The sequence below is a fragment of the Perissodus microlepis genome, chromosome 7 (genome assembly GCF_051167445.1).
Source record: "Perissodus microlepis isolate ML-2025 ecotype Zambia chromosome 7, ASM5116744v1, whole genome shotgun sequence".
Lineage (NCBI taxonomy): Eukaryota > Metazoa > Chordata > Actinopteri > Cichliformes > Cichlidae > Perissodus > Perissodus microlepis.
The window spans coordinates 56,175,385-56,310,345 of NC_140467.1; the positions used below are offsets into that span (position 1 = coordinate 56,175,385).

General features: G+C 39.7%; 4 protein-coding genes across 5 annotated transcripts; 2 read left to right on the top strand and 2 right to left on the bottom strand.

The window, feature by feature from the left end:
* The first annotated feature begins 272 nt into the window (after nucleotides 1-272).
* On the top strand, nucleotides 273-63,404 carry slc12a2 (solute carrier family 12 member 2). Of its 2 annotated transcripts, XM_084936144.1 has the most exons (27): nucleotides 273-1,314; nucleotides 23,905-24,024; nucleotides 26,886-26,961; nucleotides 30,807-30,902; nucleotides 30,988-31,127; nucleotides 31,298-31,408; nucleotides 32,221-32,329; nucleotides 32,468-32,592; nucleotides 32,839-32,923; nucleotides 33,013-33,170; nucleotides 33,283-33,390; nucleotides 33,546-33,669; nucleotides 35,272-35,373; nucleotides 38,246-38,401; nucleotides 39,866-39,965; nucleotides 41,014-41,125; nucleotides 42,233-42,373; nucleotides 43,572-43,678; nucleotides 48,858-48,937; nucleotides 49,611-49,754; nucleotides 51,320-51,367; nucleotides 52,201-52,323; nucleotides 54,595-54,706; nucleotides 57,533-57,619; nucleotides 58,215-58,350; nucleotides 58,627-58,694; nucleotides 59,774-63,404. In XM_084936144.1, exons 1-27 carry the CDS (start codon nucleotides 763-765, stop codon nucleotides 59,907-59,909), a joined length of 3,456 nt encoding a protein of 1,151 aa, XP_084792270.1. In that variant the 5' UTR covers nucleotides 273-762; the 3' UTR covers nucleotides 59,910-63,404. The 2 variants fall into 2 exon arrangements, with proteins under 2 accessions (XP_084792270.1, XP_084792272.1); XM_084936146.1 differs by lacking the exon at nucleotides 51,320-51,367 and having other exon boundaries at nucleotides 274-1,314.
* Nucleotides 63,405-64,816: 1,412 nt separating this feature from the next.
* minar2 (membrane integral NOTCH2 associated receptor 2) lies at nucleotides 64,817-68,300 on the bottom strand. Its single transcript, XM_084932479.1, has 3 exons — nucleotides 68,154-68,300; nucleotides 67,451-67,696; nucleotides 64,817-65,011 (listed from the first exon to the last, which is right to left on the bottom strand). The coding sequence occupies exons 1-3, from the start codon at nucleotides 68,298-68,300 to the stop codon at nucleotides 64,817-64,819; spliced, it is 588 nt and encodes a 195-aa protein (XP_084788605.1).
* Nucleotides 68,301-84,905: 16,605 nt separating this feature from the next.
* ajm1 (apical junction component 1 homolog) lies at nucleotides 84,906-100,410 on the top strand. The gene is made up of 2 exons (XM_084936147.1): nucleotides 84,906-85,173; nucleotides 94,732-100,410. The coding sequence occupies exon 2, from the start codon at nucleotides 94,786-94,788 to the stop codon at nucleotides 98,062-98,064; it is 3,279 nt and encodes a 1,092-aa protein (XP_084792273.1). The 5' UTR covers nucleotides 84,906-85,173; nucleotides 94,732-94,785; the 3' UTR covers nucleotides 98,065-100,410.
* Nucleotides 100,411-112,160: 11,750 nt separating this feature from the next.
* On the bottom strand, nucleotides 112,161-133,680 carry mapkap1 (MAPK associated protein 1). Its single transcript, XM_084936148.1, has 12 exons — nucleotides 133,492-133,680; nucleotides 132,165-132,643; nucleotides 122,987-123,076; nucleotides 121,341-121,489; nucleotides 120,505-120,677; nucleotides 120,211-120,387; nucleotides 118,268-118,377; nucleotides 116,978-117,085; nucleotides 115,937-116,077; nucleotides 115,058-115,195; nucleotides 114,540-114,637; nucleotides 112,161-112,761 (listed from the first exon to the last, which is right to left on the bottom strand). Exons 2-12 carry the CDS (start codon nucleotides 132,445-132,447, stop codon nucleotides 112,639-112,641), a joined length of 1,590 nt encoding a protein of 529 aa, XP_084792274.1. The 5' UTR covers nucleotides 132,448-132,643; nucleotides 133,492-133,680; the 3' UTR covers nucleotides 112,161-112,638.
* Between the last annotated feature and the right edge of the window lie 1,281 nt (nucleotides 133,681-134,961).

Genomic DNA, 134,961 nt, shown 5'->3' on the forward strand with positions numbered 1-134,961 from the left:
TCCCATCCACATACTACAGTGAGATAGGCAATGTACAACAGACAAAACCTATACTTGTGAAGTCGTAGATGGAGCTTTGACAAAGACAAACGGACAAACAGACAAACAGCAGCACATATAGTGGTGCAGTTATGTCCTTCCCCGCCCATCCCCAAATCCCCTCCCCTCTTCTCCGATCTCACAGGGGTCAAACAACGTCACGCCTACTCTTTGGCTGTTGTTATATGTTCTCGCGACATTACCTTCCCTCTTAAAAAGGAACGCGATCACTGACACCTCGCGAGGTTCTTGTTAGTCGTTGTCCGCCCTCTGGCGATGCCGTCTGAAGTGTGTATAATAGGAGCAAGGAAATCTCTGTGAGTCTAGGAGGAGCTACGGCAAGGTCGATATCAGCATCGTTTTCAGGGCAGCAGAAGGACCATAAGTGGCTGGGATCTAGTGCTGTGTCCCCGAGCGAGGGACGATAAATTGTGAGTTTTGGGATTTATCACCGTGGAAGAAGAAGTAGGAGAGCGACGGAAAGTTTACAATCTGTAGTCTTGTTCCGACCGTGCTAACAAGCTACCCTCACTACTCCTCCTTTCCTCGCCGCTATCCTGCGCCTTTTCTAACCAGTCAGAGCAGCGAGTTGATTTTTCCTGTAAATAGGAAGACGCTTTGTAACGGGTGGCAACCGGGTTTTTGCTCGCATCCATTATATTGTGTGGCCGAGTAAAGCGTTTGATCCACACGCTTTCCACGTTCATCTCTGTTTGCTGTACCATGTCAGCACCATCCTCTGCGTCTTCCGCTCCGGCGGAGAACTCTGCGACGGACAATGATTTTCTAGCCCCGGATGCGGGGCAGAAGCCACCCGGTCCGACGCCCAGTCAGAGCCGGTTCCAAGTGGACCTCGTGGCTGAGGCTGCGGGCGCCGCCGATGATAAGACTCCGAGCTCCGACGCCTCTGCCGCTGCCCCAGATGCTCCGAGTAGCGATCCAGCTGTCAGCGGAGAGGAAGCTAAAGGCCGGTTTCGGGTGGTGAACTTTGCGGATCCGACTGGGGTAGGCAGCGTGGCCTCTCCGGAGGCAGCGCCGACTGAGGGAATGCAGAACGGAGACACGGTGATGAGCGAGACTAGCTTGCATTCGTCGACTGGGGGGCAACATCACTATCACTATGACACGCACACCAATACCTATTACTTGAGAACTTTTGGTCACAATACCATCGATGCCGTGCCCAACATCGATTTCTACCGGCAGACAGCAGCACCGCTGGGGGAGAAACTCACCAGACCCACCCTGTCGGAGCTGCACGATGAGCTGGACAAGGTAAGACCACTCACATGACCCGAAACTACTGGTTGAATGATATAGAAATCAGACTACAACTTTTCTTATTATAATTGGAATCAACCCCAACTGTCAGAGTGTTCACCTTATGTATTTACCATATGTTTTTACAATCTCCGTTTATTGTCTTTAAACCATCACATGCCACTCTACGTGAGTTATTGGTAGATGGGAACCTCTGCTTTTCCCGTGTACTCCATCTAGGTCACAGCAGTCCTGTCAGATAAAGTTGTTTTTGTTGTTGTGGTGTGTTTTTTGTTTTTATTTTGTTTTTGTTTTTCTTCTTCGGACAGATGCTCTGTAAGATGTTCAGGTAAAAATGACTGACCCCAGATTACCGCTGTGTTTGCTGGTTTGTGTCACTGTTTACGTTATTAAGAACAAACATTATATTTAAAGAACGTGGCAGATGTTTCCCTTGTAAATGACAGTCACACTGAAAGCACTTTCGTGTTGCTAGTATTAATTCATTTTTAAGTAAAAACTTTATTTCTGAACCGTGGTGGTGTTTCCCCCCTTTTCCTCTTACTGGCCTGGAGTAGCCTGTTATTGTCAAGGTTATATTCTGATAAACTTCAAAGTGACTGTTGGCAGCAGTACCCTGACAAACTGATTTTCACTAACCACAATGAACTCCAACACGGAGTGTTGCTTGCATGACAAAGCCCAGGTTCTCAGTGTTTTAAATATATTTTTCCAAAAAAATATCCACTTCAGTTTCATCCATATTGCTCATCTTGTATTGCGTCCTAGCTTAACAGAACATTTGTATGCTGTGTTTTGCTCTGGTGAGAAGTCACCTTGCGTACTGGGTCAGGTTAGATTGTTGGATGTTGCGATAAAGGAAAACAGAAGAATTCTTACACTTTTATTGCGTGTAGAAGTTCTTTATTTACTACAGAGTGTTTCGAGACAACTTTTGTTATAAACTGGCGTGGTCTAAAGAAAATTGCATTAACTTTATGCTGTCTTTCAGCGCAAACCAGTGTCATCACATTTGCAAGTCAAGTATTGTTACTTGGTGCTGAATTACTGGCACCAAATCAAGTCTCTTGACACGAGACTTGATTTTCCTGTATATCATTCAAAACTAAAGCAGGACGCCTTTGTCAATGACTGCCCTCTCCAGTCGATTGTATACCTTATGAAACTTGATGAAAAGTAAAGTCTGTTCTCTGAATCTTAATCTGCAAAGCACCTAATGATCTCTCTTTCTCTCTCTCTCATATATATATCTAAACATCAAGTAGTTAGTGTTGAAAAGCTGGTTTTGTTTTTTTCAACTAGAAGAGGGCTTCTATTGTCTTCCCCAGTCAGGCTATATTGAGACTTTATGGCAAATATTTAGTAGGCAAGTATGTTTCAACACCACAGAATTACAGCTGCTAGCAGATATGCGTGATCAGCTGATGGACAATGGAATTTAATTAGCTGCTGTGGTTGGCTGATATTCATACAAGCTGCACTCTTTGGCTCAGTAGATTGGAAATAGCCTTTGAACATTAAATATCATGGGGTTTCTTTTAGTTTGAAGGTCATGGTCACCTTGGTGCTACTACTTTATCATGTCTGTCACTGAGTGTTTTCCAGTGTTTGTGTGGCACGCCCAGATCGAAATGTGGAATGGAAATTCCACCAATTGATTGTTGCTTCTGGTTGTTTTTCATGGCAATCAATGAGTCCTCTTATAAAGTTGGTAAAGTGTCTATGTGAAAGCTGAACACATTGTCTTTATGTAATTGACTGTGGCAGTAAACTCCACTGAGAGTCTTGAGCCTCTAGTGACATGGGCCATCAGGAACAGGCAGGCAGGTAAGTAAGTGTTGCCGTCCTGTAATGTTGAGCTCCAAAACAGCACCTTCAATAGCGCTGTGCTATGGGTCCATATTGAAGAGCCGGAAGGGAAACTGTGACAGGAAAGATTTTATTCAGTCCAGAGCAGCAGAGCATAAACACACTATGCTTAAATATTGATGTCGCACTCAGTGCTGCTAAAGTTTGACATTAGACTGGAATATTGTACGTAAAATATTGCTCTCTATACTTTTAGAATAGCTGGGACAGTAGTTAAGGATGAGTTCAGTCTTAACTTGAGTCTTAATGGCATTTTTGCTGCAATACTTGCAAAATGTGCACAGTTTCTTTCATGTCCTCTTATTGCTCCTGGATTTTAATGTGCTGAATCCAAAAACAACAGTTAAAAAAAGAGAGATAAAGAACACTTGATGCAAACCATTATATTGGAAAGCACAGCTGGATTGTTCCACATCAAATCTCAAAAGATTTTCCCGAATTTTTTCAGAGATAGGCCAAGTCAGGATGTGGGATGTTGTGACACTAAAAAGTTAATCAGTTAGATCTGACGTCTTGTGATGACGTCAGATATGAATAAGTGATTGAACATGTGATCCACATGTTTATTCATATGTTAGTTTCATCACTTGACCACATATCATTTTTTTTTTTTTTTTTATAGATGTTTACACAACTAAACAAAAGTAATAATTCAACAATGTCATGCACAAATGGAGGATGTGCAAAGGTGTCACTGGGTCAAATTCTGAGTCGCAGTACCTTCCACAACATATCTGAAAATAATTTATTTTTTAAAGCTCATTATAATAATCTTTAAAAAAAAATTGTAGCCTTATTTTGCATCATCAGATTTGTTGCTACGGAGAAGGTCAAAGTAAGACCAAGTAAGAGTAGAGGTCAAAAGTTCAAATATATCCTGCAATTTCGGCATATTATGTACATGTTATAATGATGTTGTATTATAATTAAATTATATTATGATAGTATACTGTGTGTGTAGGTATGTGTGAGGTCTTAAAGACCTCTTAGTACAATATCACACACCGAAAACTGCTGTCAGACTGCTTGCTTACAGGATATTTAGAAGTAGAATTGCAGGCAGAGCCTTTAACTTTCAGTTCAATTTAATTAAATAATCATTATTTAGTATTTTGTGATTAGTATTGTTATAGCTGTTAAAGGCTTGTTTGCCCGGTGGCCTTGTTAATTGGGTAAGTGTGACGGCATTGTAGTGCATCGGTTAAGACGGTTTATTCAGAACAAAAAAGGTTCCAAGTTACCATTTGCTAATAGGCTGGGTGCTTTCTGCGAGGAGTTTGCATGTTCTTAAGGTGGATAAAATGCTTAAGGGGTTACAGTTAAGTGCTGCTGTTTTGTCAGTCTATATGGATATGAAATGTGGGATTGTAAGTTGTTGACTAGTAGAGAGGTACATATCGTAAAAGTGCCTGCTGCTTTCAGGGGACGTTGCAGGGTCGATTTGCACAATGGAACCCTTGTTTAAGTCTTACAAGCTTTTTTTCCCCCTTTTGAAGCAAATCCCTCCTGTGTTTCTAGTACCTCACTGCCCTGCAGATTGTACAGGCTGTATGCAGAAACAGGAAGCGAAGGACCCCCTGGGCTTTTAGTGTGTCATTTGACAAGCAGTGGAGTCCTTTTGTCTCAGAATCAGCCATAGATGATGGTCTTACAGCTGTAGTAACAATCTCGCTCGCTGGCTCGCACACGCGCACACCCTCTCTGTGTCTCTTTCTCACAGAGCCTTTTGGCAACTGTGTGAGAGAGAAAGAGCTTTTTGTCTGCAGAGGACCTGGCTTCTTCCTTATTCCCGTGTGCGTCACATAGACCCTGATGTCAGAAATAGCACAATGACCCCACCCCCTTGTGAGACGCAAGTACAGTAATTAACCTGAGAGTAAAACAATAGCGGTATTAGCAGTAGCTGTGCGTATTCCGTTGAATTTTTTTTTTTGGCGGTAATGTATCTGTGAGAATATGTAACTATTGATGCTTTAGTTTAGATATGATAAAACAGTCCTTGAAAAACAAGCAAGCGCTGCAAAACCATGGGATACTTCTATCCTATTATATATTAGAGATGGACCGATCCGATATTACGTATCGGTATCGGTCCGATACTGACCCAAATTACTGGATCGGATATCGGCGAGAAATAAAAAATATAATCCGATCCATTAAATATCAAAAAAGCACCTCACAAAACTTGCTACACGGCGTAACTCGGCTCATAACCGTAGCACGTTGCAGCAGTATGCATCACGTGATAGAGCGGCTGTGTGTATTTGTAGCCTTGCTAGCAATCCGGCATTTCATCTCCGAGGAAGTTTTCCCAGAGAGAAGTAAAGCAAGTGTGTAAGTTCATCTCTGAATGTTTGTAAAGCATTCCCACGTTAAGCTTAACAACCGATATATGGAGCGACTGCCCCCCCCCCCCCCTCTCTCTCTCTCTCCTGCTGCTACTTCAATTGTGAAAATGCTTAATGATCAGCTGATCGGCTTTTCTGTCGTGAGTCCGTCTCTCTTCTTTGTTTTTGGCCCACTTCTCACCAGAAAGAGGAAACCAGCGGCTGAACAACAGCAGCACTATTAAGCTTGATAAACTGTTGTTAGAATTTATTTAAGATTACTTTCTACACCAGGATCTTTTTCTACGTAGCTGACGGCTGGTAACTGTGCAGGGGCGGATCTAGCAAAGTTTAGCCAGGGGGGCCGATAGGGCATGAACAGGGAAAAGGGGGCACAAAGACATACTTTTCTTTCTTATTCTCATTTAAAATGTCTAGCTTTTAATAGATAATTATCTGACTCTTACACCCAAAGTTTTAATCTGATGTAAAATATATAGAAGTCCATTACTGTATATAGTAACTGTTAAGTCTAATATACCCTAGTAAGCTATAGTACTTTTTCCTTTGGGAAAGTACCATCTGTGAATTCTGCAATTCTGTTGAAGAAAGATGTTGAATCTATTTAATTATTCTTGAAAAATAATTTATTTCTGTGCATTTTTTCCACACTGCATCAAATTAAATTTGATTACATCGATTAAGCATCATGAGGTGGAGGGTGGGGGGTGGTTCCCTATTTTTTTTTTTTTTTTTTTTTTTTTTTTTTTTTGCTGGGAGTTTGCAACCCTATTAGTTAGGTTGCTTAATATTTCTGCTAAGTACTCTTTAAAATACCAGAATAGGGAGGATGGAGTAGGTTTAAGTTTATTAGATTGATCAGTGTTGCTGAACTATGAAATATTTTGGGTGCAGTGTATTTTTTGCATACAGGTATAACAGAATAGCTTTAGTGTTGTTATTTATTTAAACTTGAGTATAAACTTATACAAAATGCAGCAAGATATTAAAAAAACGTTTTATTGATTAAAAAACACACTATATCGGATTCATATCGGTATCGGCAGATATCCAAATTTATGATATCGGTATCGGACATAAAAAAGTGGTATCGTGCCATCTCTATTATATATATACTTCTATACTTCTTATCATTACTCTCAAACTTTTGTCAGTCTCTATACTGCTTATATTGTCCTTATAGGTTGCAAATAATTTATTATGTAACTTCACCCTGTCAGTTGATACTCGTGTTTCAACCAATGTGTTTTACAGTGCTGTCACAGAAACTGTAGCGTTACACTGAGACGCACTAATAAGAGTTTTCTTCGTGTCCGTTTAGACATTATTTCCATGTTTAGCTAGTCAATCAGGACATGAATTGTTTTTTGACATTAACAAAAAATGTGGGTTCCAGTTTACTTTCTAAGACACCTCAATCACCCCAGCTCTGTTGGAGTGCAACAAAATTCCACTCCTCTTTTTTTCTTTTTCCTCTTTTCAGAGGAGTGGAATTTTTTCCCTTCAAGGATCAGAACAGAATTGACCTTCATAACCACATATCCTGTTGTCTGCAGTTTCTGCTCGGCGTATTACAACAGCTTGACTGGCCACTCCCAGCACTCCTAAATTTAGCACTTCACAAAGCCCAAACCCCATCTTGATTTGGGGACTCACTAGCAGCATGAGAAGTGAATTTTAATGTTGGGAAAAGGTTTGAAAAATGGCTCCCTGTTAAATCCAGACTCAATATAAAATTCTCCTCACATACCAAGTCTTGTATAATCAGGCCCCATCTTATCTTTGTGACCTTATAGTACTGTATCGCCACAGTAGAGGACTTCACTGTCAGACTGATGGCTTTCTTGTGGTTCCTACGATATTTAAAAGCACTATAGTAGGCAGAAACTTTAGCTTTCAGGCCCCTCTTCTGTGGAACCAGCTCCCAGCTTGGATTCGGGAGACAGACATCCTCTCTACTTTTAATATTAGGCTTAAAACTTAAGTGACCTGGTCTGATCTGGACTACTCATCGTCTCATTAATTCAATTCATTTCACAACAACAGTCACCTCAAGACACTTAATTATTCATTAGAAGGCTCTGTCATTGTCGGGAATGCCATACAAGTGTGTGGGCGCCATAGAAACTATTGAGTATCCTTTTTTTTTTTTTTTTTTTTTTTTTTGAGTTGTTGCAATGAAATTCCAGCAAAAAGGACTAGCCCCCACGTCATTTTTTTTTTCACTTCAATTTTCAGGGTGTCTTTGATATTCAGCCCTCTGTTCGTTGATAATCCATACACATTACAAATTTGCACACCCAGATACGTCTGTGTTGCAAGTATCAGTTATATGTGGAGATGTGCCATAGCAAGGCAACTTGAATTTTTTATGAATCCCTTAATAATTCATTATTAGTCTGATCTATCCATTGGGGAAATTAGATTTTTCAAAAAAATGCCTTGACAAACAAGCTGGTGCCGTGTACTTTGACATCATTGTCATCAGAACAACCCTGCTGTTTGATCTCACATTACATCTCCAGTTAGTCTTGTGTCTGACAGGAAATTAATGCTGCTTCCTGTTTTCTTCAATAATCTGCTCAGAAAACAGCAAGGGTCATAGCTTTTCATTCACCTTGGATTGGGGACAGTTGGACAAAGAGAGCTTTGTGAGTTAACGTGTCATATTTCTAGAGAGGGGACATGTGCATGTTGTTCAGAAGGAAACAATTTGATGTAAAGGTCAAAGATGTTTAGAGGTCAACTTCATGTGCTTGCAGCCTCTCCCTTTGCTTACTTAGAGCTTGTTTCACAAGGAGAAAAATCATATTCCCTTGATCATGGTTAGCATCATGGAAAATTGGCAAACATCCCTTTTATATCAAGTGTTTACAAATTGTCCCTTGTGTGTGCACATGCAAGCCGTATGGCAGGATGTGCCCACAGTTGGACTAATTAGCATTCTATTGCAAGATTCAACTACTCGTGGTAGCCTAGTTCCATGCACAGATGTACACAAAGCCCATGTGGTGGACAGTTAGACATCAGTAGTGCAAAAATAAGCAAAATTGTTCAGAATGTGAGTGCATGTCTGATAAAGCGCTGCACATATAGAAAAAATGTGCAAGTCTGAATGTTTAAGAAATGTGATGTGAAATGATAATTTTGTTTCAAAAAGAACAGCTTTTGAAAATGTGGCATATATAAAAAGTGTTTTATGTTAACACTAAGGATCTGGTTACCCAGGACAGCTAACTGGTTAGCAGTGACAGAACAAGTGTCTATAGCTCAAGCAGTTATCTACTAATCGGAAGTTTGCAAGAGCAAGAAGGTCCTGAGTTCAACTCCATCATCTGGCTGGGGCTTTTCTGTGTGGAGTTTACATGTTCTCCCTGTGTTTCCATGGGTTCTCTCTGGGTATGCTGGAGATCTTATTTTATAATACATATCTTTGTTATTGCTCAACCCTGCACAGACCAAGTGACTTGTCAGTAGCCGCTCACGAGGTCACTAGCTAACTATCAACCAGTGGATAACTCTTCTAGTGGATAACATACCGATACTTACACTCAAAACTGCTAAGCAGCTCTTATCAAAGCTTCTCTGTTTGTGGGACTCTACCTCACTCGTCACCTCTTTCACACTCACACCAGAGTTAAATAGTAATTTGACACAATTGGGAAAACAAAAGTCTCTGCACTGTGAGGCCAGGCCATTTTGATTCCGTCAGCGGCCCTCAGCAGACAGCGGAAAATCCAACACTGGGAGCGTTTCAGGACCGTAAAAGAATAATGAACTGAGTTGTGGGAGGTTTCTCCAAACAATGGTGAGATGTCTGAGGGAGTGGACATATGATCGGCCCTCTCGGCCAATAATCATTGTGCAGGGAGGACTGTCAGCCTGAGCATTCATCAGCATCAACCAGACTCAGAAGATGCTTACCACTGTGTAATATGTATAGTATGTGGAACAGAGCGTACCTGTGAACAGAGGTATGGAGATATCCTTAAGTCTTAAATGACTAACAAGCAATGTGATCTTTCTGTTAGTATTTAGGTATGAACACAAAGCCACCAGCGCAAATCAAAGATGAAAACCAGCACAATGAGACTTTAAACGGCGATTGCAGCCTGACATCAGTTTGTTACCTGTTGAAGTTCAGCAGCGGCTGGCTTCACCGCAAATGACGACTTTCTTTATCACTGTATTTGGCTGGGGTCTGCATTCATTCATCTTTAACATCACTCGGAGTTCTTTGCTAGCTTAGTGTCAGTATACTGTACATGCAGGTGCTTGCGAACACCAGAAGTTGTGTTAACAGTGTAATAATTTTTTTCTTTTTCCTGGAGCAGTCTCCACTTTTTATTGCAGGATGACAGCACAATGGCAAACACTGCGCTGTCATCCTGCAATAAAGCTAAAAATAATGTCCATATCCAAACTGTAGATTGCGTCAATCTTTTCTTCCTCCAGCACACAGTTTGTACAGATATCGATGTTACTTTTTTAAAAATTGCATCAAGTTTTGGGGTGATGAATTGCAAACTGTGGTCGGAATAGAAACGGATGCATAATACTGCAACAGAAATTCAGGTCTCTACATGCATCTCTACAGACAGCATGCTAACACATTACCACAATAATTCTAAACTATCACTTTAAAGTCTCTTTAGGTTGGTTTTCGTCTTTGTTTTGTGTTGTTGGTTTTGTATTTATAGGTAAAAGCTGAAGGCTCCTATGTCTGTCCTCATTAGAATAGGGATTTGTGTTGGGTTGTTGAACTGTAGCCTCAGTTCTCTTTCAAACCTCACTTTGTATCTCATTATGACTAATCATGGAAGCTCCACTACCACCACGTCTATCCAACACAGACAAACACGCCAAGGACACAGGGATCCAGTGACCCCTTTATAATAGCTCCTGGGCCCTTCTTGCTTTTTTTCCTTGCAAAGATCATAAGAGCTCTTCAGTGGTTCTAGACCAGGACATTTTACTGACACAGCTGTCAAGGTAGTCCACGAATGTGGGTTTTTCCTGATTTCAGGAATATCTATTATGCTGTAATGATACATTTTTGTTGAGGAAATATATTCTTCTTGGAGAAGTTGATACATTGCTGCATACCCACATGTTATAAAACTAGCTAGTCCCACGATTTGGGAGGAGATGTGTATTGCTGCTGATCTCATTTTCCGGGTCTCTAGGGGTGCAATACAGTGGCCACGTTATGGGCATGGCCATTGCAGGGGAGCGATCTCTGTGACTCAGTCTCTCCAGCCTGCCTGGCCAGGATAAGCAGGTTATTATTGATTCTCTGTACCAGCCATAATGGCCTAGGGGATCGTTTGAGAAGGTAAAAACTGCTATGCAGCGCGAAAACAACCGGCGGAAGATGCAGGTTAAGGCTTTTGACCTCTGTCTTCCCCATAAACCCATGCCACACCAACCATTGCCTACCCGGGCTTTGTGGCTATGCCAGTAAGGGAGTGTAATATAGGCTTCAGCGGTCCTACTTCCCAGCTGCCTGAGTAGCAGGGTCTGTAGATTGGTAGGCAATGGGGGAAAAAGTCTTCTGTTGCTGCCACACCTGCTGCTGCTTGAAGCCGTCAATCCAACCATCCACAAGGAAAATGTTCAACTTAGGAATTGTAGTGGCAGCCAGGGTCTTAGTAGGCAGCACTCACATAGATCACTCCTCTAACCTCTCCAAGTACTTATTAACTGTTCCCTTCTTCTCTCAAGAAATGGAGAGAGTCAGACACTTTCTCAGGTTCTAATCTAAGCTGTGTAATGGCCATCTTTGTTCTACCCATATACACAGTCAAGGAGAAGCACAGGTTCCTTCAGTGCCCCCCACTTCAATTTATTCACCTCCCCTCAATGCTTTGTGGGGACAATTCAAGGAGAGAGAGACGTGTCCTGTCTTCCTTCTCTCACCCCAACCGGTCGCAGCAGATGGCCGCCCCTCCCTGAGCCTGGTTCTGCCGGAGGTTTCTTCCTGTTAAAAGGGAGTTTTTCCTTCCCACTGTCGCCAAAGTGCTTGCTCATAGGGGGTCATATGATTGTTGGGTTTTTCTCTGTATCTATGAAGCGCCTTGAGGCGACTTTTGTTGTGATTTGGCGCTATATAAATAAAATTGAATTGAATTGAATCTCCCACTCAGAGTATAGAATATCTAGGCCTCAAACTTTCTTTTCGGGCCTTTCTGTAGTGAGGTGCTCAGGGACTGTTGAGGATGTGGGATTTTCAGGGTTGGGTGTCCTCCCTGAGACGTGAACTCAGCCATATAGTGAGAATTTCCCTGAATGTTTACTGGCTCTAAGTCACTGGAGAGACTCTACAGTGTTCATTATTGGTGTTCCCTTTGGTACAGATATTACGAGGCAAAACTCTGACAACAGATGGTTTGTTGACGGGGTGGGGGCTGTTTTCATGGGGGAGGCTCCAGGCCCCTTAGGGTCCGTTATGTGTAAATATAAATTACCTGGAGCTGACTGCAGTTTTTCTGGCTTTGAGGTATATTTTTTTTCTGCTGCTTTTGAAAACTTGTCCTGTCTTGGTCTGGACAGACAATACAATGGCAACACATATCAATGGTCATGGAGCCACTTGCTCTGTGACTTTGCAAAGTCACAACCTGATAGCACATATCATGTCATTAAGTGGGACACACATTCCCGGTGTTTTGAACATCAATTCGGCTCTGCTCTCCTGAGGGGAAACTACAGGGTGTTGACCTCCATCCAGAAATAGTCCACCACCTGTGGGAGAGGTTTGGCCAGGCGTCCGCAGATCTGTTCATGTCATGCAAAAAAATCACAATGACCTCTGTTCTTTTCAGCAGTGACGGAGCAGTGACGGTCTATGATTTTAATATCTCCTTACTGGCATAGCCATGGATGGCGGGGCTAGCCTATCTGCTCCATAGCGAGCCCTTGCACAGGGACCTGATATTTCAGTAGCATGGGTAGATTTTTCATCCACATTCATATGGCGTTATTTTTTGTGCCACTATTCTGAGCGCACGTAAAAAAAAAATTGCAGGTGCAAGTGTTGCATTTTGAGAAGAAATTTATTTTGAGCGAAAAAAAGCTAAATTTGAGTGAACAAAATTCATTGCTGCGTGCAAAAAATGTATTTCAGTGTTTGCTATTACACACACACACACACACACACACACACACACACACACAATAGCAGCTCCTCTCGCTCAGTTTTTGCATTTGCGCTCGCTCGCAATGTGTTGCTTGCGCTCTCAACATTTCTGCCTGTGCACGCTCAACTCTTTCTGTACACCGTTATATTTGTGCCACAAAACCAACCAATCACAGACTTGGATGAAAAAAATCTGATTGGCTGTTTTGGTCTCAAATCAGCTCGAAATGACGAAATGCAATATCCCAGAATCCATTTGGTCCAAAACTCAAACAAAGCAGTGGCGGAGGAACACAGAGTGGCGGAGTTTGAAATATTGCTCTTTCTGGATCACAAAATAAACTTTTAAAAATGTTTTCAGGCGAGAATGGTGCTGTGTAAACTTCAAATATCTGCTCGATTTATCAAGACATCGCATATTTGCATAAGTGCTCTAACGTTTTCGGAGATGCCTGTTACCTACCAGCTGACCGCATAGCTGGACTGGCCATTGGGCATACCGGGCATTTGCCTGTCGGGCCGATGGTGATTTTTCACTTTTGTTTGTTTGTTTTTGTAATGGTATAAACCAGCGGTCTCCAACCTTTTTTGCGCCACGGACCGGTTTATGCCAGACAATATTTTCACGGACCGGCCTTTAAGGTGTCGCGGATAAATACAACAAAATAAAACTAGTACCGGTACCGAAAAAAAGAAAATTTATTCATAACACGTGAAAAGACCCAGGAAAACCGAGTTAACGATAAAACTATAACAAAATAACGCTGAAAACCGATAAACCCTGAAAACTATACATTTCACACCTGAGCCTCAACTCTCACGGCCCGGTACCAAACGACTCACGGACCGGTACCGGTCCGAGGCCCGGGGGTTGGGGACCGCTGGTATAAACAATGAAAGGTGGTGGGTTAGCCACTTGGTCATGATCAACTCTGGGCTGGACCAATTACAGTACATCCGTATTGAGGTGAAAAGGAACGCGATTTGTCCCGGACTTCAGCTAGAATGAAAAATAGACACAAAGCTGGAGTCATTCTGTGGTTTTGCTGCACAGCTGCCTCTTCTCTCATTCTCTCCCTCCCTCTCCTGTTGCCACTTCAATCATGAAACTGATCAATGATCAGCTGATCGGCTTTTCTGCCACAAGTCCCATCTCTCTTGTTTGTTTATCGCCCACTTTGCGCCAGATTGGAGCTGATTGAGACCAAAACAGCCAATCAGATTTTTTAGCATCCAAGTCTGTGATTGGCTGGTTTTGTGGCACAAATATAACGGTGTACAGAAAGAGTTGAACGCGCACAGGCAGAAATGTTGAGAGCGCAAGCAACACATTACGAGCAAGCGCAAATGCAAAAACTGAGTGAGAGGGGCTGCTAGTGTGTGTGTGTGTGTGTGTGTATGGATGATAGCAAACACTGAAATACTTTTTTTTTTTTTTTTTTTTTTGCACACAGCAATGAATTTTGATCACTCAAATTTAGCTTTTCTTCGCTCAAAATAAATTTCTTCTCAAAATGCAACACTTGCACCTGCAAATTTATTTTATTTTATTTTTTTACGTGCGCTCAGAATAGTGGCACAAAAATAACGCCGTACATTCAAAGCATTTAGCTCTCTGGAGTGGCACGTAAAAGGCTGAATTTAAAGGTATCTGGGCTCCCTCTGATAGTGATTGAGAGCATTTGGAGTGCAAGAACTCTTGCCACATGCTCACTTCATGATGGCAAATGTTGTGTATTTGAAAAAGAGTGTACAGCTAGCAATATGATTCCTTATCAGTTCTCTTTTCTAGATAAGGGGGGAACATTTTTTTGGGTTGTTGTTTCCCCCCCCCAATCCCTTCTGGGATTTACCCAGAGTCTTACAAGTGTTCCCTTTAACACAACTCACTCAAGCCTTAGAGTGAGTTGTCTTAAAGGCTCTTTCACTCAAAACTGTCGTGTTCCTCGGTTTGTCATCAGCGAAAAGGATGTGTGAGTTGCATGCTTTATCGTTCTACATTACCTGTCTGCAATTTTTCCCCAACTATAGTAAGAAGACCCTGCCCCCTAATGTTGCCTTTGTGCCTAACATTAGGGAATTTGCGTTACGCATTTATCTAGGCGGCACTAAGGGGTTTATGAGAAGCAACTAGCTCTTTGTGGGCTTCCTCTAATACCGTGGCTCGGGGGATTGGGAAGCGTATCTGTAACCGGAAGGTCGCCGGTTCGATCCCCGGGCTCTCTGTCCTGGTCGTTGTGTCCTTGGGCAAGACACTTTACCCTACCGCCTACTGGTGTTGGCCAGAGGGGCCGATGGCGCGATATGGCAGCCTCGCTTCTGTCAGTCTGCCCCAGGGCAGCTGTGGCTACAACCGTAGCTTGCCTCCACCAGTGTGTGAATGCGAGAGTGAATGAATAGTGGCATTGTAAAGTGCTTTGGGTGCCTTGAAAAGCGCTATATAAATCCAATCCATTATTATTATTATTATTATTATTATTATTAATAATACTGGCAAGCTGTGTCGCACCAGCCAGGTAATAAAGGCTATTGTGATGGCATATGAGTAAGCTATCACAGCACAATCCCCTACTTTCATGGACATGTGGAAGAAATACTTCCCTGTTGTGGGGCTACGGGGTATTATAAAAGGGTTGGGGGACACTGTGTACTTAAAGTGATTGGTCTGTCTTGGACATAGGTGGTGGTGGTGGACCTTCCATGATTGGTCATGACAAGAGGTGGGAGATTCCTCACATTGTTTTCAGAGAACTTGGGTTATGCCAGTAACCACAAGTTCTACATTGTTAACTGGAAATTATGTGACATGTCAATTTACAAATGTAACATGCAGTAGCCTTTTTCCCCCCTTAAGATACAGATTGTCAATCAAAGGGCTACATAAGGATCTTTCCTGTGTGCTTCAAGATTCACAGGAGGTTTTTTTTTGTTTGTTTGTTTTTTAACTTTACTGTACCTTACTGTGCACATTGTCCTTGTCCAAGGTTAGGTTTTGTAAAAACCTAAACTGCAAAATTAATTAATTTTATTTTGTGTAACTACCATTTGTGGCACATCATGGTACAGTTTTCAAAAACATCCAAAGCTCTTGATGCTTTGTCATTGTTGTGCAGAGACGGCCTTTGTGATGTTTCAGTCATGTAGAAAATGTTCACTAACCCATTCTGTGTTGTTTTGTGCAAGTAGAATGGGGAGCTGAATTTAAAAGGCAGTGACTTAAACTTATTAAATTTGTTCCTAACACAGAGCCAGCAAGTAAATTCAACAACATACTATCCTAATACGTAGCATGTGATACTGCTTTCAGCTTCTTCTCCAGCTTTCATTACTGAGCACATGAACACTATGTTTTTCCTTTTACTGCTTATATAAGATAAGAAATGCTTATATAAATAAAGACCATAAATTCTCTTAGAGCCCAGCTGATGTAGGATTTATTAGACTCATACTGATTTAGAGCTGCCACAAACGATTATTTTGACAGTCGACTAGTCACCGATTATTTTTGCGATTAATCGACTAATCAGATCATGCATCCATTGGATGTAAAACGTACAGCTTATTGCACCAGCATGCATCTGCTCTTCTATAACTATCATTAGCTTACAGCTTTAAGCGTTTAAGGTATGTGCTAACTAAAATAAAGACAAGATGATAGTTTATTAAATTTTAATGAAATTTGCAGATTGTTTCGGTGAAGTTTAATAAACTCCTTGCTATCTAAAATATAACGGGACACCGGAGTATATTCTCGGGCATCTCACACTTCTGATAATCAGTTGTCTGCTTGACGTTTACTCAGCTGTGTAAAAACTATAACTTTAATCTCAGCCAAACTGATTTACTCAGGAACAAATAAAATACTAAAAAAATGCCAAACGATAACATTTTTAAGTTATCTAAGTGACTCATATATGTTTAACCTGAGTAGCGAAAGACTGCGGTGGGTTTGAAAACGATTTGCCGGGAGTCCGGTGTTCTCACGGGCTCTAGTGAGCCTTGCCCCCGGCTAGCTATCGAGCTTTGATAGTCGTGACTAGTCGACTAATCGTGGCAGCCCTAACTGATATCTAATGAGTTTTAAAAATCCAATAAAAGCAAATTTTTCAGAAAGGGAAAACATTCCATAAAGCAAACATAAAAAGATTGTTGTTGCCTTGCATCCACTATCGACTGTCTTTCTCTCATCTAATGTCAGGTTGTGGTGGGTCTATGCTAAGCAAGGTTTTCCAAATGTCTATCTTCCCAGCCACATTCCAGGTCCTCTTCAGTTTCCTAAGCCAGAATTCCTCTAGATTTCTGAGCTCCTCGCCCTGTCTCTAAGGCTGAGAAACTCATATTCATGACCTTATTACCCAGAGTTCATGGTCATAGATTGACTGATAAAATCAAAAGCTTTGCTTTTGTCTCACTTCCCTCTTCACAACGACAGTCTGGCACAATACCTACATGACCCATGATGCCATACCAATCCACCTGTCCAAGTAAACCTTCCCATCACTTGTGAATAAGATATCAAATTATATTAACTCCCTTAACTCTGAATGGGCCCTTGTCACCTTTTTAGGCTTTGCCTGACTGAGCCGCACAGTTTATAGTCCAGCTCTGCCTTAAGCTTCCTCCCTAGACCTGCCTATAGGGCAGGGCTCTGGTAAACATGTTCTGGCCAGAATAAATTGGTACCTATGTCACATTTTAACGTAGACTAAGCCTACTTTTGAATTCTGACTATATATTTAATCTTACATCTTAGGACTTACGTCATAAGTCTTAAGAGTGGTGATTTGATGAAGGCTGTTAACTTATCCAGTCGGCTTTTTTCCTAGCATGGGTGATCGATCGTGGCTCAAGAGTTGGCAGTTCGTCTTGTAATCGGAAGGTTGCCGGTTGGAGCCCCGGCTCTGACAGTCTCGGTCGTTGTGTCCTTGGGCAAGACACTTCACCTGTTGCCTACTGGTGGTGGTCAGAGGGCCCGGTGGCGTCAGTGTCCAGCAGCCTCGCCTCGGTCAGTGCGCCCAAGGACAGTTGTGGCTACAATGTAGCTTGCAATCACCAGTGTCTGAATGGGTGGATGACTGAATGTAGTGCAAAGCGTTTTGGGGTCCACAGGGACTAAGTAAAGCACTATACAAATACAGGCCATTTACCATTTAGCATCCTTTCTGGCTTCAAATAGGCTGGACATTATAGCACATAAGTTGATTTAAGTCTATATTCTGTCTTTTTATGTGGATAGAATAATTGAGAAAGAGTATGTCCAGATTCTTTAACTTCACCTCAAAACAACAACAAGGCGGTTGAAAATTGCACAACTTGGTGTTCCAGCAGGACAACAATCCCAAACGCACGTCAAATGTGGTTTTGGAATCGCTAAAGTAGGCTGAGTTTTAGAGCTTCCCAAAGCTCTGACTTCAACTCTGTTGAAAATTTGTGGTCTTTGTTTACAGGCTGGTTCTCTGCCATGAAAAAAAGCAAATTAAATAAAACGCTACCAATTCTTCCAAGAAGAGTGGTCCAGCCAGAATTATGTCAGAAGCTTGTTCGTGGCTGCTGAAAGTGTCTGGTTGAAGTGGAGCTTGTTAAGAGACATTTAACACCAGATTTGTGTTTTTAAGCAATCTCTAAGATGGTGAACATCTTTACTGAAATATAGTCTGACCCATGCTAGGTTTCCACAAATTACAGTTTTAACTGTAAGTGTACTTGGAATTATTTTTTACCAGTTGAACAATGCAGTATTGTCTTTGCTCAAGTTTGATTGGAACTCTGAGAATGAGTTTGAGATAAACAAACGCTAAACTCTCATTTGTACAAAGAAGTAACAGAAGAAAATGTCTGCAGGGAACATAAGTGAAACCAGCTGGAACTTGTCAATACAGTACGATCTGGAAATAGTTTTTCCACCTTTGTTTTTCACTCAGTATAGTAAGAATCATTCCGTTTTTCCAGTGCAAACACAGAAAATGAGTCAAATTGAGGGGGATGGGGCTGCATGTGTGAACAGTTATCAAATGTCTACCATTCATGAATATGATGCTGAATAACTAGTTATGCATTCTTGAACTTTGACAAGTGTAAATGAATTTCTTCAATCTGTAGTAGAACAGTAAAGGGCAGTGTTTGTTTCCATTCGTCATGAAGAGTGTCCAGGAAAGAGTCTGACCTCTTTCTGCAAACCAGATGCTCTCCTGATTTATGGTGTCTGTAATAGCACAATGACATAAGCAACATGACCTGATATCACCCATAGTTAGGAATTCAATTTCATATTGCCCAGCTGTTTAAAAATGTGCCAGAAGCAGATTTATTTTACCTTTGGAACTGTTAAGCTGTCCTAATGCCACATAAAGGTATCCTCAACCACTTGTCCAAAAGCCGCAGGTGCATTACTAAATTGCAAATGTGTTGGGGCACATAATGCAGACTTTGCGTCATTAGCTAGTGCTGCGTATCGTCACTGCAGTTTGAAAAGGTTACTGTATTCCTGTGGGATTTGTTATAAAGAACAATAGGTAAGAAAAGAAATGCTTCAAATGAAAGGATCACGTAGAGCTGGTGCTTTGTCATGGCCTGTTTTGTCTTTTTTTCCCCCCTGGGTATGGTAATAATTGTTTGGACTGATTTCAAGGTAGATACTTGGAAATACTATGAAGTGTCATTTCATAATGGACATCATTCACCATTAACAGATGCTGGCCTTTAAACTGTGTGCTGATAACAAACCTGATGCTCGCTCTTCTCTTTAGCCTGGAGACAGAGCATCGATGATTCCCATAATGCATCTCAAAGTTCTCATAGGTCACTCCACAGCACAGTTCCATTTTGCCTGGGTCCCTTTTCAACTTTGTTGTACAAGAAATTGTGTATATAGAGCAATTTCTGTCTACATTTCACAGATTTTAAAATGGATTGATCCATCATCTTAATACTTTTATAATTCTGGTAATATAATACAATTATGATAATTCAGATCAGAAGCCTTTAGCCCATCCAGCTGCCATGGCTTGATTGTAGCAGTTTTGCTGAGTCATTGAGGGGATGTTGACAGATGGTCCAAGTGGAGTGATCTTGAGGCCCTCCCTCCCACAGCTCAGCACTGCACGTGCCAAAGGCCCAGCTCACTTGAATAATTTATAACACCTATTTATACAGCCAGTGTAACCGACCGGGTCCACTGACACGTCTCTCTCTGTGCGTTTGTTCATGCGTGTGTTCTCTGCAGTACAGTATCACTTCATATTCCTGGTACAATGCACAGTGGTGTTTTTGTGTAGCCTATTTACTGAAAACGTTTTAGATGACGTCTAGATAACGAAGTGTAATCTTCACGTGCTTTATCCAAGGTGCACCCTCTGAAACTGACACTAAATGTATTTATTCACTTTGGCTGTAGGGAGTCTCTCGCTTGGCTTGTAGCCAACTCGCAACCAGCGTGGCTTCTTCACCTGTCCTTCCTGCACCTTTCTGCTCAGTGTATAGCTACTCTTGTAATAATCTAGTCCGTTTACTGCTGTGGCGACCAGGGTTACTGAATTGGAGGCCCAGCTCTGCACTATTGCGAAAAACTCATAGCCAGGCTCCTGTATTCAGTGCGACTCTTGTTAGCATAGCCACCATTAGCTCTCACCCCAGCAGATTGTCCCAAGCAGCCAGGAAAGCATGATAGCTGTGTGACTGTGAGGAGGGAGCATAGCTCTAGACATAAAGATCTGGATGGCCTCTAATTACCTGCTGCTAAATTCAGATAAAACTTAGGGCATTGTATTAAGCCCTAAAAATCTTAGAAATGTCTGTGTCTAACCAGATTTTTTACTCTGGATAGCATTACCTTGACCTCCAGTAACACTGAGGAATGATGGAGTTGTTTTTTACCAGAATATGTGTTTCATTGTGCATATTAAGCAAATATGCAGGACTGCTGTCTTTTATTTTTTTTTTTGCAATATCTCTAAAAGTGGAACTATCCTGTCTCAGAGTGACACTGAAATACTAGTTCAAGCATTTGTTACTTCTAGGCTGGGCCAATGTAATTCATTATTATCAGGATGTCCTAAAAACTCCATGAAATGAAATACTGCAGCGAGAGTACTAACAGGGACTAGAAAGAGAGCATATTGGCTTCTCCCACTGGCTTCTCTTCATTGGCTCCTCCTTACCTAATTTCACAATTTAAGGAGGACAAAGTTAATAGATGTAGTCCCCCAAAAACATATGTACCTGGAACATACACACCATTATCACCATTATTAGACCATTACCTACAGCTACTTTCAGTACCATTGATATTTATTTAGTCTTTTTCTCCAATTGATCTTTCTGAGTTAACTTCAGTTATTAATTCCTCCAAACCATCAACATGTCTTTTAGACCCCATTCCTACAAGACTGTTCAAAGAAATGTTACCATTAATTAATGCTTCAGTCTTAAATCAAACCTATCTCTAATAATCAGCTATGCACCACAGACCTTCAAGCTGTCAGTAGTTAAACGGTTTCTTAAAAGGCCATCTCTTGACCCAGCTGTCTTAGCTAATTATAGGCCAGCCTTCATCTCCAACCTTCCTCCATCTCAAGAATTCTTGAAAGAGTAGTCACCAAACAGCTTAAAGATCATCTGCAGAGGAATGGCTTATTTGAAGAGTTTCCGTCAGGTTTCAGAGCTCATTACAGCACAGAAACCACTTTAGTGACGGTTACACCCAATCTTCTTATGGCCTCTGACAGTGGACTCATCTCTGTGCTTGTCCTGCTAGACCTCAGTGCAGCGTTTGATACTGTTGACCATATCCTTTTAGAGTGATTGGAGCATGCTGTCATTACAGGTACTGTGCTGCAGTGGTTTGTATCATATCTAATAGACTCCAATTTGTTCATGTAAATAGAGAGTCCTCTTCACACACTAAGGTTGATTATGGAGTTCCACAGGGTTCAGTGCAAAGACCAATTCTGTTTACATTATACATGCTTCACTTAGGCAGTATCATCAGAAGACATAGCATACATGTTCACTGCTATGCAGATGACACCCAACTTTATCAGATCGTGCCTTTATGGATGATCTGATAATCCTCGTGTCGGTGTTGTTCCCACATCATCATAATAAATGTTGTTCCAGGTTCAACATTGCAAGTGACCAATCACATCATACTTTTGTAAGCCAAGTGATTCATTCATTTATGAAATTCCAATGTTGCAAGGACAATATGTATAATGCTTACCATTTATTAAAGAACAGTAACCTGAAATGCAAAAAATTCAAATTGCTTGCTTTGTTTTTTTTAAGGTGTTTTTTTCCCGAAGTTGCAAAAGTATGACGTCACAACAATGTGATTGGTCACTTGCAATGTTGAACCTGGAACAACATTTATTATTATGATATGGGAACAACACTGACACAAGGATATGAGATCGTACCAACTTTATCTACCCATGAAGCCAGATAACACACACCAATTAGTTAAACTGCAGGAATGTCTTAAAGACACAAAGACCTGGATGACCTCTAATTTTCTGCTTCTAAATTGAGATAAAACTGAGGTTATTGTATTTGGTCCTGAAAATCTTAGATATCTGGTAATATTGTAATCAGATTCTTACTTTGGATGGCATAACCTTGGCCTGCAGTAACACTGAATGGGGACATGCAGTAAAAGCTTTAGTATAAGTTAGTAATGTGCGTTACCACAGATAACATTTTTGCCATGATACCAAGTAAAATTCAGGTTGGTATTAGTGATACTGATCAGATCCAGATACTCTGTACAAAAACTTGATGTGTTTGGAAAATCAAAATAAAATGTTGTGTATTTCAAACTCCACCTTCATAATGAATACAAGACATTAGACTCATTGTTTTTATTGTTTAATTATAAAGAAATATCCTATAAGAAATCAAAAACCTAAAAAGTCATTACCTACATTTTAAAATATTCAATTAACAATCAAAAACAATAGCTCCTGTCCTGCAGCACCAAAGAACTCCGCAAGTGACATCTATCAGTGATGACTGTCATCATCAATATACAGCCATATTTCGCATCTCACTCTGTCAGGCGGAAGAAGTAGTAGTTCCTACCAATCATTTAGACAGTCCCAATAATAGTTACTTTCCACTGCGTTCCTGTTAATCATAAACAAATTTACCCCAAATACTAGTATACGTGCAGAGGGCTGGCTTGCAGATGTCCTTTGTTCTACTTCAGGTTAATAAGAAGGCAATCAATGCAGTTAATATAATACACTGTATACCCAGGGAGGATGCCAATGGGACACTATTGTGCACAGAAGGGAGCTTCTAGTATTTTTAACGGCTACACAAAGTAAAGAATGTGACCTGTGTCTGTAAACCAGTGTTCCTTTTTTTTAATTGCCTTTGATTTAAGCAGGAAATGAAACTCTTGTTATTTCGGAATGTTTTTGCAAGGGTGTCCTGGAGAATGTTTTCGATGGCAGGAGAAACCAGAGTCCTGCAAAGAAGCCTGCAAACTGTCAAAAGAAGGGCCTTGTCTGGGTTGGAATTTCGGATTGTCTTGCTGCGAGGCATTATTATTAGCAAATGAGCCACTTTTGATGCTGTATAAAATGTGTGAATGCAGCATTTTTTTTAAATCTAAAATCTATTAAGTTTGATTAAGAATAGTACAATTACAACAAATGTTCAAACTGAGAAATCTTCATTTTCATGTATTTATTTTCAATTTGGTCCCAACAGTGTGTTTCAACAAATTTTAGACTGGGACACTCAGAATGAACAGAAACACTCAGAAAGTCCAAACCTTAAAAACAACAAAAACCTTTATTAGAACACATCCCAGAATGACAGAGAAGAAAAATAGTGACCTGCAGTCAGTCTGTTACATATTGAAAACATTTGGCAGATTATGAAATGTAAAGGAAGCCACAAACTGTTGAGCAGCTAAAATTCTATTTCAAGGATGAACAGGTAAACATTCCTGTCTAAATTACAGCAATTAGTCTATTCTGTTCCTCACTGCATGTAGTGTGTTGTTTAATGTCATGCTGTACAGTGGGAAACATACTCTTGCCTCAGTTTTATTTATGTGTTCCAAATGTTCCTAACTTTAAACACTTTCTCAGTTTTAACTTTTCATGTGCTTTGTTTGCATTTTGTGCTTAAACATCAGATTTAAATAATGCACCAGCATTTCGCTTTAGATTACGTTTACTTCTACTTGTTGCTGACTTTGATTCAATTTTTTGTGCTTCTAAGGAACCCTTTGAGGATGGCTTTGCCAACGGTGATGAACTTACACCAGCGGAGGAGGCCGCTGCTAAAGAAGCAGCTGAGTCAAAAGGAGTGGTCAAGTTTGGCTGGATTAAGGGGGTGCTGGTAAGTCAAATTTAATTATTACTTTGCTTTGTTACTTGTGTGCAGAGTGAGGAATATGCCGTCTTGTGATTTAAAAACTAAGTATGTCATTCTGTTAAGCCAGTTAACACTGACCTTTAAGTCATTCAAGCACAGAAAAGGCACCTAATCCAGGGGATGAATGAATTTTGTCTACATATAACAGACAACTAAGCAAAGAACCAACTTTAAATTCTAATTTTAGGCCTTCATCAAGGTCAACCCTGACCCTGATGAAGGCCACAAGCCGAAACGCGTTGGTCAGTCAATAAAGTTGTTCCTCCTCTTTTTTTTTTTCTTTTTTTTTTTCCTCTTCCCATCCTCTCCACGCACCTTGGAAGCAGGTGAAGTTGTGCCAGAATTTTTTTGCCTGCACTTTAATATATCCCCCCCAAAAAAATAAAAATAAAATAGTTGTATAAAAACAAGGTGATTCCTAAAGAGCCTTTAGCTGAAAATCTGGAATATCTACTGATGGTGTGCAGTGTGCCCTTAAAAATTTGAGGCAACTGGAAAAGTGCATAACAAAAAAGATGTGCCAGCCCTACAAAACTATCTTCAACAGACGAACAGTAAGTAACTGAAAGTCATATCTTTAAGAAATAGGAAAATAAATCCAGCAAAGTGTTGACACAGGACCCAGCTGGCCCTTCAAAACTGTTCCTGAAGACTAAGTTAAATGACAAAGTTCATGCTGTGTGTGGGTATTTGTTTTTTGTTTGTTTGTTTGTTTTTTTCTCTACCAAATATTGACCTTCAGTCTTGTTAGTTGTAAAAAAGGCTTAAGTGCTTACATGTTTCACTTATTTCCTAGTTTGTTAGTTTTTTTTAAATCAAAATATAAAGAAGGAAGGATGCATGCGTTTGAACAGGACTTTAACTGCGGAGAAAGTTGGACCTAGTTTTCTTTACAATATTGCTTTAGTTCATGCACGTTACTTTTAAGGTACTGCCATAGTAATTTAATGAGGTAGTGAGCTGAACTTTTAATGGACCAATTCAACACCTTGACTGGCAGTACAAATGAGAGGTTTATGGTAATATGCCATTTTTATTTTTACAAAGGTGCAAAGCCCACTTTAGTGACAGTTGTCCAAAGGAGTCTTGTGGTTAGTGCAAATTCAACTTTATAAACCTAAGCTGCCAAGTTCTGTTAGACAGAAGAGGCTTTCTCCAAGGAACTGTTCCAAACAAGCTTGCCTTGTTCAGTCTTTAATTGTGGCTTTAACTGAAGCCTGTAGAGTCTGAGATGTAGCTTTGTGTTTGGAAATGGTCTGCATGTGCTGCAGACAGTGATGAAAAATAACAAATTCCATGTAAAAACCAAAAATATTTCTAAAATAGTTGAAGTTTGCATTGTGTTCTTAAGAAAATGTTTTCTTATGTCAGATAGCACAAATTAATATTGATATATCTGCTATAGTCCAATATGGGCATCAGTTGGCTGTACTGCGTTTTCCATTCTGTTTCTCTACTTTATCTGCAGTCCACTTACTATTATTGTCTTTCACCAGCCCAGGCAATTCATAATTATCTGGGCATAATTGTGGCATAGCCGTGGTTCAGGGGGTTGGGAAGCTCATCTGTAACCGGAAGGTTACCGGTTCGATGCAGCTGTGGCTACAACTGTGGTTTGCCTGCACCAGTGAGTGAATGTGAAAGTGAATGATTAGTGGAATTGTAAAGCGCTTTGGGTGCCTAGAAAAGCACTATATAAATGCAATCCATTATTATTATTATTATTATTATTATTATTATTATTATTATTATTATTATGCTAGTTATTTTAACCATTGAGGGTAAAAACGGACATGTTTGAATCTAGTAAGCGGTTAAAGGATTATTCATGTTGATGTGTCTGGATATTGTCATCTTACTTCTGTTTTAATATGAGAAAGTGTTACTTCCTCTGTAATATAAACCTTGGCTTCTAATAACTTTTTTCAAGTGTTGTCTTCACGTTTTCTTTGTAAAATGTGATCCTCGCTGATCCCTACTGGGGAGGGGTGTTGCTTATGGAGTCTATGTGAGGAATTTTAAGTGTTTTTAAATGACATTCTGCCAGAGGGGTAAAAACTGCGTACAGTGCGAGCTCTGTATACAAAATGTGAAGTTTTTTGCAGTCACAGGCAACAAGCACTGAATAGAGATCTGGTGTTCGATAAAATCTTTGGTTTATCACATTGTCAGAATAAGAACTTCCACAGACTTGGTTAACAGAAATCTGTTTTCACTTCAACGTTAATGTTATCTGCTCAGTTTTTGAACTCACAGAATATTTTTTTTTGTAGCTTAGTTTATTTATATTTAATGAAAATAAAAGGGCTCTTATTCATTGCTGTGTGTAAATAAGAACAAGCTTGTTGAACTTTGCAGTACAAATTTCAACAAGCATACAAACGAGCAACCTTACGCACCATATGCAAATTTTAAAAAAATCTTTTTCTTTGACATTATATGTTACTGTAATAACTAATGGTGAACAAGTGCTTATGTAATGGCATTAGTAATGAATTAGTACCAGCTTGAACATGATATGATCAGTTTTAGATCCAGTTGTTTGTAGTCGACCCCCCTCCCCCGAGTGAGAGAGACTGTTTTTTTTTTTTTTTACTTGGTTTTATTTGTATAAAAGGAAAAAAAAAAAAAAACATTGAAAACTAGATTTGTTTTATTGACAGCGATTGACTGTCTGTGACGTAGTGCAGGTTTGGAGATTTATTATTTTAGTTAAGTTAAAAAAAATGTTTAGTATTTAACTTTCTGTACTTTAATATAGACTGACAAATGTGTTGTTGTTTTTTTTAAATGGCGTCAACAGTAACACTTCTTCATCTCTGTAGGTACGCTGCATGTTGAACATTTGGGGTGTAATGCTCTTCATTCGCATGTCCTGGATTGTGGGCCAGTCTGGAATTGGTAAGTAGAAAGCTGGCCAACTTAAAGAGGGTCACCTGTAAAAAGGGGTTTGAGCTCAGTTTTCCCCAGCTGTCAAAAGTAAATGTTGGATGGTAGAAGAGTCTATATTATCCTTATTCTATTGTTATTTAATCTTTCTAATCTAATCTTTCATAATTTTTATTCTAGATTACAGTCAGAGGTGCAAGTGTTTCACTACATCTTTTTCAGTTATAAGGCTACGTTCACACTGCAGGCGAAAGCGCATCAAATTCGTTTTTTTTTTTTTTTTTTTTTTTTTATATACCCCATATCCGATCATGCTATGACAGTGTGAACGGCACAAATCCGATCTGGGTCACTTTCGTTTGTGGTACTGAATCCGATACATATCCGATGTTTTAGAAAGCGACTGCTGTTTGAATGGTCAAGTCGCATTAAATCCGTCTTTTACGTCACTGACACAAGACAGACGCCAATTATCAGCGCCCGAGAAGACATCGTGAACGCTTCCTGGCCATCTGGTGAAACTGCTGGGAAGACAGCGTTGGAGAAACGTGAACATTTTATTTGTACTGTATAATCTGCAGATTCTGACAGAAATTTGCAACTATCCTTTGAAGCACCGCTCCTCTAAAACAGCAATAAGGATAATTATTAGGTTATTTACATTATTATGTAAATAACAAAATAACTTAAAGCAAAAATTGGGAAACGTAAAGTCCGAAGTCTTTATATTAAGGGCCATCAGTCAAACAATATTGTTTGCTCTGGGTCTAAACAGAGCGCGTTGTGTGTGACGTCTTCTTTTGCGCATGGGGCCGCTTTGAGTGTTCACACTAGAGCGCGTTTGCTGTCGGATTTTATTTGTAGTGCAGGGGTGTCAAACTCAAATACACAGTGGGCCAAAATTCAAAACTGGAACAAGGTCGCGGGCTAACATTAATATTTATTGAAAAAAAAATCTTCCTCCAGATTTAAGAATGAATCTCTTCTTATGGTCTCAAACAAGTTTTGCTGAAAAACTGAATATGGAACAAGCAAAGCTTAATACTAAACAATATATATATTAGCTGTATAATACCAGTAGGCCAGCTCTAATAATAATTTGGTATAGCTTCGCGGGCCAAATGTAATTAGGCTGCGGGCCAGAATTTGACACCTATGTTGTAGTGTGAACAAGCAGACAAAAAAATCGGATTTGATCAAAAAATCGGAATTGAGCATTAAGATCTGCAGTGTGAAGGTAGCCTAAGAGACCATAACTGACTGCTGCTCGTCCGTCACACATTTCCTTTCTGACCTGATGGGACTGCTCAGTCAAAATCAAGCCTGTGTTGGTATTGGGTCATTAACATTTTAAGGCGCTTAATGTGGAATCTGTTTGCATCCACATTAGCATTAAAATGAGAGCCAGGGTTGGCATGATACTAGAATTTCAAGCCAGATCCTGGTAGCCAAGGAAATACTTGGTACCCGTTTTCATTTCTTGAATATGTTAACTTTAATTCTAACTTTGGTTTAACAAAATAAGTATTTACAATTACGTTAAGTCATTTAATTTGTACAGATGGTTTACAGAAGGTAAAATGTATTTTAAAAAATACTAATGAACAAAGATTAAATAACACATAAATTATATAATTATTGTAGAGTATTATGGAAAAGCTAAAAATTAATTTGGAGAAATGAATAGTAGTGTAGTATTAGTCACACACAAATAAAGAATGTATAAAAACACAGAGTGCTTACTGCAAAAGATTGAACCGGTCACTCCCTGCATTTTAAAACTGACCACACAGCAAAATAAGGAATACAAATTAATAAATTATTGTAAGAGTAGAAAGTTTTAAGCTCTTCTTCTTCTTCTTCTTCTTCTTCTTTTTCTTCTTCTTTTTCTTCTTCTCGTCCACATCTGCCACATCTCCCTCTCTCTTTCTCGCTTATCCAGCATTCACACTGCTGCACGTTTACAGTCTGCAACTCCTTATATCTTCAGCTTTGCTCTTCAAACCTGAAACCTGTCTGAATTGGCTCCTCTGATCCAGATTTCACACTTTAGTTCTCCACACTCTAGACCAGACATCTGAAAGTAATTTTATATTATTGGCCACAAACAATAATTGTTTGTGCTAATAGTTAAATGGCCATTGTTAAAATGTGTGCTAGCCAATTTAACATTTATGGCTTTTTAATACTTCAGTATTGATACCGGGACACTACTGGCTTCTGACCCCTTACCCCTGCTGGGCAAATGGCCACCCCTCCATGAGCCTGGTTCTGCTGGGAGTCCTTCCCACTGTCACTAAAGCGCCTATCTCAAAGGGGATCATGTGATTGTTGGGGGTTTCTGTTTTCTGTGTATTAATACCTTATAATATAAAATGCCTTGAGGCAACTATTGTTGTGATTTGGCCCTATATATCTATATAGGGAATAGAACTGAAATTCTTCCATTGTCATTTGGTGTTATGAATGTTAACTACTTCACCTGTTATTGAGCGGAGGAGCTGTGTGTCTGTCTGCAGTAGTGCTGCTGGTGTGTAAGCTGCAAGAAGTCAAAATTGCATTATTCGTATCAATAGTGTTGCAATTGCGTGTCTTCAGGTATTAATTTTAGTATCAAATAATATTTTGGAAAAATCTAATCGGAGCAAATCATCACTTTATGAAAACAGGGAGGAAACTTTGAAATGGGTCTCTCAAATCTATACAAATTAAACCATAAAGACAGTGGGTAAAATAAACATTGAACACATTACCAATCTAAGTAAATGTATTTCTAAGGCATAGAAAGTCATGACTCCAGCTCAAATAAGCATGATTTAGAAAGCAATCCTGCCACTTAGTGCAAATTAATGTCAGCTGGTTCAGTCCCCGCAGATGGCCTATGTAAAGGTCTCTCCAACAAACAAGGTGTCACACAAGAAACATCTTTTGATGGGTAAAAATAAGCTCTCTCAAGATGTTTGTAACCTTATTACTGTAAAACGTGATGATAGCATCGTGCCAGAAGAATTTCTAAAGGCCAAAATGCGAAAGTGGAAAGAACATCATTTCAACCTAAACCAGCCACAACCAGATGCTCCGCACAAGATTTCAAACAGAGGCGTGAAAAGAATTATCAGAAGAGTTGTCCAAGAGCCAAGAACCACTAGAGCCAGAATCAATAGTTACAATTGTTTCAAAGAAAACCATCAATAATGCACTAAACCACCAAGGCCCGTATGCCTGCTCACCATGCAAGACTCCACTGATTGCATGGTGGAAAAAGCATGTTGAAGTGTGTTTAAAGTTTGCTGAAAAAGATGGAGCCAAGTCTGTTTAATCTTGGGAGAATCTAGTCTGGTAAGATGGGACCAAAATTGAACATCATGGTTTGGGGCTGTTTTTCACCACATAGCACTAGCACACTTCATGTAATTGAAGGAAGGATTAATGAAAAAAATGACTGAGATGTTCTTAAAAAAAAACAAAAAAAAAAACCCAACATAAAAACGCAGCTTCCATCTACCAGGGTTATAATAAAAAATGAAACAAGGTTGGCGGTATTATTAAGTATTACTTTCCAGAAAACCTAGCAAGGTGCATATGTCTCATTGCCCCTTGTTTATTGACATTTTTGTGTTCATCACTCTTTCTCTGCTAGCTCATACTCAGCTAAGCCCAATATTCCTAGCCTCCTGGCACTTGTTGATAATTTTCCACTTTGATGTGAAATATCACCACAACGTGAGACGTGCGACAGACGTTGCTGCATTGGCTTGTCCTGTTACTTTTTACAGAGACATGAGAGTGATTGGAAGGGCTGCTAAAAACTGTTATGCATTTTTTTTACTCAGTTCATGATGTGGTCTCTTCTGCAGCTCTTTCCTGTGTGATCGTCGCCATGGCTACAGTAGTGACAACCATCACTGGCCTCTCCACCTCTGCCATTGCCACCAATGGATTTGTAAGGGGAGGTATGTTTTACTTGACTGAATGACTGACTTTGCATGACTGACTTTGCATGACTGAACTTTTGCTAACACTCCCTGCTATTTTCAGGTGGAGCATATTACCTGATTTCAAGAAGTCTTGGCCCAGAGTTTGGAGGCTCTATTGGTCTTATCTTTGCCTTTGCCAATGCAGTGGCTGTTGCCATGTATGTGGTGGGCTTTGCTGAGACTGTTGTGGAACTTCTGATTGTAAGTCTATTAGGATTTCACATTGAATTCAAGAAAGTTGATAATTACAGCTGATCAGTGATCAGCAGGAGTGGGCTGTCCTGGCATCATCGAGAGAGAAAAGCACATATCAAAACACTGTTTGCTGATCATTGTCATTCAATTTACCAAGTCCTTGTATTGTATCTCAGGGTATGGATGCCGTCATGACAGATGAAGTCAACGATATCAGAATAATTGGCACCATTACAATAATCATTCTTCTGGGCATCTCTGTAGCAGGAATGGAGTGGGAGGCCAAGGTATGCACAACATCCCAATTCATAGAAACTTACACCTATATGAAACTACATAAAACATGAATGTAGCCAAAGTAGTGACACTCACTGGTTGTAAAATTTGTTTTTGTAAAGACTTAAGTTCGGTCTTATTGTGTGCATGTGTTGGTGTTGGGAGGTGGGGGGTGCACACAAAAATCAAAATTTGAAGGTAACACGAAAAGCTTCAGTTTACTTTGTTGGCAAGCTGTTAGCAAGTTTCGCAAGCTAAACCAATACAGGACTACACTCCAAAATTTGGCAACTTAGAAAGCTGGAAAATGTTTGTAATTCTGTTGCTGCTTACTCTAGTGATCTCATACTGCCTTCATGGGGTGTTTTGTTTTTTTGTCCTTTGGGGTTTTTTCCCCCTCTAAACTGAACAAGCCCATGTTGGTGCATGATGTGCCCGTGTGCTTGCCTCTGTTCCAATGTTGTTAATTTTGCTTGATGCTGGAAAGCTTTTAGAGTGAGTTTTTCAAAGCATGGCAGCCAAAAACGGTTTTATTGCTATATTTATGTTATTGCTGTGTAGGGTCTTTATCTTACAACATAAAGTATCTTGAGACACGAGTTGTTGTAAGTTGGTGCTATATAAATAAAACTGAATTGCATTGAATTTTACTATGAAAGCTGTGGTAACTTGTAATCTGTACATCGCAATTCCAAATACTGAAGACACCAAATCATCCCAGACCAATGTTTACATGAGACTCTGACAACCCTGCAGATATACTGCAGGTGTAGTCGATTTAACTACTACACATTAATACACTGGTTTTAATTGCTTCCTATAGGCCCAGATCTTCTTACTCGTCGTCCTTGTCACAGCCATCTTCAACTATTTTATTGGAAGCTTCATTCCTATGAAGTCAAAGGAAGCTAAGGGATTCTTGGGCTATGATGGTAGGACGTTTGTTGTTTTTGTTTGTTAAAAAAATAATATAAGAAACACCTTATTAATACTGCCTCATAAATCTGAGAGCTCATGTTGGCTTTTACACTGCTGTGTCACAGTTGGCCTTTGATCTTTTTTTCTGTCAGCTTCAATAATGTGGGAGAACATGGGTCCAGACTTCCGAGGAGAGACGTTCTTCTCTGTGTTTGCCATCTTTTTCCCCGCCGCCACTGGTATTCTGGCTGGAGCCAACATTTCAGGAGACCTTGCTGTAAGTCATGTGCAACCATGTGATAAATGTTGATATAGTGTCAAACCAAGTAAAGGTTTACTTTGTAGATTGTACTGTGCAGGTGAATATGACTATGCTTCCACTGATTAAGGCTGTTGAAAACTTTGGAATAGAGACGGAACTCATAGCGTTGAATTGGCTGTAAGATTTGATGTACTCATCTTAAAGCCTTGTATCCAGTTATATATTGTAATCTTAAAATGTTGTTGTGGTTGGTTGTTGCAGGACCCACAGATGGCCATCCCCAAAGGGACCCTTCTAGCCATATTAATCACAGGGATAGTCTACCTGGGTGTTGCTATTTCAACAGGTGGTGTATAGTACCTGCATTTTTGCAAGGTTGTCACATCCTTTTTAAATACAAAATCTAATATGTGGATAATACTTTTTAAAAACTAGGCTCCTGTATTTTGAGAGATGCCAGTGGAAATGTGAATGACACAATCAGTTCTCACCTCATGGCAAACTGCTCCACTGCTGCCTGCAAATTTGGCTATGACTTCTCTACCTGCAAGAATGAGGATAACTGCCGCTATGGGCTGCATAGGGACTTCCAGGTATCAAATGAGTGTAAAAGAATATGAATATTAAAAAAACAACTTTATCAGAAGATGAATGTTAATGGTTTTTTAATGTAGCTTTTCAATTTACATGTAATCTTTTGTTCAGGTTATGAGCCTTGTTTCTGGTTTTGGGCCCATCATCACTGCTGGCATCTTCTCTGCCACTCTATCCTCAGCACTGGCCTCTTTAGTTAGTGCACCTAAAGTTTTTCAGGTAAGATCAGATCCAAGCTTTAAAGTACTGTATATAATAAATTGCAGTATTGAATGATGGAAAAATGTCAATTATTTAATTAGTTTTTCTTATAGCGTTTGATTATAAACAGCTTAAACTCCAGTGAGACAACACAAAGGCTTTTGTTTCCGCAGGCTTTGTGTAAGGACAACATCTATCCTGGCCTGCAAATGTTTGCCAAAGGCTACGGCAAGAACAATGAACCCCTACGAGGATACATCCTGACCTTCGGTATCGGTCTGGCCTTTATCCTCATTGGTATGGCTTCACTCATTGCTTGCTTGCTGATTGCTTTTCATACTTGATCACATACAACCGTACAAAAATATTAGCTGGAAAGTAAGAGCACTGTGGTTCTCAGAATCCTTGTTCTCTTTTGTGAGAACCGGTGTTTTCACGCAGTGTTTGTTCTAAACAGGAAACACCCACGTTGGTGCATGCTGTACCTGTGCCCTTGCCTAAGGGACATTTAGAATGATGTCATGATACTAGAATTTTAATCACGATATCTATACCCAGAAAAATACTCTATACCAAAGGGAGACTTTTGACCCCATGCTGACACAGAAGAACTAATGGCCAAGAAGTCATTTCTTAAAAAAGTTATGTTGTCAGCTTTCTAAAATACAGCAAGTAAAATAGATAAATAAGTAAATATATTTCTAAAGGTGCTATTGACATGATGTTCTCATCAGGTGTTGGTGACAAACCATCCAATCCACACTTTCAAAGAAACCCTGTGTGATCTCCAAGTATTAAATACGCTTACTGAAATTTGTTTAATACTTCAAACCGAGCCTTTGTTGGTGATGACAGCTTCAAGATGCCTCCAGTATGGGAAAGCTAGTCGTATGCATTGCTCAGATGTGATTTTGGCTCATTCTTTTCACACAGTCTTCTTTGCATGTTTGGATTGGATGGGTTGTTGCCAATATCTGGTGAGATTTCATGTCAGTAGCACCTTTAGAAATGAAAACTGGTGATGTGTTCAATACTTGTTTTACCCCCTTTATTTGATTTTAGGTTTTAAAACCTGACATGTCTAAATATTGTAATTATTGTAGAAGAAGAACAACATGGAAAACTTTCAAATGAACCTTGGATAATGTGTAGTATTAGTTATGCTAAAATAAATATAATGAAACAGAGGGCTTGATGTGAAATGGATTGAACCAGCAAACAATAGAATAAGACACATAATGATAACACAGTGTAATAAATTATTGTAAAAGTAGAATGGTTACATTTTACGTCTTGTCCACATCTGCAACCTCTTGAGCGGACCTGGAGGGCCTCTCTCATCCAGCACTCACACTGCTCAGCCCCAGTCTGCAGCTGTATATTGGCACCTCCCCCTCTGTAGGCCTGAAACCCACCTGATTCAGCTGCTCTGCTCCACATTTCATTCTTTGTTTGCTTGAACTGATACAGAACCAGGATCATTACTGCCCTCTGAAATTCATCCTAAAGTGTTGTCAGTTTTATGAACATGGCAACTGGTCTAAAATTTGACAATAACTCTTGTTTGTAGTTTTTGTTTGTTTGTTTTATTGCAAGCTCCTAATAAAAATACTTTTACAGACTATTGAACTAAATTGATATTGATACAACAGCTGTTGAAAACTTTACCTTTTTAGATGCCTAAATTTTTAAAATTTTACAGTAATGGCGCACTGCATGACCACATGCTGGAGTCAGCAGCAGCCGATATGTTCACTGTCTTCATCCTGAGAGTTTGAGTGTTTATTCAAAGGGTCAAAGGTTTTGTTTTTTGCTTGTTTTTGGTTTTTTTGACTGGACATAAAATCACAGGTGAAATTTTTAACTTTTCTGAGTTGACTGGTGCTTTTCTTCTTGCAGCTGAGCTGAACACTATTGCACCCATTATCTCCAACTTTTTCTTGGCATCATATGCCTTGATCAACTTCTCCGTGTTCCATGCCTCACTGGCTAACTCACCAGGTAAGATCAGTACATTTAGAAATGGGAGAATCTAAGCATAATAAAGTGCTTGATCAACATATTAAGACGATAGAGGAAGTTATTGTAATCCTAATCTAGACTGTAAAAACAGGCATTCATGTCATTAGGTATAATGTTGTGTTTTAACAGTTCATTGGATGAATTTTTTTTAAAAAACAGTTACTGGTTTTCAATGAGACTGTCCTGATGTGTGTCTCATAAGAGAAGTCATTCACACTGATGACATACCAGAGGTTACGTGGTTACATTTAGGCTTAGAAGTTGATGCATCTTAAACAAAGAAAATTCAATTTGGACAGTTGATCATAAATATAGAAGGCATATTGTCATTAACCTCCTAAGACCCGAACTCTTCCACTGCATGCATTGTTAATTTCTCTTTGATATTTGGACATATTGGGGCCTGATGAATGTAAAAACAAAGAATTAACAGATTTTTTTTTTTTTTTTTGCCTTATTTTTGTTTTTAAGAAAAATGAGAGCCACATATGAGCATATTCATTTAAAATTTTGATAGAACAGTAGCAGTATAATGTCCTCGTAAGTGGATATCAGGCCCTTGTAGAGCAAAATTGAGTCTTTTGGTCTAAATAACCCAAAATGTGATGTCCACATATGTGGACGCCAGGTCCTAGGAGGTTAATGTTGTAACAATATTGGGACAGTACTGTTACACAAGAAGGTAGGTGATGTCTATCTGTTTCCTCAAATGTTAGTCTTTGTCAACCACAAAGGGCTAGCCAAATGAAAGTTGTTTTTAGACTATTTACCTCCACTTGTCTGAAAGAAGAACCTCAGTTAAAGTCAAAAATCTCAAACTGCCCAGAATGGGAGATTTTCAAAAATGGCTGATACTCTTGTTTTTACTTCTTATTTCTCTACAGTAATCCATCTATATGATGCAGTCTCTTAGTATTTGTGGAAAAAGTGTGTGGTATATCTGATGTAGTTACCTGTTAAGATTAGTAACCATCAATCTTATGTGGGATAAGATAGTCTCCTGCTCCCTTGGTACCCATCTCTCTATTCTAGTGACTAAAGTGTCAGAAACACATACAAAACTGAACAAATAGATTCAGCTACTGATAAGGGAAAGTTCTCTTTTTTTCTTTCTTTCTTTCTTTCTTTCTTTTTTTTAAACTAATTTTGGTGAAGTCACACTTTGTCTGTAGACTGATGACAAATTCAGTGATGCGGCTGGCTGTAGCTCAGGAGTTAGAGCAGGTCATTTACTAACTGGAAGGTTAGTGGCTCAATCCCTGGCTGCTCCAGTCTGCAATTTTTGGGCAAGATACCAACTCCAAGTTGCTGTCCAATGTATCCATCGGAATAAGAATGTGTGTGAATGTTAGTTAGAAAACACTTGCATAGGGGGAAAAAAGCACAGGGGGTAAGTTGTATAAAGCACTTTTAGTGATCATGTAGAGTAGAAATGTTCCATATACGAATCAGTTCATTTACCATTTATTGATGGCGTATATTGAGTTCTTTGCTTTCCCCCTCCTCTCTCTACACCCCCTCCTCTCTCTACACCCCCTCATCCCTCTCTCTCTCTCTCTCTCACTCTCACACACACACACACACACACACACACACACACACACACACACACACACACACACACACACACACACACACACACACACACACAGACCAACCAAAGCCTTAGCAGAACTGCAGGTACAGATTATTTTTCTCTTTCCAATTCCTCCAGCAGGTCATAAAATTACGTGGACCTAAATGGTACATGACTCATTTAGAGAGTACAGAAACGGTATGATGGTGTAATAGATTTCTCTCTTTGGAACACAAACATTACTTTCAGTTCAGGGCCAATTACTTTCTAATTTCTGGGACTCCTAAAGTCCCTTCATAGACTCAGGAACGACACTGTCAATGTACCCTTTATGTCCTGTTTTTTAAAGACTCTGTCATTGTGTAACCAAACACACACCAACTGTATTCCATCACTAAAATCCCACTATTATAGTTTCTGTACTGTCCAATGAATGAATATGGTCCCTAATGTCTCGTATAACTTCTAGTAGACTGTCAACTCATTCTTTAACCCAAACATATGCCTAGCTCCATCTGAAACATTATCCCTCCTCTCTAACAGCAACATTGACTGTTTTATAACAAGCTTCTTTAAATGGAGGCTGACTCAACGTTTCCTGTTCTTTAACCTCCCACATTGCTGGTCTTATTTAATTTGTTCCCAGCTGAAGTGTCTGAAAAAGAACTTCTACTCAGCCTTAACTGAATTTAATTCAGTTTTCAGTTCTAATTTTTGCACATAATACCTAAACTGTATCAAATGAAATCAAAAAGTTTTGTGACTGCTCCAATAAAAAGCAAAAGCCCTTGTCACCTTGTACCCTGATACAGTGACTGATGCAGTCAGTCCTACTGCTTTACGTGAAGTGCTCAGCGGTACCATCTGGATCTCCTTCACCATGTCAGAATTGCTTTTGGCCCGATGAGCCTTCTTTGGTTTTGACTGCAGATCCACCCACTAAGGGCTGCTCTGGGGTCTAACATAACTAGACCCAACTCTTCTTACCAGTGATGAAGAATCTTGAGTTGCTTTCAAAGTAAATGCGCGTAGAATTCAACACAATGGTTCTTTTGCTCTCATGTTATAAATTACAAATGCACCAATGCAAATAGTCACAACAAGAATAACATAAGCTTTTGTTGTCATTGCCAAAGGTCCTGTTTCAATCACACGACCATGTTCATACCCAGCTGGAGCAGTTATGGAACTTTTTGTTTGCACCTTATATGTGACTAGCACTGTTTGTGTGACATTTTAAATCTATTTTGTGACTAATTTACATCGATGTTACAGGCTGGAGACCTAGCTTCAAATACTACAACATGTGGGTTTCCCTTGCTGGAGCCATTCTCTGCTGTGGGGTGATGTTTGTCATCAACTGGGCAGCTGCCCTTCTTACAAATGTCATTGTTATGGCTCTGTATATCTATGTCAGTCACAAGAAGCCAGGTGAGTTGGAGAGCACGCCAAGTTTGGCCAAAAATTCCTCACTTTTTTTATGGAGTAAAATAATTACCAAGTACCAATATGATATAAGAATTATATATTGGTTGTCATTTAGTTAAACTGAGTTTTATTAATGTAGCACCAGTTCACAACGACAGTTGTCTCAAGACACTAGAGAGAAGGTAAGATGACAGTTAACTATGATTTAAGATAACATGCTGTGAAGTATTTTGATAATAAGCAGAGTGTTCTATCCACAGTATGGTGTTTAGCCCTAACCTGTCACTGCCTATGGTTTCTCCTCCATGTTCTGTTAAAGATTTTTCTTTTTAAAAAGGAATTTCTCTTTCCCACTCTCGCCAAGTGTCTGCTGATAGGGCGTCTTATAGGAATTTTGTAATTTTTTGTATTCTTGTATTAATGTAGGTCTCAATTTACAATATAAAGCACCTTGAGGCAAATGTTGTTTTGATTTTGTGCTGTATAAATACAATTTTATTGTATTGAATTCATTTGCATAAGGAATATGTTGCATTAAATTGATTGGTTAATTTAAAAGTCCCTGCACACCTCAGTCTTTTATGGAACCTGTACATATCTCTGGCTTTTTCCAAAAATGTTGAGGTGTTTATGGTTTACCTTAGTGTGAAATTTGCAAACAGAAATAATATAAGTTCATAAATCGGGTGGACAGTAGTGTAGTGGTTAGTGGTTTTTACCTTTCAGCAAGGAATCTTGGTTTGTGCTCAATCATCCAGGTAAGGAAATTCCAGAAAATTGATTCTTTTTATCTGGATGTTGCGTGTTCAATGGGAGAAACGTTTTACCACTCATCCAAGTGAGTTCTTCGGTCTTGACCGACTGCGGATTTCCCTAATGGCTATAAATTATTATTATACATTTGCACAACGATGGAAATTAGCAGCACTGACTAACAGTGAGACAGTTTCGTGATCATTAATATGCAAAGAGTTGGAAGTTGGGGAATGGCTGCAATCACAGCACTGTAAGATGCTACAGTAAAGACTGAGCCCCATCCCTACAGACACAGCCATGAGGGAAGCTGAAGAACATCATATCAAAAAGGCCCTGAGTAAATGTAGCTATCCCAGCTGGATATATGTTAAATGTACTTAAAGAATGCTCCAAGTGATCCAGGAGAGAAGAAAGGCAAATTGTTTCTCAAACATCCAGATGAACAGAATCAACTTTCTGGGATATCAGCCAAGAAGGTTCTGGTTTTGAATCCATAATCTTAGTGGGGCAGCTCTTTAAACTAAAAGCTGGCTATACAGTTCTAAACACACCTGTGAGAACACTCAGTTTGACATGCAGCTACACATACACTAGGCCTTTTCACTGACGTTAACACCACATGGGTCAGGTAGCCTTTAGTCCAGCAATCTGACCCATAAACACACTTGCTAACTCCACTGTGTTTCTGCCTGCATGTGTCCTCCCTTCCAGATGTGAACTGGGGCTCATCGACCCAGGCTTTGACCTACCACCAGGCCCTGACCCACACTCTGCACCTTAGCGGAGTGGAGGACCACATCAAGAATTTCAGGTACCAAACACAAACGTGATTGAGCTGAACCATTCTTACCTGCGAGTGTAGATGGCACCTGAGTTATGGAAGCACAATATTATTACTCACCATGCTTGATAAACACTCAAGCTCGGTCCACATATAAAGCGATTGCTTGGTAGCTCTCGGTTGGATGCTTATGGACATCTGGTTATGTTATCCTCTAATCTATTTTTCCCCAACGTCATGTTAGTTGATGGGTTTTCTTCATTCCCAAAGTCTCTTTAAACTTCTGTCAATTGTTTATCTCGTGTTGTGCTAGGTTAAGCTCAGCTGCTATGCTCGATTTATGCTCACATCGTTGCGAGTGCCATGCAGTGATTTTGACGTTGCACCATGTGTCGCACAACACAGTCTTTGTGGTTCTTCAGCCAGTCGTTCACCTCTGGATTTTTGCAGCCTGAGAAGAACAAAGTTTGACATGATAATAACTTTAGCCTTAGTGTTTCATGAAACAATTTAAATTATTTACCATCATATGGGGGAAAAAGTAGAGACTTTGTGGAGGGGGAGATGATTAATTTTCAAATGTATTGAAATTTATTGAGTATATTTATATATGCGGCCTCATGTTGTGTGCATGTGTTCATTCTCTTAAAGCTTGCACATGTAACAAATTGGCTCAGTAATTGTTTTGTGGATTTCCTTCACATTTCTCATGGCAGAAAACCAAGGAGGAGTTTAAAAGGCTGAATCTTCAAAATTCAAGAATTTGTTTTGTTCCTCTGAAGTTTTTCTCGCCTCTGTATTGTGTCCAATAATCCTATCATGCTAACATATTTGCTTTGATGTTCATTGCTCTGCTTCTGGTGTCTGACTGTATATGGGTGTGGGTGTTTGTGTGTTAAGAAGACTAAAGGTTACTGGCAAGGTCAAATGAAAAGGTGGCTACACATAAAGCATAAAATCAAATAATTCTGTAAACTTGGCAAAATATGGCATCCCTTCTCTGCTTTTATAGATGTGGTAAAGGATGATGCAGATGCAGACTTGGTGGATGTTTTCTCTCATATGTGTCTTATTGCAGACCCCAGTGTTTGGTGATGACTGGTTATCCCAACTCTCGTCCTGCCCTTCTGGATCTGGTCCACAGTTTCACCAAGAATGTAGGCATGATGATCTGCGGCCATATTCGCACGGTGAGCAGATGTCATTTGGCTTGTTTTTTTGTTTTTGTTTTTTGCTACTGATGAATTAGCTGTCAAATTGCTCTTTAAAAGTCAGTTTTTAGCTAGATTCATCCAGTTCTTCACCAAACTGTTTAAACCACATAGCACTGATTAGCAGGCAATATAAAAGAAGACTTTGATATGCTGTGGGAGCCTCTGGATTTGGTTGCATCGGTGGTTCTTAGACTGTAGGATGTGGAGCCAATGCAGGTGGGGCACAGGCAACCAGGAGAAAAATGTGAAATGTGTATAAGGTGTTTTCATATCTTGGAGAGGACATCTAATTGACATAATGCTTTCCCTGTTCCCTTGCTCTAACCATCAAAAAACCAATGCCTAACCGTAACCCTTAGGTTATGGTAAGGTTGAGGCTAATTTTAACCCTGACACTAAAAGCACATTTTGAGCATCAAACACGCCTTCAAACTCGTGAGGACTGGCATTTTGTCCCCATAAGTGAATGCTGGTCCCCACATGTTTAGTAGGATGCCAATTTTCTGTCCTCACATGCACACACACAACCATAGAAGATCGATTTATGTACCTGCGCATTTTCCAATGTTTGTTCCAGGTGTTATGTTTATTTTTCTTGCAGGTGCAGCAGTTGGTGATACATTGTGCATTTCTATTTTTTACTCTGTCCTTTTATTAAGTTTTTGACGGTGGTGGGGACTTTTTTCCTTTTTCTAGAAAGCAATGAAAAACATATTCCAGTGAAGAGTTTTCGACAGCATGAAATAAACGATAGAGTACAATATGTCGTTTTAATATATCATCATATCGCACAACCCTAACGTTGCACACAAAGCTAGTGAACGATTTGGAATAGCCTGGTCTTTTGTATTTTAAAAATAAGTACTGCAGAGTACTGAATGTAAAAGGCACAAAAGCAGGCAGAGATTCAGAGCAGGTGATTGTTCTGCAAGTTAAATTCTTCTGTTTAACTTTCACACATCAAAAGTTGTTGAATTTAGCATCTTTTCATCTTTGAAACTTAGATTTGTGGTCATTTGTTCTACAATACCAACACTGATAAATTTAAGGCTGTTGGATTAATTTGGCCTTCTGTCTCCATAGGGCTACAGAAGACCAAACTTCAAAGAGCTTGCCACAGATCAGGCACGCTACCAACGCTGGCTGCTGAAGAACGAGACCAAAGCCTTCTACACGCCAGTGTTTGCTGAGGACCTAAAACAAGGCTGTCAGTACTTGCTTCAGGTAGGAAAACTAAATTCTATTCAGAGTTGTGTGTTTGTTCTTAACTCTTTGCACGGAAGCATTGTTCAAGTGCTTTTTTGTGTGTTTGCTGGGCCGAGCCATCTATAGTGGAGGTTGGGGTATAATACTTGAACTGATAAATGATGTTGTACATTATTGGTAAGTTTAACTAACTAATATTTCTGACAATGACTAGACCAGTCATGCAGATCCATGATTGAAACATTAAAACTAGGAATAATTTTTATCTAGTATGTTAGGCCGTAACTATTATTCCCAAAATACAATGAGAAGAACACATGCTTACTAGAATCAGAATCAGAATCAGAAAGGGTTTTATTGCCAAATGTTGAGCAGGTTTACAACATTAGGAAATTGCTGCGGTGCTTAGTGCAAACATACTGTCATAAATAACGCTTAAATACTAAGAAGAGTGACTCACACAGACGCTGTGACATAAATAGCAGTACTAACTGGAAGATGATTTTTAAAAGGCTGTCATTTCCTTAAACAAATGTGTTCCTGTGAATTATGTTGAGCTATGTAAAGTATATTGGGATCTACAGTATAAATCTGGATAAAACTATAAACAGAAAAGAGCATAGCAACAAGTTATTAAGATTAAGACAGTGAGTTGAAGCTAATGATTATTTGATGCTAAAAAAAGAGATTAACAACTGTAAGTGGTGGCAGGGAGATCTAGTGGGGGTTGGTCAAGTAGTGGGTGCTCCATCGCTTTTGAATTCCCATTGTGTATGGAATGGGGCAACAGCTCTTGATCAGAGCTAACCTGGAACAAATCCATTCAGTGGAAATTAAAAGGAACAATTACTTCACTTGTGAAGAGAGGTCAGCACAACTGAGAGATGTGGTGTCGCAGTAAAAAGGCATAAAATTGCATAAGGTAGCCCAGGTGCATTATTGTAGTGAAAGTGAGACTGTGGTTATTTTCAGGACTGAGGAGTAAGGTGCCTGGAAGTAGTTATTCACATATTATTTGCTATCGGTAACCAACTTAAGAGTGGATAACATGAGTCTCCTTTAAGATTGGACCCATAACCCAAGTGACAGGCTGAACACTGTATGGACTGAACTGTTTTTATTTCCTGCTCCACACTCATAGTTTTACTTATTCTTTGGAAATGAGCCACATTTAAGAAATGATTAATCTGCGATTCTTGTTCCTGGTCCAATCAAGGCTGCTGGTCTTGGCCGCCTCAAGCCAAACACCCTTGTTCTGGGCTTCAAGAATGACTGGAGGGATGGGGACATGATGAATGTGGAGACTTACATCAGCATGATCCAGTAAGTAGAATAATCCAAAGAGAAGAAAAGAATTATATAAAAGAAAAAACACTCTTTTCTTTCGACAAGTCTTCACTGTGTTCGATGGTACATCCGATGCTGTGGAAATTTTATACCCTTCTTGTGAAGAAATATTTTCAATACTGAGTTCACTTTGTTGCTTTGTAAGCGCTCTACAAACCGTGAATTTTGCTTTAGTACGCAACTCGGTAAATGTCAGGAAACTCCTACTAGGACAGCTGGATGTTACATAGGGCTAATCGGTCTCTGTAATTGTTGGCAGGTGTGTACCCAAGAAGACTGAATGCTGTGATTAAATCAAAAAGGTGCTTCAACAATTTTGTTGTTGACACTAATAATCTAATATTTCGTAGTTTAATGGTATGCACACACATGCAAACAGCTTATTGTACGTTTTATATTTTTCATATATTTCACCCTAACAGATTTATTAAATTTTCAGTGGTTTAGGTTCTAGGTAACATAAAAGGTACAATTGGTCCATTCTGGAAGCTGCCAAGTTCTCTCACCATATTTGAATTCAGTGGCTGGGAAGGATGTCTCTCTTACAACTAATCCTGTTTTGTGCATGTCGCCAAACGCTTAGTACCCCAAACGTGGAGGCCAAGAGAACTCGTAGGCATTCGTGAGCTGTCAGCAGGGCCATTAGAGCAGCTCGTTATAAGCTAACATTTTGCCAGGTAATTTTGGGCTCGAGTGTCGTAAAAATCGCACTTTTCCTTAAACAGTTTGATTACACTTTCACAGGGTATGATGGTTCATTCTTTAGGAATCTGAGTCCAGCAATGTTGGATCCACTTCAGAGAAAGTTTCACTAACACCCACTCACATTCTTGGCTGTTTCACCTCAGGAAATCACATGATAGGGTGGGGCTAGGTTTCACAGTGGGTTCACCTGAAACCTTGGCTGATTGTGACCCACACCCATTTTCACTAGAGATGGACCAATCCGATATTACGTATCGGTATTGGTCCGATGCTGACCTAAATTACTGGATCGGATATCGGAGAGAAATAAAAAACGTAATCCGATCCATTAAATATCATGAAAGCACCTCACAAAACTTGCGACATGGCGTAACTCTGCTCATAACCGTAGCACGTCGGAGCAGTGTGCTCACGTGATAGAGCGGCTGTGGCGTGCGAGACCTGTCGGCGGTCTGTTTGAGCATTTGTAGCCTCGCTACCAAACCGGCATTTCATCTCTGAGAAAGTTATCCCAGAGAGAAGTAAAGCAAGTGTGTAAGTTCATCTCTGAATGTTTGAAAAGCATTCCCACATTAAGCTTAACAACCGATGGAGCGACTGCCTTTTCTCTCTCCCTCCCTCTCCTGTTGCTACTTCAATCATGAAACTGGTCAATGATCAGTTAGAATTTAGAATTTATTTAATATTACTTTCTACACCAGGATCCTTTTCTACGTAGCTGATGGCTGGTAACTGTGCAGGGACGGGTCTAGCAAAGATATGCCAGGGGGGCCTATAGGGCATGAACAGGGAAAAGGGGGCACAAAGAAATACTTTTCTTTCTTATTCTCATTTAAAATGTCTAGCTTTTAATAAATAATTATCTGAATCTTACACCCAAAGTTTTATGTATAGAAGTCCATTACTGTATATAGTAACTATTAAGTGTAATAAACCCTAGTAAGCTAGTACTTTTTCCTTTTGGGAATCTTTCTTTCTTTCTTTCTTTCTTTCTTTCTTTTTTTTTTTTTTTTTTTTTTTTTTTTTTTTTTTTTTGCTGGGAGTTTGCAACCCTATTAGTTAGGTTGCCTAATATTTCCGCTAAGTACTCTTTAAAATACCAGAATAGGGAGGATGGAGTAGGTTTAAGTTCATTAGATTGATCAGTATTGCTGAACGATGAAATATTTTGGGTGCAGTGTATTTTTTGCATACAGGTATAACAGAATAGCTTTAGTGTTTGTTTGGTTTTTGGTTTTTTTTTTTTTTCCTCAAAACTTGAGTATGAACTTATACAAAATGCAGCAAGATATTAAAAAAAAACAGATTTATTGATTAAAAAAGCACTATATTGGATTCATATCAAATTTATGATATCGGTATCTGTATCGGACATAAAGAAGTGGTATCGTGCCTTCTCTAGTTTTCACACCTTGGCTGGTGTGATTAGGTAGAGGATCCATGAGAGGGACACTCCCATAGGACTTAAAAATCTTGGACTCTCCACCAGTTGCTCCTAGAACTAAAGAAGCTTCTCGGATGAGAGGTGAAACGTCTTCAAGAAATTTAAGTTAAATAATTTAATTTAAGACGCTTTTCTTTCCAAGCTCCTTAGACTACGATGACCTGGATGACTGAGAAGCTTCACAGACATATTTCACTAACAACAGCTAATAACAACTAACAGAGTCTAACGGTAGCTCACAGCAGCAAAAACAGCTTACCAACAGAAAAACTAATGATATCCTTAACAACTCAAATCCCAAAAAGTTGATTCTGTTCATCTGGATGTCTAGGCCCCCTCCTCGTTTCAGAGGTAGTCTTTCCCTTTTCACGTAAATGGCCTCCTTGACTCCGCGCTCACACCAGTGTTCATCTCTGTCCATGATGTGTACATCCTCATCACTGAGAGAGCGTCTAGGTGTAAATAAAGTGCAGAGTCCTGGCCTGATGAGTTAGCTCCTCTGTGTTGTCCCAATCCCCTTAGGTTGTTTGGTTTCCCCGATGTATAAATCATAGCAATCCTTTTGGCACTTAACAGCGTACGCTATGTTACTCTGTTTATGCAGTTTGACCCCATCCTTGGGATGGACCCATTTTTGTCACAGCATGTTTTTGGGTTTTAAAACCACAGAGACTCAATGATTAGAGGAAATGCATCTCAGCTGTCTCATACTGTTTATATACAACTGCTGTGTGCTCTATACAGCAGTTGTCTTTCTCTCTGGATTGCTTGAAGCATTCTTTAGGTGTCTTCCCAGCTTTGACAAATGTCCAGGGTGCATCTTTCTTTCTTACAAGTTTGTGATTGGAGCCATTCCCCAAATCTCTGTGAATGGCCACTGAATAATGTTCATGACAGTTTGCATATTAATGATCATGAACCTGACCACGGTTCATTGTTAGTCAGTGGTGCTAGTTTTGGTCATTATGCAAATGTACATTTTGTAATATTGGGAAACCTCCAGTCAGCTCAGACTGAAGAAGTAATTTGCATGAGTGACAAAATGTTTCTCCCACTGAAAACGCTTCTAGATAAACAGAATCGGTTGTTTTTGATATTACTGATATTATTCAAATATGTTAAAATACAATGTATACAAAAACGTCTTTTTACATAAACAGTAGTAGAAACTAGAGATGGACCGATCTGATATTACGTATCGGTATCGGTCCGATACTGACGTAAATTACTGGATCGGATATCGGAGAGAAATAAAAAAATGTAATCCGATCCATTAAATATCAAAAAAGCACCTCACAAAACTTGCGACATGGCGTAACTCGGGTCATAACCTAGCACGTCGGAGCAGTGTGGTCACGTGATAGAGCGGCTGTGTGTATTTGTAGCCTTGCTACCAAACTGGCATTTCATCTCCGAGGAAGTTTTCCCAGAGAGAAGTAAAGCAAGTGTGTAAGTTCATCTCTGAATGTTTGTAAAGCATTCCCGCGTTAAGCTTAACAACCGATATATGGAGCGACTGCCTCTCTCTCTCTCTCTCTCTCTTGCTGCTACTTCAATCGTGAAACTGCTTAATGATCAGCTGATCGGCTTTTCTGTCGCGAGTCCGTCTCTCTTGTTTGTTTTTGGCCCACTTCACGCCAGAAAGAGGAAACCAGTGGATAAACAACAGCAGCACGTTTAACCTTGATAAGCTGTTGTTAGAATTTATTTAATATTACTTTCTACACCAGGATCTTTTTCTACGTAGCTGACGGCTGGTAACTGTGCAGGGGCGGATCTAGCAAAGTTTAGCCAGGGGGGCCGATAGGGCATGAACAGGGAAAAGGGGGGCACAAAGACTTATTCTCATTTAAAATATCTAGCTTTTAATAAATAATTATCTGAATCTTACACCCAAAGTTTTAATCTTATGTAAAATATATAGAAGTCCATTACTGTATATAGTAACTGTTAAGTCTAATATACCCTCGTAAGCTATAGTACTTTTTCCTTTGGGAAGGTACCATCTGTGCAGTCTGCAATTCTGTTGAAGGAAGATGTTGAATCTATTTAATTATTCTTGAAAAATAATTTATTTCTGTGCATTTTTTTTCCACACTGCATCAAATTAAAGTTGATTATGTCGATTAAGCATCATGAGGTGGAGGGTGGGGGGTGGTTCCCTATTTTTTTTTTTTTTTTTTTTTTTTTTTTTTTTTTTGCTGGGAGTTTGCAACCCTATTAGTTAGGTTGCTTAATATTTCTGCTAAGTGCTCTTTAAAATACCAGAATAGGGAGGATGGAGTAGGTTTAAGTTCATTAGATTGATCAGTATTGCTGAACTATGAAATATTTTGGGTGCAGTGTATTTTTTACATACAGGTATAACAGAATAGCTTTAGTGTTGTTGTTTATTTAAACTTGAGTATGAATTTATACAAAATGCAGCAAGATATTAAAAAAACAGTTTTATTGATTAAAAACACACTATATCGGATTCATATCGGTATCGGCAGATATCCAAATTTATGATATCGGTATCGGTATCGGACATAAAGTGGTATCGTGCCATCTCTAGTAGAAACATGCTAGCCATTATGGGATAGAGTGTAATTGTCATGTTTTTGATCTTTTTGATCTCCCTTGGATTAAAATAAGTCCATGAGAAATCTGTTGTCCTGTTGAACTCTAAAGCAGTCATGTGAGACTTGAGGTGAATGGGTTCTTCGTTGTAATGTGAGGATTATAGCATTAGAGCTGAATGTCACAGATTGTTCAGTCCGATAGTATTAAAATCAAAGCTAATACGCTTAAAAATTTGCCCTTTATTTTCCATTGTATGTTGCTCAGTGCAATACAATACTACAACCTGTGGCATTGAGAACGATGTTTGAGTCTTCTTGTGTGCTTGTTTATCTTTTTTCTTAAATACTCTGTGGGTTTCTTACTGTCTTTGTTTAGTTGAGGGCAAATTGCTTCAGTCCACTGTTAATGGGAACCTTTTTTTTTCTCCCCCTTCTTTTGAAGTGATGCCTTTGACTTCCAGTTTGGTGCTGTTATCCTGCGACTGAAAGAGGGGCTGGATGTCTCCCATATCCAAGGGCAAGGTATCAAACACATGCAGAGGAGCTTATTCTAAAAAAACACTGTTGTACTACATATGTAGCATCAGCTCAGATTACATACAGATAAAGGTTAATTAAATATAGCTGAGTGTTTTTCCAGTATTATCACATAGCATCACATAAATCAACTTAGAAGGAGAATAAGCATTCATTATATTTCCTTCTTCTTCAGTCTGCTTATCAGTCTTAAGATATTTTCAAGCATTGATTGACGTTCCAGTTTGTATGAACTGATGTGTTCGGTTCCAATGTTCACATTCACAATACTAAGCATGAAAACTTACAAGTGGAAAAAATGATAGTTTTCCACAGATTGAGGTGACATCTGGTTTTGTCTGACGAAAAGTCCCAGCACAGTGGTACACAATGTGTAATAAACTGTCTATACTTACTGTCAATATGCATTGTGTGGTAGAAAAACTCATCAAATCCACATCTTTGAGTGGCTGCAAACAAATATTTGACATTTTTGCTTCAAGAACAATTTGCAGGTTGGCAACCTTAGTGAATAAATGTAAAGAATTGGAATAATTTGATTTTACCACAAATTAAAAAAGCCTGGTCATAACATTGTTGTAGTAATTATGTATGTGAACTAGCTTAGTATATTGTTATGTATATTTCTAATTCCCCCTTCCGTTTAATTTTCTGCCAGATGAGTCGCTGTCCTCGCAGGAAAAGCCATCAGGGATGAAAGACGTGATCGTTTCCATAGACACCAGCAAAGACTCTGATGCAGATTCCTCTAAGCCATCCTCTAAGGCCACCAGCCTCCAGAACAGCCCAGCAGTCCAGAAAGGTTAGCTATCATCAGTATGACTACATAAAATCCTTCTCTGTAATCCAGGTGCGGTAGTGTTTACATTGACGTCTGCGTTTGTATTTTTGGTTTTGCATTGCAAGCCTTGTGTTTTTCTACATTCCTCATGTCACTATTTAAGTTTTCTTCTTTCAGTGGCCTTCCTTATTCTGCATACACAAACACAAGCATACATATGCACTGCCCTGAGACCCACAGCTCCAGCTTCCCCACTGTGCATATGTTTTGGCCTGTGTGCGTGTGTCCCCTGTTAGCGTATGAGAGAGAGACTAATTCAGCTCAAACAGGCATACAATTGTTTCCAGATTGGAGGAGTAATGAACGTTCCCAGTTGCAGCCTGAGCACTGGGCTACTTTCAACCTGGCTTCATGAAAGCTGTTTGGTTTGTTTGTTTTCTTTAAAGAAGTGTAGAGAGATGACAAAAATCTGTCTGCTCTTTTGCTCTTTCCCCACAGCCCCCAGCTGGTCGTGGCAGATGGCTGCTTTCCCCCAACTCTAGCTCTGCTCTTGGCCTTTTCCTTTTTGTTTTGTTTTGTTTTTTTTGCCCCACCTCAACAACCAAGTGCTCTCTCATAGGGGGTTGTTGAATTGTTTAGATTGTTTCTAATACTGGAGAGTCTGTAGCTATATGGTATAGCGCCTTGAACTGGTATTGGGTTCTCATTGCCACAAATATATTAAGTATTAGATACTTAGATGACCTATATTATAGTATTAGATGATGGTAGTAGTATAGAGCAAAAACATAAAGTTGAACTAATTAGTAATAGTTCATGATTAAGCTTTTACTACCTTATTGATTGTTCATTAAAGATTCGGAGCAATATTAAAATTTTTGTAGGAATTCGAAAACAAAATACAGCAAATGTTGTATTTTTTGTTCGGTAGATTTTTGTCTAACAATACTTTTATCAGCTCTTTATTTTGCTAAAGTATCCGAGTGATAAACAGTGTTTTGGGAACTGGATTAGAAATTGTTGAGGTATACAAAATAACAACACACTGGTCTGGTAAAGGTTGCTTTGGGTAATCCTTTGATTTGCTGCCAAAGCATGAACCCGTGCTGTCATTTGTACAGTTTTTGGCGAATTCCCTCCTCTCATCAGATTTCATTTCCATCCTAAGGTAATCCACTCCTGGCAGGAAGTTTCCATTCGATGCAGTTTCAGTGGAGAGTTTGGAGAATAGGGACTGATTCATGTTGTATGTTCATGAAGGCTCCTTACCGAAGGCCACTCGAAGCCACTTTGATGTAACCAGACAGTCTCGGCTCACTGCTGATGGTTTTGTTCATGTTGGACATTAGGAATTTCTAGAACTCAGGGGAAAAGGTTGAGCTGTGTTTATTAGTGTCACTAGAGTATTTCAGTGTATGTTTGTCTCCCACTGTGGGAGGTCACAGTTAACTGCCTCTCAAACAGCTTTAGATTCTTCCTCTGGTATCCCCTGACGTACTTAACTCCATCTTGCTACATCGCATGTCAAGGTAACATTTTACCTTAACTATAATTTTTGTTTTCTCTCCTTTTGTCTCAATTCCCAGATGATGAAGACGATGGCAAAGCTACAACTCAGCCCCTGTTGAAAAAAGGCAGGAGATGCACTTCATTTAGTTGCCTTAAACCTTTCCCCTTCTTTCCATTTTGATCTTAGTATCTTTTCTGAGCTCCTGCTGCTATGCTCCCCTCATTTCTGCCACCATTTTTTTCGCACTATATTTTGAATCCCTCTTGTACTAACATACTGTCGCCACCCTGCTGTCTCCCTTTCCCTCTGTTCCTTCTTTCTGGCCTGCTAGGTCCTTGGCTGTGGGATATAACATGTCTCTTTCTCATGTCCCTAGCGTGAGCCATCTCTAAAGCTGTACTGTATATGATGTTGCCTTTAACTTAGTCTGTTTTTCTGTAGGTAGGCGTGTGTGTGTGTGTGTGTGTGTGTGTGTGTGTGTGTGTGTGTGTGTGTGTGTGTGTGTGCGCCTGTGTTCCAACATTTCTGTTTTCTCCAAGCTCTCTTCAGTCTCTCACCTGCTTTTCTTGCCACATTCTGGAGCTGACTAATTTGCCTTAAGCTTTCTTCTTAGGATGGAAACTGCTCTCCTGTTTTCACATTTCCATTTGTTTGGTTTTTAGTAGTAATGTTTTTTTTATTCTGTACCTATATCACTTAAAACTTTTAAATAATAAAATTAAACGAATTTATTTTCTAATAAATGTAACACTATACTTACAAGCAATGAACAGAATTCTACTGTATACTTCATTTTCAGCTATGGGCATGTATATTCTTTATATACATGTCCATAGCTGACATGTATGCGTCCTATTGAGCTACACTTCTACCAAGCACAAAATTATTAGTTTTATTATGCCTTATTAATGAGATTTGCTTTTATTTTGTTTTTTGTTGTGGTGTGCATCCCCGCAGACAAGAAGAGCCCGACAGTACCTCTGAATGTGTCCGACCAGAGGCTGCTAGAGGCCAGCCAACAGTTCCAGAAGAAACAGGGGAAGGGCACAGTGGATGTCTGGTGGCTGTTTGATGATGGAGGTGATTGTTAGTTATATTATTGTGCGACCGTTATTGATCTCAAAATTCTCTATTTGGTCTGTTATTAAAATACTGTCATACTGAACAGGTTCATAAGTATTGACATATTATGTTACTTGTTTACTGAACCATGTACAAGTTCAGTTTAGTTTTTTTTTTTTTTTGGCCTGCATCAGTTGGACATGTAATATACTCACATTTATTTTTAGGGCTGGTTGATATGAGGAAAATCTAATATCACAATATTTTTGGGGCTAAATCACAATACACGATAAATATCACGATATGTTTAAATAACCTCCATAAACAAATGTTATTTTCAACTGTATAGTGTGTAAAATTGCACTTGTATACTCATTCAAATCAACCAATTAATATTTTTTCTACTTTAAATTCAAAAAATCTGAATGAATTGCAATGTTTTAACCATTTTCTAACCTTCAGTTGCAATACTGTGACAGTAAGTCTCTTTCTGTGGTCAACATGAGACCAAACAAAAGATCATAGCAACAAAAAAGTCCATCAAGCATTCATGAGACACTCACAAACCACTCTCTCTGAAGTAATTACATTACTAGACTCTTTCTCGAGAGTTTCAGATTATTCAATAAACTAAACTAAACTATTTTGGTATTAATCTCTCTCTGAAGCTTGCAGGCTCTGAATTGTCTATTTCTAAATTCTTATGGAGAGATAAACCCACGTGTATTAGCTGAAACATGCCTACAAAGGACCAAGGATGAAGGAGGACTAGATGTGCCTAACTTTCAACACTACTTCTTAGCCAGTGGTCTACATTTCATCTCAGGATGGTTAAAACATACCCTCTTGGCCCTGGCTAGATGTCAAACAGCCACTATGCAACAATATCTCTGACCTACCATTCATTAGCTCAAACAACAAACGACAGTTATGCTTAAAAGCATCAATATCAGATACTCTCTGACAGCATGGTGGGAGTTTCTAAAATGACTGAGTCTTCATTAATCCCATGGAAACGTTGGGCAGGTGCTCAGCATTTGTATATGTGTGCATGAGGGTGGGCATGCATGCTTGTGTCTGTGTGTGCCTTTTTGTCTACATCTGTGTGTCAGGTTGGGTCTTGGACTCAACCTCTCTTGGAACATCTCGGGCCCCCCATCTCCATCTCCGCCCACCACACCGGTGCATTGGTGGTTCTCGGTGTCTGGGGCTGGGTGCTTGGGTGTGTACAGGCTCACTCCTGGCCCCCCTGGCTCTGTCGGGCCCATTCCAGGGTGTGGGGGGCCCTTGGATCTCAGGTCTCTGGGCCCGGGTTCGGTCTGCTTTGTCATAGCCGTCGGAGCCTGTGGGCTCGTTGTTGTGCGCTCGTCGTTCTGGTTCTTAAAGAAAATACGTTGCTTGGCAAACATTTCTATGCAAGTAAGAGTTTGCAGTGGCTCCACCTCTGTAAAGATGTGACCAGGGCCAGCGGGAGAACTCTGGCTTTTAACACCAGCTGATGAGCGTCACTTCAGATCTGGCTCATCATCATCATTATGACATTAAGTGTCATCAGCACTAAAAAGTGCAGATACAACTGTTGACAGCATATGCAGTAGATCCTAAAAGTACTCAGGCCTCTACAATTCTGGCACCTATAAGTTTCACATTAAGTGTCAAAGCATTAAATTGAAATTGCTGACTTTTTCTGTAATGTTCAGCCTGAAATATGTAGTTTTAAGCCCCAAAGAACATCTGTGAAGATTCTAGTTCTGATTATCTTTGTGCTGTGACAGCATCATGGGGGATGAGCAGAAACAAGTAAAGCCGTATTTGGTATGTTTTGCATTCCTATTGATACGCAAAGGCAGACTCTCACACACAAAAACACATAGACAGTATGTTCTGACAGGATCTGTCATTTTCACACTTCCCAATCATTATAAATCAGGATTGAATTCATTTTGGTAGCATCATGTTGCATTTGCATTTTGAAGATTCAACAACTGCTCATCTCAAACATGCTAGCAAAATTTGTTTGTGAAGTTGGGTTTTTTTTTTGTTTGTTTGTTTTTTGTTTCTCAGAAGAAGAAGAAAAAAAGGGCCACTACGTTGTTTTCTGTTTGAATTTAATTTGACTCTGTTTAATGCAAAAGTGATCATGAATCTGTTTCTGCAGCACTGAGTGCTGGTCTATAGAAAGTCCAAAGGTCTGAGGTTTGGACTTGAGCTTTAGAGTGTACAGATCTTAAATGTTTGTGTCACTAAAGTTGTATATTGAGCAGTTTGGTTTTTATGTTTCCCATCTAGGTCTGACTCTGCTGATCCCCTACCTTCTTACCAATAAGAAGCGGTGGAAGGAATGTAAGATCCGTGTTTTCATTGGAGGCAAGATCAACAGGATTGATCACGACCGCAGAGCGTAAGTACTGTACAGGCTGATAGTTTTGTCAAGACCGGAGAGTACTGTACATGACTGTACAAAGGAATGAGTGTCTACCCTATGAAGTCTTTTATTGAGCCTTTGAAATCAAAACGATACTACCAAAACCCAGCACTCCAAAAAATGTAAACAAAACCAAACTACCTAAAATAATAATAATAATAATAACTTTCTAATATCTTTGTCTTTGCCTTTTAAAAATTTAAAGACACTTGTTGTTATAAGCAACACTAAGTAAATAAACTGAATTTAAAATTCAGTCATATTGTTAATTACACTTAAATGTAATTGTTATTAAACATAAAAGGATTCATAACATTGGATGAGAACAAGAGGAAGCTGTAAATAGCCCTGGTGCTCTTCTGCCTTTAGTCTTTTGACTAAAACATAATTTAGGCACCTGAAGTCTAGTTTTAGTCTAGGTTTAGAATGCAGACTGCTGATGGAAATTAGTTGGTAGCTAAATCTGGCACAAGGCATCCTTTTCTTTTTAACTTATTAATGTATTTTGTGCATGGGCCCGTAAATACAATAAAATAAAATGAAATACAATTTGCAATATACAATTTAATTAGTTCTGCGTGGATCTCTTCTTTCGGGCAGGGTCAGGGTTAGTGGACACCCAAGCTTTTGAATGGGGTAACTCAAGAACGAAGCAATGTAGGAGTTTGAAGTTGATACCATAGGTGTATCTACTGAAAATCCAGACTAGTTTGAATCTCAGTGACCTCGACCTTACGGTCAAGGTTGAGTTTTCTGAAAACCTTGTAAATGCCATAATTGGAGAAGGAAGTCAACTAGGATCTTAAATAGATTTATAATAAGTTCATGAGTTTGGCCTTAAGGTCAGAGGTTTTCTGAAAATTTAGCGAATGTGACAACTTGAACAAGGACAAATTCGCACCATAGGCGCATTTATCAGGAGGCTGAGGGCGACCACTGGCCACCACCAGTATTTTCATTTGTTGATAAAAGTGTCAAGTGTCATAGTTATTGTCAAAAGAAGATTTTCATGGACAAAAACTACGACAACAATTATTGGTCAACGAAATTAACACTGTTGCAGACATGAGGAAGCTGTGCCTTAACATGCATGCTGTGCAGTTAGCAGAAAACACAGTGTAGGTATGTCTTTCCTTTCAGCACCACTCTCACACATTTGTTTATAACATAAGGATGTATCCAAATACTAGATGTCTTAAAATGCATTTTATATGCACAAAGTACTAACCCTGACTGTTTCTGTACATTATTTATAAATGTCACTGTTCATTTAAAGGCTGACATCTCTCCAGGTTGATGTAAGCGCATACAACGTAAAATGTACACATAATGTATATTGCAGCATTCAACACTGCATGTTTTTGACCATAAATAGGGAAAAAAATCACACAAAGCTCATATTAGCTATTAGCTATTAAATATTATTTGTAGTAATAAAAATTAATAAAAATCAACTAAGAAGCTGACCTGCTACATATAAATAATAAATTTGCCTTTGTACTTGCTGTGTGGGTGTATGCATGCAAGTGTGTGGGTGCTCGAAAGGAGCTATACCCACATTTTCTTAAATGGATTGAATTTTGCAGGTGCTAATATTAAATGTATCTCAATGTATCTTAGTAAATATACCTTATGTATTATGTGTGCTTACAAAAATTGCTCATCCTGCAGACAGACTCCACCTCCTCTGACTTGTCTTTGTTATCCTCTTAAAAAATAGATTAGCTCGACACATGAAGCAGTTCTACAACTGCTACAGGTTGTGGTTGGTGGATTTTTAGTTGCAGCAGATCTCAAGTGCAGAACGAGGTATACCGATGCCAGCTCAAGACCAGTGCTAGAGTTAGTCCATCTGTTGTGGAATGAGAAACTGGAGAAGCAGCTGAATGAAACTGATGGCAGAGAGCTGGCCAGTAGGGAAAACACAGGAACAAAAAGGTCATGGCTGACAGATTAGCAGGCGCTGAACAGTCAGTCTGAATCCAGTAAAGTTTCAAATCAGTGAAGAAAATGTGATTGAGTTCATTCTCAAAAGTTATTCTCTGGGGATGATGTGAGTCTATCCCTTACCCCATCCCTCCTGCCAAAGAAGTCAACACGATTTTGTTGGCCGGAGAATGTGCCACTCATTGTTCTGCTTTTGTCATATGAAGTTAGCTGGGTGTAGAAGCTTTTATGTTTGCGTGACTGCAAAACTATCAACAGTCTGTTTCAACAGACATCTGACATTTCAACATGTTCCTGTCTAACTTTATCTCTTACCAACAGACAGAAAGTAAAGCCTGCTGTTTCCTACACCCTTTAAATGGATCGTTTTACTCTTAAATGATCAATGAAAATGGGAAATGTTTCTGTAAACACCGGAAAAGCATAACTTTTTTTTTTTCCTCCAAAGCTGGGAGTTCTGCCTGCACCTCCTGCTGGAAAGCAGCTGAACTAAAGATTTGAGACAAAAATAAAACAAATTTGTTAAAGTAAATGAATAAATGCTTGGCACTGGAAACATGACAGTCACGTAGCCAACACAATAATAAAGAGCTTGAACACGTAGTCCTGTAGCCCACAACACATAGATAGCAGATGATGCTCTCCGGCACCAAGTGTTTGAAACTAAAGCTAAAGGAAATTATTCTCATAGATAGAATTCCACATTATAAACCCTGTACCACCCGCTAGTGTTCAGAGTTATTCAAAGCAGCTTCCCGTGTATCCAACCAGAACTTCTTAGACTGCACATGTCTTGTTTAACAGCTTATTTATAGTATTGATCCTACCTCTCTGTTTTTGACATTCCCGTTACAGGATGGCTACTCTGCTGAGCAAGTTCAGGATAGACTTTTCGGACATTACTGTCCTTGGAGACATCAACACCAAGCCCAAGAAGGAGCAGTAGGTCCACTTTGTTAAGCTTCACACTTTGAGCATCCTCCACAATTGTTAACATGTATTATGTCACACATTCAGTATCTTAAGTGCCTTGAGGAAACTGTTGGCTCTATTTGGCACGGTATAAAGAAAGGAAAACTAACCGTTTTAATTATGTCAGCATTTGAAATTCAATGTTTAGCATGTTTGAGGACATTAAGCTGAGCTGAAAAGCAAATTACTGGCGCCCTCATGTGGTCTGTGTGGAAAAGACGTGTGGCTTTGAGACCATGTTGATTTGGTTTGAACAAATTATGATTTTTAACAAGGGAACATTTTCTTAACATTAATAAATCTGAAGACTTTTCAAGAAAGTATCACAGTCCAGATCCAGATATCCGCCTGGGTCTCGAGACTTTTTTTTTCTTAGCATTTCTGCATTAGTAATTTCATTTTTATTCAAAACATCAATTTTTGTTCATTTCTTTGGTGAGATGATTTTGAAAATTCAGTTCATTTCAATTTTATTTATATAGTGCCTTATCACTACAGTTGCATCAAAGCTTTGTGTAGTTACCTGTTTTACATGAGGATTAACCATGAAGCTGTTGTGACGCAGCATGGCAGCCTTCGAGGAGATGATTGAGCCTTATCGGCTGAAAGAAGATGATATGGAGCAGGAGGCAGCTGAGAGGCTGAAGAACAGCGAACCATGGAGGATCACTGACAACGAGCTGGAGCTATATCGTGCCAAGGTCACAAGATTTCCCTGCATACTCCATTTACATGCATCTTTAAAAATTGAAATTCTTGAGTCAGTCAAAGTTCCATATGACTTCAGGGTTCAGAGGGATTCATTCTTTGATCCTCTGCAGCCTCATTCAGTTGTTCTGTAGGGAGAGTGGAAGCAGTTCAGTGTAGATTATACTGTGAGCGACACTGCTGCCTCGAAGTCTGTGGTGCAGTGGCTTGCGAAAATGATCTTGTTACGTGATACCTGATTGCTTGATCCTGTGGTTGTCTCTCTTTAGACCCATCGTCAGATCAGACTCAACGAGCTGCTGAAGGAACACTCAAGCACAGCCAACCTCATTGTTATGTAAGCTTGGGTTGGGTGGGGGTGGGGGTGCGTATGTGTTTTAGTTTCAATAATACAAAGTGGGGGAAAAAAAACATGACGATTAAAAAAAAAAGAAAAAACTTGAATGAAAATACTCGCTGTCAGCAGATTAGACATACAAACCTCTGTCTACTGACAGCAACACCAGCTGGTTATAAGCTAACATTATGCAAGCTAATGTTAGGCGCAAATGTCATAGAAATCACGCTTTCCCTCTGATAAACAGTTTGATTGCGTTCTCATATTATTAAACGGTTTGTTCAGTAAGCCTCAGAGGCCAACGATGTTACGTCGTCTTCAAAGTTTCACACCAAACGGCAGCTGTCGGAAGCTACCAGGAGCAAAAACAGCAGCTCGACTGACGGTTCAGCTGATCCTTGTTGTTATCCTGTTAAAGCCCGAACCATGAAAATTCACATTTTTTGAAAATGGAGCATTTAATTTGAACAAATTAAAATACATCAATAAATTAATCTTCATTTGGATATGAGTTTTATTTGGGCAATTTCAGAAGTGACGTGGGAAAATACCACAAGGGCTGCTGGTGTGGAGATGCTCTGACCCTCATCTTTGGGTCGCTCAAATCTTTCCTGCTACTTTGTTCACTTGCTCACTAATTTACCCTATCTAATAACAGATGACAAGATAACTAGTGCTAAAAATTGTGGGCTGAAAGTGATTATTAACATTTGACCAAGTCAACAGGCAAAACTGTGATGAACCACATTGGAAAAGGAAGGTGGAAAGCTTGCATTGGGCTGGAGGTGATAATGATTATAACAGATAAATTTGGCTTTTAGTCACTCTTTCCTGAAAAGACCTTTTGTGGGTTTTGTAACTTTTATAAAGAAGAGTGGGATTTTGAGTGGCTTCAATAAGTGATGCTTCTACCTAATCCTTAAATGTGCAGTGAAGTGATGAGCTTTCATTAATTTGAATTGCCATTCTTAAACAATTATGTGTAGAGATAACAGTACCTGATTTTAGAACTTTTCTTATTGCTCCTTTTTGGTTATAGTTTCATTGCAGTCTCTCTTTCTTTGCCTTTCTCTGTGCAGAAGCCTCCCATTAGCCAGGAAGGGTGCTGTGTCCAGTGCTCTCTACATGGCCTGGCTGGAGGCATTGTCCAAGGATCTGCCTCCCATCCTTCTGGTGCGTGGCAACCACCAGAGTGTCCTCACCTTCTACTCTTAAAGGGGAAAAGCCGGTGATTTAAGTCACAGCTAAAGTCTAAAGGTCCACCACATACACTCCTGAGATAGCAGAATACAAGCCAGTGATGGAAACAGTGCTGAGTAATATGAATCCAATGAAAGTGCTATTTTTTTTGTGTAAAAGTGCTACATGTTTTGTGATGGAGGAATTTTATGTTGGGGGTGGGTGCTGGTTGTAAAGTTTCCCACTCTTTTTCCTTTCTTTCTTTTTATTCCAAGATGTCTGGGTTATTCTCTCGTTGCTCTAGTTCCTTCTGATTTCCTCATTAAAGTGTCATTTTTGTTCAAGTTGATTTCTCTCAGGCTCTCTAAAGCAGGCATGCACAATATAGATGTCTTCATGATGTGGAATATATTGATGTCATACATTTTAAGTTTATCAGACCAGATGTTGTTTGCTCCAGCAATAATCACCCTGTTATGTTTTTTTCAAGTTGGGGAAAATGCTTTGCAACACCTTCTAAAGCCTTATGGATGTGCCTTCCAGTCGAATCGGATGAAACGGAATTAGAATCTCTATTCAGATTGACAATTTTAACAGAATTTCCTTCTTAGCTGTGTGGGTGGATTTAAAGTAGAATTTTATAAAGGGTGTCAATTTGAACACTCTTACAGTTTTGACCTTAATCGCCAATATTTATTTGGGGCTTTGATTTTTATATTTTTCACTTTTGAGTCTTCCTTTGTAAAAGTTGCTGAATACTCATCACAACAAGATCCTTGATCTTTCAGACACAGTTTGTAGGGGAGGGGTGCATGTGGGCATAGACTTAAAGTCTCTGTCAGAAAAAATGTGAGGCTGGGTTTTTCTTTAGCCTTTTCAGGTGGATAAAATCTCTCCCTAGTAGCTGCCGATTATCAGCTTTCTTTGGTTCTGTGGCCACATGTATTGTTGTTTCGCTGTAAAGAAACTCTTCTACCCTTCAAGATGCTAGTCCAAACCTTGCCTTAATGCTAGAACTATACTATACTGTCACGATTGTCATAAGTTCTCGCTCCCTCTTAAGTCATGTTGGCTGGAGGGTTTGTGTGTAAATGCAGATATTCATCCATTATTAAGTCTCAGCACATATGCATCTTAATCTGCATTAGTCATTTAGCCTCACTTCATTTAGTGTGCACTTGTGGCACATCCCTGTCTTTTAGCTTAATTATTACTATTGATTTTAGGGGTGACGTGGCATCACAAAAAAAAAGCCATACATAGACATTTTCCAGTTGTAGTGTACTGTAGAGGTCACATGTATCCCCTGTTCTACTGTGACTGTAGAGAATATTGATTAACTAGCTTCAATATGCAATAGTACAGCTGTTACTTTGGGGAGTGGTCACAGGTGTCGTCACAGAGAAAAATAACTCTGAGCCTAAAATCAGTTCATAAAACTCATTTTATTTGAGTTTTGTGGGAAAAATGGACAGTAAAGTGAAAGTAACCCGTTAGCTTTTGTTAAGATTGCAAATGTTGTTGTTAAAACAGCTGAGCACAAACGGGTTGGTTGGAGTGGTTCTAGCATAGATGTTTATTTTAAGTGCATTGCCCTAAAATTAGTCATGATATTTTGAAGCCTCTGCATTGTGTTGTTAAATACAGCAGAGATGCACAAGTCATTGTGGGTGGTCTCGTTATTTTGGATTAAACAGCATGGACTTTGGTTCATTATGATTATGGGTGAGAAACTACTATAAAGCAAATTAAACTTTACTATATGCAATTTAAAAGAAGAATGTGAGAGTGCTTAGGTTAGTTGAATGTACACTACACTAGTAGTACCTTTTGGTTTCCATTGTCATATGTATCATATGTTTCCTGCATATACTGCAGTTAGCACAATAGTGTTCTGTCTGTCGGCTTCATTGTGCTATTAGCGTTCATGCAGCACCATTGCCCACCACTCTGTTTTTCACATGGATTATCACTACGTTAATAATCCATGTGTGTAATGTTTGCAGGGACTGTTGAAAGGATTCAGTACAAACATATTATATAGATCTATACTCTTGCTCACCAGAGTGCTAAATGTAGCCGGAATAAGTTTTAGTTATGTGAAAGTGTGGGCTTGGAAAGCACTGTTAGATCATTTCGAAGGCAGTCCTACATTGTGTAACAGCCTCAAATACCAAAATTCATCCACACCACAGCTGGTGTTCATTCTAATCCAGCTGACACTACTTTTCAAAATAAAAGACAAAAATTTATCTAAAATTTGCTGCAGCTGAGTGCATCCCTGTGCACTGTAACTTAAACAGTGAAACTAAATTATGCTTAACTCGAAGTATGACTGAAGATTTCTGTATTAGAGCAAATGTAAATGGATTTCTTGAAGACTAACTGCTAAGCAATACAATTGGTGAAACAAACTGCAGTTTTTGTTTTGTTTTGGTCTTTTTTGTTTGTTTTTTGCTGTGCATTTTGGGCAATATAAATCTGAGATTATCAATGTGGGCTGAGATGGGGATTTGGGGGCACTATTGTGTACTATAACAAAATAAAGGAGTGTATCTTTCAGATCTCTGTTCGTTGTTGTGTTGTGAGGCATTCACTCTTGTTCTCTTGTTGGTACAGAACAACATTATTACAAACAAGAACACGGGTTAAACCATTTGTATATTTAAAAAAATTATATTTGCTTATCTATCCATCTATATCTGTATCTATCTGTAATTATATACACACACAGTTATATACATACATAATATAAAAAAACACAACACTCATGTATCAATTAGAGGGGTTCTTTTTCATGTCACATTAAACGAAACAAAAATACCTCCTATCAACGTTTTCCAGCCAGCTAATGGTGTTTGGGTGTTTCCCTCATTTGTCTCGATAGAGCCTAACAACTGTCTGACAAAATTACTGCATTGTCCTCAACAAATCGAATCATATGTACATGTAAGTCGAGGCATTATTTGAGTTCTCCTAATTATTGTTTGTATTCTTTGCCATATTCCCTGTTCCTCCTATAGCAGGCATGTTGTTCCATGAGGGTGGATTCTAATATTTCAAAAATGGTTGACATCAAGTTTATAGTAAGTATAAACTAAGTATAAGTATAAAGTATAAACTAACATGTAAATAAACTTAATAGTATATACACATGGAACATGTTGGAAGGGTATTTATTTTAGTTCAGACTTTTTTTTTTCTCTCTTAATATTTGGAGTTTTGGTTGTAATTTGATTTGCATGTCAATGTTTTTTCTTTTGCAGTTTGTTTCCTTTTGATTTTAGCAAATTGTCTTTCTCCTTGAGTCTGTATCTGTAGCCTTTCAATGAAGAAAAAGATATGATGACAAGCGGCTCAAACCAGTTTTCTCCTGCTTTAACTCAAACGTGTAAGGCCCAGCTGGTTGAAGCAGGAATGTTTTGATACTGTTAACAGTCACAGATATGCTTTTTCTAACATTTTAACATGTATGATTACCAGTACTTTGTACATCTTTATTGCAATAAATAAACCAAATGAAACCATTAACATCTGTAGTCTGCATTTGTGGATTGCAAGGCTTCTATTTAATTCAGTTTTATGTATTGTTTACTGAATTTTGCATAATGGATAAAGCTCCTAGAGTGTTAAAGTGAATCAGCGATCTGACCTGAGGAAGAAATCTCATTTGGGGGGAGACTATGACAGAGCCAGGTTTATTTGCTGTTGGGGGTTAATGGAAGTCTAATACTGTGTTACAGCAGACGACAAATTATAGGAAAAACTCTGCACAACTAAATCAATGACGGGTAGAGGATTTGATTTTTTTTTTTTTTGGTAGAGAAATGTATAATAAAACCTCAGCACACTGTCCCACTTACCACTATTTTTATTCAGTTACAACGTTTTGGTCCATGTAACTTGCATAATGTAATATAAAAAAAATCTAATGTATAAAATAATAACACCAAAGAAAGTGAAAATACAAAACCATGAAGAGAGCAATAAATCAAAAAAAAAAAATAGTTTTAAGATCCTTATTGTATTTATCGTAAGAGGTCTGTGGTATAAGATGGATGGGGCAACAGAGCTCAAACACCTGTTGGTCAGGATTCGATAATTATCATTTCAACACAGGGCATAAAGCCAACTATTTAACCCAAACAAATCTGTTCCCTGCACTTTTGGAAGAAAAAATACAAAAGGTTTGTCTTCTGCACCTTAAAGAAAGATAACACTTTGAGATAAAGAGTTGAAAAGCATTTATAGATTGAAATGTACAAGTACGCAGTTACATCTGTGGCTGGGCATCTTTATAAGTGCAGCCTCACTCTTTATTTATATCAGTCTACCGCACCACATAAAGACAAAGTGTTAAATTTCAAGGGAAAATATTAATTATTTTCCTACATCATATCTTTTCTTCCTGGGCTTTTGCAGTTTTTAAATAACACATTTATTAGATCACCAACCAGTATAAATGTAATCCTGCTGCTGCCCTAAATTAACATGATTAGTACTTACCAAAATATTTTGTTATGTTTCTGTAATCACTATATAGCAAGATAATGGACCCTACAGTATTAGAAATCGGCATTTGTGGGAAGGAGGAACTCACTTTAAACAGGAAGAGACCTCCAGCAGATCCAGGCAAACCTTTACAAAACTGTGTGTTTTAGTGCATTTCAACTAATTTAAAGATTATATTTCAGCAAATACTTGACAGTTAATTAAAGAATGTGCTTTGAATTCATGACCCCACAGATTGTAGCCAAAACATGTCCATTATGGATATGAAGCCATTAGGGTGGATGACCAAAACATACAATCCAGAAAACTGAAAAAGAAAAGAAAAATCCCCAAAACAATCCATAACTTGTGGTACTCTGTCAAAGCAAGATAACAACAACACACTACCACTACAGAAAAGTCTGAAAAATTGAATGAAAGTGTACCGAAAGTCAGATGTTTTTGTGGAGAACCACAGCTACTGCAATAAAAAGAAGAAGTGCACAAACAATCACAATGATTGAAGAGATAATTTTACAGAGTCTTCTTCTGCGCTCTGCTTCTTTCCTCTTCAGTAAAGAATCAAATCCCGGTGTGTAGAGATCCTCGAGCCAGAAATCCAGATCTTTAGGAGTCTTGTCCTCTTCCTACAAAGAAAACAAAGACGTGAAACAGTGTATGAAAAAGTGCACCAAGATTCTTGTTGTTAGACATAAATATGTGTTTGTAACATATCTGTTCCCTTTAGCAGACTCAGGCTGCTTGAAAGAAAGCAACAAAAGAACGGGAATCTCATGTAGTCAATGGGCATCTGTTGGCAGAAAAGAATGGTGCATATTTATTTATTTTTTTAATGCACAGGAAATGTTCTTCCTGTGTACATACAAAGGCAGTAGCTAATTAGGCTGACCTCTAAAGGTCATCTGAAAAGACTGGCTGCTGCACCGTCAAAGAATAGTGGCACATAACATGTGCTGCACAGGCGAGGGACGGAGAGCTAACTGTTGCATTAACCTGCATTAACATTTGCCACAATCGCAAGAGTAGCGTACCACTGGTCACTTTTGAATCTTAGGATTTCTGGCAACATGGACTACAGAAATAGAAAGGCAAATCATTTCTATGTTGCATCTTTACACACAACAACACAAACAGCAGCAAAGTAAGCTAAAGAATGACTCCTAAATTGAAGATTTGTGGTTGTTGAACACCATAATTTGATGGTTACACATCAACTAAAAGTGTGCAGATACATTTTGTTCAGAAATATATGTGACCACTGCAATCATAGTGTTCTCCCAGAAGCGTTCCTTCCCCTAAACATGTTTATTTACTGAAATTGAAACAAAAAAGTTTTAAGTCAACACTTGATGAAGGCATTTTTTATTTTCCTTAATATTTAAAGTGCAGCTGGTAAGCTATAAGTTTTGGGGGCACAAGTACTGTAGTAGTGACTTAGCAAATATTGACTCAGGGGTGAAGGCACACTAATGCTAGCAAGACAGGAATACTTTTAGTCCTTCTAGTGAAACTAGTGAAGAGAAATATATCACAATATGTTACAATATGAAAATAATCAAAGCCACCTAAAAGTGTAAGTATTAAACCATCACAGACATCATCTGGAAAGAAGCTCCAAGGGTTAAATGGTATAAATAAAAACTGGTATTTACACCAAAACGTGGGGATTTTATTGAATGTAGGACTTTTTGATGAGATCCAAAGAGAGTATATTTGGAAATCAACAACTGCAAATATGCAAAAATGCATACTTGTGGGAAAATGAATAAAACTGTTTAGATGGCAATCATCATATTAGAAGACCTTAGTCAGTGATTTTTGGTCAGCAACTGAGCCCTAAGCATTCACTTACTCATATCTTCTTTATTTCTTTTGGTTATTTAGTGTGCCTATACAGTGTATAAAATAAGTATTGAACATATCACCAATTTTGTAAGTAAATATATTTCTAAAGGTGCTATTGACAATAAGTTCTCACTAAATGTCAGTAACACCTCATCCAGTCCACACATGCAAAGAAATCAAACCATAGATTTCCATAAATAAAGTGGAATAGTAATCAAAGCACTTAACACAACTTGCTTCATTCGTCCACGCACTTTTTTGTAATTCTGTTTCTATCTAACATCCTATAGATGCATTAGAGAGTATCTTTCCCAAGAATATTTGGCATGCAGACTGAAGCAGCCAGGGATCAAACCACCAACCTTCCAACTAGCAGATGACCTGCTCTACCTCCTGAGCTACAGCCACTCCTGTAGTAAGAAGCATCAAGAAACATCTCATGATGGGTAAAACCAACAAGCCTGTTTAGACCATTGGAATCTTACTGTTGCAAAACATACTGATGGCATTAGTTAGAGAAGTATTTCTAAGCTAATGAAGGTTCCAGTGAGCACTGCTGGGGCCATAATCCAGAATCATGTCAACATAAACCAACAACAACCAAGCGCTTCTCATTAGATTTCACTCAGACTCTAATTAACAGAAGAGTTGTCCAAGAGCCAACGCCCACTGGTGGAGAGCTACAGAAAGACCTGGAATCAGCAGGTACAATTGTTTTAAAGAAAACAATAAGTAATTTACTTAACTGCCATGGCCTGTATGCACGCTCACTACGCAAGACTCCACTGCTGAAGAATGCATGAGACTAGTTTCTCCATACAGGAAACATCTTGAAGATGCCATCACCAAAAGAGGCTCTTACACAAAGTATTAAATTAATTTCAGGTATCTTGTTCAATACTTTTTCCCTGTGTTACTTCTCATTATTACACATAACTTTATGGACAACTGTTTAATTTTCTGGATTGGATGGGTTCTTACCATGAAAATTTGTGTCAAAATCTTTTTTAGAAATATATTTGCTTATAAAATTGGTGACATATTAAATACTTATTTTACCTGCTGTATATGCATATGCATATATATACACGCACAGTTCTTTGTTTGCATATATGCATGTCCTCTTAGCAAACAACTGCACTAACAACTGTTTTGTGTATCCAAACAAACATTAACCTTGTTATAATCTTCCACAACCTTTTTACTTTTCCACAAATTACCTGTAAATAGTCTGCAAGATTGCTATGGTTTGCTTGAGTGTCATAGTCCTTGACAGTCCAGGAAGGGTGTGATGTCTCATTCTGCTCAATCACTGATTTTACATCCATGTACAGAGGGTTCTGTCTGATGTTGGTCTTCAGAGTGGATGGAGTGATGTGCTTCTCCAGGTATCTGTCCACAAACACCACAGGACTCCAGTCTGGGTGTGGCACAGAACTGCTTTTGGTTGTTACCCTTGGCTCCCTCTGTGGAGACAGAGGAGAATTCTCAATCCATCCAGCTTTAACATTTTCTGTGGAGCTGCAGGCTACACTGGTTAGATAGCCTAAACCAGGGATTCATGTAATTAAAGGCTTTCTTTTTCAGAGGAGCCATCCACAGTGAGGAAGTAAAATTATTAACAAGATTTAAAAAAAATTAAAAATTAAAAAAAAGCAGTCGCAGGTGTGTTAAACATACCACCAAAACTCATGCATGCTCAACATGGAGCTGTTTGTTGTCTTTCGAATTCAAAGTCAAAGTCAGCTTTATTGTCAAAAAGCTCCACTGCAAATTTAAAGAGCTAAAAACAAAAGACATTTGTATTATAATGTTATAACTTAATGTTTGTTCATGTTTTTGGTGTCTTGTAAGCCAAGTATGACACAACAATGCTGTGCTACCCTGCTCTGCTATTTCAAACTACTGTCACAAAGATCATACCTGAGAGTAAATCCTGTTCTGCCATTGTTTCTGACTGGACATTACTGCCCCAACCTGGAACATGCTGTGTGTGGCTGGCAGCATCCCAACGTCTAGCTGGAGGAATTTCTCTGGGTGGTTATTGTTGGGCAAAGCAGAAATATCCATCCTGATTCTGCTGCTCCATCCACGCTGACCACTTCACTTGCCAACTACCTGGCTAATTCCACATACTCCCTACGTCTCACAGGCTCTGCAATAATAATTTATGAAGAGTGTGATATCTGAGGCTGTATCACTTGTGTAATGTGTGTAACCCAACCTAGCCAAAGGGTGGGGTGAAGGTGTGGGTTTGAGAGAGAGAGAGAGAGAGAGAGAGAGAGAGACCTAGTATCTGTGTCTGTGTAAAATGTCATCTGAGTAAGCAAGTAAATAAGTATGTGTTTATTTCATTTAGAAAGTTTAAGTTTATTTAATAACTTGAAATACTTCTCACATGCAAGGTCTTCAATAATCAGGCCCCCATCTTATCTTAAAGACGTGATAGTACTGTAAAATGTGAGCGCTTGTAGAATAAAAAGTGAGAATGTGGAGAAAATTGTTGGTATTTTGAAATTTTCATCTGTAAATTGAATTAAAATTTTCTGTCACCACAGTAAATCTAAAATTAAAGTATCATGGAAGTAATCTAATTGTTGAAGTTTCGCAATAATATTGTAGGGTCTTTACCTTAAAATATTAGGGGCCTTGTGCTGACTGTTGTTGTGATTTGGCACTATATAAATAAAATTTAATTGAATTGAATATTGAGTTCAATTCCACCATTGGATCGGGGTCTTTCTGTGTGGAGTTTGCATGTTCTCCCCATGTTTGCATGGGTTCTCCAGTTTTCTCCCACAGTCCAAAGACATGCAATTAGTGGGGATAGGTTAATCGGAAACTCTAAATTGCCCATAGGCGTGAATGTGGGAGTGCATTTGAGTGCGAATGGTTGTCTGTGCATATGTGTTAGCCCTGCGACAGACTGGCGACCTGTCCAGGGTGTACCCTGCCTCTCGCCCTAAGACAGCTGGGAAAGGATAAGCAGAAGCAAATGGATGATTAATCCATATAGTAACTAGTTGTATTTTGTATAACTAAAGTACTAAAAAAATAGAGTACTATTTTTGCCATATTTTTCGAGTACTATTGAGTACTATTTTTGTGTTTATAAATTAAAATGACAGTACCTCAAGATTCAAACAAGTCTCAGCTATCTTTAGAAAAATGACACAAGTTTGTAAGATGGGTTAAAGAGAGAAAAATACACTGACCTGTTGAAGCCACAGGGTAGCTTAACTTAAATATGCCAAAGGTTATTCATTTAAAATAAAATATGAATTTTGTTATCACAAAACAATAGTGAATGTTTCACAGAGCTTCACAAACAAGTGTAAACACCATAAATATGGTGTCTATCATATGAAACTAATAATACTGGAAAATGTCTGAGCTGAAATGCAAGAAGTAGTGCATGGTCTCCTATTCCGGCACAATGAAAACTCCTTGGAGTAAGGAGGTGGTTCTTTGTCATTAGCATAGCTTAGGAGGTAGTATGGGTCATCTACTAATCGCAAAGGTGATGGCTCAATTCCTGGCTACTTCAGTTTGCATGCCAAATAGATAGGATACTAACCCTAATTTTTTCTCTGATGCATCTATTGGAATATGAATGCGTCTGAATTTCAAATAGAAAATACTTAAGGATGAAAAAAATGCTTGTGTGTATGGGTGAAGGAGCCATGTTGTATTGAGTGCACCAGGAGAACAGAAAAGCTTATCCAGGGCCGGGTCGTGGGGGCAGCAGCCTAAGCAGAGAAGCCCAGACCTCCTTCTCCCTGGCCACCTCCTCCAGCTTGTCCTGGGGAACACCAAGGCGTTCCCAGGCCAGCTGAGAGATATTGCGGGTCCTAGGTCTGCCCCATGCCCGGAACACCTCGCCCAGGAGGCGTCCTTGTCAGATGCCCGAACCACCTCAACTGGCTCCTTTTGATGTGGAAGAGCAGCAGCTCTACTTTAAGCCCCTCCCAAATTCATCACCCGATCTCTAAGGGAGAAGCCAGCCACCCTTTGGAGGAAGCTCATTTCCGTCACTTGTATCAGCAATCTCGTTCTTTCTGTCACTACCCACAGCTCATGACCATAGGTGAGGCTAGGAACATAGATCGACTGGTAAATTGAGTGCTTCGTTTTTGCACTCTTTACCACGATGGACTGGTACAGCGTCCGCATCACTGCAGCCACAGCACCAATCCATCTGTCGATCTCCTGATCCCTTCTCCCATCACCCATGAACAAGACCCTCAATACTTAAACTCCTCCACTGGGGGCAGGAACTTGTCCCTGACGCAGAGTGGGTACTCCACCATTTTCCGGCTGAGGACCATGGCCTCAGATTCGCTGGAGGCTGTCGCCTGATTAAGCCAACAGAACTCATCTGCGAAAAGCAGAGATGAGATTCTGAAAACACCCAAGTATAAGTCTTCCGCCAATTGGCTACACCTAGAAATTCTGTCCATAAAAATTATGAACAGAATCGGTGTGTGGCAAGGATGATGCATGACGGGTCCAGAGGTTTGATTTGAGAGCCAACTTTATTCACACAGTGTGACTGCAGCTCTCAGCTGCAGGCTGCACAGACTCCTTGCCACTACACAGACCAACAACCCTGAATCCGAGGCTGCCCACGCCCCCAGTGGCGGCGGCAACGCTCGTCCGGAGGCCGACCACCGCAGACATGGTCGGGAGCCCCGGCTCATGGGTGGCTGGGCCGGCATACGTCGCTCCGGAGTGACTCGCTCCTCGCCCTCGGCCCCAGGTTGCGCAGACTCCCCTGGCACCTCCGCCATCTCCGGCTGGGGCAGCTCCTCCACTGCTCCCAGCTGGAGCAACCCCTCACGCAGCGGCTCCTCCACCTCCAGCGGGCATGAACCCTCTCGCTCCTCATCCACTTCTGGCTGGAGCGGCTCCTCCACCACTCCCGGCTGGAACAGCCCTTCCCGGAGCGGCTCTTCTTCCTCCGGTCGGTGTGGACCCCTGGGTGCCTCTTCCACTGCTTCCGGCTGGAGCGGTGCCTCCACCGCTCCCAGCAGGAACAGCCCTTTGCCCGGCTGCTCCCCCTGCTCCAGCAGGCGCAGACTCCCGCGCACCTCATCCCCCACCTCCGGCTGCCAAGGTACCTCCCGCAGCTCCTCAGTACTTTCCAGTGGGGGTGGCGGCGGCGGGGTCGCCCAGTCCTGAAGCAGCGCCGCCATCTCCACCATTCTTCTTAGGTGTCGCTTGGTCTCATCCCGCAGTTCTTCCTGCCTGCGGCGCACCTCCGCCGCCTGCTCCTGCTGGGTGGCCACCATTTCGGCCACTATCTGGGCCAGCTCCTCCCTTCCCTGGTTCAGGTGTGGACCCGCCATGCCACTTCCTGGGTTTCGGCACCACTGTGCCAAGGATGACGCATGATGGGTTCGGAGGTTTAATTTGAGAGCCAACTTTATTCACACAGTGCGACTGCAGCTCTTGGCTGCAGGCCGCACAGAGTCCTTGCCACCACACACACCAACAACCCTGAATCCCCGTGTCTTTAACTCGGCAGGCGTGATTGCGGATGCCATGCAGGTGCGTCTGCATGGCACCGCAGACCACGCCCCACCACACGGTGACAAGTCCAGAAACAAGTCCAGACAAAGCTCTTGCAACAGTGATATAAGGATTGAATGGCCCATAGCAATGGACCAGACACCAAATACTCCTGAAGCACCTCCCACCCCCCACTCTGACATGGTCGAATGCCTTCTCTAAGTCCACAAAACACATGTAGACTGGTTGGGCAAACTCCCATGCACCCTCAACTATCCTCGAGAGGGTAAGGAGCTGGTCAATTGTTCCACAATCAGGGTGAAAACTGCATTGTTCCTACTAACAACTAACAGACGGACTCTCCTTTCCAGCACCCTGGCATAGACTTTCCAAGGGAGGTTGAGTCCTTCCTGTGATAGTTGGAACACACCCTCCAGTCCCCCTTCTTAAAGATGGGAACCACCACCCCGGTCTGCCAATTCAGAGGTACTGTAACTGATCTCCATGCAACATTGTAGAGGTGTGTCAACCAAGACAGCACTACATCATCCAGAACCTTCAGGAACTCAGGGTGAAACTCATCCACCCCAGTGGCCCTGCCACCAAGGAGTTGTTTAATTGCCTCTTCTTTAACTCATATTGCTCCAGCAATGTTGAACTTGTCTGTCACTCCGGGTGAGACCCAGGTCACAGGCTTGTAACTCCTACTTAACTCAATTATGGTAGTGCCCAACAAGGAGATGGCAAACTGGAGAAATGGAGGACTTCTGCCTATTATTTCCTCTATGGCATTTAGCCCAACTGACATGGTCTTTAATGTGAGACTTGAAAATGCGAGAAAGGAATTCACATACTCTACCCAATTCCAAAAGCAAGACTGAACATACCGCTCATGAAAATACACTTTCAGCTTCACCTACCCCTGATGTCATCTGAGTCTGTGGCTACACCAGTGTCTGTCCATGGTGGGTTGTCTGAACATACCTCTGTGGTGAGTGAAATTCACTTTTCTCTTTATGCTTGCTCAGAGCCAGCAAACCAGAAAACAAAGAGTTTTGTTTTCAGCACCAAAATTTTAGAAACTGATTCTTTTGTTCCTGAGTCAGCCAGAACTAAAGTTTTCTGTTTTTCTTATAAACTGGCCCACAATAACTTTATGTTTTCAGTGTGTGTGAGTGTGTTTGCAAATGAAAGTTTTGTGTTTCGCAAATGAAACATTGCCTGGTCTGGATCTATGTTGTTAATGAAAGCGTTTTTTAGTGTTCTCTGTCTGAGCCGGCCTCTTAGTTTTCCACACTGACAAGTAGAAGAAAGACAATTGCTGTGTCCGAATTCAGGGGAAGGATGCTCCAAAGGACACTACCTACCTACATCATGTAGGTAGTGTCCTTCGACGGACAGGTAGTCAGGAAGTGAGCGGCTGTGGACAGCCTTTTCTTAATTGAAACTTTATTGAACAAACAAAGAGTATACAACATAACAGGTTGGCTGTGGACAGCCTTCTAGCCTTCGTTCAAGTCCGCCCTTACTTACGTGTTTTTCCGGTCGCTAGCGCCACAGCGCGAAAACTTTAAAATGGACCCAGAAATGTCGCTCTGTTTTCTTATACATTTTTAATTCTCGAGGAGCTAGAAAAACCTTATTGTCATCGCCCGGTTGTTTTGTACCTTAGGCTCATCAGAGACAATCATATCCAGGTAAAATAATTTCCTTTAATCTACACGCATTTAGGAATTACTTAGCTAATTACATGGATAATTGAATTATTGCCGGTGGTGTGCCAAAAAGTGTTCGCCTGCCAAAAACTGATTGCCAATGTTTCCGTGTGCAATATCTTCATGTATGTTGGTAAAAAAAACTTTGGTGAACATGGTTTACAAATGGGTTACATATATAATTTAAAAATTACCTGTTTTTCAAGTATCTTTATAACTCTGGTTATAATGTAGGTACAGTTGATATATTTGTTGCACTGTCTGCTGCCCTCTTGGCCAGATTACTCTTAAAAAATTAATTTTTAATGTCAACAAGATTGTTTGTGAACTGGATAAATAAAGGATAAATAAAAGTCACTGCCAAAAACTGATTGCAGCTTCTACCTTGTTACAGGAATGTTGCTTGTGGCTCAAGGTGACTTGATATCATTAACGAGGGATACTTTTTTTTTTTCACGTATTATAGACCAACAATTATAGCAGTTTAAATACGAGCAATCAGTTTTGGGCAAAAAGCGGAAATCAGTTTTTGGCAGACGATCATTTTTTGGCACAACACCGGTCATTCTTACACATGTACTGTATTATATAAAATATATAAACTAAATATCTTTGAAACTTATAGAATCTTATCTTTTGGCTTCTTTTTTTTACATAGCACTTTATTAAACTGTAAGTAGTATTCTAGTAGTAATAAGGCATCCACCATCTCCTGCTAGCATATTTCTGAAAGCATCTTAGTGGGGTGGCAGCCGTCGAGTGAGCCAGCCCTGCAAACCCTGTGGATGGACGATGCAGTGGACAGGGGGAGGAAGCATCCTAAAGCTCTTTGCAGACCATCCTGTGTGATTCTCCACTCGCCCACCAGAAAAGACAAACCGCAGGTGTCAGTTGCAGCACCCCATCCATGTCTGATCTTGCTCAGGCAGATTCAGCAACACTGCCAGAGACTTCCTGTAATCTATTACAGTTGGTAAAGAAACTGTCCAGGAACAGGTCCCTCAGGTTAACCCTGTGTGAACAACTGTAAATATAGTTTTTTCACCTACATACTGTTGGTGTATTTGAAATATTCTTGTTTAATGGTTATTGTTATTTACTCTATTGCTATCAAATAAATATCCATGCAATATTGTTCATAGTTAGTGTTATGTTCATACATGTTACAAATACCTGTAAATAAAATGAGTTCAGTGACAATTACTGTTTGTTTTAATCAATTTATTAATAACATAAAACCTTTAAACTAATGCAACACCTATAACAATGTAACAAATATATTCAAATAAATAAATGGTATAATGCATAATTCATTTTGGACCTAATCTTTCAAGAAGTGAAAACAGTCTGTCCATCCTCTCCCTGCTCACCTGCGCTCTCCTCTCCTCAGCCTCTCTTTGCTGCCTCATGTCCTCTCTGATGAGGTCTAGCAGCTCATCAGCCCTGTCTCTTCTCCTGTTCCTCCCTGTTGTGGGTGGCTCAATCCCTTCCTCCTCACTCTTTTGTTTTGGTCACCCACTGCTGCGCTTGGCCCTGGAGTGTCCTCAGTGAGAGAGGACATTTGGACAGGAGGCCTAATTTGGAAGGCCTCCGTCCTATCACCTCATCCATGAGGGCAAACCAGGGCCAAGTAGCAGCAGTGAGATTCCCACTGACTCTCTCTCCTGAGCCTGGATACTTGCAATCCTAAAGGCAGAGGTAATAAAAAAAATGACAGTGGACAAATAAAAACAACACAACAACTCTTAGTAATTGCACGTTTATTAACTTGTGTTTTTAAGAATTATTGTCTTGATAACACACATATGTACTTTGTATTTTTTAAAGTTATCTCATGTCTTCTGGCCTGCAAGGGGGTCACTTTCCCCTGCAGGCCCATCTTCTTCAGAATTGTCCTGATCACACACAACAAATAAGAGAAGAAAGGAAACCATGGCAACTATGTTAATCCCTAAATCCAAAAGTTTTCACAGCAGAACACCAGAGGAATACCGTCTGGACATCACAGGTTCTGTACAGCAGCGGTCCCGGAGTCGTCTGGTACCGGGCTGCGAGAGTTGAGGCTCCGGTGTGAAATTTATGGTTTCATGGTTTGTATCGTTCCCTGGGTCTTTTCCCGTGTTGTAGTTGTGTGTCTTATTTTGAAAGAAATATTTACAATTTACCATAGCAAACGGGGCGCATTGGGGCGCAGAGAGAAGGATGTTACTCTCAATGTTGGCGCATTTCAGGAGGACGCTGCTAATAAAGTTACACAATGACACAGTTAATTCGCGTTTATTATTATATTTACAAAATACCACAGTGTTTGTCTTGGTCGTATCATTTTATTTTGGTGTATTTTTCCGCAACACCTTAAAGGCCGGTCCGTGCCTGACATTAAACCGGTCTGTGGCGCAAAAAAGGTTGGGGACTGCTGCTGTACAGCATGAGGGTTAATAGGACCGTACTCATATGAATATGATGTGTAAACTCATTTATTCTTATACCTCCACGCCACAGTGGCCCAAAACGCGGGACCCACCATACAAGCTAGTTTACGGTTATTTCAATTGAAAAGAAACATGTCTATGCAGATGCCCAAAGCTTAACAACACAACCGCTATGACAATTTAACTTTTGTACAACCAGATTTTCATATACTTACATTTGAAAGTGTTTTCCTCTCCCGCTTCGACCACCGTCGTTATTAGAAAAAAAATCTCCTGTATGGCCCGCAATGAATCCTGGGATATGGTAGGACACGAAGGATACATACATAAAATTTGGGGAAAAGTAGGACGCATTTGTCGCCACATTTTGAGTATTCTTTGCATTCGGACAGCCTTCGCCGCTTTGCTATGACATCATTGAATCCAAATATGGCACTTGAAGCATCCTTCCCCAGAATTTGGACACAGCCATCCTTCAAATTCGGGGAAAAGTAAGATGCATTTGTCGCTACATTTTGAGTACTCTTTGAATTCAGACAGCCTTTGTTGCTTCGCTGTGACGTCATTGCCTCCAAATACGTCCTTCGGAGCATCCTTCCCCTGAATTCGGACACAGCTAATGTTTTGTCTCAATGTCTCATGACAATGACATAAGTGATTGCGACGTTCGTGGCAACCGCTGTGTGCAGATCAAAAATGGATAATATAACGAGTGCGGGAGAGAGTATGAGCATGCAGCGTTTAAAGCGTGGAAGAAAACTTCTTTTTATAGCGAAAAAATCCTAAACTTCCGAGCAAGCACTGAGTACGCTGCCACGGGAATATGAAATTCACAGAGAAACTCCCGGATCCTTCCACTGACATGACCACTGTGGGACACCTGCACCAGGGCAAACCTCCGCCTGCCCCACTCCTGCTAAACAGGTGAAAATAGAGCAACAGGACCGCTGAGTCTTTCATTTTATTTATTTTTTGCTGTGTTTTACTTGCATCTATTTGAAAGAGTGAGTGTAAACACAAACAACTATTTTATTTTATATGCCAAAATATGCAGAAAATAGGTTTCAATGTTAAACAAATTTCTTTCAGTCAGAGAATGTTACATATAATTTCATTTTTGCTTGATGCATAAAGTTAAAAGATTCAAAATAATAAAACTAGTTTTAAAAAGAGACTTTCACTTGATTACATTTTAGATGATGGATTGTGCAGAGAAAGTAGAATTGGGCTGAAAGATCTATTGCTTTATCACCTATTCAGGTTGTAAATCATGTTTTTAAAAAGTAACTAAGTAACCAAGCAACTAATTACTTTTGAAAATAAGTAATCAGTAAAGTAACGGGATTACTTTTTGGGGGAAGTAATCAGTAATTAGTTACTGATTACTTTTTTCAAGTAACTTGACCAACACAGGTTAGATTTAGTTAGTTTGATTTCCTGAGTTGCCTATCCCAGAAACTTCCTGAACTGGCCTTTCTTGAGCCTGTTGTCTTGCTTGGGGCACTGGCAGAAATTGGCTGAGATCCTGAGCTCACACTCCCAGAGACTGTCACTCTGCCTGGGGAATTCCCAGAGACTCTGCCTCCGTTTAAGATGCCAGATGCCAACTCATGTTGGTACAGTGATATGAGAAAAGCGTTTGCCCCCTTCCTTATTTCCTATTTTTTGTATGTTTGTCACACTTAAATGTTTCAGATCATCAAGCAAATTTAAATATTAGACAAAGACATTACAAGTTAACACAAAATGCAGTTTCTAAATGAAGATGTTTATTATTAAGGGGAAACCAGTGGCAGTTTATGCTCAAAAACCCTCCAATGTGGTTGAATTACAATAATTCTGCAAAGATGAGAAGGCCAAAATTCCTCCACAGCGCTGTGACAGTCTCATTTCCTGATGTAGCAAAAGCTTGATTGCAGTTGTTGCTGCTAAGGGTGGTAAGGTTTAGCAATCACAAGTTGCTGTTGTCAGTATACTGCCAGACTATTGGGGGTCCCTTTATCCCTGCTATCACCACCAGCATCCCAAAGGACACTGCTTTCCATGCTGCTGCTGTCTTTATGTTTTGTCCTCAGTGTGTCCAGTGAGATGTCAGTCTTGTCTCTGTATTTCTTTACCTTAATTTCTGTTTAGTTGCTCCTCCCCCGCAGTTCGTCTCCTTTGTGAACAAGTGTTGGATTAATTCTGGGCTTACCTCTTATTTGTTTTGTTATTTCTTTTTTTATCTATTTTAAAATTAGAAACATCCTGTCTCAGAGTGATGCTGAAAAACTAGTTCATGCATTTATTAATTCTAGGCTGGACTACTGTAATTTGTTATTATCAGGATGTCCTAAAAACTCCCTGAGAAGTTGATCCAAAGGTTGCAGCAAGAGTACTGACATGGACTAGAAAGAGAGAGCATATTTCTACTATATTGGCTTATTGGCTCCCTGTTGAATCCAGAATCGAATTTAAAGTCCCGCTCCTCACATACAAGGTCTTGAATAATCAGACCCCATTTTAATCTTGAGCTCCTTTTCCATTAGTACCTACTTGGATCGACTCACCACAACTCAACTCGGAATGACTGGTTTTCCATTACAATTGAGTACCCCCTAATGCGTGTAGTCATTGTCAAAGCAACATGGCTAAATGTCCTGTGACGTAATTAATATGCGACACAAATGCTACAACAAAGGTGAATGGTGGGGTGACGATATACCTGTTGCTCAGTCTGTGGCTTTTTGTCAGACTCGGGGATCACAGCGGTGTTTTTGTAGACATTTCCCTTGTTGCCGGGTTTAATAAATGGCAATTTTAATTTTCTTGAACAAGGCACTCTCATGATTCATCGAGTGACATCACTGACCAGCCAACTGGTGGAATGTAGTCTGACAATGTCATATTTGAGTACCTGGTCGGATTGCTTGGAACCCGATTAGAGCAGGTACTATTTTAGTACCTGTTACCAGTTACTATGACCTAATAGACAACCCTGAAAACCATAGCAAACCTTGGCGAGTGGATCCGAGTAGGTACTAATGGAAAGGGGGCTTAAATGACCTTATAGTATCACCCAATAAGAGCTCTTTGAGCTGAGACTACTGGCTTCTTCTTCAGTCACCTTTTTCACTCACTATGTGTTTATACACCTCTCTGCATTTAATTATTTGTTATTATTAATATCGGTCTCTCTTCCACACAGGGATGGACTGGGACAAAAAATCGGCCCGGGGCATTTTGACTAGAGACCGGCCCAACGGGTATTATAGGAAAAGCCATAAAGCCTTTGAATGAAAACAAACGCTGTTGTGACACTGATGTATACTGTCTTGTTGATATATATGTATGATTTCTATACAGTTTACATCAGATGACAACTTTGGTTGTAAGATTCAGATAATTATTTAATAAAAGCTAGACATTTTAAATAAGAATAAGAAAGAAAAGTATTTCTTTGTGCCCCCTTTTCCCTGTTAATGCCCTACCTGCCCCCTGGCAAAACTTTGCTAGACCCGCCCCTGCACAGTTACCAGCTGTCAGCTACGTTGAAAAGAATCCTGGTGTTATTTGTCTCTCAGAAGCAGTTCATAACTTCCCTTCAACTCATCCATGTCACCTAAAAGATAAACCTGTTTCTCCATCACCTGTTCAGCCCTGATGATTCAGCAAGGACATCTCTCAGCGTGCTGCTGCTGTTTAGCGCGACATCCGCTGGTTTCCTCTTTCTGGCACAAAGTGGGCAATAAACAAACAAAAAGAGAAAAGCCAATCAGCTGATCATGGATCAATTTCATGACTGAAGTAGCAACAGGAGAGGGAGGGGGAGAGGATGAGAGAAGAAGAGGCAGCTGACAGCGTAAAGACACAGAATAACTCCAGCTTTGTGTCTTTTTTTCATTCTAGCTGAAGTACAGAACAAATTGTGTTCCTTTTCACCTCAATGCGGCTACCTTTTCTGTTTGTCTGTGATATGGTTGCTTTCAGAGCCGTTGCCCAAGCAAGAGGGAGAGTGCATCTGACCTCCTCGGCTGTAATTGGTCCAGCCCAGAGTTGATCATGACCAATTGGCCAATCCACCACCTTTCATTGTTTATACCGTTACAAAAAACCAACAAAAACCATCGGCCTATAAAAAGAAAAAAAATCCCCATCGGCCCAAGGCCAGTCCAGCTGTGCTTCCACAGGATGTCTCTGTGCTGTCATTATCCACTCACCCCCAACCCGTCGTGGCTGTCATGTTTAGAGGCATAAAAGTTCAAGAGACACTTTGTAGAGCAACTCAAATTCGTACTTTATTGTCAAAATCCCTGTAAGTCATTTCTTTTCAGAAAGTTGCTGGTTCACAGTCGACCTTCACTTCCTGTTAAGTCTTTCACAATAAAAAAGGTTACACTAAAACAGAATAAACCACATCCTCCATCCTTTGATAACACCACAGTCTTAAGAGAATATATACTGCATATATGAAAACTATAACTCTCTTTGCTCTTTTTTCGCAAGAACCGTTTATAGAACACTGTCTTTATTCTTTACATTTAAACCTTTTTTCTCCCTTTCATAAATCCAGTCTTTGTGGCTTTATGACAAGCCTGCCAAGCCTAGTTCTGACAGGACATGGGTCAGCTGTCTTTGGATTCAGAGCTGCAGGTGCTAATTGGTTTGATGCGGGCAAGGCGCCCTCTGTTGGTCTGATATTTTTGTCATCCAGTAATTCAGCTGTAGCCTTAGAATCTAGGTCTTGATTGACTGGTGCGTGTGACAGTGTGTCCGCTGTGAGGAGGGCTCGGTTAGGGCTTGATTTCCTAGCAGGCTGACGAGTGGTTTGTGGTCATTCTCTAAGGAGAAGTGTCTCCCGATTAGAAAATCTTTAAATCTTTCATACATTCCCACGTTAATCCAAGCGCCTCCTTCTCCACTTGTGCATACCTCTGCTCCGTTTCTGTTAAAGAGCAAGATGCATATGCCACAGGCCTCCATTTGTCACCCAGTCCATAGAATGAGGCATCTGCAGACAGTTTTAACTCTTTGTTGCAATTTGTTGAGCAATGTGTGCAGTCTGGCATTGTGCTCCTGCTGATCCTATTCCCAAATGAGGATGTCATCCATGTGACCAACCACTCCCAGCAGCCCATAGACGATCACTGACAATCCTCTGGGGCTGAGGCTATTCCAAAAGGTAGCGCCCAAAGAGGGTAATGAACATTGTGTAGTGTGCCAGAAGCCTCTATTTGCATCCAACTTACTGAAGACTTTTGCTCCAGCCAGGGATCCAAGTGCCTGTTCAACCGAAGGCAGGACTTTTCTCTGCACACTGCTTCATAGAGGTGAGTAACGGCAACATAAAATGCAAACTGAGTCATTTTTTTGGTTGGCACAGTGACCTGTTGGTTCTTCGACTCTGCTGATTACTTCCATGGAATCCATTCTTTCCAGTTCCTGTTTCACTTTTTCTAACAAAGGGATGGGGACCCATCTTGGCTAGGGAAAAAGGCACAGCATTGGGTTTCAACTTAGTAGTATAAGGTTGCTGCATTAAACCCAGTCCCTGACCCAGCTTTGGGTAGTTCTCATTCAACACATTCATGTCTATGCTGTCTGCTCTACACACAAGGTTCACACACCCTTGACAATTACTGGCCTGCTTAACAACGCTATGTGAAAATCTTTTATAATAAACACATTTTCTTGTATTTCTTGTTCACCTTTGCATAATGTTTCTCTTCACATACCCAACACATCAAGTGGAGTACCACCTGGTCTATCTGGTTTACATAACTCTGTCACATATTAGTTTATGCAGTAATACATCTGGGCTGGGATAACAGAGACATCTAACTTTGTGGTTTCTGATAGTAAGGACTGACCAAGGATCTGAACCTGTGTCTACAGAACCAAGGAACGCGGGTGCATCATTACCTTTCTCTGTTTCTATCACATGCACAGATTTAACAGATTTACACAGAACAAATGAAAACAGTCCAAAACAAAGAACCAAAATTTCAGGAGGCAGACCACATGGAAGGGGGCTGTGCCAAAACAGATCCAGAGGCTGGCTGCGTGGGAAGCAGCGGCGGCGCAGGTGAAGCAGGTCCTGAGGCCGACCACATGACTTGGTGGATGGATGTGGCCTTGCAGGCCGTGCAGGACCTGGAGGAGCCAGCAGGTGTGCTGACGTCTGGCGGAGATGGAGCTGGACCAGATGGCACGACGACCTCCAGCAGAGACAAATCAGATGGTGTGGAAAACTCTGGCTGAAGCCAAATTTAAAAAAATTGAATTGTAAAGCTATTATATTATACTTATATGCAAGACCCACCCAAAATATGCAATACTCATCATTTTCTTTTAACCAGGGGTGTCAAACGCATGGCCAGCGAGCCAGATGACACAATTATATCCGCCTGTGAGACAATTTCATATGCCAGTTATTAATGGCCCATTGGTATGCGGGAGCTGAATGTTCAGCCCTGCTGAGAATCCATGCAGGCAAGGCTGGGACTTTATTTTCATGGTCACACCATGCAGCCAATCACATGCAAAGACAGACTGTGATTATTATGTGAAAGAAGGAAGGGGGAAAGACACTACGAAGACAGCAAGTGTAGTAGTACAGGCCAGGTACACAGAGAGGCAGGGAAATTATTTTCAGCCATTTTCCATTGTGGAGGACAAAATGTTTAAAACTTTAACAGGCCTTCAACCTCACAGTAAATGCATAAATATAAGGCTTTTAAGAAAACACTGAATGAAAATTGCTGCCTTAAAAAAGCCTAAAATCACAGTCCACTATTGAATATTTCATAAAATAAGGGTTTCTTTGAATGGCAGAGATGCAGAAATGTCTGCATGTACCACAGAGCCATGGTTCAGTGTCTGAGTGTCTAGTTGAGTCTCACAGGCCTGAATGTGCACTTGTAGCAGTTTTCCCTCTCCCAAAAATGCCCTCTGACAAGAAAGCCTATTTTGTGTCATTCAGTACTGAAGAAATTTCAACTTTCACAAATTCTGCCAAATTAGAAAAAGGCTTAGCTATGTTTCTAATAAAACCTCTGTGACTTTCTGAAGAAAAGAAAAGTTTATGGTTACTATAGAAATTTCTTAGTGACTGTACTGTCAATCTGTAATTATGCATACCTACTAATGATGTATTTTTAACCTTAAATGTGCTGTGAAGTGTTAGTAATGTGCAGTTAATTAGTTTAAACTGCAGCTAAAATATAATCAGTTGGTCTATAAACAGTTCAAACATCAGTCTAAAACCTAAAATGGTCATAGCTGCATGAAAATCTAGACGTGAACAGGTTTGTCATTTTATATTAACGGGTTTTGATAGTTTTCTGTTGGTAAAATAATGTGCTAAGGATGAAAAACACAGCACTCCTTAATTGTTGCTGCTGTTGTTATTACAGTCCAGTGATGGCAAGAAAATGAATAAATCTCATTAATTGATGTGAATGTAAACTGTGTTCCAAATTATTATGCAAATTGTATTTAAGTGTTATGAAGATTAAATATGTTATTTTTCAATTACACTCATGGATGGCATTGTGTCTCAGGGCTCTTTGGATTATTAAAATCAATCTCGGACACCTGTGATAATTAGCTTGGCAGGTGAACCCAATGAAATGAAAAACTACTAAAGAAAGATGTTCCACATTATTATTGTACTGTTAAGAGATTTGTGGCTGAGCCACAGCACACATGGGTTCGTGCAGATAAAGGCACAACGAGGAAGGTTTCTGCCAGACAAATACATTGGATTAAGAGAGCAGCTGCTAAAAGCCATTACAAAGCAGCAAACAGATATTTGAAGCTGCTGGTGCCTCTGGAGTCCCACGAACGTCAAGGTGTAGGACCCTCCAGAGGCTTGCAGTTATGCATAAACCTTCTATTCGGCCACCCCTACCCAGTGCTCACAAGGAGAAACGGCTGCAGTGGGCCCAGAACTACATGAAGACTAATTTTTAAACAGTCTTGTTCACTGATGAGTGCTGTGCAACCCTGGATGGTCCAGATGGAAGAGTAGTGGATGGTTATTGAATGGCCACCATGTCCCAACAAGGCTGTGATGTCAGTAATTACGTGATGGAGTCATGTTTTGGGCCGGAATCATGTGGATTCCAAGCTGGTCAGCCCCTTTAGGCTCCCTGAAGGTGTGAAATTGACCTCTGCAAAGTATGTGGACTTTCTGACCGACCACTTTCTTCCATGGTACAATATAAAAGACTGTTCTTTCTGCAACAAAATCATCATGCATGAGGATGCTGCAAGGAATACTATCTCATGCTGCAAGGAATACCTCTGCATCATTGGCTGCTATTGGCATAAAAGGAGAAAAACTCATGGTGTGGCCCCCATCCTCCCCTGACCTCAATCCTATTGAGAACCTTTGGAGCATTCTCAAGCAAAAGATCTATGAGGGTGGGAGACAGTTCGCATCCAAACAAGAGCTCTGGGAGGCTATTCTGACATCCTGCAAAGACATTCAAGCAGAAACTCTCCAAAAAACGTACAAGTTCCATGGATGCAAGAATTGTGAAACTGCTATCAAATAAGGGGTCCTATATTAATATGTAAATTGACCTCTTAAGATGTTTTTGATTGAAAAAGCTTTTGATTTCAGTAAATATGATCTCCTAATGCTGCAAATTTAACAAATGACCATTTTCAGTTCTTTACAACCTATAAAATGTTTTGAAACTCTGTTGTGCATCATAATTTGGGATAGTGCATTTTAAGTGTGTTATTTTTGAAAAACATACTGTTTTCACTGGGATGTTTGTTCAGTAACATTCCAATTATACTCTAATGCTTGATGACTCGAAAATTATGCTGACTGTCACTTGGATCGACTATTTAGGAAAATCAGAGACAAATATCATTTGCATAATAATTTGAAACCGCGGTGTAAATGTGCGCCAGAGCTTTGCTTCTTTTGTAAATGGTCATTGCAGTCAGGCGAAAGGCTGAGGCACTCAGCCTCATTGAAGGGGTGGTTTCAGGCGTGTTGCTGTCAGTGGTGCAGGCGCAATGGAGGGAGAGAGAGCGCGAGAGAGAAAGCGGGAGGGGGGACGGAGCACGGGTTGCGGCGACATACGTGTGGATGTTGCAGCAGGGTAACGCAGCAATCTACCGAGTAGGGAGGAGGAGGAAAAAAATCTAAAGATTCTGACCAATAAGGAGCAGCTTTGCCTTTTGCACATGTTCGATGTCGTCACTGAGAAACCACTATCACACTCCCTCGTGTCACGTCCCTAACAGAAAATGGATAAGCACAAGCTGGGAATCCGAACCGATGCGGTAAGATGCAGCTTTTGATTTACGGTATCGCGCTGTCCACTATTATGCACGCAGGCACGTTTGGATCGTCTCCCCCTCGCAAATCTCTGCTTAATTTCACAACACTGCGACGGTAATACAGGCCGAACAACATGCAGTCTGTACACCTTGTTCTCGGATCTATGGTCTAATAATTAAACTGCTTGTAATCACTCGAAGCTCGCAGAGCATTGCATGTTCTGAGCATAGATGGGGTATTGGTTCTTTGTATTATTCATTTGGCTACTTTTTTTTTTTTTGCTTTCTGCTGGCTGACGATAGGCTAATGTGTTCCCATCATCGAACACTGACATCATCCTCTTAAGGATTCAGGCTCCAGGCAGCAGCAGGAGCTGCAGGATGTGCTGCAGCAATCAGGATAGTAGCCTGCGCAGTATTAGCTACCCCAGCGATCCCATGCGACGTTTATTCACGCTTGATTCACGGCTCTGAGACCAGAGTTCATTTTATTTAAAAAATGCTAGTGCTAGCCCTCACCACTATGTATGCCCTCATACAAAGATGTCAAAAATACTGGCAAAGGCCTATCATTGCACCCATCAATACCCATCATTGCTTTATTGCCTCCCATATTAATTGGTCCATTATCAAATGGTCAATACAAACTAATAATTTTACCACTTTAGACCAGTAAAGTCAGATTTCTGCTGTAATGCAATAGGGTCGGCATGTGGCCACAGAGAGGCCACATACACATACAGAGGTGTCTAAGAAGAACAATAGACATGTTGTATGGAAACTGCAGCAAAAACATTGATCCAGCACACTGTCAGTCATCTACACACATCATTTGACTGCCAATGGATGCAGGAAAGTGAGAAGAAAAGGGCATTTGTAGAGGTGAGGAATCAGCTTGCCTGTAATAGTTCAGTTATGGGGCTGACACACAAGATACCAGAGACTGATCCACCTGGATTAAGAACAAGTAAAGAGACGGAGCCTTCAAGTCTGCTGCACAGTGTGTCTTGGGTTGAACTTTGGTCTTGAAATTTCATATGTTCGTCAAAACAAAACACTTTATACACAATCCAAAGAGAGAATGAATGAACCACACATCCAGCTGTCATATAAGTTTGTCCTAGTTACTTTTATTTTGTTTCAGTTTGGGAGGGGATGAAGTTAGATTTTTGCTTTTCATTAGGGCTATGCCATATCATGTTGTCCGTGGACTAAAATTTTACTTGATATAAAAATGTTATATTAGGATGTCATTGCTATTGCCTTTCCCTCGTACATGCAACAACAAGACACGCTGAGATATGTCTTTTTGTGTGATACTTTAGTATCTAAAAGAGAACCATAACTGAACATGCATATGGTGAAAGCCCTGAAATCTTCTACTATGAATTTTACGTGTAATTGATATAGTATTTGGTTTAGCATTATCTTGCTGAAATACACAATTCCTTCCCTGCAAAATATGTTGTCTGGATACGAGCATACACTAACAGTCAAAAATTTGGACACACCTTCTCATTTAATGTTTTTTCTTTAATCAAATAACTATTTACATTTTAGATTCTCACTGAAGGCATCAAAACTGTGAAGAAGCACATATGGAATTATGTAGTAAACAAAAAAGTGTGAAATAACTTAAAACATGTTTTGTATTTTATATTATTCAAAACAGCCACTCTTTGCTTTGATTACTGCTTTGCACACTCTAACATTCTCTCAATGTCCTTCATGAAATGGTTTTCCAAGATCTTGTTGGCTGTTTTCTGTGGTCCATCACCTCCCAAACCTTCTCGATTAGGTTTAGGTCAGGTGACCGTGGAGGTCAGGCCATCTGATGCAGCATTCCATCACTCTCCTTCATGGTCAAATAGCCCTTACACAGGCTGGAGGTGTGTTTGGGATGGGATGGCATGCTGCTGGAGGATGCTGTGGTAGCCATGCTGGTTCAGTGTGCCTTCAGTGTTGAATAAATTCCCCAACAGTGTCACCACCAAAGCACCCCTACACCATCACACCTCATCCTCCATACTTAATGATAGGAACTATGCATGTAGAAACCAAAGACACTGCGGGTAGAACCAAAGATCTCAAATTTGGACTCATCAGACCAAAGCACAGATTTTCACTGGTCTAATGTCCATTCCTTGTGTTTCTTGGCCCAAACAAATCCCTTCTGCTTGTTGCTTTTTCTTGGTATTGGTTCTTTAGCAAGCATTAACTTATCATGATAAGTGTGTTATTTTAAAAAGATCACTGGGAGATGTTTTCAAAAGATCAAATTTTCCCAGGAACAATGGGCTTATATTTTGAAGCCTGTTACAGTATATAATTTTTTGCTGTTGCTGTAATTTCTCACTGCTGTATAAAGTATATGCCATATTCTCACTGTTATGTTTCCATCTTATTTTTACCATGAAATATTTCATCTATTCCCAATGTCATCTTTTGGTCAGATCTGTCCATTTGAATATTTAATATGAAAGTAGTAGTTTTTACTGAACCAAAAACTGTGTTAGGCGTGTTGGCACAACTGAAAAGCTTTGATGAAGGAGTTTCACACACAGCCTCCCATATACTGCTCCTGAACAGAATTCCTGTATCAGTTTAAAAGTCTTCTTACCTTCTTCTGTAGTTATAAGTATTTTGGTATATGTGGTATATTTTGTAATACCATAATAGTACACATGTATAACAACTTCAGTTTTTAATACTGTATTATAATTTAGATTTTCAAGGCTTCCATGCCTCCAACATTTGACAGTACAGAACAAAATATGTTTAGGTAGTCTAAGTAGCTTGGAAAGAAAAACATCTGGACTTCTTTTAGTTTCTTGAAGATGTTTCACCTCTCATCTGAGAAGCTTCTTCAGTTCTAAGATTGGTGTGGTGGAGTGAGTAGTGGATGTAGAACTGGAACTATGGAAAATATAGGGATTTAAGTCCTACCGTTCATTAGCTCAATCATCATTGAACTAATGAATGGTAGTTCAATGATGGTAGCTCATTGCTTTAAAAGCATCAATATCAGCTCCACTCTAACAGCATGGTGGGAGTTTCTAAAAATGACTGAGTCTTCATTGATCCCATGGTCTTCGAACACCCATTTGGAACAACCCTGACATACTACAGAACAATGATATGATAAACTTTGCAGATTGGAGTTGTAAAGGAATTAAATACTTTGAACAGTTATGAATAATCGAAGAAACAGACTTTATTCCATTTGACAGATTAGCTAAACAATATGGAATTATCAAGAATAGATTTTTAGAATATTAACAAATTAAATCTATAGTAAAAAAATAAATTTGAGCCTAATCAAGTCAAATTATAAACACCACCAAGTGTGGTATAATCCCTTAATCTCAAAAACCCTCAAATTACTGTCTAAAATATACAGGACACTCCTAAATAAATTAATCAATATCACTTCCTATTGCGAAATAGGAGGCGGATCTATCAGTCAGCTTGGACAACAACTTCTGACATGTTCTTCTTCAGACATGTTTAAAAACATTTAATTTGATTAGAAATCACAGTCTACAATTAATACAATATAAAATACTCCACAGGGTGCACTATACAGGTCAGCGGATGTTCAGGATGGGTTTTACATCTTCTAACAACTGCGCACACTGTCAAGACAATACACCTGACAATTATATCCCCGCTCTCTGCTTCTGTCCACTTTTTCAGACATTTTAGCGCAGGATATGTGAAGACTATTAGTGTCTGAAATGTACTGCAAGGCTTGGGGACTTGGGGTTCTGTGGGTGCTTTGCTTCCAAGCTGGTGTTCTGGCTAGCCTGGGGGGCTTGGTTCCTGGTTGGTGTATCACCGGAGTTGTGCGTGGGTGCATGCATGGGGCCTGGCACTGACGCGGGGTTTGGTGCATTGGTAGAGCTAGGGCCTCTTTAGATGGCGGGGAGGTTGTTACCATCTTTTGCAGGTGGTTTCTGCTCTTGTGGAATACACTCTGCAGGTGTAGTCTGTGAGTTGACTGAATGTTGGGGTGGGTGTAGTTTTCCTCTGCAGTAGGGTCGAATGGGCTATGTGGGCTCTGTGGGCCATGGTAGTGCTGTTGCTGTGAGCCCCGGTCTCGATGGGCCTGAGCCCTCTGCCCTTGGTGGATTTGGGGGAACGGGGGTGCCCATGGGGGTCAACGAGAAGGCTGGCTGCAGGGCGGGGTTACTTTGCCCCCCACCCCTTTCCTCGCCTCCTCATCGCTAATTTCTTCCCTCTTCTCACACCCCCATTCACTGTTTGCTCTCTGGGGCAGGGGGCCAGGAGGAGGTCTGGTTGGTGTCTGGGCTGGTGGACTTCCCTGCTGCTGCGGGACCGGGGCAGTCTGCTAGTCTCCACCCCAGAGTAAAGGGAACCATATCCTTGGTCTGAGGTCAGATTGCTCCTCTGGGCATGTTGGTGCCTGGACCTGGGAGCATAGAGTATGTATTGGGAGTGTGTATACTGCGTTCTGTGTGTCTCAATGTTGGGTGAGTATGTGAGTATGTATTTGTACTAGTGCTGTCAAAATTAACGCGTTAACGCAAATTAATCCGCCATCACGGTAAACGCGATTAAAAGTTTTAACACAATTGACGCATCTAGAGTGCAGAATTACTCAAAATACCTGAACTGTTTCTGTCAACGCATTTCGAGCAGTTTGTTGACTGATTCTGATTCTTATATAGCGCTTTTCTAATCTCCTAGAGTACTCAAAGCGCTCTATACAACACGCCACATTCATCCGTACACACCCGTTCACACAAGCACTGTTGTCTATGCTTTGTCAGTGCTTTCTAACTAACATACATTCATACACATTCCTACTCCAATGGATGCATTGGAGAGCAGGTGGGGGTTAGTGTCTTGCCCAAGGATTTTTGGCATGGAGGAACAAGGAATCGAACCACCAAGGAACTTCCAAAATGACCCAGACTGGTGTGGCAGTTCCTGAGGTTTTTCTAGGTGGAGCTTTTAGCAACTCCATTGATGATTTTTTTTAAAGTAATGTGGTAGCAATATACACAACAGATAGATTAAAGACACTGCATTGTGCTGAAAGTTCACAGGCTCTCTGTGACAGTGCCTGTTGAGGTGGTAACCAACAAACCAGAGGTGAATGGAGCCATCTACCTCCTTAAGGCCCTACTTCTTGTAGGGCTGTCTTGGTTGATATCACGTGGAAATCTGGAGCAGAACCTTTCGTTTGGGAACCAGGGTGGTGATTCCTGTCTTTAAGAAGGGGGATCACCAACAGTGTTCCAACTTTAGGGGCATCACACTACTCAGCTTCCCTAAGAAGGTCAATGCCAAGGTACTAGAAAGGAGACTTTGTCCTATTGGAACATCAGCTTCACTGGTCTTTTTCCTGGTAGTAGAACACTGGACCAGCTCTTTTTCCTCTTGAGGATATTTGAGTTGCAGTCTACATGTGCTTTGTGAACTTGAAGGCATAAAACACATCCTTCAGGGTACAGAGTATTTGCTACAAGCCATTCAGCCACTGTACAACTGTCGTGAGAGCTTGGTCCACATTGCTGGCAATAAGTCGTACTTGTTCCCGACTGGTCTCAGCAGCATTAGTAGTTCAAAACCATGTAATGATATGCCTGTCTGTTTCAACAGTTGTTTATTCTTTCTGCTTATGACTTGGCTGGGTGTTCCTGGAAAACCTCCTGATTACTAGGTGACGTGTTCTACCTACTGAGCTACAGCAGCCCCAATTAAATGATGATTAAATGATGGCTATCCGCTCCCCTAGCACTGTCCCAGGTGAGGATGCTGCCCCATCCTCTTCTGCAGCCGAGCTACAAGTCACTGCCACCTCACCTCTAAGTTTAACCAGCTTAAGTTTAAGAACCTTACCATCATTAGTCTACTTCTTAAACCATGCAAAGATAGATGACTACCATCCAGCTACTGCCCAATGTCACACATAAATCTAGACCACAGAATACTTTGCAAAGCCCTTGCAAGAAGATTAAGAAAAAAATCACTCCATTTATAATACACCCTGACTAAACAGGTTTTATCAGGGGCAGACACTCAGCCACTAACACATGCAAACTAATAAATGTAATAGATTATTGCTTACTTTGGAGCTTTGGAAAGTAAGATCAATCTACAAATGGGCACCAGACAGGGCTATCCACTCTGCCACTTCCTTTTTTGTCATTTTCATTTAGTCATTATCAGCAGCAGTCCAACACAAATGTAAATATTAAAAGAAAATACAAACCGTAAGATAAGCTTATATGCCGATGATGTATTATTTGTCCTTGGTAACACACAAACTATCTTCTGAGGACAATCACACTAATAGAAAAGTATTCATCTATATCAAACTACTCCATCAAATGGAGCAAATCAACAGTTGCCTCTGAATTTAAATTTTTAGAACACCTCCACTGTGTCACTATAGTCAGGTAACATTTGGATATTTAGGTATAATTATTTTTCTCCCAGGGTCTCAGACATGGTACAGTTGAACCATATTCCTCTACTATAAATGGTCTTACATGTTGGAAAACTTTACCTATATTTCTCATGGGAAGAATTTACACAAATAAGTCTTAAAACTCTTCAAAAGCAAAACACAATGGTGGTGTAGAAACACCAAATTTTCGTTACATGTTATTCAAGATAGAAACTCTGTTTCATTTCAGAAATTCATCAGCAAAAGTAAGTTTCTTGAATATCAGGAATTGAAATCCATCAAACAGGAAAGATTTAATCCCAATGAACTGAACTTGATTATGAATTATTACATTTCTGTACCTAGGACGGGGCAATATATCGAGTTTTTAAATATATCAATATATTTTTATATGAGATAAGAGATGTGACAATATTGTTTATATCGATATAGTCTATGTTACGTTATATAGTTTGCCTCTCTTTCGCCCACTTTTGTCTCTATGCTGCGTTACTCGGCCTCGCCTCTCTCCTTCACTGAACACAACTCCCCCTCCCCCATCGCTTCACCTGCAGGTTGCAGGTAACGACAAGATGGACACGGCAGCTATCAAAGAGCAGCTGGTCGGTAAAAAGAAAACATTTGGCACATTTTGGCACATTTAGCACATTTCTATTTTAGTGCTGCAGCGTTACTCTCGTTAAAATGACGTTAACGCCATATCTGTATTAACGCGGCAAATCTCCGTTAATGAGTTACTGCGGATCGCCCCGTGCGTGGGGCCGCACAGCGTCAACGTGTTAGCGTTGCGGTTAGTGGTTACCTCATTAACGTGTTGACGCCGTGCAGCTAGCACTACTAGTATTTTCACTATTTACAACAGCACCATAAAGTGCAAAATGAAGAGTGTGTGAAGAGTGCTGTATCCCAGACCGCAAAGTCTCCCAGCCTCCTGCCCCGAAACAAACTACCTTACAAAACTCGTGTAGCGTATTTTTTGGACTATATCCTTACACTAAAATCCTTTCATTTTCTCAAAAATCGACAGTGTGCCTTATGTATGAATTCTGGTTGTGCTTATTGACTGCGAACCGATTTTATGTGGCACACAGCGCTCAGCAATCTGTCAAAAATGCTTTAGTACGACTTTGGTAAGCTACGAAGCCGCACCGCTTGATGGGTTGTTGGAGCATTATGGCTACCGTAGTCTGGAGCCTCGCGGAGTAATGCATACTGTGCTTCAACGTAATATTACCGTATTGTGTGCGTATAAGGACCACCTGTAAGAGACACGGTTATGAAGCGGATTTAAAACTCAAGGCTGTCAGTCACGCAGTATTATTATTATTATGCTCAGCGTCTGTTAGTTTACATTTTGACTGCACAATTGTGGGCGTTTTGTTATGCACAAAAACAACATCTGGGACACAGCTTTGACTAAGAACTCTCTTTTTGTTCTTACTTTATGGCTTCGAGATATATATCGTATATCGCCATCCAGCTAAAGAATATCGAGATATGAATTTTAGGCCATATCGCCCAGCCCTACCTGTACCCCCAAATTGTTATCAAAAATATTATTATTAAAATGATGATTCAATTTCCTTTCCAACCACAAAGTGGGAGCAAAGTCTTTCCATCAATCCAGACCAAAACTTCAAGACACAAATATGCTTACACACCTTCAAAATGACTAAAAGCACCAATTTACAACTTATACAATACAAAAGTATACACAGAACACACTACACAGGACAAAGGATGCTCCAACTGTGCCTTACAGACTATGCACACACTGAACAGTGAACACAACAGATAACTATATGCATGCTATATGATCTTGTGTTCCTGGTCATATAGGTTCTGGCAGAGAACCGCTGAACAGGACCCATCCATATGAGGACCTATCCATATGAATTAGTTGCTATATCCCAACCCCACGTAGTTGTGTATCTTAGGTGACGTAAGTGAATTTGCTAGGAAAGTAAATACGTCGCATATACATCTTACTTCCTTACACATCACTAATTAAAACTATAATCATGAAAGGAAAATTAAAAAAACAGATTCTATATAACGCAATATGGAATTTTACGTATAGATCTACTGTTATCATCTTGTTTCTTTTATTTCTCTCTGGTCCCCACTGATCAAGTACATTACTTAGTTGGTGATAGTTGTCGACTGTAGTGCCCTCTCCCTGTCTGTGTTGCAGGTGGCTGGGGGTAGTCTCTAGGGCTATGGGTGTCTAGCGGATTCCTGGGGCCTGGAGGGGCCAGGAGACGGGTGCTGGCCCCAGGCCGGGTGGCTTGCCTCTTCTTTGCAGGTCCAGGAGCTCAACCTGGGGCTCTGATGCGGGGGTCGCAGATTTTCTGGTTAGGCCCCTGGTTCCATGGGGGTGGTCTGCACCCTCTTGGCCGCTCTAACATACCCGGTCTGTGCAGAAGAAGAGAGAATAAGAAAAGTGGGCCCAGGACCCATGCAAGCTGTTTGCATGGGTCCCGGGTTCTTCGTGTTATGGGCAGTGGGTGACCTGCTCATCTCGCATCTGTCCCCTCAGTTTTAATAGCACTCTAGTTCTCATACAGTCATACTCACTATTTAGACCCCATACTGGTTGGCTGGTGATACGGGGCCAGGCTGGCTGCATTCCAGTGTTGGCTCTGGGAGGGCATCTGTTCATATGCATTTTTGAGTGTCTTTGTGCATTGTGTGTGTGTGTACAGCTAGGCATGGGTCTGGGGATTGCTAAGTTTTAGTCAATGTGGGAAATTCGATTGAAAATAACGGGGGGCCCCTCCCTGCTGCCCCCAACTGATTGTTGCCACCCTCAATATCTTATTAGTTAAGTAGTTGCCTAAGTGGCATCTCACTAGCTGCATCAGTGTCAGCAGCAAGTCTATTCCAAGTTGTTCACAAGGGAAGTTAATCTTGAAATGGAGAAAAAATTTTGATGACCTTATTTAATTCCATGATTTAGACTGGTTTTAGAGCAGTACAATTTTGTTCGACTAAATTTGTAGTACTGATCTTGTTTTGATCTACAACAGTCCTAGAAGGCTGGATAGTTTGCAGAATTTAATATAAATTTTCGTTATTAATGTTTGTACAAAATGTGACTGAAATTCTTTGTTTTTCTCCAGGCAACATCAACATTAAAGCAACTTGATGGAGAAAACTAGAGGAATCCCTTTAAGATGACACGCACAGACCCACCTGACATACTGGTATCAACGGTGCATCAAGACATAAAAGTGATCCCCATTTCTTCACTCTATAAGTCCTTACAATCTTCCAAACAATGTGATAGTATAAATTCCAACACACTGGAGGACGGTAAAAGCAAAGACAATAAGAGACACTGCCGTACCTTTGACTACAAGTCACTGGAGTACCCCAAATCACACAAATATCCTATGGATTCTCCATACAGGAAAGGAGATAGGCAGGCATCCAACCAAGATGTTGCCTGGAATGTGTTGGGCCACCGGCAGAGGTACCGTTTTTCTGCTCCTGACATTTTTAGTCACAGGTTGACTCCTCAGCCAGTGACAACAGATATGGCCAGTGAGGTAATTGTCCCTGAACAAAAACGAAGGACCAGGTCAAAAAGTGCACCTCGAGTCCAGACAACTTTCACTGCCGTGTCTCTTGAAGGATCATCATCTTCAGGAAGGAAGGGCAGAGAGTTCCAAAGGGATTACAGAGACTCCCGTCGGAGACCAGAAGTATCACCACATAGGGAACCCTCCTATGCAGCAACCAGGGCTCATATGCAAGAAGTACATCCCATTAAGTTGCAGCCACAAATGGGTGACAGTAGTCGATATTCTCCTCACTACACTGCTGATAATTTTGAGGATGAAGGTCTGGATAAACCAGCAACTAGCCCTCATGTCAGGTGTCGGGTTGACATCAAGCCTGATGATGCAACATTACATCATTCAGGACGGAAAAATGCCACACCTCAAATGGACATACCCTGGCAGAGACACCACAGTGCAGGGACTAGGAGCCTGACTGTGCCACGCCATTTCTCATATTCTAGAACGCCTACTCCCACTGACTCATTTGTTACAGAAAGTAGACAAAGTTATCAATATTCCCGTAGCATGCCAAGTAGTTATGTACAACCTATGGAGATTTCCTTGCAGAGGATGCCTTCATCAGGTGATTTCTATGGCAGAGAACGCAGAGCTCACTCTAGTCCCAATGTGCCAACTAAGTTCTTTTATGCAGATGACCCAGGGGGATATGTTACTACTGCTCCTCCTCAACCAAGTTCTTACTTTCATGATGAACGTTACACACCTGGACAAGCATATACTCCAAAAGTCCAATTTGTGCAAGATCCAAGAACTCGAATAGTGCATGCTGTAGCTACAAGACCATATTATTCTGAAATGGAGCCCTATTCATACTCTATGAAGACAGGGTATCCCAAACCCTATGCAGCAAATGAACCATGGCCATATATCATACAGACACCTCCAACAAGAATATTTTATGGGGATGATCCAAGGTCTTATCAAATTCAGACTGCTCCACCTAGGTTTTATTATTCCAGTGAGATGTATGCAATGCCACCAGAGCACCATGTCCCAGCTAGGGCATATTACACTGAAGGCAGAAGACATGCTAGAGTAATGCATTCACAAACAGATGACTGGTATGGCTCAGATGCATCTGGTTACACCACCAATCCTCCCTCTCATGCATCTCAAGTCACTCCAACAAGAGTACAACAAGAGCCTGCACTGACTCCGTGGTATACCAACCCATGTGTTGAACCTCAAAGATTTGGTACAGATTCCAAATCTTACTCAAGGTCTTGGGACAATATTCTGAACTCACGTGTGGAAAGAGAACAGCCTCTTCCTGTACAGCGAGGTCAGAGTTATGATGATCTTCTTGACTCCAGAAAGCCTGAGAGATCTGCTGGTGAAAAACCACAACCAGTGGTTGTTAATCTCTCTAGTTCACCAAGACGCTATGCAGCCTTGTCAATGTCTGACAACTCACTGATTGACAAAAGCCCAACAGAGATATCAAAGAGCAGCACCAGTAAACTCTGGTTTGTCACCCCTGAAATAACAATCACAGATAATGACATTCGATCAAGTAGCCTTAATAAGGCTGAAGGACGATCTGCCAGTTGGGACATTCTTGATACCAGAAGCACAGAGAGTCCAGAAATGATTCATCGGGACTTTGAAAGCTCAGCCAAAGAGAAGACACATGACAATGCTTCACTTCAGCAAAGTCTTGAACAACTTGATGAACTTCTGGCTGATCTTGTGACTGACTATAAGCCACCCAGCAGAAGAGCAAGTGAAGACATTCTGGACCAACTAAAGAAGTTAATTGATGAGGAAGAAGCAATGTCTTTGTCCAGAAAGAGTTCAAAGACAGGCACAGAAGAAGCAGCTCCTCTGGACAAACAGCCCACCTCGATCCGAATGAATCCTGATGCTTTTCGAGATATAGATGGGGCAAGTGATGTAATGAAGAGTGCAGACGAGTGTTCCCCTGATCAGAGCCCAGATGAGGATGACACAATGATGTGCTCTAACAACAAATGCCGGAGGACAGAAACCCTATTCAATGCCTGCCTTTATTTTAAATCCTGCCATAGCTGTTACACCTATTACTGCTCTCGAAATTGTCGCAGGGAGGACTGGGATATTCATAAAGAAAGCTGCCTGTATGGAAGAATTGGTAGCACTTGCCGTCATATCATCAAACACTGTCGGGAGACTGTTGAAGTCCACAAAGCCTTCTCCCGTATTGCCAAAGTTGGCTACCTTTCTCGAGGTAGAGGAGTTCTCTTCCTTGGTTTTCCTAACCCTTTGTCATCTAGTAACTTCTTGCAGTATGGTCTGGATAGTTTACTTATGTCTCCTACATATTTGTCCCTTCGAGAGCTTGAAAGCTTCAAAGACAACCTAGGGGAGTACTGTAAAGAACTGCAGGAAGCTGGTAAAGAGTATGACCCAAACGAATGTTTCATCTTAAATGTATCCATTGCTGTAGGTGAGCAGTTGCCTGAAGGGCCATCACCAAGGAACCAAGCTCCAACTGTCAGAAAATATGCAAAAGTAGCATTGGCTTCGTTTAGCCCAGAGAGAAAGGTTCACAAGCAAGAGAGTGACATGGAAACACTGATCCTTACTCCACCCCCAGGAACAGCAGATCTCGACAAAGAGGGAGAAGAAGGCCGGAAGGCCAGAGAAATTTGTTTCATTAATATACAACGAGAGTTAAGGATTCGAGGGGTTTTCTTACGCCACGAATACCCACAAGTGTATCAGCAGCTCTGTGAGTTTGTGGAAAGTAACAGAAGATTCACTCCTACAACAATCTATCCTGTTGATAAGAGGACCGGTAAACAGTTTATGTGCATGATTATGGCTGCTTCAGAGCCCAGGACGTTGGATTGGATAGGCACCCCACATCTCCTTGATGACATTATTTAAGTGCACCTTTAGTTGTAAATATATATGTATAGAAATACATATATATTGTTATACATATTTATATATCCACTCAATAACAAAACATTTGTAGATAACTATTTTGTTATCAAAATAATATATATATTCATGTTTACTTCGTCAGTATTAATCTTTATCAGAATACTTCCTGTCAGGTGCAGAATGAGTAAAATACATTTTTTACATTTTTTTAACATACCTTTTATCAGCCACACTTAATTTAAATAAAATTTAATTATTCGTATGCTGATCATTTATGATACATTTTCTTTTGCTAAGGTGTGCACAAAGGAAAATTCTGGTGTTTTCATTTTATTTAAATTAACAAGTTCTGTATATTCTTTGAATTATAGCCTCTTTAAATGATTGTCCGTTTCTGTGAGTGAATACCATGCTGAAAAAATGAAATTTATTTATAATTTTCGTAACTATATAACTTTCCTATGCAAGGTTATTTCACGAATGAACTACAGAAATTGTAGTTTCTCTTATTATATTATATTATATTATATTATATTATATTATATTATATGTAAAAAAAAAAAATAGCTGCAACTGAGCTAAAATATTAAAAATTTTAATGGAAGCATAAATACTCATAATAAGACAACTCTGAAGTGAGATTTAAAACAAAAACTGATGCATGTATGCTGCTTTGGTAGGAATACTACACTTACAAAAACACTATTTTCCTCTTTCCCGAGACAGTACTTTGGAGAGTGGCTCAATTCAGTAGTTGTTCATGGCTGCTTTGCAAAATCAGCTGAGCAGTATTGGGCTTGAGTTACATTTTAATGGATATTGGAATGGTGCCAGCTATCAGCCACACTGTGTGTGTTGGCATGTACTGTTTAGTTTTAAGCACTGTGAATAGTGAGTGTTATCTACTACAACAAAAATAAGCAAACAAAACCATGCACATACAAAATGGTCTGATATCGATAAATTATGTATTTTTTAGATATATTAATAAATGAAACTATATGAGTAAACAGCAGGAGCAGGTTATTGTTCTTAGAGCAAGGTGAGCCAGAGTAGTAGCTATATGGTACATACATGTTTAAAGGAGACATTAGCTGTGTATTTGTGCTGCACTAGTTTTAATTCATCTGTGTCTTACACCCTCCTATTTTGGTTTTAGCAAACTGGAATCATTACATATTACTCATTGTTTTCAGAAGTTTTAGAAATATTTCTTAATGAAACCATTTCACATAGAAAGTGGCTTGTGCACTGATTGCTAGGTTGAGCGAATGGCTCAAAATTTGTGCTGTGCTGTGCTTGGGTCTGTACTACAAAATTATTATTTTGCAACCACTTGTGATCTTTATGTGTAATGTGTAACCTTTCCCCATCATTCTGTGTTTTCTTTTGGTTGTACAAATTTCCATTACACCGCATGCAGAAGTGCTCCACAGCTGCCACGCTTGCACTGCATTTTGCTTGACGCAATGGTAATCTGTTCTTGCACGATGCAAGCTATAGAAAAGAATGCGTTCCAGAGCGCAAAGGTGCTACTGTCACCTGGTATGTGAAAGACACTTCAACCATGTTGGTTCATTATTTGTAAGCGTAGAACATTTCTCGACTTTGCTTTTGTAGTATCTAAATCTCAAATGCCTGCCAGCACAGTGATTACATTTTTAAATCAGTTTTAAAGAATCAGTCATATGTTGCAGCAATTTGAAAATTGTTCAGCCAAGCCCTTTTTTGACCTGTGTATTTGAAAAAGTCATGACTCTGTCAGTTAGCTAGTGCTCAAAAGTCAGCCCAGCCTTTAATCATTCCTTGACATTTCAGTTTTTCCCTTGTGATATCACCTTTCCTTACATTTTGTAATACAAAGTACAATGAAACTTGAAGCACATATATTCGAAAGTCAATTTTATTTATAGGATGTGCTGTATAGATTCAGTAAAAAGTTGCTGGCTGCATGTGATTCTGTTTTCTATGCTCTGATATCATTTTAAAATGACATAAATGATAGTAACTTGCTTGATGAATGGATTTGTCAAACCTATCCTAAGAAAAATAGGAATTTCCCATTTTTGTCATTTAAGTTAAAATAATATATTAAAGCAATGAAGAAGAGACCTCACTAAAAAGTCTAGAAAACTCTGTAGTCTTGTATTTTTTATACTTTCAATGTGAGTGTCTGAGTGTGTCAATTTATAAATCATATATAATAAATGGAATGGGAACTGCTGTCTAGCTGTTCATGTGATTATTATAATATTGTTTTAGATTCCCAGTAAAGCACTTTGTAACAGATTTGTGTCTTAAAAAGTGCTATATAAATAAATTTCACTTACTTACCAACTATGTTTAGCAAGGTCAGACTGTCAAGTTATTAATTTTTCTTCAAAAGAGGGATACATATACATACACAATACTGTGCAAAAGTCTTGACCCCTTGTCACTTCATATTTTTCTTCCAAGAAGCCATCAAAAAAAATCTACTAGTTGATCAATCTGAATGGTCTCAGTGGGAAAGGTGGCTGCCAAGAAGCCATTCTTAAAGAAGGGAAACAGGGAGAAATTCCTGGTGTAAGAACTTAACTGAAAATCAGAGGCAACAGGTCTGATTAGAGTGATGCATCCAAATTTGATATCTTTTGCTCCAATCATCCTCAGAGTGGACGTCCCAGCAACTCCACCCTGTCAGATCATGGAAAACTCAGTGAAACTGAAAAAAACAGGATGTCTAATTAGCAATTATCTTTCTTTCTTTTTTTTAAAGAGTTAATCTACGTTCCTCCCTACAATACAGCAGTGCAAAATTCTGAAACCAAGCCTCATTTTTTATATTTAGCTGGGAAAAGAGGAAATGGGTGCAGTAATTTTTTGAAACCGGCAAACATACAAGTAAATACAATATAAAAGCCAAACTCTTTATTCTTCAACAAAGCCTGGAGTGTCTTAGGTGAGCTCTTGTAATGTCTTTCATTTTTTTCAGGATTCTTTCTCCAGACTTCTTGAAGGCACTCCAAAGCACTTCTTTGGCTTCTGGCTCTCTTTTGATCTGTTCTCTGTTGCGTTTTTTTATTTATTTATTTATTTTTAATAATATCCTGTCCTGTCTGACAGCTTTTGCAATCAGAATATAGAAACAAATAGAAATGCACACACTTTTTCGTTGTTATGTTTCAACGTTATGTTAACCTTAACGCATTAACGCTGATTAATCCGTCATCACCATTGACACAGTTAAAAATTTTAACTAAATTAACCCATCTGGAGTGCAGAATGACTCAAAATCTCTGAAATGTCTCTGTCAACAGGCAGTTTGTCCAAAGTTTGTCCATTCTGCGCTGCAGATTGGTTAAATACGTTAAAAATTTTAATTGAGTTAATTGTGATGACGCATTAGCGCGTTAACGTTGATAGCTCTAGTTTCAATATGGTCTATTTCTCTACCCAGGTATGCTTCTAGTGCATTCACACTGTGTTTGGGATCACTGTCATGCTGAAAAATGTCAATCAAATACTTTCCAGATCATATTGCATGGTGGATCAAAATCTAACAGGACCTTTCAAACAATAATTGATTACCTTTGATAGGACCCCCAACACCACTGGCTAAAAATGCAGACCAACTATGACAGAGCTTCCATCTACTGTGTTCTACAGATCATTGTGTATCCTCATTATTGTCATACCAACAATGATTTGGAACAAAAGATCAAATGTGAAATCATAACTCCATACAATCTGTTGCCACTGGTCTTCAGTCTATTTCTTGTGTAATTTGGCATAACACAGCCTTTTCTCTCCCCATTTCCCTTCTGGACAGCTACTCCTTCACTGAGACGATTTCAAGTTTTATCAAGCAGTAGATGCATCAACTAGCCCCATCTCAGGTCTTTATTGGGTTATTTTCTCTTTCTTAAGGAGATGATTTTCATACTCTGTTCATCTGCTGTAGATCATAGGCCTGCCACTTCTTTTGTGCCCAAAATAATGAGATTATAAAAGCGATCTCGACTGGCTTGGGAATGCATTGATGGCACAGCTGAAGCCAAATGGTGAATATCACAGGTGGGGAGAGGAGCTCTGGATATCGCTGCTTAAACTGCTGCCACTGTATAAGTGGCAGAAAATGGATGGATGAATAGACTTCTGAAGCTTTTTCTCCATTTTCATTTTTAAGTAAAGAGAATTTCTGAAATCTCCACAACAAAAAACAAAGCAATACATTGCGTTACTTATACTTGTTAGCTTAGTGCTTTCCCCTCCTCTTTCTGATTTCTTTTCTTTGTTTTGTATTGTCTTTCGGAACCTCTCTCTGATGAAACCTCAGATGATAAAGAAAAGATGACCTTCATCAGTCCATGCATGCCCAACAATCAATAAATCGTTGAATATCTTTACATGTGGACTTGTGTGTCTCCTGTGCATGTGTTTAAACTGTCCAATGCCATTGTAAGATTGTAATGCAGTGGTGTAAAATTGTTCTTTCTTCTTTTGGCTGGGCATTAAGCTGCTAGGCACAGCACCTTCTGTGACTAGTGGCAGTCTGACAAGTCTGCAGAGCTTCAGATTAGTGCCACACACCAGTGCACTGTGGGCACAGTCAATGCAAGTACTCTAGAAAACCCACCAGAGAGTGTGAATGAGTCCACACTGAATTTAGGCCAAGTGTTAGAGAATGAATAACAAGGGCATAAGAGCACTGACTCAGAGAGCACATCATGCTGTGCTTTAAGAAAACAGGAATCAGGTAAAACATTGCAAAGTTTAAACATTTTCATCCATTGCTGGTGTTTATCAGCAGATATCTAAAATAGTCATATAAACCATGTGACCAAAACCATTAAACAAAATAAATTTCATTTCAGCTCATTTTACCAAACCTCTCTTGACTTCATCAGCAACATGAGTCACCATGGCAACAACAAGCAAGTCCCAGCTGGTTCAAGTTGTAAGTTCCACACAAATGTGACAAAAATGGTCACACTTTCAGGTTTTCCTCATTTCAGCTTAATATTTTTTATTCTTGGACACTACTAAAGTAGCATTGCATTATTCCATATCAAAATAATCAAGTGGTATAAATTAGCAAAACAGGGAATCTGATGAAACACAAGATGGGATAAAATAAAATAATTCAAATAAAAGGAGGTATTAAAAAATATGACATGGACTAAAAGTCATAACTGGAATAACAAAAATGTCCCAATAGGAACCAGCACAAAACTAAAACCCTTGTTAGAGCTAAAGCTTAAGATTACTAAAATGATAATAAAATCAAGCAATTTTCCAATACTAAACATTACAACACAAACCCGGACTGGAAATTCATGGCCATTGACCTAGTCAACCTCCACAACCTATTTTCTGTTTGCATACGTAAATGGTAAATGGACTGGTTCCTATATAACGTTGTTACCCGAGCATTCATTTCTACTGAATATTTACACTCCAGTGAATGCATCGGGGTTAGTATCTTGCCCAAGGATATTTGGCATGCAGAATGGAGCAGCCAGGAATTGAACTACTACCCTTTTGATTAGCCAGATAACCTGCGCTACCTCCTGAGCTACAGCCACCCCAACAATACACCTTCCTGATTTGCCAGTTAGTGTTGTTATTAAATAATTTAAACATACTATAAGAGACACAGTACTCTTGAAATCTATTTTAAATAAATGGACGAGTAGTCTTTTGAAGTTTTACTGAACTGAGATAAAGATAAAGTCATCCATTCACACACAAATTCATAGGTATTTTAGTCTTTACATTTTAAGGCTTTTTTTTTTTTAAATTCATCACCTGCACCTTCAAACTCTGAGGTATACACAGGGGGGTAAATTGGTGTTCTGTGTTCTTTCCCCATGAACACTTCAATATATACTGGAGAAGCAGAGGATCAAACCGCTGACCTTATGTTTAGTAGATGGCCGACTTATTCACAGTAATTCACAGCTGTTCCAGAAATTCTAGCAGGGTAAAATCTTTTGATGTGCAACGCACTTTTAGTGAGCTGCTGCCATCTTTACAGTAACTGCTGCATTCTTACTATTGTTGTTAATCGCTGATAAAATGTAAATGTTAAGAAACATTTCTATGTCAGTGTGTGGTTTTTAGCTCTGCGGAGGAGGGGGGTCAGGGCAGTGGGTTCAGGGGGAGGCTGACCGACACAGCTGGCAGTCAACACTCTAATTATGTCTTCCCTATTTAAGCAGCACCTTGAGTCCCAGAGGAGAAGGAAGGAGAGCTGTGTGTGGTGTGCTAGGCAGCAGAAGGCAGTTGGCCCTGCTGAGAATGTATGCAGGCAGGAGTTTGGCTTTATTTTGATGGGCACGCCATGCAGCCAATCACATGCAAAGACAGACTCTACCATTATGTGAAAAAAGGAAGGGGGCAGACGTCACGCCACGTAAACGGAGGGGCGCTGGATTTAAATGCAAGCTAAAAGAGTGGGTAAACAGATACCGCAAAGGGATGTAAACAGAAAACACGGGTCCGGACATGCCGTCACGTGTTAAAGTCGACATCTCACCGAAAATGCAGATTCCGTCACTCTGACCAAAAACCAGCAGCAAAAGAAGACCTAAACTACACTTCACTTTTGAAAAAAAATGTGATGAATTCCTTCTTACTTTTAATCGAAACTTCCTGGACAGCTTTATCTCTCAGTGTGCTTCGGGACCGCCTTCCCATCAAAAATCTCTGCTTTCTTTCGCTTGCTTGTCACGCACCGTTGTGTAGTGTTGTCGACCGCTGCTTTTTCAACTTTCACAAAACCTGACAAATTATAAAACGCTTGGCTATGTCTCTAATAAAACCTCTGTAACTTTGTGAAAAACAGAAAAGTTTTATTTTTTTACTTTCTACTATAAAAATCTAAAGTTAATCTTGAAAAAAAAGTTGAGCAACCAGAACTTTTTCTGTAATTTTACACATTTAAATCTTACATTTTAAGTCCAAATAGTTGTGCTGACAGCAGCTTTTTTCATACAGAAAAACAGTTAAATATGCAACTTCTTTACACTGACAGAAACGGGATCCCGAGTTTCCTTGGTCCAGTCCGCTTAAGATTAAGTGGGCTGTATGTGGCGCACGATGTAAAATCAGTTTGACACCCCTGGTTTAAAGCCACATATTGTATTACAGCATACCAAAATTATCTGTGATATAATGACGCACTACAAAATTATAAAGAATAATGATAATATTAATTAATATCTAATATTGTCAATTGTAATCACTTAAAATGGTGTATATCGTAATTTTAGTTTTTACTGAGAAGTTATTTTTATATACCTATTTCTTTAAAAAATGACATTACATGGCTACACACCTTAATTAAACATGATTGAATGTGAACTCTGTGCATAATGGTAGAGAATATGAGTTATAATCAAAGATTTGACAACTGCAAAAATAGAAATATACTTAAATTCAAGATCTCATCTATCAGCAGGTTCCAGGGAAAACTGGAGTTTTAATGTACTGGTGTCTTTATAATCTGAGAATAACGGCAAGCCATTGTCTACCACTATGCAGGAAATTGAAAAGATGGGTTTTTGACTACACCAACTCAATCTTCTTCACCACCTGCCCTACTTCTGAAAATTTGTCTCCCTGCAAATTTGTTCATTTCTCCAAGTTTAAAGGTTGCTGGATAAGATCATTGCAGAGGCAAAAAAAAAAAAAAAAAACACCCCAAAATGTAACCATGCTGGAAAGCAAAAGTGACAGTCTTGAAGGGGACACTGATCAATTTTGAACCAGATTATCTTCGGGTTAATTCCAGTAACTTTCTGATCATACAGCTTGTTCCCTCAGTATGTACCAACAGAATGTCAATGTCACGGTGTACAAGGTGGACTCACGCGCTGGACTCCGGGGATTGATGCACACAAGAGAATTTATTAATGAACAATGTCCAATGAGTGTATATACAAAAGGTGCGGGGCAGTGCTATCTACAAAGGTGCGGGGCAGTGCTATATACAAAAGGTGAGAGGGGCAGGGCTCCGGGGGAAATCCAGGTGAACACTCTCGTCTCTCTCCAAACACGAATCCACTCGAACACTCGTCACTCAGGGAACACCAGGGAAAACAGTCCAGAGGGTCTGCACACAAAGAAACGCTCATTTCGCTCATTTACCATTTACCTCAATCACATAGACTCCGGAGAGCACAGCTGAATTTTATTATAGGATCTACCTTACAATATAAAGCAACTGTTGTTGTGATTGGGCGATGTATAAATAAAATTGAATTGAGCTAATCATCTCTATCATTTAGGAAGTGAGTTCAGCTGTGAAGATGACAACCTACCAGAACTTCAAAGTGTTTAAACTGGACCTCTCTGCTCAAAGGCTCACAAATTCAGCTAAACTACAGCTATTCCAGATATCTCCATTTTTCTGCTGATACTGCTGTCCTGATGTGGAATTTTACTGATGTTCATATTTCCATTTTGAACAATTAAACAAATGATCATTTTACTACAGGTCACATACACTGCTGTCAAAAACTCAAACTCAATTGTGAAGAACATTCTTCTTGCACTTGACTCTCACCATCAGCTAAGTAACACTGTTACTAAATTGGTTTCCCTTCATCCTTCAGTATTAAATATCAAAATTTTAGGAAATTTCTCTGGCATTTCATTTAGTGCTGCAGTGGTTGTGGCAACGGGGCTGGCAGCTGGAAGTCAGGCAATCTCCCGCACATGGGACTAATCAGCTGCAATGTGGAGGCTGCATTTAAACCCAGCCTGGTCTACTCTCCTTCACCAATCCGTCAGCTACTCATGGTGATAACAGGCTGCTTATCTCTGTGTCCTGTGGTTCAACGTTGGCCTTACCTGTGTTCTCCTTGTGCTCACAGCTTGCTTCAATACTCACTCCATTGGCAGCCTCCAGCTGGGAAACCTCATTATTTGCCACCGATCCTGCTCAGTCTTGACTTAGATTACCTTCAGTCTCTCTGCCTGCCGTCTGCTTCAGTGTACTGGACTCACAGGTTGGACTTCTTTCCCTGTCACAAAACCACTCACTCGGATCAGCACTCCTCCCCAAAACTGAACCGTCTCTTTGTACGAGTAAGCAGCAACACCTACTGATTAACTCTTTGGTCTCCCTGCCTTTGTTTCCTTCACTTACTCTGCTCTCCCTGTATCCTAGAGACTCTGTGCTCCCCGCCCTGGAAAAACCTGTCCTTTGTTCTTTCCCCACATCCCCAGTGTTTCTGGAGAAACTTCCTGGAGCCCTGCACATTCCCCTTTGAACATAGATTCTTGTAAATAGTTGTCACCAGATTAGGTTGAGGGTTTAGGTGTCATTATTAACTGCCGTCAATAAATAAATCACTTGTGTAATCATTGCTGAGTTCACTCTGTCTGCTTCTAGGACCTCCCGTTTTGTGCCAGCCTCTGGGCCGATTGTAACACATTATTTAACTACTATATATACTGATCAGCTATTCTGTTATCAGTTATCCTGTTTTCGTTAACTAACCTAGTTAAGGAAGAATTAACTGCCACTTTTTGTAAGGTAGACCTTACAATAATACATACAGGGAAAAACCCAACATTCATATGACCCCCTGTGAGCAAGCACTTTGTGACAGTGGGGAAAAAAACTCCCTTTTAACAGGAAGAAACCTCCAGCAGAACCAGGCTCAGGGAGGGACAGCCAGCTGCTGCAACCAGCTGGGGTGAGAGAAGGAAGACAGGACAAAAGACATGCTGTGGAAGAGAGCCAAAGATTACAATTTATCACCTAATAGACAAATCCAGATATTTCAGCCACAATAAACGAAAAAGAGAATTTAAAGCTTAAGCTGCAAGAGGCACAGACACAGACACCTGCCTGTAACAGGTTATCAACTTGACTTGGCAAAATGGAATCCAAGATTGTTTGATTTGAGAAAAAAAAAATCAAACAATTACAAAAAAATGATTAAGCTTACCATTTTCCAGCTCACCTTGTACACATACAATGCCATCTGCATTATATTTTACCGCACTGTTGCTAATATTTGCAGGGAATATGGTAACTTGATTGAAATGCGTATGAACTTGAGTGTGATGTCCCTTTTTTTTTTTTTTTTAAATGCAGGTGTTGCACGTTCAACTCTTCTGGGAAGACTTTCCAAAAGTTTCAACCATGTATTTATGGGAACTGTTGACAGTTTTTCCTGAAGTATATTTGCGATGTCAGACACTAATGAAGATCTGGCTTACAGTCTCCACTTTAACTCATCCCAAAGGTGTTCTGTTGGGTTGAGGTCAGTCATAAGTCCTTCCACACCTAACTGGTTGAACCATGTCTTATGGATGTTGCTTTGTGCACTGGTGCGCAGTCATGTTGGAACAGGAAGTGGCCATTTCCAAACGGTTCTCACAAAGTTCTAACAAAGTGTCTTAGCATGTTGAAGCATTAAGAGTTCCTTTCAGTGGAACCACTGAAAAGGAAAGGAAAAAAACACACGCCATAATCCCCCCTCCACCTAACTTTACATTTGGCACTATGCAGCAGACAAGTACTGTTCTCCTGGCGACTGCCAAACCCAGACTCATCGATCAGATTGACAGACTTAGAAGCATGGTTTGTCACTCCAGGGATAATGTCTCCACTGATCTAGAGTCCAGTCGTGGTATGCTTTACACTTTGGGGTGGCTGTAGCTCAGGAGATAGAGCAGGTCATCAACTGATTGGTTGTTCGATCCCTGTCTCCCCCTATTTTGCATGCCAAATATCTTTGGGCAAGATATTAACCCCAAGTTGCTCTCCGATGCATCTATCGGAGTGTGAATGATAGTCAGTAAGCACTTAACAGCACAGAAGGCAGTGCTGGTGTATGTGGCATGTTGTATAGAGTGCTTTGAGTACGCCGGGAATAGCAATATATAAGAATCAGTCCATTTACTGCATCTGACACTTGTTTGCATTATGTTTGGTGACGTATGACTTGGATTCAGCTACTTGTTCATGGAAACCATTTAATGAAGCACTTCATGAACTGTTCTCGAGTTCATCTGTAGTGACTACGGAAAGTTGGTTACCTCTGCACACTATGCACTTCAGCATCTGCTGACCCCATTTTTAAAGGGTCTACCACTTTGTGGCTGATTTCTGTTGTTCCTAATCCCTTCAGCTTTGTAGTCATACCACTAATAGTTCACTGTGGAATATTTAGTAAGGAAGAAATTTCACGACTGGACATTTGCACAGGTGGCATTCTATCACAGTACCATGTATTCACTGAGCTCCTCAAAGCAACCGATTCTTTCACAAATGTTTATAAAATCAAGCATGCCTTGGTGCTTGATTTTATAAACCTGTGGCCACCTGTGCTCAAAAAGTCCTACCATAACTAATACTTCAATCTTAAATATGAACAATTTATCTCTGTTAACGGGCTATATACCACAGGCCTTCAAGCTGGCAAAAATTAAATGACTACTTAAAAAGCCATCACTTGACCCAGCTCTTACCTTAACAGACTCCAGTTTATTCACATAAATGGAGAGTCTTCTTCACACACTAAGGTAATAACAGAGTTCCACAGGTTCTGTGCTTGGACCAATTTTGACACTCACCAATTAGTTAAACTGCAGAAATGTCTTAAACACAAAGACCTTGATGACTTCTAATTTTCTGCTTCTAAATTCAGATGGTACCTGGTCCTAAAAATCCTAGAAACATGGTGTCTAACTAGATACTTACCCTGGATGGCCTCCAGTAGCACTGTGAGGAGTCATGGAAGTCAGTTTTGAACAGGATGTGTCCTTTGATACACATATTACAAATACAAATACAACAGGTAAAAGAAGTATTGAAAGCATCAAAACAATCCAATCTACACATTCAAAGTAATCACACCAAAAATGTCCATAAATTATGTCTAATAATGACAAATTACACAGGGAAAAGTATTGAACACGCTTACTGAAATGTAATTAATACTTGATAAAGAGCCTTTGTAGGTGAGAACTGTCATAATGAAAATTGGTGACGTGTTCAATACTCCTTTTACTGTATGTAACACTGCTTGTTTTGTACGTTCACAGTATCTCTAAAATTAGAAACATTGAGTCTTAAGTGATTCTGAAAAAACATTCCTGCATTTATTACATCTATCCTGGAATATTGTAATTTATTATTATCAGGATGTCCTAAAAACTCCCTGAAAAGCCTTCAGTTGATCCAAAATACTACAGTAAAAACACTGAAAGGGACTAAAAGGAGCATGTTTCTCCCATATCGACTTCTCTTCAGTGGCTCCCTGTTAAATCCAGAGTCAAATTTAAAATCGGTCCTGATCTAACCAGGCTCCATCTTAAAACCTCACAGTACAGAATTTTGTGATTCCTAGGATACTGGAAGGCTGAGCCCTCATACTTGAGGGCTCTCTTCTGTAAGACCAGCTTCCAAGTTTGGATTCAGGTGACAGACGACTTCTATACTTTTAAGATTAAGCTTAAAAATGTTCTTTCTGATAAACCATATATTTAGGGCTGGATTATGTAAGCCTGAATCATCTCTTAGTTGTGCTGCTAGGCTACTGGCTGTTTCCCATGAATCATCTTTTTACTTCACTCACCTTTTTTTCCACAATGCGTTTATACACCACACATTTAATGATTAATCATTATTAATCGCTGGATCTCTTCAGTGTGACTTTTGCTTCGTCTCCCTCCCCTCACCCTCAACCATTTGCAGTAGATGGCTGCCCCACCCCAAGCCTGGTTCTGCCTTTTCCTGTTAACAGTGTTGAAATTGGGCTGCATGGCCGGAATTTTTATGGAGAGAATTTCTAGGCGTAGTCAAGTGCTGGAAGGCTTTCACTTGGGTGGTCATCTCTGCTTTTCACAGATGACATGGCTCTGTTGCCTTCATCAGGTGATCGCCTCCAACTCGCACTAAAATGGTTCACGGCCAAGTGTGAAGCGGTGGGAATAAGAATCAGTGCCTCCAAATCTGAGGCCATGGTCCTTCGCTGGAAAAGGGTGGACTTCCCGCTCCAGGTTTGGGATGAGTTCCTGCCCCCAGTGCAGGAGAATCTCGGGGTCTTGTTCATGAGTTAATGGGAGAGGGGATCAACAGACGGGTTGGTGCTGCGGCTGTAGTGATGTGGACGCTGTACCAGCTGTACTAGGGATTTGTGTTGGTGTGTGGGGCTGTAGTCTGTAGGTTTATAATCTTAATTGGTAATTATGAGACAGTGTGTTTAAGATCATTATACAGAGTAAAATTGAAGTAATGTAACGAGTAGTTATAAAGGTAGTTTAACGAATGTCTTTCTCCTGGGAGTAATTAATCAACGTGCTGCATTACTTTTAAGAGAAATGTTCTTTGTATATGTGTAACAACTTTTTTACTTTAGTAATGAACACTGATCACAACAAAGAGGGGAAATACCTCCAACATAAACACTTGAATTCAGCAAGAATGTAATGTCTTTGATATCCTGCTTAGGTGGTGGTTCTCAAAGTGGAGCAATGAGAATTGATAAGGGAATCGATAAGGAATTTAATTTTTTTTATCCTGGCAAGTTGTTGCTTAGTTTGTTTTACAGTCAGTGTTAATTGAGCAGGGATAAAGAGTTAACCCAGCAATCAAAAGTTTGACATTCAAATGTCATATCTTTATATATGGAGGTGGCTGTAGCTTAGGAGGTAGAGCGGGCGATCCACTAAACGGAAGGTTGGTGGTTTGATCCTCGTCTGCTCCAGCCTGCATGCCAAGTAGCCTTGGGCAAAATACTAACCCTGAGTTGCTCTCTGATGCATCCATCAAAGTATGAATGTATCTGAATGTTAGATAAAAAGCACTTCAGCAGAAAAATCAGAGAAAAAAAAGTGCTTGTACAGATGAATGAGGCAAGTTGCATAAAGCGCTTTGAGTGCACAGATAAGAACCAATCCCTTTAAAACTTTCAAATTAACCATTTTTTTTATTTCTAAAAGTGTTTGATCTTCTAAAAGCATGAAGAATATTTGCTATTAAAACTTTTTTTTTTTTAATATATGCCTGAAATGTTAGACTGATAAACCCAACAACACAGTCCAGAGACACCTTTTCATTTCCTAAATAAAAAATATCTCTGTACAATACATTAAAAATGTGAAACCTTTATTTTCACATGGTGTTAAATCTGTTAGACGAGGAGGGCAAAAGCTATTATACAGTCTGTAGCGTTGATTTTTTTTGGTGCACATTGCCAACTTGTTGAAGCTCTACATATCCATCCTGGAGGACAGAGCTCCAGCTTCAGAGGCAATGAATGAACAAAAAGTTAAAAAAAAAAAAAAAAAAACCTGACAAAAACATAACAGCCAAAACAAGTCTTTTTTTCAATGTTAGAAAAAGAATGACTTGACACTGGTGAAGTTTCAGAAACTTCCACCTTGCTCTGCTGAAGCAGACATACATCCTACAGGACCATTTTCTAACCATTGCTCTCTTCCTCTCATTTTCTTCTTTGTCACATTTCTGCCAGTCTTCTTTATAGGGATTGTAGATTTAGGTTGATGCTCTCCATATACAAGGCTATATATATAGAGAATGTACTGACAGGTGGCAGAGGAGCCCGTCTATTGCCCAGTCTTCTTCTCCTTCTGGAAACTGAAGCTGGTCCGGCGGCTCAGTTTTCGTTGTTTCTGGGCAAAGTAATCAGCACGGGAGGTGCTGGCCCGGGACTCCAAGATGTAGTTTACCTGAAAAAAAATTGGGAAAAACTGGCGTTAATTATGAATTGACTTAAAAGATTTGTGTGATGCATTCATTTGCATTTCAAACACTGCACTACAGTACTGTGAAAAATTATTGAGCCACCGCTTTTTTCTTTACATCTTCCTTCCAAAGATCCAGACTTTCTGCTGTTTCTTTCTTTCTTTCTTTAATAACTGGTCTTCAGTATTATCTGAAGGTGTTTCAAACTCAGGGGATTAAACAGTGTCACATAACAACTTAGCAAAGAATCCATTTTAAAATTGTATCTTAACACACTTTGTTTCTAGAGGCATAAAACAAAAGCGCATAATTTGCTCTCATTTCTTCAAATCCCAACAATCACACAGTTTGATAGTCACAAAAAAGCATTTTTTGGCACGAACAAGATGGAAAGGATACAGGCAGTCATAGTAAACATTTACTTTCAAGGACAGATCTGCTGGACTGGTTCAGCTATTTCCCCCTTGCTTCAGCAGCTCTAGGCTGGAAGCAGACCCTTTGCCTATGCTAAAAGGCTGAAGGTTGCAGGAATCAGCTCCAGCACCAAAGAGAAAACTACCTGCTGCCCCATCAACCCAACCAAAGCTACCAAATGGCACTCTCGTTAACCCTTTATTCATGCATTTCACTCCTCAGAACCTAGAGGTTACAAGCACTTCTTCCAGCTCTTAGGAAGCCACGCACACATCAGTCCAGGAGTGTTGGAAATGCAGACAGCCACCTGATCCATGTGGTCAGCCTTATAACACAACCGGCATTGATTGACTCGAGCTGTACACAGACGCTGATTTAACAGAACCTGGTTTGCCCTGGGGCTTTGGCGGAAGCAGAGTGGGTTGAAGCGTACATGGTGACGTTTACAAATATCCCATGTGTTGGACATAAAACACAGGCAAAATTAACAGAAATAGCTCCTAGTTGACTGACCCAGGTTTAATAGGTTGGTAGAGCAATGTTTGGAGGTGTACTAACAAGAGCTATGAATATGTAGTGTCCATAGCACAAAAGATACAGGAGAGATAAGGGACAGACTTTATCAACTGAGTCCTGACACTCGCACTGAAGAGGAACAGTTTTTGGTGGGAAATAATTGTGGTATGCTAAAACTTTGGACCAAATTATGACCCAATTCTAGTGGCTGGGTATCTGAAGAGATGTGTGCTGCTTGTGTGTATCCTGCTCAGAATGTTAAATAGCACCAACTAGCCTTTCCTATTAATGGATGTTCCATTTGAGCGCACTGCCAGGACCTCATTGAGCCATTTCACCGACTGCACGAGGATATAAGTTTTGGTTTTGTCCTGTTGGATCATGAAACATGATATTCCGAAGCACTGCCTGTGTGCAGCATCTCTGCAAAGAGTGTCACACATCAGCAACTACAGACATGCGAGTCTCTTTGTACTCATGGTGTACATTCACATTTGATGGTGACACATTGGAACAGAGCTACTTTCCATTGTTCTGATGAAATCTAAAAATAAAAACGATGCAGTTGTTTTAACGAGTTGAAGGGTACTGCAATCTAATCAAAGCTGACCAACAAAAGGAAAATCATCAAGGGAAATACGTACATTAAACTGTACTTGCGTAAACACTCGTTCTTTTAACATAGCAGAGATTGTTCTGATCTGCTTAGTCTCTTTTGCCACTTCTGCTTTGCCATATGTAGCAGGTATTAGAATAACTAACTAAATCAAAACTGTTAAATCTTTGTCCTCACAGAAATGTGTTCCAGCACAGACATTCAGCTCAAACTCACCTTCAGCACTATTTCATTGACAGTAGCAGCATCAGACTCAAAGTAGAGAGGCTTGTAGTCATGATTGCTGAGATAAGTGAGTTTAAATATTGCATGACCTGTAAAACAAAAAGGGAAAACATGTTTCATTAGACAAAAATGATACAACAAACTTGTCCAGCAACCAATCTGGGCTGACTGCAGGATAGGAGCAGGAGATGAAACTATTTGAATGTCAACAAGAATGTCAGTATGATTTGGCGTGTGTGCCTTCTAGTGCACCTTTCATTAATTTCATTAACACCAAAACAGCTGAAATGCATCAATAACCAGTAAGCTACTTAAATTGACCAGATCAATATACCAGAAGTTGAACTGACTTCTGGGATAAGGAACTCAGTGTTCCTTTAATTTTTGAGTAGTGTAGATGTAGATAAATGGATAAAAGCAAAATAAACCTTAAAGGTAACGAAAGTTTAAGTATATGAATATTGTGTTGACATGTGCAGGGTGACCTAATGTTTCTGTGCTCCACTCACTAGGGCTTCTTTCCTCCACAAGGTCACAAGCACAAAGGTGGTCCGAGTCAATGGAAATGGGTTTCTGCCGAATCCAGAACTTAGTACTGGCTTTCTGATTGGTGACAGGATCAATCTCCAGTTTTTCTCCTGAAATCCCTGATGAGATACCCATATGTAAAACATGATGGTCAATGTATTTCATACATGATACACATTCACTGTTGGCGCTGCAGAATGCTGTGGTAGCCACACATTTTTTAATTTTAGTTTTTTGTTTTTCAGTCTTCCTCGCGGTCGTCGGCTTCCAGGGTCGAGTCAGAGGGCTGTTCTTGACACCAAATTCTCCTCAGCGCGCATGACATGTCCATACCACCATAGGCACGCTTCCCTCATCTTTTTTTCGATTGGGGCAACTCCGAGTCATTTTCGAACACCTTCATTCGTCACACAATTCAGGCGGGTTAAGCCCACCATCCACCTGAGCATCTTCATCTTCACATTGAGGATCTGCTAATTTATTCCATCATGCATACTTGCATAATTGCAATAAATTCTTTCAATTCATTTGTTTGTTTTTTTATTTGTTACCTCTAGTTGTTTCGACTGTTCTTTAAAAACTGTTTTATTACAAGTTTAAACAATGAATTTAAAAAAGAAAAAAAAGTTTTTGTTTTTTTTAAATTCATTGTTTAAAAAAAAATACAGGTGCCAATACAGCTGCTATTCAAAAATCACTAAAAATGAGATTTGTCGAGAAATAGGGACCCATTGTATTTCAATTATTAATAATCATAAAACATCCATTAAAAAAATCTTTGTAAGCTGCACACAATGAATTTAATTAAAAAATACTGACTACAAATTGTAAGCAGATAACATGCATCAAGCAGTTTGTACCTAGCTGGACATCTGTGGTGAAACGCAGTTTGTGGATCATGCTGATCTTGAAGGACTTGTAGTGATGACTGCTCAACATGTCTTGGACTGTGGTGATGTCAATAGGAGGGTCTTCCTCTGAACTCTCCTCACCTCTGGAGCCTGAAGACAGAAAGAAAACAAGAGCACTCAGAGAGTGCAACTACCCCTGAAGGGCAAGGGCTATACTAAAACTTTGATGTTGCTCTTCCAGAAGGAAGGAAATATGTAATTGGTTTGTTTGTTTGTTTGCAGTCTAGCGTCCACATTTTTCAAAATATCATTTTTTTATTCTGTGGGACGGTAGATACCAATAATAGCTCCAGCTGATTTCATTTTGGTAATAACTGGGTCAAGGTCACACCAACTCCAGGTATTTTAATTTAGCTGAAAATTGGGTCAACATCAAGATCACACCAAATCTGAAAATCAGTTTACATTTTGTATTACACCCATTTTTTTTAATGAATTGACTTTAAAATTCAGTATAGTATGACTTGGGGGATAATGAGTACCTAGGTTGGCTAAGCGTCTGACCTCGACCTTCCTGTTAGTGCCCAAGGTCAAAGTTGGCCGTGAAATTCTTTTTAAAGAAACCATATCGAGTACTATATCATATGAAAGCACATAAAGCAAGCTGTACAACACACCTGACATATTCTGGCTTCAAGAATATGCGTCAGGACTTCTTTAAGTTTCTTGAAAAGGTCTTCTCATCCGAGAAGCTTCTTCAGTTCTAAGAGCAATTGGTGGAGAGTCCCAGATTTTAAGCCCTATTTGGGAATGTCCACAAAAGGGTTATGGACCCTCTTGGGGTCCTCTGCCTAATCACACAAGCCAAGGCGTATAGAAGCCAGCTGAAGAAGCTTCTCAGATGAGAGGTGAAATGTCGTCAAGAAACTTAAAAAAGTTATTATGTTTGGAAAGATAAGTGTCTGGACTTCTTTATGTACCTTACTTAGTCCATGCAAGAGGTTTGCTGTCTAGAGGTCTCATGACAACAGTCATTATAAGATCACTTACTGTTTTCTCTGACCAGGCAAAATTCCAGGGTACTCTGGCTCTCCAGTGAGGAGTCCAGGTCTACTGCTACATTTGGCTCGGTCTGCTTCTCGAGACGATACAAGGGCCCTGTTTGAGAAGAAGAGTATTTACATCAACACAGCACTGACAACTTTTATTGATATTGCAAAACTCTTATGAGAAAGTTATTTTTTAACAACTTGGGTCTTGTTTTTAGTTGTTACTTTCAAACTAGTGCCAGACTAATTGTTTGACTGTGCTGCAGTTGTTCAAGTAGAATGAAATGTTAACTAATAGGAAAGCTACTGGTAACAACTGGAACTGTAGATATATAAATATTTTTTTTTTTTTAAAAGAAGCATAGCCAAAATAATCTGGGATCCTCCTTTGCCAGTGACCTTCGGACTAATCAGATACTATAACTCCTCCTGAAGTCTGCGTGTCTCATGTGTCAAATTCATATTCATTCATGTGTCAAAATCATATTTTAGAAGGTGAGTTTCAAAGTGAAACGTTTTAGGCTCTACAACCACTGGTTGTTGTCACTAATTAGAGACCAGTGTCATTAGGGTCACTGCAGCTCTACTCCACCAAACTTCCCTCTTAAGAGCCAAGATATTCTATGTATTATTAAATTTCTAGCCATTCCCTTTGTCTCCTCCGAATTCCTGTAATGTGAACCTTCTTTGGTTTGACTTCTTTAGATCAAACACAGTTAATAAAATTACTGTCTCTCAGAAACAAAACTCTTGCTGATGAAAAGAGATAGTTATTTCCATCACTGACATGCTATCCTCACATACACACACTTGGTAACATTCTGCAACTTAATGAAAAGTGTGTTCATAGTAGAAAGCAGAGATGTCCCAGGAGAAAGAGGGAGGACTCCCAGCATCTGAGAAGTGACTGGAAAATGGCTGACACTCAGCTCTCATAACTGCCACCCAAAGCTTGCTAAGGGCCTGTATCTGTACAAGGCACTCGGGGTGGAAAGTCAAGTTACAATCTAGGCAGTCTGTAGGTTAATCACTCCTTATCTAGCAATGTGAGGTATATAGTAAAACATGCCAAAAACTATTTTCAGACACAAATACAAAGATGTAGAATTATGCCCAATGTATCCAAAAGAGATTATATTTATGGATAAAGATTATATTTATGGATTATATTTATGGTTAATTCAAGGAAGACAGCACACTGTCTTTTTATGATTAACAGATCATAAAAAGACAGCACACTGACTTCCTTGAATTAAAGAGAGAAGGGAATAAATGGTGCAAACATCATTACCAGAGCCTTTCTGTGAACCTTTCCTCTTCTTGAGAGCTTTCTGGAGAATTTCCTTCATAGTCACCTTCAAATTGTCCACCGGAATTAGAGAAAAACCATGAGCAGCATTTCTAAAATAGAAAAATAGAAAATAATTAAGAATGCATTAAGCAACATTTAATGGTTCTGATTGTTTCATAGCAATAAGATACGAGTATCAGAGTACTGCTTTTTGTGCTAGCACAAACTGCTAAACTGAAGACACGAAGACAAGATTGTAATCTGAATAAATAATCTACTGTGTTCTGCTTTCAGTTTGCAAACAGCAGGAAGTTTCAATATGTTGTTTGTTTTGAATAGCCACCTCATGTATTTTTAATCTCAACTACCTTATTTGGAACATTTCACTTTAAATAGTTTTTGGAGAAATTATTATCATAGACCTTACTTTTAGCAATTAAACAGTATTACCGTTGTATACAAATGCCTTCCTGTTGCCAAATATTCAAATATTTATTTTAATGCAGCACAAAATAATCAGCCTGTAAAAATTTACTTGTGCACACCCTAACATCGTTTAATACTGGAAATATTTAAATGCCTTTTTATTTATATAGCGCCAAATCGGGCAGGGTGTCCATCTCCCAAATCCAAACTTGAAGCTGATTCCACAGAAAAGGGGCCTGGAAGTTAATACTCTACGTCCCATTCTTCTTTTAAATATTCTAGGAACAACAAGTTTGTTTGCAGTCTGAGAGCAAAGGGCTTAATTGGTGTGATTAGATTATTAGGTTAAGATGGGGCCTGTTTACTCAGGACCTTGTATGAGGTGAAGGATTTTAAATTTGATTCTGGATTTAACAGGGAGCCAATGAAGGGAAGGGAAGCCCACATAGGAAAAAATATGCTCTCTCTTTTTAGTCCTCATCAGTATTCCTACTGCAGCATTTTGGATTAGCTGATTTTTACATCAGTTTATAGGACATCCTGATAATAAGAAATTACAGTAGTCCAGCTTAGAATTCAAAGAAGTCAGCATCACTCTAAGACATGATTAATATAAGCATTGAATGACATGCTCATATTACAAAAAAAAAAAAAAAAAAAAAAAAAAAAAAAAGGGTCTAAGATTCCTCACAGTGTTACTCGAGGCCGAGGTAATGCCATCCAGAGTCGGCATCTGGTTAGATACCATATTTCAAAGACTTTTAGGGCCAAGTACAATAACCTCAGTCTTATATAAATTTGTGAACAGAAAATTAGTGGTTATCCTCATAGTTTAATAATACTTATTGTTGTTTCTGTTGCTAACAACCGGAGGAAATCAGGATGAAGCTTTCAGCTATCCTCTCCAGTGCAAGACCATCTCCATCCAACATCACAATTGAAGAAAAGGTCATTAAATCTCTAAATAAAGAACAAAACATCACCATGCCACCAGCTAAAAAGGGGATGCTAACCGTTGTTCTAAACTCAAGTTGCGTTAGGTGACCTTGATAGGTCACATGACAGGACAAGGCAAAGTCTCACAGTGGTTTTACTCAAAATCCTGATGCTAATGACCTATGCCTTTTTTCACAACTTATGTGATTATGCACATGATTAATAGTGGGTCAATAATCACCTCCTAAGGGACAACCCAACTACTGTTTAAATACATTGGCTGTCAACTTTTAAAACTGAAGAAGCCTCTTGTTTGAGAGGTGAATCGTCTTCACAAAAACAAAATCAAAACAAAACAAGTCCAGTTGCCTTCCTGTTTAGCTCTTAAGGCTACCATGACCTGGATGACTGTGAACCTACACAACCTGTTTATGTCATTTTGTGCTGTCCCAACAATGTAGTTTTATTCATAGATGTAAATCATTACCTTAGTCCTAGCAAGACTTGTGGAAGTATCTATAATTAGACAACTCTATCAGCTTTCCACCATATAAGTGATATATCACTCATTTCATACTTACATTCTAACAAACAGTGACTGCCTGGAAGCAATGCCAGGGGAGGAGTATTTCTCCACCAAGGCCAGAGTGCTGAAACCAAACTTGTGTATTGGCTCATTGGAGTCTAGCGGAGGGAAGTCAGTGTCTACCTCGCCATCATCTTCAGCAATGTGAAGGCAATAAGCATTCACATTTTCACTGTTGGATATGTGGTGGAAGGATTTGGATATAGAGAGACAGAAAAAGTGTGTTACAAAGAAAAAGACATCCTGTGAAATGTAGCAGTTTTATTTTTTTTAGCCATTTTGTGCTCACTTGAGTTTGGGTTCTCGTCCCTCGCTTGTGTATTGCCAACAGATAAGTCCAATGAGGTCATGGACACGGGCATTGGCGATGGTCACCACTGTCATGGGATGTACTTTCTCCTGAGTCATTTGCATTGATAGGTAGACGTCTATCTTTTTTGTAGCTGTGGTGCCGATGTGGCCCTAAAGGTGAAGAGAGGATTGTGCAGTAAAAAAACATTACATCGAATAAACAGACAAAACGTAGACAAATATTAACTTATTGTTTTTCAAATAAACACTAACAGGCAAGTTATAGTTTCCACATCCACAAGGCTGCTAGAGTCAGCATGGGTCAAAGTGATGTACATTTTGTCATCAGATTAGATCATTAGCACAAGCATGTTCGTATGTCTGTCAATTTTGTGGCTGCACAGATTCACCTGCTGAGAATGCTTGATAGCACCATATGCCTTTGAGGCAGACTTCAAAACACAAAGCTGATCCTATAAGTCCTACCAGACAAATTAAATTATTTATTTCTACTGTGGCATTCTACCATCAAATGCCAAAGGAGAAATAAATACACAATTAGATTGAAACAGTGTTGTGATTATTTGGGTAATAACTTCAATAACATTTATAACTGCTTATTTAGTTAGAAACAAAATTTTCACCCTGAATTGAGTGAAAATTGAGTACTGTCTTGACTATCATGATATATGGAAAAACCTACATAAAGAAAAAGCTTATCAATTCTTGAAGAAAATCAAATTGAAGACAAAGGTTTTCCCACTCTACAAAACTGGATTCAAATCCTATTATTTAATGTCCAAATAAACCTAAATAAAATGTTGAATAATTCACCTTGCCATCAAATTTAGAGTATTCATTGAAGGGATTATTGAGCTGCTGGGGACACTGCTCAAGCCTCAGTGACAAAGTGGATTTTGTACCAGTTGTCTGCGGCCTGTCTTTAAAGTTGCGCTTTTCAAACAGAGACCCCAGATCTTCCACTGGACAGAACACACAGAAACAGAAAAAAAAGAGTTAACGTATACTGATGGAGTTTTGTCAACTAAAGAGCTTTTGTGTCTGAATCTAAACACATTACCTTAGAGGTTTTGCTGAGAATTTCAGGAGATTTTATCAAACAGCTTGTGTTGATACAGTGTGAAAAAACATCTGACCATTTCCTGGTTTCCTATTTTTTGTATGTTTGTCACACTTAAATGTTTCAGATCAAACAAATTTCAATCTTAGATAAAGATAACCAAAGTAAACACAAAATGCAGTTTTTAAATGAAGATTTTTATTATTAGGCGGGGAACAATTCCAAACCTACATGGCCCTGTGTGAAAAAGGTATTGCACCCTAAACCTAATAACTGGTTGGGCCACACAACAACAGCATTTGCAGCAACAACTGCAATCAAATGTTTGCAATAACTGACAATGATTTTTTTCCAGCAATGTGGAGGAATTTTGGCTTACTCATTTTTGCAGAATGGTTGTAATTAAGCCACACTGGAGGGTTTTTGAGCATGAACCGCCTTTTTATGGCCACCGAATCTCAGTTGGAATCAGGCCACTCCAAAGTCTTCACAGCAAGGTGGACTTGTGTTTTAGATCATAGTCCTGCTGCAGAACCTAATTGTGCTTCAGCCTGAGTTCAGGAACAATTAGCCAGACATTCTCCTTCAGGATGTTTTGGTAGAGAGCAGAATTCATGGTTCATTTACCACAGCAAGTTTTATGGGTCCTGAAGCAGCAAGACAGTCCAAGACCATCACATCACCATATTTTACTGTTGGTATGAAGTTCCTTTTCTGAAATTCTGTATGACTTTTTGATCCACCACCCTGTAATAGGACACACTCCTTCCAAAAAGTTCAACTTTTGTCTAGTCAGTCCACAGAGCACTTAGCCAAAGGTCTTGGGGATTGTCACGATGTTTTCTGGCAAAACTGAAACGAGTCTTTATGGTCCTTTTGCTCAGCAGTGGTTTTCGTCTTAGAACTCTGCCATAAACACATTCATTTAGAAACTGTATTTTGTTTACTTGTGTTATCTGTGTTGTGTTATTTGTTTGATGATCTGAAACATTTAAGTGTGACATACAAAAAAAAAAATGGAAATCAGGAAAGAGGTAAACACTTTTTCACACCACTGTATAGAAGTGCCATTCACTTCACTGGTTCAGTTACTGATTCAGGTTCAATAAAGACAGATTTTTGTCTTTGATTACTTAAAATGTTAACATACTCTTCTATAAATGCTTCAGTATATATTACTAATGAAGTGGTCTGTGCCCTGTGGCAACAGAATATTTGATGTCATATTTTAGACAAAATCATTTGAACATGCAGATCCTCAGCAAACTACGTAATCAGAATGACATTAAGGGATATAAATGACAAGCAAAAACAACGTTTGTAAAACATGGTGTTACAAAGTTTGTAAAATGTGCCATTTAAAAAAGTAAAGGTATTTAGAAATGACTAGGAACAGTACCTGACTGGGAGGACGCCCTCTCTTTCCACTGAATGTTTTTGCATTTGATTTGGTTCTGTCGTTCTTTTCTTAGTCTTTCAAGTCTTTGGGCTACAAAGAAAGGACAGCTGGTCATTAACTTCTTTGCATACAAAAACAGAGTCACTAAAACTTAGTTAAACAGACAACAGATCATCATTTACGACACATCATGAAAATTATTGTAAATTCCTGTAAACAACTGATTCTATAGAATGTAGATCATTGAACAGTCATTATTTCCAACCACAGAGGATGTCATTGCTCTCCAAAAGTTTGATTCAGTTAACTTTACCATTTTATTATACATGTAACAAGCATAGCTGGTATAATGAAATTTGCAATATGTTGTTGTATGCTATTGTGCAGAAAGCAAAGTAACATAAAACACAGAATAAGACAAAAGATTTAAAAAGGAGGGAAATTCAAATGCATTACAATATCATACAATAAAATATAGAATAAGATGTATATAAAATATAGGATTAGTAACTTATTGCTAGAAGAATAGAATAGAATAGAATAGAATAGAATAGAATAATCCTTTAATTGTCCCACAAGGGGAAATTTGGTTGTAACAGCAGCCAGAAAGACACATATACAAACAAACAGTACACAGGACACAGAACAGAAACATACACAATTTTTCTTACATATTTACATTTTACATCTAGTCTGTTATTGCTGAAGCGGCGGTATATCACAGTTTCAGAGTCAGTCATTGTGTATAATACAGGGAGTGCAGAATTATTAGGCAAATGAGTATTTTGTCCACATCATCCTCTTCATGCATGTTGTCGTACTCCAAGCCTACTACCAATTAAGCATATTAGGTGATGTGCATCTCTGTAATGAGAAGGGGTGTGGTCTAATGACATCAACACCCTATATCAGGTGTGCATAATTATTAGGCAACGTCCTTTCCTTTGGCAAAATGGGTCAAAAGAAGGACTTGACAGGCTCAGAAAAGTCAAAAATAGTGAGATATCTTGCAGAGGGATGCAGCAGTCTCAAAATTGCAAAGCTTCTGAAGCGTGATCATCGAACAATCAAGCGTTTCATTCAAAATAGTCAACAGGGTCGCAAGAAGCGTGTGGAAAAACCAAGGCGCAAAATAACTGCCCATGAACTGAGAAAAGTCAAGCGTGCAGCTGCCAAGATGCCACTTGCCACCAGTTTGGCTATATTTCAGAGCTGCAACATCACTGGAGTGCCCAAAAGCACAAGGTGTGCAATACTCAGAGACATGGCCAAGGTAAGAAAGGCTGAAAGACGACCACCACTGAACAAGACACACAAGCTGAAACGTCAAGACTGGGCCAAGAAATATCTCAAGACTGATTTTTCTAAGGTTTTATGGACTGATGAAATGAGAGTGAGTCTTGATGGGCCAGATGGATGGGCCCGTGGCTGGATTGGTAAAGGGCAGAGAGCTCCAGTCCGACTCAGACGCCAGCAAGGTGGAGGTGGAGTACTGGTTTGGGCTGGTATCATCAAAGATGAGCTTGTGGGGCCTTTTCGGGTTGAGGATGGAGTCAAGCTCAACTCCCAGTCCTACTGCCAGTTTCTGGAAGACACCTTCTTCAAGCAGTGGTACAGGAAGAAGTCTGCATCCTTCAAGAAAAACATGATTTTCATGCAGGACAATGCTCCATCACACGCGTCCAAGTACTCCACAGCGTGGCTGGCAAGAAAGGGTATAAAAGAAGAAAAACTAATGACATGGCCTCCTTGTTCACCTGATCTGGACCCCATTGAGAACCTGTGGTCCATCATCAAATGTGAGATTTACAAGGAGGGAAAACAGTACACCTCTCTGAACGGTGTCTGGGAGGCTGTGGTTGCTGCTGCACGCAATGTTGATGGTGAACAGATCAAAACACTGACAGAATCCATGGATGGCAGGCTTTTGAGTGTCCTTGCAAAGAAAGGTGGCTATATTGGTCGCTGATTTGTTTTTGTTTTGTTTTTGAATGTCAGAAATGTATATTTGTGAATGTGGAGATGTTATATTGGTTTCACTGGTAAAAATAAATAATTGAAATGGGTATATATTTGTTTTTTGTTAAGTTGCCTAATAATTCTGCACAGTAATAGTCACCTGCACACACAGATATCCCCCTAAAACAGCTAAAACTAAAAACAAACTAAAAACTACTTCCAAAAACATTCAGCTTTGATATTAATGAGTTTTTTGGGTTCATTGAGAACATGGTTGTTGTTCAAGAATAAAATTATTCCTCAAAAATACAACTTGCCTAATAATTCTGCACTCCCTGTATAGTGTATGAATGTGTGTTTAATAGAGTCCATTTGATAAAATACTTACGAAATATGGTCAGAGATAGAGTTACACTCATGTCGGATGCAACACTTTTAGATGTCTTTGATGACAAGTTGCTGACAGTTACACTATTAACAGTGTGCTCAGCTGCTTTTACTACCCACTGCAGGGCCCTTTGACCAACGGTCGCCTAGTTACTATACCACACTGTTATACAAGATGTTATAATGCTTTGTACAGTGCAGTAGGAGATGCTACCAAGGTATTTTTCAACCTCCTCAGAAAGTGTAGGGATTATTGACATTTTTGTATCAGACAGAAGGTATATCTATAGAAAATGACATAGATTAAGGAATTTAAAGCTTGTTGCCTGTTCAGTTTCTGCAGTTGATGAAAACCGGGTTTTCTCTGCATTTGCTGGACAAGGTGAAATAATTTCATGACCAGCTTAGAAAGGAAAGAGGTAGTAATGGTACGGAGATATAATCATTAAGTAGTGTTTAAGGGCAAAGTGAAGTAAATTTACTTCTACTTCTATAGCACGTTTTTACTCTGAGCTTTTTACCACAAGTCTCTTTCACCCAGTCTCTCACACATTGATAGAACCTTTATGACTCTCATTGATATAGCTTTAGATGTAAGGCAATAATTGGATTGCTGCCTTCTATATATGTTCCCTTCTTGCAGTCAAACATGCTGGTCGTTATACTCTTCATCCACAAGATTACTTGTTGCTTTCTGTTTAATTTGCACAAACTGAACTTAGCAAAAGAGCTTTTGTCCATTTAGCACCCTTGGCTTGGAACGAGCTGCAGAATGACTGGAAAATGACAAAATTATTTTCATTAAGTGCTTTTAATCCATAACATGCAACTGTTTCAATTAGATTGCTTGTCATTTTAATTAAATTTTATTTGCATTTTTGTGTATGTGTGTTTTGTTGTTGTTGCGTGTGTTTAATTGTGTCATTTTTGTAACTGCATGATACTTGCTGCTGCCCATCTTGGCCAGGTCTCCCTTGAAAGGTTTCAAGGGTTTTTAATCGAAATGGGATTTTCCTAGTTAAACAGAGGTTAAAATAAAAAAAACAACAACAAAAAAAACACCTTTATATCTACGAATGTTTAACTTTCTAACAGTCGCACTCTGATGACTGCATCGGGGACAACTTGGGGATTCAGGATCTTTCCCAAGACTGGACTAGCTGGAGAACTGATCCACCACCCTTCTAACTAGTACACAACCCAATGTACCTCCTGAGCCACAGCAGCCAATAAATAGTACAGTGAAGACAGTACTCTCCATTAACCTGCTGGAATGATAGGCAAAGAGATGATGGTCGAGAATGGTGGTGGTAGTGGTGGCTTTAATATGGGCAAACACAAGTCTCTCAGAGTACTTCATTACAGTAGGAGTAAGGGCTATAGGGAGGTAGTCGTTCAGGCAAGTTAGTGGTAGTTGTTTAGGCATAGGATAAGGGTCGTCGACTTGTAAGCATTTGAGGACAAGTTAAAGATGTTAATAAACACCTCAGCCAGCTTACTGCCACATGCTCTGATCACGGGTTCTGGTATACAGTCAGGGCCAGCAGCTTTGTGTTAATTCACTCTGTTTAGGGAGGACCTGACCTCAGAGGGCAGAGGTACATGGCCATCTGGTGGTGGCAGGGTTTTGATGGGAGTCTCTGTATCGAGTCTGTCAAAATTGGCATAGAAATGCTTTAATACATCAGGGAGTGAAGCATTATGGACAATAGCGGAACTGTCTGTGCTCATGTGATCAGTTATTGCACGTATTCTTTGCCACGGGATCCGTAGGTGATTGTGTTATAGGAGGGCATTATCAATTTGTCATGTATAGTTTTGCTTTGCAGTGCTCTTTTGTACCTGCATCTGTGGGCTAGAGTGCCGCCAAATCTAAATGCAAGGTATGTCTATCAGCAAGAGACAAACGTCATCCTTTATCCAAACTTTATTCAAAGTTTTCTGATTTGGGTATACGTCTATTAAGTTCTATATTGTGACAGACTATGCAACTTTTTATACTGAGGAGGGATATACTTCTATTTCTGTGTGGGAACCCTGGGTAGCTTTGTGATGATACGGATTCTAATCAGTACTGGCAAAACAGCACTTAAGGGTAGACTCAGCCACTTTTGGCCAGACTGTAACCATCTTAGTTACAGTTTGTCCCTTTCTGTAAGTGGTCTGTTTCTGAGTAGTAAGAACAAGGAGTGGTAGTCTAACATGAGCGCAGGGTAAGCTCCTTTGTTGTTAGTACAGTAGAGATCAATTTATGTCCAAGGTAAGCCAAGGCCGCTCAACAGTCCACAATAATAGTGGTAATAAATGTTGGAAGGGTGGTATATCAGTACCATGCTGAGAACCAATTAAGTGAGCTCTTTAGAATGACCCATTTCTCTCAAAAATGTTTAAAGGCTTTCAGAATGATTAGGTGCTTAATTTTATACCCCTGAATTAAAAAATTAAGAGATGTGACTAGCTTCTTTTGTCCATATAGAGTACCACTAATTGAGCCTTTAAAGAAAAAGACCAGTTTTCATGAAGCTACACTGACTATCTGGCATGTAAATTTTTTTAATAATATGACCAACCCTTTAAATACAGTCGTGTACACAAATAAGTATAGCAGTTCAAAAAGGGCTAGCATAAAATAAAACTTGCATGGTTGTTAATCCATGTCTTACCAGCAGCCACTGGTTTGTCACAGCTATCTTGGTGAAGTCCTGATGAGAGCCACAAGAGGTCAGTATCCAGTGTCAAGTCTGAAAGTCTCAGAGGATTGCAGCTTTCTACCCACAACCCAAAACCATCCCCGTCACTCTACAAAACCTAATACAAAAGTCAAGGGAGCCAAAAGGAGACAATGTCTACCTTTGGACTCCCTCTTTCACCAAAACCAACTTTTCCTTCCAAATAAAATTTCTGAAAGTAGTTGCAAACTCACTTTAACCTCACTATAGACAATTTTTACAAAACAAACAATGTAGTACACCAACACCCTCAATTGATGACTGATTAGATTAGATTATAACACCAAACTTTAGGATTATAGGGATAATAGAAGAACATGACACAACCAAGTCTGTATTCTGGTGGGTGGCAAGACTCGTGGGTTAGAGAGGTCTGTTAAGCCAGATAGTCTTATTCCATGGCATATAGTCTCAGCTGAGGATATCCCTGATGAGCCAATCAGCAACGAAATGAATACCACTGTCAAATGAAGTTAATTACATAGATTATTTTAACAATTTTGGATTCTGATGTCCCAGCATAGACAACACTGGAGACCAAGCACCCTTCGCAGCATTATTTCGAGTCATTCTACCCTCCAAAACTCCTGAGGTCCTCATCCCATATCCCATTAAGATTAACTAAGACATCCAGCAACAAGCCCAACCATTCACCCATGGGATGCAGAAGATCTACTGCCTGCATCCCATTACTGGACTCTGCAGAACAGCCCCAGCCCTGAAGTCTCTTTTTTCTGTTGGGTCAAAGTTGTTTTGGAAGCACAAGTAGAGATGCTTTCTATACGTTAGGAGGGCACCATCATCGTTTTGCATTAAGAGTGTAAAATACTGATGGGTGCTTGCCATTTAATTGCTTAACAGTAATTAAATGGCAAGCAAAAACAGAGCATGTGCTTCAAGATAATCAAATCTAAATGGTGAATTATTCTATTAAATTCTGGTCTTGTTTATAATTCTGAATGTAATTTTTAACAGTAGAAATACAGCAATTTTGAAACTGAGAATGAAAACTTTTAGGGGGTTGGTTTTTTTTGTGTTACTCATCCATTTGAGTAATTAACAAAATATAAAAAGGACAAATGAACTTAAGCATGGTTCGGAAGAACTGTTGTCCCATCAGTTTCTCAGTGCTCAGTAGCACACTAAATTTCACACATGATATGAAATTTATCTATTCATTTATTTATTTATTTTTTATTCAGCTTATACCACAACACTAGCTGTGGCTTTTCAAATTATATAATACACTACTTTTATACTGGCTACCAGGAGCACTAAAGAGCACATTTAGACAGGACCTGTATTAAATTAGCACACTTTTTACTGTGATTCTAACCACATAAGGACAACACAACAAACTTCTTACACAGGGCAAAATATCCGGACATACAATTTGTGAAACTACGGGTAGGCAATATAGCCTCAAAATTATATCACACTATTTCAATGAAATTTACTGCAATTCTGTTTCTGAGACTATCGAGTCAAAAAAACAAACAAAAAAACAGAAAAAAAACAACAGCAACAAAAAAAAAAAAACTTCATCTGTGAGAGCAGTTTCGAGGCAGCAGTATTTATTACTGCAAACAAAGTTAAGGATAGCTTAGTCATTTCTTTCCAATGAGCTATTGTCATTGATGGCAACCATGTAATTCGCAGTGTGAATATATTGCCACAAGATGCCAGGAGTAGCAGTATTATAGTGGAATATTCTTGCATTACAGCAATACGATGATACACCATTAGTCAAACATAAGCACAAAAGCAGCCTAGGTAATGTTTTCCCTGCTCAGCCCACTCTTGCACAGGAATAAATTACCACCCCAAGTGGAGGGCTTCAAATATCTCAATCTTGTTCATGAATCATGGCAGAGCAGAGCTTCAGCCTTGCATATAGACTGAAGAGCTCGGCCACTTGAGAGGGGCTTGCAGTGGAGCCGCTGCTCTTCCACATTGAAAGGTGACACTTGAGCTTGTTCAGGCATTAAGGTCTCTTGGAAGGCTCTGAGAGGAGGTGTCCAAAGCATGCCTGGCCCCAAGGGAGACGTATGCCCCAGAGATTAGCTGGCTTGGCAGCGTCTTGGTATACTCCTTCCAGAAGAGTTAGAGGAGGTGGTCAGGTAAAGGGAGGCCTTGGTTACAGGGGTAGCCTAGACCTAGCAGAAAATAGATCAGTCCAAATGGATGGACTGTTCTTTTTCCACTGTGGACTGATTGTACAGTTTATATTTTTAATGACTTAATTTAATGAAACAAGTATTGTTGGAACAGTGCTTGGGTCTAAAAGCCTCATCTTTTCTCCTCAAAACACACATCCTTTTACTTTCAAATACACACCTTAAAGCATAACTCATAAGCTGGAGAGGAAATGGCAACTAACTCATTTAGAAGATCATGCTTTAGCCTGGAAGATTCATTTTTGCTCTATAAAAAGCCCTCTGTAAAGCTGGAAGATCTTACTATTCAATACTGAGTGAAGAAGAACCACCCTAGGTTTCTCTTCAGCACTGCAGCCAAAATTGTGCTTTTTAGACCCCATTCCTACAAGACTACTCAAAGAAGCACTATTTACCATTAATTAAATGCTTTAAGCTTACACATAATCAACCTATCTCTATGACTTGAGTACGTAAGACAGGCCTTTAAGCGGTCAGTAGCTAAACAGTTACTTAAAAAGCCATAACCTGACCCAGCTGTCTTAGCTAATTTTATGGGTCAATCTCCAATCTTCCTTTCATTTCAAAAATTCATAGTAGTTGTAAAACAGCTAACTGATCCTGTGCACAGGAATGGTTTATTTGAATTGCTTTAGTCAAGTTTAAGAGCTTATAATAGCCCAGAAACAACTTCAGTGAAGGTTACAAATGTGGACAAACAGTGGACTCATCTCTGTGCTTGTCCTCCTAGGCCTCAGTGCAGCATTCCATACTGTTGACCATAATATATTATTACAGCAATTCGAGCGTGTTGTAGGAATTAAAGCCACTGCAGTGCAGTGGCTTAAATCATAGCTAACAGACTCCAATTTGTTAATGCAAATGGAGTCTTCTTCACACACTAAAGTTAACTATGGAGTTCCACAGGGATACCCAACTTTATTTATCCATGAAGCCAGATAATATACATAAATTATTTAAACTGCAGGAATTTCTTACAGACATAAAGACCTGGATGACCTGATTTTCTGCTTCCAAATTCAGATAAAAACTGAGGTTACTGTAGTCTGACCTAAAACTCTTAGAAGTTATTATTGGGAAGGTCTTTACCTTACAATATTAAGCACCTTGAGGCAACTGTTGTTGTGATCTGGTGCTACATAAATAAAATTGAGCTGAATTGCTTGCAAGCCAAATAGTTCAAGCTTTGTCTTGTCTGACCATAGTGATATTTTCCACATTTGGCTTGGGCATGTGGGCAGCTACAAATTTCAGTTGAGCTTCTTTATTGGTCAACATCCTCTCAGGCCATGACAATGTAAAACTCGCTACAAGTCTTTAGGTAAGTCATTAAAAGCGTATGCTGAATCACCATTCCATCCTGAAAAATTAAGTTTAAAGACATTGTTAAAAGTGCCAAATTACTATTACATTCATGCCCATGATCCACTGGAGCCACAGTAGTTATGGTAATAACACCAACAAAGAACAACAACAATATGAAAACTGAAAATGTAAAAATGAATTCCACATTTGCTGAAGTAGTGGGTTTCCCTCACTTTTTGTCATCATGGTGGAAATATTTGCAGAAATTTGGTTTTATATAGAGTAGGCACTTGATTTTGGAGCACACGGAAGCTGGGTGACACATAGTCAATGATTATTCATTTTGCTGTGTCATTTGTCATCTCCATAACCATATTTAATGCAATATGTCACATCATATAAATTACTTAAATGCACAATGAACCACAGTGTAATCCCAAGCTTTTCACATGCGCTGCACACAATTTAACTCAGTGAAACCACTGGCCCTGATTAGCCACACAAAACCCCTTCAAACAGCAGCAGAACAGGCTTTCTGGCTGCCTCCCACCATAATGACAGGAGGGAGGTCTGACAGAAAGCTGGCCCAACTAACAAGCTAAAGTCTGAAGATGAGTTTACCTGTGTTGGAGCGCCGACGAATGCCAAAGTCCCAGCTGGAGGTGATGTCCATAGACTGAGAGAGGTCACAGGGATGACTGTCTGTCACACTACTACCCCCCTCATTCAGGAGGCCTGACCCAGTTGACCCAAAGCTGCTACCAGGCACCAGAGAAAGCTGGCACTTCTCAAGATCAACATCCTGATCTATTAGCACCATTTCACACATTCCAGTATCATCACTGGTCACATGAGATTGTCTGATGTGAGCCAGGATAATGGCCGGATTGTCCAAGAATGCCATTTCCTCTGTTTGGCTAAGTGTGTCTTTTCGCTTTGGAAATTTTCTCACCCTCTTGCCTGTATGCCAAAGGGTTCCTTTTCTTTTCTTATCAGTCTCTGTTTGAGAGTGTTACAGCTCTGACTGATGACAAGAGAGGTGTCACCTTTTCCATCTTTTGATGACTATTTTTTCAGGTCCAAGGTAGGCAAAGTAGTCCCTAAGGAGAGCAAAGAAATTGTTATTACATGCCAAGCCTCAGCTTGGCTGAAGAGGCTTTAAAAGTCTCAACAGTTAAAACAAAGATTGTCATTTTGCCAATAATCTCTTTAAATGGGTTTGAACTTTGATACCAACAAACAAAAACTGAAGTTTGAATGTCCGTGATATTAACACTGAACATAAAGATGTTGATAATTTCAACATGTAAATAAGAGCTGTAAGCCAGGCCAAAACAACCCCACACTCAAACTAGGTTGAATGAGATACCAACGTTAACACGTCCAATAAAGGATCAGGACCAGAGCACCAAGATTTTTTGTAACTTTAGTAAACAAACGTCAAACTATTAATAAAATATTGTTAGGTTTTGAATAGTTCAAATTGTATGCGGCGGGCCTAATCTTACATTAGAAGATCCAGTTATTGCAAAGAGCTTCTAGACGACGCTAACTGCAACTAATGAGAAGCTGTAGTGTATTGTCAGGTTTGTCCTTGCTGACAGCTTAAGGGTCTTCTTCTCTAAATCGAAATGTGTTATGGCGTGTAATGCCAAGTGATACTGTTTGATACCTGCAACAAGCACCTCACTTAATGATTCATTGCTGTTTTTAATGATAGGTGATGTAGCTATTGTCTTTTTTGCTAACCATCGTAGCCGGCTGACTTCAAAGTAATACTTTTTTAAATCACAGTCCGCCTGCTTAGAGTGGCAAAAGGGTTTATTTTTAGTATCAGGATTGGAAAAATATTTCACCAGAAGCGGTTCAATCTAGTAGCTTGCAAGCTCATTTAAGCTAACGCGACCAGCATTTGGTTGCACCTCCCTTGTTTAAGACGACGTCTTACCTTCAGATGTATCCACCAAGGGAAAGAAACATCCACCATTCTCCATATTATACAAGCATAATCATAATAGAGTCAGAAACTCTGTTCATCACGACTAATGTTCCACATTAAAGTCATAATACAAACACAAACCAACTCAACCTGGTATGCTCTGCCTAACAACCAACCCACAACCAACCCGGCTATACTTCCGGTTCCGTTACTTCGTGATAAAAGAAAAAAAGACTATGATTTCGTTTTCACAGAAAGCGTCAGTCATCGACATATTTTGCAACATTTTTATCCTTATTACGCTTTTATTAAAATATAACTGTTTATGGAAATACCATGTGACTTAATTTGATTAAGTCTAACATTATACTAAATTATAATTAATTATAATTTAGTTATAATTATAATTGTAAAAAATATACCCGACAGTCAGGGAGGGCATTTTATGTGCTTCGACCTAAAATTAGGTCCATATATATTTGGAAACTGTGTTTTTTTTTTTTACCTGTTTACTGAAACATATTCCAATTATTGTTATATAATTGACATGGACATAATATGTAGAATCTCACCTTTCGTCTGAGGGTATCCACTTTTAAACTGGAATGAAGAGTTCAGGAGATTCAGGTCCTTAAAATGTGCCACCCTTTTTAAAAGACACCAAAAGTAATTGGACAATTGGCTCAAAGGCTAGGGGAGCCTATGGTGAAAGAGTTCATTACGTTTTGTTCTGCACTGAAATCGATTGGACAGTGTTAACTGCACAGTATTGCAGGCAGCATTTAGTGGAGATGGACAAGCCGCAAGGAAATGCTCCAACGAGCCACGATATAAACATGCCATTATTTGCATCTGTCGCTTTTCCATTGTGTTAATCAGACCCTTCCCAGCTACATCAGCTCAGCAGTGTTGTTGCTGGAATAATTTAATAAGCATTTGGCTGCATCCTCCTTTGTGTGAGGATGATTGAAGGTATGTTTAAATTCTTCCAAAAAGTCATTAAAGAGATGTGAGTACATTTATCGATTTCGTCAAGCCTGCTAAAGAAAATAAAGTGCTTAATTTATTAATACATGCATAATTTTAAGAGAATGCCGTATAAACTGTATAATGTGTGTATTTGTCACGTTACATGAGAGTGTCTGTTGGTGTGCTCCCAGGGTCCGCCCTCTGGGGCGGAGGTTTTGGTGTTGCATCAGATAGCATCACCTCAAGGATTGTCAGGTCCTGCGCAGATCAACTGTGTGGGGTGATGGAGCACATCTTCGAACTGAGCCTGAGGCTGGGGAGAGTTCAACAGCTCTGGAAAACCTCTTGTGTTGTACCAGTGCTAAAGACTCCACGTCCCAAGAACTTCAAAGGCTACAGGCCAGTAGCCCTGACATCCTACCTGATGAAGACCCTGGATCAGTTGGTCCTGGCTCAGCTTCAGCCCCTGGTGAGCTCATCACTGAACCAACTTCAGTTTGCCTGCCAACT

Bases quoted from the DNA above. Each gene is read 5' to 3' on its own strand.
- slc12a2 (XM_084936144.1), top strand. From the start codon at position 763: ATGTCAGCACCATCCTCTGCGTCTTCCGCTCCGGCGGAGAACTCTGCG. The intron at 32,330-32,467 runs GTAGGACGTTTG...TTTTTCTGTCAG, and splicing joins GGGATTCTTGGGCTATGATG to CTTCAATAATGTGGGAGAAC. The intron at 32,593-32,838 runs GTAAGTCATGTG...TGGTTGTTGCAG, and splicing joins ACATTTCAGGAGACCTTGCT to GACCCACAGATGGCCATCCC.
- minar2 (XM_084932479.1), bottom strand. From the start codon at position 68,300: ATGGATATTTCTGCTTTGCCCAACAATAACCACCCAGAGAAATTCCTC. The intron at 67,697-68,153 runs GTATGATCTTTG...CTGTCTCCACAG, and splicing joins AGAACAGGATTTACTCTCAG to AGGGAGCCAAGGGTAACAAC. The intron at 65,012-67,450 runs GTAATTTGTGGA...TTTTCTTTGTAG, and splicing joins ATCTTGCAGACTATTTACAG to GAAGAGGACAAGACTCCTAA.
- ajm1 (XM_084936147.1), top strand. From the start codon at position 94,786: ATGACACGCACAGACCCACCTGACATACTGGTATCAACGGTGCATCAA.
- mapkap1 (XM_084936148.1), bottom strand. From the start codon at position 132,447: ATGGCATTCTTGGACAATCCGGCCATTATCCTGGCTCACATCAGACAA. The intron at 115,196-115,936 runs GTACAAACTGCT...GTATCTCATCAG, and splicing joins CACCACAGATGTCCAGCTAG to GGATTTCAGGAGAAAAACTG. The intron at 114,638-115,057 runs GTGAGTGGAGCA...TTTGTTTTACAG, and splicing joins TGTGGAGGAAAGAAGCCCTA to GTCATGCAATATTTAAACTC.